Consider the following 144,179-nt stretch of genomic DNA (forward strand, 5'->3'; position numbering starts at 1 on the left):
CAAAGTTTGTGAACAAGAATCAGAATGTTTGTTTACAAACCGGGGTAGCAAGCAAATCTAGTTAAAAGTGATACTCAATTTTTTTTTTTTTCAAATATTGTATTTTTTTTTATTAAAAGGAGGTCCCAAATTAGTTTTTAATTATTTAAAGTTTTTTAATTATCAATGGTTTGTTCAGAAAAAATTTCATGTCAACATTGGGACTGTCGTGCCATATCCACAAACAAAATCACAAATTTGCAAATACGGATGCGAATAGATAATTGTTATGACCGTATTTGAGACCAACTAGAGATGGTTTTCACCTAAATTCCGAATTGGTAGTAGCATCCGAGAGTTGATGCCAGCACCTAGAGATGCTCTAAGTTTCTATATAACTCAGCTTCCAAAATCATCAAGGTCAATTGATTATGAGCAGAAGATAGAATACTTAAATAGCCCATTTTTTCTTTTCTATTTTATTCAGCAGCATGATACAAATTTCATTAACGATTGGTTCGAATTGGATAAGGGGATTTGTTCCACAACACATTATGCATTTTCTTGAAGGGTCATGTTTGAGTAGGAGTCATTGTCATAATAGCAAGACTATTGATTAATGCAAAACATAAAATTAAAACTAATAAACAAGGTATCACTTGACATCTCTTCATAATGCGTACTGGCCGATTTGTGAATATTAGTCCGTGTCAGTAGTTTTCTTGGCGTGCCTTGTTTAATTTGTTGTCTATTTTTATCCAAAGAAAATGTGTATGATCATTTTCCCTTTAACTTATTATATTTGGGCACAATTTAATAAAGTGAATGTTGGGAGCTAGTCACAAGCAACATCCCAATATCTGTCTGTTAGCCAAAAAAAAAAAAAAAAAAATCCCAATATCTGCCTATCCAGCAATTCTGTGATGAGAATGTGAGTGTTTACACCAAAATTGTATGGAAGAGTGAGATGTTAAATAAAAATTAAATTTCAATACATGCCTATCTAGCTAGTGATATCATTTTCTTTGGATTTCACACTTGAAAAGTGAAAGAGATGGTTGGTTACTTACTCTTTTGAACATACAGTTACATGTGTTAAGTACGACTAGACTCTTAAGTATATTTCCATGAATGCCAAGGCCTAACCGAAAGGGCGTGAGAAGATATGTGTCTTCATCCGCATTGGCTGTTTTGCAAAACAAGGAAATCCGACGTAAACCTCAACTTTGATTGACAAGTGACTCCACTACAAACATAGAAGTACTCTTCTCATCAGCCATGTGACCTAAATTCAACGCCATCACTAGCTACTTGAGTTCTTTTCTTTGAGCCATATCTTGAAGTTTACATTGTATTATAAAATATAATTATCAAGGAGAGGTGTTCTTTCATCATTATAAAACTTTGTTAATATTAGAAATGTTGTGTTTCTCTAATCAACATTTTGTACACCGTACCAGAATATATATGGTACAAGTTTGCACCCGGCGGTGACATTATATATCTTTCAATTTTCTTCAAAGAGAACGCGTTTTCTAGCTCACAGCACTAAGTCGGGATTTTAACATCAGGTTGTGTTAACTGTTAACGGTCGATTACGTGCTAGCTAGGCACCCACTGACCCATTATCAAGTCAAACCAACAATCCCCTAACGAGACTTGAGCTAAAGACCAGGGGAATTTGGAATACAGTACCAAAGATCGATTGAGATGTCTGGATAAACATTGTTGGAATATTTGGACACATCTGGAAAAAGGGTGGGATATGTAATCTGATCCTGGTCTTTAAGCGAAAAAACTTTGTCACCCGATACCTTTTAGAATCAAATTAATCATACCACCGTGTCAAATCATTGGTTACTTCAGAAGCTTGGTGACAGAAATCATGATGTAATATCAAAATTTGCAATGTTCAAATTCTTGCTTAGATTTCAAGTCTTTTTCACACCAAGATGGTGATTAGAAATGGTCATAACATATCTCAATTGTCTAGTTTTATTTAAAAGATATAAATGTCGAGTTTCGCTTGAGCAAATTAAGAACAAAAAAAAATCAACATATCAAGGTAATCTATAATCTAGTACGTACATGACAAGAACATCGAAATTTGAGAAATTCTAACAAACTGGAAACCCAGATTCTCATCAAAATCACATTGGGTGCAAATTTTGACATTTTCCATGAAAATCCTGTCTAGTGTACCTAGTAAATAGGCCCCAAAGACGTGGACGGTGAAAATTATAAAAGTAAGTGAGAAGGACAATGGTGATGGAGGTGTTTCTGGTAAGGAACTCAAATTAGTGAAAGTAAGAGGGATGGGATAAAGTGAGCTAGTAGTAGTTGGCGGATATCACAATCGTGATCATGTCATTCATTCACTCTCATTTTGCATTGCTTTCAACGACATGGAGCTCACATGAACACGTTTATATGTGACAGATGACGGGAAGGAGGAAGATTATTGCTTTCATGGACATGGAGCTCAATCCCCCACATGCATGCAGCATTGTTATTTGTAAAGAAGTTGATGTACATCAAAAGTGACTTTCACATTTTCCTTCCTTTTATTTTGTTCTAAGATTTGTGCAAAATGTGGTGTCACTATGTGTGGTATTATGGTATCAAATCGGTGGTTTGTTTAATGAAGTTGTTGATTCTTCTTATCTCTAGTTCTTATTCATATGGTTGTCAAAATTCCAAATGATGGAATCTGTAAAAAGGGCAAAGCAGGGCATTTTGCTGATTTTGAACATTTGAACTAACATCACTGATAAGGGTGTGCAGAAAACCGTACAAACTGACCGAACCAAACCATATGAGTTGGGTCGGTTATCCGACTTTAATTGGGTTTGTTTAAAAAATTAGAAAACTGACATGATTAGTTCAGTTAATGGTTTTTAGAATTAAAAACCAAATATAACAAAACGGAACCATATTATTACCAAAATTATTAAAAATATTTTTACTTATAATTTATTGGATTATTCTTCAATAATTTTCGGTTAAGTTACGGTTAACCAAAAATTAGTGGTTCCAATCGGTTTACAGTTTTACAGAAATAAATTGGTTTGGTTTTGGGTTGGTTAACAATAGAGCGACAGTTTGGTTCAGTTTTGGTAACACCTAAACCGATTAGGTCGGTTCGGATATCAGTTTTAACTAAAAACCAAACTGACCCGACCCATGCACACCCCTAATCATTGAGGGCGCATAAGCTAGCTTAGGGCGGCCGGCTAATAAGGATCAAGCTACATACGTTTTTCAGATTAGCAACAAGTCAACAATCTAAACTATTACAAAGATCGCGACCTTTATCTCCAGTTATACAACAGTAAAATAATATTATTTATTGTAATTTTAAATCTCTTAGTCTATTTTTGCCTATGCACTTTCATATATTTACAGATGTAATTTGATTGTTCGTCAACTATTACGGTTGAAATGAGAAAAATCAATAGATGTGCATATGAAACACGTGCTTGTAGTATAGTTAAAGTAAAGAATTTTGGATAGTTAGGTGTGGGCCTATGATAGAGATCCACAAATCCAACATAAATAAGCTCAAATTTATGTTCAGCGTTAGGGCCCATGGTCTTGCTCCCTGGATTGCCAGAATTCCATACGGTTTTTAGGACAGCAAAACCCTATGCTAACAAAATTATTCAATTCAAGCCTGGCCCGTGAAAGCCCAATTTAGCATTTAGCATTTATCCATTTCACCATTTGGCTCGACTACTTCTTCTAACGGTTCAATAAATCACCTAAGAAAAAAATAATCAATTTCAAAGAGAAAAATCAAAATGATCTCCTATGTCAAAAACTGAAGTCCACCACAGAAGTGATGATGAATAAGGTCAGTTGCCCTCTTTGGGATCAAATTATTGGGTTTATGCTGCCAAGTGATACTTGGCTTATAAAATAGCAACAGTATTGCGGGCTTGGGCCAGGTAGGCAAGATATAGTGAGCGATGATATACATGGACAATTCGGACAAAGCTCACTATGACCTGCACACAATAGAGAACTCCGGCATGTTCGTGGATCACTCTCCTCTTTTTCGTTATTTTCATACTTGGTAGAAGTATGAATGCATGCAACAATCTTTCTTTTTCTTTTTCTTTTCATTTTTTATTTTCATTTTGGGAAATGATGCCTTAAGTTAAAACTTTAAAACTTATTAATTTTCAATCGTTAGGTGATAATACTAGAGGTCTAGAATTCGAACCCTGCCGCATCAATGTTACTGATCTTGTTTAAAATAGATTTGCCAATAAATAAAAAAAATAAAACTTTCAACTGATAAATTAAGAAAAAAAAAAAAAAAATAAACAATTCACAACCGATGCTTACAAAATTAGGCATAGGATATGAGTTTATGTTACAATTTAGATATATAAAAATAATTTACTGACCGGCCGCATATGCCAAATTCAAATAAATAAAAATTTCGGGTCTGATTTTGATTTATTTGTTGACTTGGTACGTGATCAAAGTAGTCCAGTATTCCAGTCCGGTCCAAAATGGGTATCATTCAAAAAGAAAAAAAATAATCCCAGCATCCAAACGCAGCTTAAAGTGTGCACACGCAGAGAAAGAGACTCGACTCCAAATATTCCAAGGAGAATTTGGTTTGGTTAACATGAGTAGTTGAAGTAGTCAGGTTGTTGTCATTGATAGTGGTCGTAGTCTAGCCATTGTAGACGGCACTATGATTTGGGCCTAAAAGATATGATCATGGTCATTTCTTACCATTATTTCTTCAAATACTCTGTTCCCTCACACTTCCATCGAATAAAACTGTGCACCACAAGACAAACTAATCATACGTTTCTCTCCTCCATCTTTTGAACTACTTTCCACTTTGAATATTGTTGTCTCTCTTCATGTACCCTCTTTTATTTGGATTCATTTAGGCATGAAAAACCTAAAGTGAAAAAGCTAAGAAGTACGATTTGTTTTGTATAATAATAATTGCACCATATGTTTGCCAAATGTTGCAACTAATACCACCCAGTCCATACGTACTTTAAAATTTTGATTTGGTAAATATTTAAGGCCCTAGTTCCTATTGCTTCCTATTGCAAGAAACTGATGAATTAAGTTCTACTCCTTTTCGATTTGTCAGAACTTAATCATATCAATAGTGAATGGTTATGATCTGGAGTTTGAAATCACAATGTTATCTACTCATGGTTTTTTGTTCATGAGATAAATGCCATATAGCTATAAATCTCCATAACTTAATGTTACCTGCCACGCTTAATTGATTTTGTTTAAGAATGAGCGATGGATTATTGCTGAATTGTTCTCATAATCCAACTAAATCTTTATCATATTGGCAATATAAGTTGGACTGCCATAATACAACATAAAAGATCCGTCAATCAATCAAATGAAAGAGTTCCAAATGGCAATACAGAATTGGGTTAACGAATATTACACCCCCTAGATGAGCCAATTAGGATTTCCTCCCATTAGATGGCCAATTAGGGTCTCTCCCCAAATACAAAAAAAAAAAAAAAACAGGGTCAACCTGAGTTGACTTTTTTTTGTACTCAGAGGGGAGACTCTAATTTCCCCATCTAGTAAGGGGGAAATCCTAATTGGTTCATCTAGTAGGGAGGTAATACTAGTTAACCCTATAGTATTTAGGACTCTCATATGAGAAGACTTTTAGAATGCTTGAGGTTTTATCACAGCACATACCTTGTGGTATTATTTCTCTAGTTTTTTTTTTCCCTTTCTAAATTTTAAGTTTTCATTTGACTATTCCAGACTTCCAGTATCTAATGTGAGCTCAGAATTCAAATGCAATACAAAAATATGTTAGGAATATATAACTTAAATGTAACTACTCTTTACCAATTACCAAACAGTACAAACCTTTTGTCTTGTAAGTGTCTTGTACTTTTTTGTTAAATCCGACTCTAGTGTAGAAATACTATGTCCTTAAGACTGATTTTCCCCCACGGTGCTTGAAGGTTGATGGGAAACTGTCTCCCAAGATAGAACGAATTTTCTTCTATAGAAAGCTAGCACTTCAATTTTATATAATCAGCGAACACAACATAGTATTTGACTAAGAACAGAAGGAGAAAAGAAAGATCAAAAAAAATGTGTGATCTGGTGGTCTTTCTCTCCAAATTCATCAACTATTTGGCTTTGTTTGGCCATGTGAAATTAGGTAGTACTCGACCATGTTTAGGATATAGAAAACAAGTGGTGGATACTCCAAAAATAATTACTTTAGAAACTGTTTGGTCCCTTTTTATCTTTTGAGGGATTGTCTCGTACTGTTTTTCATTGTTTTTTTTTCAACTCTCCCAATGAAATAAAAATCTAAAAAAAAAAAAAAAAAAACACACACACACACACACACAAAATCGACCAAAGAAAACCCGTATCAGTAACTTCAAAAAGAAAAACCAAATTTCAATTCAACATAATTTCATGGAATAATCAAAGCGGAGGTCGGTCAATCAGAATGGAGCGGTGAAGAAGAAGAAACCATAGACCGTTTATGTTTTTTTTATTGCTTGCTCCTATTTCTGATCTCTAATTTTAATTTGGAAAGGTGAATGGAAGAATTTGTGAGAGAAAAAAATGAGTGGGTAAAGAAGAAGGTTCGATCTTTTGAGTGTATAACTCGAATGAATAATAAAATGATGTTTTCTCTCCTGTATTTCTCTCGTGTATTACGGTATCTCACCTAAACCTAAAGATCCACTATACACGTTTTTGCTGGTTTCACAATCTACTTAGTTTATACCCTACTTATTAGTTGTGGCCCCAATTCATAAAATGGACCGAACCAAACACTAAGACCTAGTATACAAGACCTAGTATACAGGACCTTATTCCTTCTACATGTTGGGCAATTCATGTTGCCAAACAGGGTCTTTATAGGTGAGAAGTGTCTTTTCGAAATAGTATAGTGACTCTTTGAAAAAGTTAGACACTTCTTTGAAAAGTTACTGTTTCGAAATGACACACTATTTTGGCATAAAACATTGTTTTGAAAAGTCGCACCTTTTCGGCATTAAACACTGTTTCGAACCAGTGATTATTTCGAAAAGTTGTATCTTTTTAGCATAATACACTGTTTCGAACCAGTGCATCCTTTCCGAAAATGTACTTGGGAGACAAATTACGCAATTATTCATATCTCAATGAATTTGTGCAAATCTATTTTTCTAACAAAATCTACTTCCAGAATTAGTTCCAAGTTAAGGAGTTTACAAACAAAAAATTAGGTCCTAATAACTTCCTTTAATAGGAAAGTAAAATACAATAGAACTTTTAGCAGTTAAAGAAAATGATTATCGCTGGCTTCGAATGCTGCCAATACAACCTCTTGAAGCTATTCAATAGTGCCTCACGCGGTTATCTTCTTGTCTATGGGACCTTTGTCATTATCTCCATGTCCATATATTTCAAGAAGTCCAGCAACTTGAACAATATACTACGTACGAACGCTTTGTAGATTGTATTTTGGATATAACCAATAAAGACCTGGCCACAATGCCACATTGCTTCAAAGATAATCTAAATATCATCAATAAAATTTCATATACATATGGTATGAGTAGCATACGCATGTCAGTTGCATAATGAACATTGATTTCATTGGCAAGGCTTAGTCATTCGAGTTTCAAGCTAGCTAATAATGAACATTGTTATTCGTTTCATGACAGTTTCCATCTCAAACTTTCTGAAAAATGAGATCAGCTCCAAATTTTCGAATTAAAAGCTGTATTTTTTTTGCAACTTATAGTAGGGTCTTATACTGAGTTGGACTAATTGTATACAAATTAAAACAGCCAGTCAAAAATAAATATTTTGTGTTCATCTTAGTTCTATCTAGATCAAATATTAGACGTTAAATAGCATCTGTTCTGTAATTTTTCGGTAAGGTTTAATATTTTTTTGTCGGGCAAACATAGGACGAGCTGAAAATATTCCAGACTAAACCAATTTACTACCAATTTTGACTCATTGCAGCCAGTGTACAAAAATAATGATTAAATCTGCCACAAGTCATGTACTAATGTAATAGAAACCAGTGTGCTACCCTTCATTATAAAAATGCAAATGTGATGATAGAGATAGGCAGACGCGTTGAAGTAACCCTAGGAAAAAAGTAACAAGAGCACAAATCAAACGAAACAAAACAATTGATTTAAAACTGAAAAAGGGGTGCAATAAGATTGAATCCACATAAATTAGCCGGCTGAAGGAATACCTTCTATTAGCAAACTGTCAAGACTATGTCTGCTGTATGCATACAGTGCAGACACTATGACAATGCCTATGTCTTTTACTTGTCGCTTCTCCCCCACTCTTAACATCTCCCAGGTCTATAAGACCCTTGTTCTTGATTCATCGAACTCTCCCTTCTGCTTCGTCGCTTGTTTATTTCTTTGATCTATTGTAACAAAGTCATCAAAGGGTTTCCGTGTTTTGAATAGGCAAGTGATCTAAGTTATTGGTTATTTCGTTAGTTGAGGAGGTACATAGGACTTGATCTAAGATCGCCGAGCAATTGATCCAACTAGCTACTAACACTGGCTTGTCCATCTCAGCTGAAGCAGACCTTGCCTATTGCCCACTTATTAATAGATTCCGACTCAAAATTTTGCAAACAAGTACTATGAATTCTGCCCTACCAGAAGATTCAAAGAGTGCTATGGCATCCGCCCTACCTGAAGATTCAAAGAGCTCAAGCGAAGATAGTGGAAAGAAAGAACAAGCTAACGACGATGCAGGAACTGGTCGCTTCTATGAATGTGTATTTTGTAAGCGTGGTTTCACCACTGCACAGGCCTTGGGTGGGCATATGAACATACATAGGAGAGATAGAGCAAGGAATAAACAACCTACACATCCTACAGTCTCAAGCCAACCTATGGAGGATTTCACAAGATCCGGAATTGTACATCCTATTTCAGGCCATACTCCCTTTTATTCTTCTGTCATGGAAATTCAAAGGAATTCCCAAACATACTTTCCACCGTCCGAATCTAGTAGCACCGCACAAAAATATGAGTACATTAATAGTGAATTGCACCTGAAAAAACCATATGGTTTGAGTCTCTTTGAAGAGAATCCACATACAAATTTGAGCTTGCAAATTGGTCGTCCCACACATATAGAGGACAAGCAAGAAGAGAAGCAAGAAACTGAGGAAGAAGATGGAGTGGACTTAGAGCTTCGACTGGGTCACGATCCATAGCACCCTATTTCGTATATTTTTAAATATATTTAACTATTTATCGTTCTTCAAATATTGTATAGCAAGTAAATTCTTTTGTGAGCGTTCATATTTTTTTTTACATACTTGTGAATTGTGATCATATACGCTGGTTCATAAGGTCTCAAATAGGCAGTTTATATTGGGAAATAAAGAAAACCATGATATCTTGCAATGCTGTAGAAGGATGACAAACATTGGCCTATGTAGCTTGTTACAAGCTCTGATTTCGAGGTAGTGTTATCGTTTAACGTTCCATATTATCTCTGATATATATCTTTAATGTACCAAGGCATTATTAGAGCATGAAAATGTTAGACGCCGAGTGCATTTTGATGTGTTATTTTGTAAAGCAACTTGGGACCAAGTTAAAGGCAAGATACATTCGCACATAGAAGTCCAACATGGAGGGAAAGGAGGGTCTCAACAATGGTGGAGCTACATGGCTGAATTCATATAAAGAGTTGAAGATCCAAATGCCAACTATTACAGATTCGATCATACAATGATTTGTACTGAGGAGATTAGCACAGTAGTGCCTCCATTTATTACCACTCTTCCATCATCTTCTTCCACTTGGAAATATTATTTGTACTTGTAGCCTATTCTTTTGCTATTTATAAAATTACCCGACAGCAAAAAAAAAGTGTTGTTTAGATCAATATCATTTAAGTTCTGATATTCAAGTATTCAACGGATTCATATGTTGGCTCAAACGGAAATTCAGGTTGCATTTCTTGGTATGCTTGTCATTCTAGATTCTTTTAGCATTTCATATTAATATATATACGCTTCAAAGTTAATCATTACAGGGCGGGACTATGGATTATTGAAGCCATTGACTGCATTCTGACTACAAAACTTGTTTGTTTGTTTGTTTCCGATGTTTATCAGGCCATGACCATCAGAACAATACTGGAAGCAAAGGTGAGGGTTAATTATCTAAGTTTATTCAAATGTGACTTTTGTCCTGATTGATAAGACTTTTACTTTGTGCTTCTTTACAATTTTACATGCATGCATGTATTCTGGACCAGGATAGATCATCCTAATACTTGTACTTGCATCTATAGCTAGGCAGAGCAGATAAAATTTTGCAGTAGTGTCTTCACTTGACTATCATGAGGATATATATATATATTTTTGAATTCGGATCTGTATTGCTAGTTTGCTACTCAATCTATAATGTATGCCATTAGATCTTTCGAGAATGAGGCAGGCAGCCCTAGTTCGATCAGTCAATTAATCTATTTATGATTGGATCGATGATAATACAGAACGAACTTTTGAAGCACTTACGTATTCCGGGCATTTTCCAATTATCAAAGGGTGGTATGATTACGAACGGGGTGCAGATAGAGTAGAAAAATGTAAATGGTTAACGAGTATTACCCCCACTAGATGAGCCAATTAGAATTTTTCCCCACTTGAGGGGGGGGGTTGATTCCATCAGTTGAGATAACATAGCTTACCTCCTTCAACCAAACTCGAGTCACATAATTATTGAAGTTTTTAATTTCAAACACAACATCTGTAGCTAGCTATTCTATTATAGAGCATGACCTGGGAATGTGCAAAACACTTTTAGTGTAAATTTACACAATTCTCACTAAAATATCGCTATCTGTGAGAATGTGTAAAATGACTTTTAACTTAAAAGTGTTTAAATGGTTGTTTTAAAATGAAAATAGCTTTACACATTTTTTAGCTAAATCTATATATATATAAACTCGTGCACATTCTCTCTCCTCACCATATCGCTCTATTTTACACCCTGAGCAATATTAGTGGTTTCTAAAAAAGAAGAGGTACTAATAATTAGAAACACCTCCCCAAATTTGTTTAAATCTCCTTCTTCTATTCTTATATTATTTTAACATTCTCCGAATTCCAAATAAACAAAACCCAAAGCAACGCCTCTTGAAGTTCTAATAACCCCACGGCTCCCTCCAAATTTATATTAAGGATGCATTTGGCTAAATTGCGTTATCTATATTTGATAGACTATATCAAGTGGTCTGTAGTATTGAGTAGTTGAAAGATCTTTTCAGCAAGACCTTAATTGTGCTTGCATTGCTACGTTGTACAAATTTCCATGATAATAACTTGAGCTAAATATTTTTGAACTAAAACCAAGTGTGTTGCAAGTAGTTACTTTCGTTCTGTCAGAGTACGCACCTACCGAGTTTTCCCACATAATTAACACTTCATATATTCCTTCTGGATCTGTCAAAATTTGACATATTTCTTGATCAAGAAAATGAGTATGAGTACATGGAAGTTTTACTCGCTTTCGGTTGATGCAATGAAAAACTCCTGTTAATGGCTTAAGAAAACTAAATGATGCAACTGTTAAAACACACAAGCGGGACTTTAGTAAAAGAAAACGAATTGCTTTCTTGGCTGTGATTTATAGAAATGCAGGAGGAGAAAGTCACACGACAACTACTCAAATGGCAAGAACAATTAGCAAAAGGGAGGCCAACCTCTTGGCACTGGAATTGGCAGTCAATGTAGCCAGACAAAGTAGAATGGAAGCTGTTACTTTCGAAAGGGATGCTCGACTAGTCAAACTATTTCTGAAGACTTCCAACTCTTTCAACTGGGTTTGGTGACCATAGATAGTATTTTTGTTCATGTAAAAAAATTATTCTACTACTGTTAGAGCTACTACAAGCTGCGTAATGTCTCTACTCACAACTTAGTTCATTGGGAGAAATGAGACTAACCATGGAAGTCTCATTTTTTCGCTAAAGGTAATTGATTTTATTTATAACAAAATGAATAGGCAGAGTACCTCCTTTCCTTGCACAGCTTTTCTACTTCAAAATTGACTTCCCTACATGTACTGGTGATCATGCGCCAATCTGGTCCGAAGTAGCCCATGACTTCCAATGCACTTGATCAATTATTTTGGAAGGCATCACTGATGCAGTTGAGTTAGATGCGACCCAAAAAGTTTCTTCTAACCCATATGTAATGCTTTCTCAATTCTTAGAGAATAGGCAGAGTACCTCCTTTCCTTGCATAGCTTTCATCTTCAAAATTGACCTCCCTACATGTGTTGGTGATCATGCGCTAATCCGGTTCCAAGTAGCCCTTGACTTCTGTAGATGTTGGTTATTTTGGGACTACGACCTGATGATCTTTTGGATAGAAAATGCATGGTTGCACTCTTCTTAGGATAAGAGTTGCCTACGTATCAAGTTTCTCGGAGTAAATTTGAATCAAGCCTTACATAGTTCATCTCTCTCTATTTGTAGATGTGTGTCTAAACCGTTATGGATTGCAGATCCACCTTGTATGCTATCTTGATGATTTGCCATTACTCTGATATTACAAAGTAAATGACTCCTTGATTGTTGCGTTGACTGAGCTCCAGGATTGCACTAGTTGTTATCCTTTCATGCATGGCTGTAACTATTGCTGGTAATGACCTGGGTGTTGGGTCGTTGGTACGATCTGATGTTGTGGGACGAGCTGGAGTAAGACGTCCTGCCTTGTGGACACGTGCTCTGTAGTGTAGAACGGAGGGTACTTACACAGCCCCCTTTATTTTTTATTTGTTCTTGGGACAGCAGTTGCGTGGAACAAGAACATTTTAAAAGGTAATGTTTTAAAAGCACGTGTCTGATAGCTGTTTTGTTTTGAATTTAGGTTTTGGGGAATGTGCGGGAACTGTTGGGCTGGATTCGTGGGCCCGAATTTACGACGATTTGTGGGTGAGTAATGATTTAAGTTTTGGGAACACAAAACGTTTTGATTGTCTCGAGGTGTTTGGGGAGTTGAGGGGTTTTTGACTTGTAGAAGGTTTTTGTTTGTTCACTTTTCAACCAAAGGGAAAAAATAGTCTAGAGTGAAAGAGAAAGAAAAAGAGAAAGAAAGAAGAAAAAACTTCTCATCCCTCTTGAATCAGGTTTGTCTTTCTACTTTATAAATTTGAGATTTCTTTCTTTCTTTGGTTGTGTCATGTCTATGACTAGTGATAGTGTAAGTGGTGAGGTTGAAGTTGGTAAATGAAGAGAGAGAATTGTAAGTGAAGAAAGTGAGGAGAGGGTTCGTATTGGTGATGAGGCTTCGTCGCCTTCCTCGTTGGAGACGGTGGATGAGAGGAAGCCTACGTCGGTGAATTATTATGCCGCTTTGAGAAGGGAGTTTGGTTGGGTGAAATCCGACCTGGTCATGTACGATCTGGCTAGGGAGAAGAATTTGTATACTAACGATTATGTTCCTTGGGGTGGAGAAGTAGTTGTTTGTTATGGGCAGTTGAAGGCTGGGATGAGGCTGCCCTTTTCTCGTCTTACTGTGGAGGTGTTGAACTTTTTGGAGAAAGCCCCTTGTCAGCTTGTGGGGAACTGTTGGAGGGTTCTCCATCTGTTGGACTTGTTGAATGACAGGGGCTACAACATATGTTTAAACGATGTGATTGAGCATTTTGTTTTTAGGAGGTCGAGTGTTATGAACTTTAGTTTTCATGTTTATAAGGGGAAGTCTCCTATTATTGTGGGGGTGAGCAAGGAGGACTGGAGTCGTAGGCCGTTGTTGGTTGCGGGTAGATATTGTCCTCCTGGCTTGGAGATTGATAAACGTGTTGTACAATCTCGTGGTAAGTCATTAGTTGTAAGTCGTAATGTGTGTGTTTTATATTATAATTTGGATGTTCTGATTTATTTTTGGGTTTGTTTTTGCAGAGGTGTTATTGAAAGGTTTGCTTGTTTGAGTTTAGAAGATAAACAGGCTTTGCTGGGTGAGGTTGTGCATTACTTTAAGAGGCGCGGAGGGAAGAAAATAAACCGTAAAAGGTTGGAGCAGAAGGCTAGGGCTCGCAAGGTTGTGGTTGAACTTTCTGATTCTAGCTCGGAATCTGCCATGGAGAGGGAGAGTCACAAGAAAGCACATGTTTCTGAAGTGAAACGGAGTGGAGGTGCTGGTGACAGCCATTCTGGTAGAGCTAGGACGTCTGCTGAACACCGTTCTGGAGCGGTGAGGGCGGCTGGAGGGGTGACGCCTTCCAGACGTCTTAAGTTGGGTGACGCAAATCATTTGCTATCTCAACGTTCTAAGTTGGGTGATGCAAATAGTTTGGCACCCCAACGTTCTGAGCTGGGGGGTGGAGGGCGCTCTACGTCCAACCGCTTCTCCTCTGGTGATGCAGATCGCTCTGCATCCAACTGCTTCTCCTCTAGAGATGTGGGTGCTGGAAGTGCTGGTGGTGCTGTGGGTGGCAATGCTGGTGGGGAGGTTAATGCTCCCACTTCGTTCCGAAAGCCTAATCTGAAAAGGCATTCCGAAGTGGTTGAGTCGGAGGGGGCTAAGAAGGCCCAAATTGAGTCTAGAGACCGACTGGGTCTTTGTTGTAGGTCGTTTCGTCTTGGTCAGGCTCCTCTGCAGAAGATGAGCCTGATTGATGTGGCTGCTGATGTTAGGGCGGTTGAGGCCTGAGGTAAGGAGAAAGTTGGTGATGTTGAGCCTGTTACTGAGCAGGGCAAGGGGCCAGGAAGTACGGATGTCAGTAAAAAGAGTGATAGTGATGTCTTTGATAGACTGGTTACATATGAGGACCCCTATAGTCTGCTGCCGAAGTTTGTTGTAAATGGTGACTGTAGCTTCAAGTCTCCTTTGGTTGGTCGGGTGTTGTTGGAGAGTATTGCGCTTGCCGGGGATAGGCGCAAGCTGGATGGTAAGGGTTTGGATGTGAACTTTGTGGAGATGGAATGGTCGTTGTGCTTTGTGAGTATTCTTCCGTTCTGAGCTTGCTCCTTTTTGGTCTTGTTGATTTTGATCCCTTCTAATGTCTACATTTGTTGTCTTGTTTGTTAGGTTTTGGCGATGTATTGGAAGCTGAAGGATATGGCGTCTATCTCCGACCGTTACAAGAAGGAGCTGGATGTCAGCAAGCAGACTTGTAGCAGACTGGTGGCTGAACATCAGGTGGAGAGAACGGAGGTTGCAGGCTGAGGGATCAGGTGCAACAGCTTGGTGGTAAAGTGGCTCTGTTGCAACCCGCTTTGGATTCCATAAAGTTGGAGGTTCAGCAATGGGTTGATGAGTGTAAGAGGATGTGCTCTGTTGCTGAACGAGCTGAGACTGTATACAACGACTTGGTGGATACGGTGGAGAGTGGCAATGTGTACGTATTGTTGGATGATTATCTTGAGGCATTGGATAAGTATGATCGCCTTAAAATGTCTATTGAAAGTGGGGATGCAACAGTGTCTACTGCAGATGCTAGTGTAGATGCTAATAGACCATCTAATCTGCCATCTGACCAAGTCGTTGTGCCACCGGTTGCTCCAGCTATTCCTTCTGTTGTTTCTGAAGTTGTTGTTGATCAGGCTACCAGTTCTGGTGTTGCAGAGGGCGTTGATCTGGACCTTTTGAATGTGGATACTCTCTTTGTGTGAATTGATTCTAAACGTCTTGTGCTTGTCTTTGGGTTGGGAGGTCTTTGAATGTCTTGTTCTTGTCTTGTTCTTGGGTTGGGGGGTCTTTGAGTAATACTTAAACAACTTTTGTTCTTGATACAGATACAATATTATTTTTTGATAGGGATACTCAGGTTGTTTTCCTGAGATAACCTGGGGGCCTTGACATCTAACCGATTTTGTATTGAAGTAGAAATATTTAAATTACTTACTCATTGAAGTTGGTTTGAAGTATGCATGTGATTGCTTTTGTCGCTACTGATTTGTTGTTTGACGACCTATGCTGTATAGTGCTAGTCCTGATGTACTACTTGATTTTGCTAGGTCGTCTTTAAAATATAGGTCGTAGAGCGTTTGAGTACGACCTGATGTCTTTGCGTAGTTGGCATTTAGGCTTCGCCTTGTGTAAGGTATACGCCCCGATTCGTTCCTTTTGGGGGAACTCCTGATTGATATAATTAGCCTTTGAGTGGCCATTATATTTGAGTCTTCCTTAAACCTTTTGTGAGGTCGTAAGATTGAATTTGTCTGATAATTGGCCTTTGAGTGGCAATTACAGTTGAACCATACCTAACCCTGGTGTTGGTGTTAGGGTCCTTTTGGGGGACCTTGATTTGAATTGATTGGAATTAACCACTACATGGCTATTGTTGTTAAGTTGTTCTGAACTCTGTCTTTGGTATCCGACCTGACATTGTGATGTCCTAGGTAGGGTTGCGTAGTGTGAAATGCAAGGTGCTTATGTAATGCTAAAATGATAGCTGCAGTCAAAATGTTGATGAGATTTCATTCATATTGACTGATGTACTTGGAGGAAAGAAAGAAAAAAAAAACTTATTGATAAAAGCGCTTTAGGAGGGCTGTATTCTAAGGTCGGGGAAACCTATCACCGAGCTAGGTTTTGATCCAATATGTGCCATTTCCAACGACTTTGTCTACAATGTAGGGGCCCTCCCATGTTATTGGGTCGAGCTTGGCTGGTGCTAAAGTCTTTTTGAGGACTAGGTCGTCAGCTTGGAAAGATCTTGGGACGACCTTCTTGTTGTAAGAACGTTGGATTGTTTGGTGATACCGAGCTAGGGATATTGCGACAGTTTCTCTGCGTTCTTCTAGGAGATCAACTTCTTTTGCCAAGATGTTGTCATTGACTCCTGATTCAACAATGTAAGAACGTGTAGTTATGATTGTGAGTTCTGATGGTATCACTGCTTCCGTTCCGAAGCAAAGTGTGAAAGGAGATTCATTTGTACTGGATCTAGCTGTTGTTCTGTATGCCCATAGAATGTTTTCTAGTTGCTCTGGCCATTGGTTTTTCTTGTTCTCCAGCTTCTTTTGGAGGTTTTCTTTGATGGCCTTGTTGGTGGCCTCTGCTTGGCCATTGCTTTGTGCATATCTAGGTGTAGAAAATGCTTGAGTAATGCACCATTTTTGTAGAAAATCCTTGACTTGAGTGCCAGCAAATTGCGATCTGTTGTCCATGACTAGGGTGTGGGGTAGACCAAATCTAGTGATGATATTAGTCCAAATAAAGTTGATTACGTTGACTTCCTTGACTTGGACTAGTGGAATTGCTTCAACCCACTTGGTGAAGTAATATGTGGCTGCTAGGACGTATTTGAGCCCTGATTTCTTTTGCGGGATGAACGGTCCCATGATGTCTAGCCCCACTTAAGTGATTATGGCCAAAAGTTTGACATTGGAGGCATTTAAGAACGTACCTTTTTGCCTCGATATGTATGCCTGGCCAATAATACCCTTGGGCGATTGCTTTGTATGCCAGTGATCTTGCTCCTGCGTAGTTGCCACATTCACCTTTGTGGATTTCGTCGAAAATGAGTTGTCCCTCTCTTGGACTTAAGCATCGTAGGAGGGGTCCTCTTGCAGATTTGCGGAACAGTCTTCCATTGATCACTGTGTACCTTGTGGCTCGGAGTTGGATTGCACGGGCATGCTTTGCTTCTGATGGGATCTCACCATGTAAGATGAACTTGAGGAATGGGCCCATCCAAGATTGACTGATTTCTTCTTCAGATGAAGGTTGGAAATCTGTGCGGCTGTTGATACTTTCTTTATGGTACGCAGGTCGTTCTAGAATGTCAATGTAGACTGTGGTCGGACATGCCTCTTGTGTTTTGGAGGCTAGGAAAGCCAAGTTGTCTGCATGTCTGTTGTCCTCTCGAGGAATATGATCTAAGGAGAACATTTTGAACGAATTGATTATGTCATAAATGACTTTAGCATACTTTGCCAAGTTTGCTCCGTTTGTGACATATTCTTTTGTGATCTGCTTGACGATTAGCTGAGAATCGCTGTAAGCTTTAAGCTTTGATACTTGTAGTTGTTGTGTCATTCGGAGCCTATGATCAACGCTTCATATTCTGCTTCGTTGTTGGACGTTGCGAAATCGATTTTACCGATTTACGTAGGCGGGCTCCCTCTCGGTGAAGTTAATCTGACCCCATCTATTGCCCCTTTGTTATTGCATGCGCCATCTACGTGGAGGTGCCATGTGTCTGGGGTGGCTTGTTGATGGAGTGATGTGATTGGCTCGGGAATCCCAGTTGATATCTTCGACAGGGAAATTTGCCAAGAACTCAACAACGACCTAGCCTTTGCGAGACGTTCTGGGAACGAACTCGATGTGATGTTCTCCTAGTTCTTCAGCCCATTTGGCCATGCGCGCTGTTTTGTTGCTAGAACTCAATACCTGTTTAATAGGTACGTCAGTGATGACCTTGATGCTGTGAGATTGGAAGTAAAGTCGGAACTTCCGAGCTGAGTAGAGTAAAGAAAGCATTATTTTCTCCATCGGGGAATAGTGCTTTTCTGCATCTGCCAACGTCTTGCTGGTGAAGTAGACTGGCTTCTCGACTCCATCATGCTCTCGAAAGAGAACTGAGCTGATTGCGAAGTCGGTCGTTGCAAGGTACAGCCCTAGTGTTTCTCCTCTTCTGGTTTGGACAGGATGGGTGGAGTTGATAAATAGGATTTCAGGTTGGTGAAGGTTTTGTGGCACTCGTCTGTCCAAGTGAAAGTTGCTCCCTTTTTGAGTATTTGCAGGAATGGTCTGCATTTGTCAGATGCTCTTGAGATGAACCTGTTAAGGGCTGAAATCATGCCAGATAACTTGTAGATTTGTTGCTTTGTGGTTGGTTTTGACATTTCAAGGAGAGCTCGTATCTGTTCTGGATTTGCTTCAATGCGTCTTTGTGAGACGAGGTAACCTAAGAATTTCCCTGAGGCTACTCCAAATACGCATTTGGCTAGGTTGAGCTTCATCTTGTTTTGGCGAAGTTGTTCAAAAGCCTCTTGTAGGTGGGAGATGTGATCACCTGCCTTTTCACTTTTGACCACCATGTCGTCTATGTAGACTTCCATAGTGTCTCCTAACAAGTCTTTGAACATTTTGGTGACAAGCCTTTGGTAGGTCGCTCCTGCGTTCTTCAAGTCAAAAGGTAGGACGTTATAGTAGAACGTACCTTGCTTCGTTATGAATGACGTCTTTTCCTGATCTTCCTCTGCTAGTGGTATTTGGTTGTACCTACTGTATGCATCCATGAATGACAAAAGCTCATGGACACAAGTTTGAACTACCAATATGTCGATTCTTGGTAGGGGGAAGCTGTCCTTTGGGCAGTGTTTGTTGACGTTGGTGAAATCTATACAGAGTCGTACCTGACTGTTCTTCTTTGGAACGACTACTATGTTAGCAAGCCAGGTCGGGTACTCGACTTCTCTGATGAATCCCATGTTTTTTAGCTTTTCTATCTCTTCATTGATGGCTTTTTGAAACTTGAGTGCTATCTTCCTAGGTCGTTGTTTAATAAGCTTGATGGTTGGATCTACATTTAACTTATGGCAAGCGACCTGAGGGTCGATTCCTGACATATCGATATACGACCAAGCAAAAACATCTTTATTGAGAGATAGAAATTTGACAAGCTGCTCCTTGAGCTTGGGGTCTAAGTCAGCCCCTACATATACAAATTTTGGGTCATCAGTTGTGCCCATATTGACTTTTTCTCCTGGTTCTGTTTGAGCTTGTTTTCCTTTGAGCTTTTCTGATACCCCTGCTGGAGGGCTGGATGTTTGAGGATCCTGCCTCTTTGGAACGTCCTTGGTTTCGATGACCTGAGGCTTGGGTAAGGTCGTAGTGCTGACCTGATTGCATCGGTGAGCTTCTAGTTGGTTGCTTCTAAGCTCCATGATGCCTCTGTGACCAGGATATCGTAGGACCTGGTGTAGGGTTAATGGAATAGCTTGGATTTTATGGATCCAACGACGTCTTAGAATGACAGTGTAGGACGACCTGACATCGATAACACTGAAGTGTGTTGATGTTTTAACCATGTCCTCTTTTTCGCCAATGGCGACTGGTAGGATTACGTCTTCGATGGCATCTGTACGATCTCCGTTGAACCCATAGAGCGGTGCATTGGACTCTATCATCACCGAGTCTGGTAGGTGCATGTCTTTGTAAGTTTGATAGAACAGTATGTCGCATGAGCTCTTTGGATCGATGAGGACTTTTTGACCGTCCAACCGTTAATCTTGATGTGCACTACCAAGACATCATTGTGAGGTAGGCACACCTTGTCTAGATCTTTTTCTGTGAATGAAATTGTCGTTGTCTTCTTAGGGTTGGTGGGGTTAATCATCTCGGCTTTGTGTGAGAGATGGTAGATTTCTTGGATTGCTCCTACTCTTTTGCGCTTCTCCCGACCTGAGGTTTTGTCATTTGAGGTGTATGTAATCATGTTGATTACTTTGTCCTCATCTTGGTCGGAGGAGTGATGTCTCCTGTTGTGCCTTGACCGACCTAGAGACTTAAATCATCCCGCTGATATATGCCTCGCTTCTATTTACGTTTGTGGCGTGTCGTTCATTCATCTTTGCGGCTCGCTACGTGGCGGTTGGCATCACCGCGTGCCTCGGATAAACTTCGGCAAGAACTCTTTTAATTTGCCTTCCTCCACTAGGTCTTGGAGGTAGTGCTTGAGGCTCCAGCAATCATTGGTATTGTGGTGGTGGAGTTTGTGGAAATGACAGTATGGACGCTCTGGTATGGCTATTACCTTGTTGATGTTTGGTTTGAAGTACAACGCTGTATATATCTTCTTCAGGATTTGACTTGGTGTCCTGGAGAAATTGGAGAATTCCCTCTTTGTGTATGAGGGATTGTTGGCGTTGGATCTCTTGTTGTTGTTATTATTGTTGTTGTTGTTGTTTGAATATTGCTTGCTTTCCTTGGGGTCTGGCTCGTTGCTAATTGCGAGGACCTCTTTGCATTTGCGTTTGGCCATCCACTCTTCGTACTTGATGTATTTGTCGACTCTGTGATACATGTCGGCTGAGGTGTCTAGCTTGTTGTGCATGAGGGACCCTGCTAGGTCGGAGTCGTCCAAGAGGGCGTTTGTGAATGCAGAAATTGCAAAACCGTCACTGAGTCCTGACTCCAACGAGAGTAGGTCCTTCTTAAAACGTCCTAGAAACGCTCGGATCGTTTCACCATGAGCGTGCTTGAGCTGGAATAGGGAGTCCAAGTCGGCGCGCTTCTTTCTGTTGTGGACAAACTCTGCTACGAACGTTTCAGCAAGGCTGTCAAAATTGTTGATTGAATCTGGAGGGAGTGTGTAAAACCAGTATATTGCTCCGTCTTTTAAACTGGTTGGAAAAAGTTTGCACTTCAGGTAGTCGTAGTCAGGATGGCTGTATAGTGCTAGGATTTGGCTGAAGCGGAATACGTGCTCGCCTGGGCAGGAGGTACCATCGTACAATGGGAACTTTGGTTGAATGAACTCTGAAGGAGGTTGTTTGTCTCTGATATCTTGGATGAATGGTGATGCTTTGTATGTCTCCAGCATCTTCTGAGCGATCTGGATCGCACTGGCTCTTTCGCTTGATTTCTCTAGTTTTTGCGTGAAGTCTTCTAAACGTTGATTGGTGGTGTTAGCTAGGGCTACAACAGTGTTGTGCTCCCCTGCTTCTGTGGTGCCATTGTTGGTGTTGGAGTTGGCATTCTCTCGCATTGTCTGGTTTTCATGTTGCAAAGTGATGAAGGCTTCTTGGAGTGTCTCCATCTGGTCTGCCAATGCTTGTAGGTTGGGCTCCATTATGGTTTTGCTGACCAACTTCGTGGGCTTGAGAAAAGAGTGGTTGTTCTTTTCTTAAGGAAACGAACCGACATACAGCGCCAATGTAGATGTTGGTTATTTTGGGACTACGACCTGATGATCTTTTGGATAGGAAATGGCTGCACTCTTCTTGGGATAAGAGTTGCCTACGTATCAAGTTTCTTGGGATAAACTTGAATCAAACCTTACGTAGTTCATCTCTCTCTATTTGTAGATGTGTGTCTGAACTGTTATGAATTGCAGATCCACCTTGTATGCTATCTTGATGATTTGACATTACTCTGATATTACAAAGTAAATGACTCCTTGATTGTTGCGTTGACTGAGCTCCAGAATTGCGCTAGTTGTTATCCTTCCATGCATGGTTGTAACTGTTGCTAGTAACGACCTGGGTGTTAGGTCGTTGGTACGATCTGATGTTGTGGGACAAGCTGGAGTAAAATGTCCTGCCTTGTGGACACGTGCTCTGTAGTATAGAACGGAGGGTACTTACAACTTCCAATGCACTTGATCAAATGCTTTGGAAGGCCATCACTGCTGCAATAGAGTCAGATTTGACCCAAGAAGTTTCTTCCAACCCATGTGTAATGCTTTCTCAAATCTTAGAGCAATGTCTTGAGACTAAGGAAGAAATAACAAAAATAAAAATAAAATGGCGTTGGCAAAAATCTTTGAATCATCACCTGAAACTGAAAAGTTCCTCTACGAAAGATTACTTGACCAAACTCAACCAATATCAGAATGTTTTAGAGCTTTGTTCTCACTTCGTAATCTACGTGGCTTTGGACCACGTGAAGCACTTATTCTTGCAACTAGAGATTCTTCAAATCTGCTTGCCCATGAGGCAGCGTTTACGTTAGGTCAAATGCAAGATGAGGAAGCGGTTCCTGCTTTATTAGAAAAGGTTCTTCAGGATCTTTCTTTACACCCCATTGTCCGCCACGAGGTTGCTGAAGCTCTTGGGGCAATTGGTTTGGAAGGTGATATTCACCTTCTAGAAAAGACATTAGTGTTAGATCCTGCTCAGGAGGTGAGAGAAACATGTGAGTTGGCTCTTGAAAGAATAGAGCAACAGAAGAATATTTGTCAAAATGAGGATTCAACAAAAGAGGTAGCATCACCGTTTCTTTTTGTTGATCCAGCCACACCTGCTTCTTGTTGTTCTTCTGTAGATCAGCTAAGGGAAGTTCTTTTGGATGAAAAGAGAGGCATGTATCAGAAATATGCGGCTCTCCTTGCTCTTCAAAATCGTTGTGAAGATGTAGCTGTCAGTGCCATAGTTGATTCGTTAGGTGCTAGAAGTGCTCTTCTGCGACATGAGGTAGCATATGTCTTAGGCCAGCTTCAAAATAAAGCTACCACTGCTGCCCTTTCTATAGTACTTAAAGAATGTTAGTGAGCATCCGATGGTTAGACATGAAGCAGCTGAAGCACTTGGATCAATTGCAGATAGCCAAAGTGTCGAGCTTCTTGAGGAGTTTGCAAAGGATGCTGAACCTGTTGTCTCCCAAAGATGTGAAGTTGCTCTCACCAAGTTGGAGTTTGAAAGATCTGGAAAGTCCTTTGAGTATCTCTTCATGCAGACACCTCAGGTGCAATAGCCTGCTCTATCAGACTTTGATGCCTTGCCTATTTTTTTATCAGTCAAATGGTAGTAGTGTGCCATTTACTAGGCATGTGTCAACCAAATTTAGCTAGGTTGAGTAATATGTGACTTCGCGTCTACCCACCCATGGGACACTTGCAATTGATTTTCATATTGGGATTATTTTTAAGTGCCTTCTTGAGAGGAACTTTTCAAATGTACTCTTCAACTTTCTCCCTCCGTGTGATTAATATGTATAAAGCTACAATTTTTTGAAAAAACAAAAGAAAAAAAAATCCCCAAACCCTCGACTTACATACAAAATAAAAAATTAAAATTAAACCCAAAAATATATACAAGGTTGTTCCTCCGTGTTCTTTATAATGACGCAAAAATTGGAAAATTAAATTAGATTTTTTTTACTTTTTTTAGAGATTTTCTTCACGCCAATCCTCCTCATGAGTCTTCTGCAACCTTGACATCTCTCTCCATCACAGGTGTTTTCTCTATGTGCTTCTTTTACTGTTTTGTTTTCTCTAATTTATTTATTATTATTATTATTTTGATTTAATTAATGAGTTAAGAGTTAAATTTCAATTGACTATTTCAGTTTTGCCGATTTAGTACAGTGGTTGATGATACATTGATTGACTGTAAGTAACATATTATGAGAACTCACTTAAATAAGTGCTCATGGCTACACCATTCATCGTCTTGGAATTAACCCATGTTGCTCTGTTATAACTTGAAAAATTATTGGGACTTAGATTATATCCATCAGTAGTAGCAAGCATGAAAGTTAGATATCTATATTCAATGAAATTTTCTTTGGGGTAAAAGGTATATATGCAACAATATTTTCCTTATTCAGCCATGCTTTATGTGGTAAGACGTAAGACCATGCATATTATCACCTGCATACTATCATTACGGCTTTAAACCTTGCGTATTTTGTATTGGATATGACTGCATGAAGATGTATCAAGCAATGGAAAGGTTTATATATGTGCCTATTAGGTAGACAGGAAGTAACAATTGTTCCGATTAACATGCTTATACTATCGTTAAAAGAAAATTGAGTCATTAAATGAAATCTTATGGGTTCTACTTTTTTAGTTTCTTCGCAAAGAAATCTAGCAAAGTATCCAATAAGGTATATTCAATTCGGCATGTTCTCCGGTGACCAGGTCACGATCATACTCCTCTATTCTTCTTCTTCGATTTTATATGTGTACTTTTGGCATGTTTCTGTTTATTCTCTTTTAATACCCATAAGAAAAAAAAATACCCATGTTGATGTATGATTTTGTTTATTCACTTTTTATTTCATGGCCTCCTCTATGTACTGTAATCATCATTTGACTTAGGAAAGATGTTCTGTATGAATGCTACATCATCATATTCTAAGTAAAGTAGGGATGGATGCATGCAAAAACAACATTTGTACGAAGTCGCTAACACCCAACCTGAAGCCTATATCATTATCATGGTATGATTTGGCATACATCTCCCACAATCCATATTGCCTATCCTTCACAACCACCTAAGTGCAACATTGTGGTCATTGCATTGAGAACAATAGACCTGAAAATTTTGATACCATTTGCTTTGATTATCCAGCATTGAACTTTCATTTTTTTTTTGCTAACCGGGTGTTCGGGCTAGCTTACGTGCACCTCAACTAATCCCAGGGCCCTGGGCATTGAACTTTCTAAATATAATAATTAACAAACTTAACATAGTAAAAATTATACTACATATCATTAGTAAACTTTAATCTCAACTTTTACGTATTAGTAAACTATTTAAATATTGAATACTAATATTAGAAAATCGTATTAAAATTGATTTTATTCATGCCTGCCTCAACTAAAATTTATTTTTTCAAGGAGAATGATGGATAGAGCATGTATGTAATACACCTTTTACCAGTTTAATTTAATCATCATATATGATATATGTAATACAATTTTTAATATCACTCGAGTAATGTTTTATTAATTTTACTGAAATATTGGTACTTCCCCTGAAATGTAGGTACTAGCTTTGAGCTGATTTTGTTTAACATATTTAAAGTATGTATAGCAGTGTGACTTTGGCAACTACTTGAGTAGCATCACTTTCAAGTTGAAACTGATATTGAATTATTATTTTTGATGGTATGTAATGTATTACTCTCGAGATGAAACTCAAAAAAGTTGTTTTTGATATGTAGTGAATCATCATTTCATACATGATGATCTAGAGCTCATTGTAGGCGATTATTGAGTTCATGCGCCAACCAAAATTATAAAGATCATATACCTTGACAAGTATCAGCTAAAAGGTATGCACAAGAAAAAATTTCAAGTTTCTTTGATTACAAGTTTTTCTTTTTAAGAATTTTTTGATTGTCCGCCTAGCTTAATGTAAATGATTAGGGGTAAAACTGAGGAAATGAACCATAATTGACTATGAAACAAAAAAAAAAAAAGTATACTGACTACACAAGACATGCACTTAGCATGAAATACAATTAAATGACATGAATCGCCTTGCATAAAAACTAAACCAAATAGAACATCATATAGAGAGGATCATCTAGACAACCCATGCAAGAACAATTCAACATATCTCCCAACCCCCAACACCTAATGTTTTTGTGTGCTTAAATATATGGGACTTGGCCTTTTCATTATGGGATCTACCATTGGGCATTCCATGTGGTTTATAGCAATTAATTTTCCATTAAGAACCTCTACCCTATTTTTAGCACATCTAAAAGAACTTTGTGCATTACCATCTTTATATCTCTTATAGGCCCATATAACTTTTGAACTGGGTTGACATAAATTAAAGGATGTGTACTCCAAGACATAGATTATTTTGCTAATTAATTGCATGTAATTGGAATTAGGAAAATATGATTCAAACGTAATTAATAAGAGCTATCTTCCAAGGAGACTTTGGCCATGCCTTTGTAGCCAATCTCAGTGCTACCTAAACACGGGGTTGGAACAAAGTCCTCATCTCTACAATATGTTAAGCTTGGAACACTTTGGATATGAGCTCAACTCTAAAATTTAGGAAATGAAATAGATCTCATTTAGATCAATTCAGAGTATACATAATTCTATATCTTCTCCCAAATGTCTTTAGTCAAAATGTATTGTATGCTCAAGAATAACTATTGCCCATAAAGTCAAGTCCACTCCTTTAGCCTACCAAGTTGCAAGCGAAAACCTTTCAAAGTACTAAAGCGGGCCATTGAATACTGATAGTGTAATAACTACTAATTTTAGATTTAATGTTTTATGTAGAACTTTTTTTGAAATTGGAACAGTCATCTTTTGTACAAATATACCCCTGCTCTTTGTATTCTGATACTTATTCTTTTGTACTTTTGCCTTCTCAGTCATATCTAGAGGTGTTACTCAATGTAATTAACGTACTCAGTAAACTATTACCTTTCACTCTATCGATAGGAAATATTCAGGTCAAATTGCATTCAAATTCGTTAAATATAACTATTCAAGTTTTATTATATGGATGGTATTATGGGATCGTATAACTCATATTAGCTAATAGGGATTACATATTATGCTGTAGGTGCTTTATCATGCAGTCATGGTGAAGGAGAGGAAAATGCAACTTGAAGTGGTGAGATATGGAATAGTGGATAAAACGAAGGCAACTGTTATCACACCTGAGAAGTAGAGCACATCATTTTGAACGACAAAAGTGGAGAAAATGAGATAGAGCTAATCAGATATTTGCCTATGGGATTAAGAAGGGACATCAAGCGATATCTATGCTTGGATTTAATCAAGAAGGTAACATTATGCTTTATTATATTGTTTGGCGTGTTTCTAGGTGTTTGTTATTTTGATATTGTAAAATCTACTTTTCTTTGATTTTTTACCCCCTCTTACAGGTTGCATGCATACTAGCTAACCATAATGTTGTAATTCATATACCGTACATAATTGAAACTGGCTCAACAACTCATGAGGTATATCCATTTCAAACAAGTGTATAAGTTACAAGGTAAGAATCTCTCAATATATTTGGGTTGATGTATGGAGTTAGTTTAAGTGTTTGTTGAGATATATAGTTCGTTGCATATTCTTTAACCCAATAGATAAGCATAATCTCTGAGAGTCCCATCACTGCGGAGTTTACTCCATTAACTTATAAGAGAATGAATTAGTTCCAGGTGTAAATTTCCATATGCGTTGGCTTTTAACTCAACCAGTTTTGCATCCCCATTCTTTTATTTTTGTTGTTATTTTTTATTTTACTTTTTTATTTGTTAACTGTCTGCAACTAAACCTTTTTTTTTCCTTCTTCTTTCAAATTTGATGACTCATAATGAAACATCAATAAAGGGATACATAATACAATCTTATTCTGCCTAATGATTTTTGTGCTTATTTATCTGGAATTACAGGTCTATGATAGTTGGGAAATGTTGTTTTCCACTAAAAATATTGCTTCATGCATAAAGCTTCAAGTGGTTTATCGATTTGGATGTGTGGGTTAGTCACTTCCATGCTGCTATCAAAGTATTATCTTAGGCTTTTTTCTAGATTGTTACTCTGCATGGTAATAATTTACTGCTAATGGATGTAGTTCGTTAATAGCACTGTATTTCGTCATGCACTAATCTACCAACTAGGGATCCACAATCATGGCTTTAATAGGCTAATTAAACAAAAGTGGGCATGCTATTGATTTGAGTCATACTGCAAAACATGGTGATATAGCACAAGTTTTGTAGAGTTAGTTGACTGATGTATAAGCTTGCCTGCAAGGTGAGTACATTAAAACTCTGCTGAAGTGAAAAATATTTATCCTTCACTTAACATACACATTGAACATGAAACCGACCAATTATGGAGTTTTGAGTTTACGGTGGTATATCAAGAAAATATTATATTGGTCTAAATAGATTTTTGTGCATTCGGTATGTTATTGGTGTATTTTGTTTCAACAAACTCTTAATTCTCGATCAATGAATCAATCAATCGTTGCCTTTATTTTCTTTGTCTAACACACTCTATTATCTTTTCGAATCATCATTTTGGAGACATTTAGTTGATTTTTACCTTTTTGTTATTAACGGACACTCTCTTATCATCTATCAAATAATTTCTTTTGAGATTATCACTTGATTGATAGGGTTGTTTGTAAATTATTTAGTTTTGACTGCAGGTCTTATGTGTTACTCTATTTCTAATATGGGTTGAGATGAGATGAATGATTAGATTTCAGCAAATTGTTTTATATGATATTGTTTGGATTAGTTTTGCAATTCTATTTATTTTTGTGAATTTGGGTTTTCTTAGTGTTTTTTTTTTTTTTAGTTTGTATTATATTTTACATTATTTCAGTAGCAGCAATGGCGCTGATTTGGAACATTTGTAGTATGCGAGGTTAGGAGATTTAACTTGGTGCCATTGTTGATTTTTACTGAAAGGTGATTTCATTTCTATACCAACAATTATTATATTGGTTCCAAGTACCCTCTTCGCACGTACATTGATCAATAGTTTTTATTCAACTGTAGTATTTTTTTTTAATACAATATGGAATTGAAATTATCATAGTCTGGTTGTTGTGCCTTTAAATTTGTGCCGTTGTATTACATGATATAAATCTACGTAATTGAGATATAACCAGGGAATGATAATTAATAGAAGAATTCTCTGTGAAACGTGTTATTTGGTTTAGGAGTTTAGGACTTGAATTGTATTTCCTTTTAAAAATACATTACATTATTTAGAGTTTGTCTATAACCCATTATTTTGTCTATTAAAAATCACATCAGTACATAGAATTTCGTAATGGATAAGGTTATTTCCCTTCTCCACAATAGGTCCTAGCTAGGAACTTTGAGTCAAAACCACAAGATTGTCTTATTTTTTGTTAAAAGCTAATGCTTTTGGGTTTAATCTATATTCTTCCCATTGTTGGTACAGAACCAATCTATAAGCTATGTATATCTTCCAAAGTTAGATACTACATGCTCTCATATGAACAAGGTTGACAAAGAGAAAATAACTATCGTTGGCGTACAATACATATGGTGTCAATCTTTGGCACTAGCTGTTGGTGTTATTGCTCCAAATGTGTAAGCAAAATTATCTACATGCTCTTACTTAGTTCATTTCACTTTACTTGATTGGTAACTTAATCTCCTGCTTCATATGCTGGAATTGGGATAGTGTTTAGGTCCTATATATTTTCAATGGTCATATTGTTTAAGAATGGTTTCCACTATACTATTATGTTATCCCAAAAAAAAATATACTATGTTTATCTTGAAAGAAGAGTTTGCTGAGTTGCACTAGGATAATTACAATTATTGCAAGTGGCTTAATTACTTATAACTGGATCCCTTGCAAATTTTATATATTCTTTTACATGTCAAAAAGTGAAAACATATTTTTAATTTATAGTGTTTCTGCATAGAGATTTAAGTTTCTGATTTTTTACAAGAATACAAAACTGGATTGGGGTGCATTATTAATGTGTAACATGTGTATTTATAGTAGCAAAATGTAAACCATAGGATTGATTCAAAGGCAACCACTGTAGTATGTCAAAACAGTGTATAACACGGGTATCTATACTAGCAAAATGAAAGTGAGTCATGTTCGTGAAGTGTTAATGTTTGTTCCTTTCTTGGACTTCTCTGTTCATCTTACTTTGTTAATGAAACTTAATAACTGAAGACATCTCTATTAGATTATATAAGAGGTTTGTTGTATGGTTGCATCTTTAACTGCTTGAAGCTCAATTGTTTGTTATCTTCATTCAATTAGTGTTTTATTTAGAGTCACTAACAGGGACTTCTCTATCATATGGAACACATCTTTTGTTCAGAATGTCCACGTCACCCATCTGATTGTTTACTTATATAGCACCATAATACCCTAACTTTGAACCAATGATGCCAAAAGAGGATGGTCAAATGAAACCGAAGGGCCTAGCGACATTACTTTTGAACCAATGCTGTCTAAAGATGATGTTTAAATGAAGCTGAAGAGCCATTGAAAAACCCAATATAGATTTTTCAACATATCTGCGTCTTTCATTCATGGCCTTCCAACTAATGAAATGTTTGCACTGCTCCAATCTAAGAATACTAAAGCTCCTTCAAGGTAGATAAAGATGGCATAAAGATTGTTGAAAAAAGAAGAAGATGAAGTTGGCAGAAAGGGTAGTGAGTTTGGCATTTACAGATCCACTATTGTTATCATTAATGTACTGTTTAGATGTTTCTCCCAGATTGAAAATTGAAAGGGTAGTGAGTTTGGCATTTACAGATCCACTATTGTTATCATTAATGTACTGTTTAGATGTTTCTCCCAGATTGAAAATTGTAAGTTGATTCAAGCTTATGCGCTACGTGGATTTTATTGTATTAGTAGGACTAATGTGTACTTTTTTACATTTAAGTGCAATTGTGGTTGCATCCATGTCTAAAATATTAAGGTGAAAAATAGGTTAATAAATATCTTTCTTTTATATTGTTTTGGTTTAGGGTGCTACTTTCTTTTATATTAAACAAAGCACTCTAGGTTTTACCAACTAAGCTAGAAGGCACTCTATGTTTGTAACTTTGTTTAATAGCCATAACAAATTATTGGCATTGGGAACTTTGAACAATTAATTTACAGTATGAGTTTCAATATAGTTTGGAAGTAAGATTTTTTTTTATACATAATAATAAAATAAAATAAAATTATATAAAAACGGTTCCCGTTCGTTGAACGGGTCCAAAAATCTAGTTAGTTCTAATTACCCACTACTTCAAAAAAATGGGACTCCACAAGTTTTGCATTATCTTTATTTAAACCAATAGGAAATCAACACTACAAAAAGACTCCATTAGTTCACCATTGAATGTGTGTGTAAATATCTTTTAAAAATACATGTGGCTCCTATGTGGAGCCTATGTGGCTGTGTAAATTTACACAACACATTGGTAATATTTTGAGTACTATAGAAATGTAGAATGCATCCATTTTTTGTTTATGTTTACATTGAGTTTTATGAACAAGAAACTTTTTCGGTGCCTCTATCATGGTTTTGTTAATTACATTTAAATGTATATGTACACATAAACTATTAGTTCACTTTCATGATCGATAATACAAAATACACAGGAGAATTTTCATTTGATCTAGAACTTTCAGTTAGGCTCAAAGAAATTGATATGGTCTGAGCCTTGTTCTCCAAATTAGAAGATTAAGGAGTTAACAAATTGGATGAAGATACTGCAAAGTATATCTAAATCTATTATTGCACATGGGTGAAAATGCTCACAAGGGTTTTCAACGCGCCACGCCAACAATATTTTTAAGCAAAAACACATTCTTAATTAAAACCCAGGTCACTATTTTCAAGTATTGCAAATTAGTCTCTACTCTGAATGACATAAGACGTAGGATGTTCTCGAGATGGTTTGGATGTTCCGAGATACATATAATTAACAAGAAAACGAATTCCACACCATTTGTTTAACCAATAATTCGCGATAAAACTACGAATCTAAAAAAAAAAAAAAAAAAAGTTTGATCCTTTTAAGTGTACAAAACCTAATAACTAACCAAAAAGGAAACATAAACAAACTTCGGCAGATTGATAAAAATAACCAATCTCCATCAATTTTTTTCTTAGTCTCTTCTTCTTCTAACAGTGAAAAAGATTCTTGGTTAGTCGATTCATTCTTCGATCTTGAGCTATAGATTTGTTTGAGTCTTACATGCATGATTCAATCAGTTGATGGGTTTTGCTAGAATGTTTTTGATTGGAAATCGGTAATAATTTTTCTCCTTCTAGATTTATAATTAATTAGGGTTTGTTTAATTTTTACTGAACGTCATACCAGCAATCATTATATTGGTTCTTCTTAAAATATTCTTCTTTAGATAATTTTCAATTTCTTCTTTGAACTGTGGAGAATCAGTGTGATAGTAGGTACCCTCTTTGCATGTACAATGATCACGAGTTTTTATTCAATTGCAGTATTTTGAAATTATCATAATTTGATTTGTATGCATTTATATATTGCCATTGTATTACATGATATAAATCTACTTACTTATTGAGAGATATGATCAAGGGACAACAAATAGGAGAATTCTATATGAAACGTGTTCTTTGGTTCAGGAGCTTAGGACTTGAATTGTACTTCCTTTTAAAGAACATTACATTATTTTTCAAGTGTTATTTTGGGCTTCCCACATTAGTGATATAACTATGTTTGGTTTAGTTAGGGGTATAAGTTTACACGTTTAGGCTCCGCTAAGCTTTCTTTGTTGGTTGATAATTTGATTTTCTTTTTCCATAAAATTATATACTAATTATGCTAGCATGACTAAAGTGATTGTAAGCGCCAGTTGGCCATAATTACCGAACTCAATGTAAATCTTTAGAATATTTTATTCAAGATATTTTAGCCCCCTCCAAGTGCTTAAGGCAGAAGTTCTTTAGATGAATTTTGCGGTTTGAGACGGTAATATGGTGTACAAGTACAAAAAAAAAAGTCAAGTGTATATGTTACAGTGCATAAATATTTGATTGTGAAATAAATCTTAAATAATTATAGATACTTATCAGAAGAATTTTTATATGAGTTTTATATAATCTTTACCTTTTGTCCTTTTGTCATGATTACTTAGTATATTCTTGCTATGTGGACTTGGTTTTGGTTTAGATGCTACTCACTATAGGTTTGCACAAGTTTTTTGGTATAGCAAGTGAATATTACGGTCAGTTCTTTAGTAAATATGTTGACATATTGGGTATTGATTTACTAAGTTTTTGATGTTATGCATTTTATAGAGGCTACATTACATCAACACTGCTGCTATGTATGTAGAGCTAAGATTATGCGCCAGGTGTAAATCAAATGTGACCATTACTTGATTAAGCCAACCAATGTATTCAAGGTTGATGTGTGTTTCTTTACAATATAGGTATTTGGTGTCAATGCATTGTAATATCATGTGGCGGTCTCCATTATGGCAATGTTTTTGGGGATCCAAGTGGTCACGCAAATAGAATTGAAGCTATAAGTGAACTGCAACGGTAACACTTAAAACACCTTCCCACTTATGCTACCAATATAATTTTCATTAATTTTATGCTGCCTATATGCAATAGCTGTTTAAATTGTTGATCAAGTCCTGCATAACTAAGTGTAGTTAGTAGTATGTACCAAGTATATTTTTGTGTAGATTAAAAGGCATTCATTAAAATGTCTTTATATCTATGTCAATAGTTCTATTGTTATTCCTTTCTGAAGTTTGTTATATATATATATATATATAAGTTACTAGTAAAACAGATTTCCCAATAGAAAAAAAAAAATAATAATAATAAACAGGTTTTTTCAATATTAAATAAACAAGTATATCTAATAGACTATAAGTTTGCTGCCTGCGTCGGCCTTTGTACCTACATTGAATTTTGCGCAACTCACAAATTTCCATCATGATATTTTGAAAATCTAAATACAAGTATTGTTCATCATATTGAAGCAAACTGAAATGGAAAAAAGAACTTTCAATAAAACTAATCAAAGACTAAGGAGGTGTTTGGATCCTATTTATTTATTGCCAAAAAGTGTTTATTAGTGAAAAAATATTTTTGAAAAAATAAATGTGTTTGGTTTCTATTTAAAAAAAAATAGTTTTTCATCCAAAAAACATTTTTTGATCCCAAAAACTTGTTTTATAATAATTAGGTAAAACTTGTTTTTCAAGTTAAAAAACTATTTTTCTTTGAAGGAAACACTTTGGGTGCTAAAGGCAAATGAACTCTCCGAATGTTTTAGACTTTAGTGATTTATCTTGATATCTTAGAAATATATCGGTAAACATAGTCACGAAATCTGTTTTGATAAAATAGCTTTTAAGAAAAATCACAACCAAACATGTTTATTGAAAAACTGTTTTTAGAATAAATACTTTTTCATAAAAATGTTTTTTAAGAAAAAATGATTTTTTGAAAAAATGAGAACCAAACACCCACTAACATTGTCAATTTTAAGAAATTAAGCTTGGACCATTTTAAGAGCTATCAAAGTATCACGTACTACACGTAAAATTTGTTCTTTGCGTATACAGAAAAATCATATTAAATGGACAAAATTTCGAAAGCAATATAGAAAATAAGATGATTACTTACCAAGCGGTAGATTTTCGTGGTTAGATTCTTGTTATTCATCTTCGGCGGTTTCGTTTTCTTCTTTTTATCAAATTGAAGAGTATTTTGGGCTTTAGGCTACTCCCATTTGAAGCGTTCGAATACTTTGGGCTTTTGGGCTTCTGGCAATACATATTTGGGGTTTTGGTTGTCCGGGCCAACCATCTAGTAGACCAGGCATCCGCAGTAATAATGTGTGAAATGGACTCAAACATAAAGCCCATTCTCTACATATCCATTTGCTCATTCTTAGCAAACTACAAAGATCCATCAGCACCACTTCCAATTCCACCAAGTTTCTTTCAATAGTAAATCTTCATACTTTTTTTTGGTGAAGAATACTAAATCTTCATACTTGAACCTCTGGTATCTGTATACGTTCCAATATTATCTAGCAATAATGCTCCATGCATGACAGTGTGGTTTTGGACTTCGGACTTTCATGAATGTCTGCTAACTGACTAACTCTGCATTTTTTGCAAGTTAATCAAAGTGGCACTTTACCCATGACAATTTGGTAGTCTACATTCATGAACCTAACTAAGCGGTGTCTATGCGTTGCAAGTTGATCTAGCAATATACCTGCCACTGACATTCTGCAGTGGATCACAACTTCTATGTGTTCATTGCTAATTAAAAGCCTAAAATATCTACTGTCTTACCTCCATTAAATAAATCATTAACGTCTCCTAAATCCTAATAAGCATCCACAAAATAGATAATGAATATATGTTGATTATGGTATGTGAATTAGGTTTTATCGCAATATATCTCTATTTATATCAGTATGTGTTGGTCTAATCGTTGCGCAGCGAGTTTTCGCATGCATGCCATAGTGAATCAATCAAAAATATTCTGTTCATTGAAGCAATTTCTCACTAGAAATGAAGTTGTGCATGTGGATGTAGTACAGGTATAATGACCTTGGGTATGTTATCCATGTAAAATGGTCTAGTTTGAATTCATTGAACCTATGCCAGCTAGGGCCCATCCACCCTTTGTGAGTTTCTGTAGTCTGCTTTTCACATGGATGGTCTCCCCATACCCCCCACACCAATGGGCAGTTAAATTTGCCTACACAATGTTGGATTCACTGATAAAACTGTCTTAGAGAGCGTGGAGAAGAAAAGAAAAATCTGAAAGTCCTAGCAATTCAGTTCAGTTTGGATCGTCAGCTCTTAGTTCAACCTATTTGATCTTTTCTGAAGAAGCTGTAGGCTATAACAATTTTCATGCGAATGCTGAGAGCGAGCCTAAGTAACAGAGAAATGAAAAATGATCAATTCAGAAAATGTTTTCATTACTCTAATCATTGAGATTACAGATATTTATAGTTCAATATTACATATCAAAACATGACACGTGTATAATTGTATAACTGATTCCTAACTTAATCCTAACAACCTTTGACTAGTTGACTACTTATTTACAAATACAGAGTTTACACTCTATTACACCCCCTCAAGCTTGAGATTGAGTATCAATGGAAAGCTTGGTCTTCAGTAAGTGAAATCTTGGATTGGAAAGACCATTGGTAAATATGTCAGCAATTTGGTCTTGTGTGCAGATGTATTTCAACTGAAGTGCTCCACTCGTAACCAATTCTCTTATGTAGTGGTAGTCTACTTCAATATGTTTGGTACGAGCATGGAAAATAGGATTTGAAGCTAAAGCTAATGCTCTAATGTTGTCACACCAAAGAGTAGGTGAACTGCTCAAGTGAAGTTGTAAATCTTGCAAAATCTGACATATGAAATGTAAGTCTGCTGCAGTAGTTGCTAAAGCTCAGTATTCAGATTCTGTAGATGATCTTGAAACAGTAGGTTGCTTCTTAGCACTCCATGATATAGGATTTGAACCTAGAAAGATTATAAACCCATTTGTTGATCTCCTATCAACTGGGCATCCAGCCCAGTCTGCATCACAGAAAGCATTTATCGTAAGAGGACATTTTGTAAACTTAACACCATATTCCATGGATCCTTTAAATATCTGATAATTCTTTTAACTGCAACAAGGTGAGAAGTCATTGGGCTATGCATGAACTGACAAACTTGATTCACAGAGAAGGAAATGTCAGGTCTAGTCCAACAAAGATATTGTAGAGCACCTACTAGAGATCTATATTCAGTTATATCTTGCACTTGTAGTGGATCACCATCCAAATTGTTAAGCTTTTGGCCTGATGAGACTGGTGTTGAGCAAGGTTTTGCTCCTTCCATGTTGGCCTTCTTTAAGAGATCTAAAACATACTTTGTTTGTGTCATATACAAAGTTTCAGAAGTCCTTTTGAATTCCAAACCCAGAAAGTAGTGAATTTCCCCTAGATCTTTCATTGGGAACTTGAGATTAAGCTGTTGAATGATATAAGAAATCATTGAAGTAGAATTCCCAGTTATCAGAATGTCATCAACATAAATGAGGATGTAGGTAATACTCTTAAGATCTTTTCTGATAAACAAGGAGATATCAGCTTGAGAAGTAATAAAATCAAGTTGTAGTAAGACACCAAATAACTCTTGGTACCAGGCGCGGGGAGCTTGCTTTAAACCATATAAAGATTTCTTCAACTGACAAACATAAGATGGCTTTTGAGGATCAGTGAACCTTGGTGGCTGGCACATATATACTTGCTCTTGTACAGTACCATGCAAAAAGGCATTGCTAACATCAAGTTGTTTAATGCACCAATCATTGTTAAGCGCAATGGAGATAATCAACCTTATAGTACGTGGTTGGTTTGGCTACAAAAGTTTCATAACAATCAATACCAATTTGTTGATGATAGCCTTTAGCAACCAACCTAGCTTTAAGCTTGTCAAGTGAGCCATCTTTCTTATACTTTACTCTAAACACCCACTTTGCACCAACTGGATTGAAAGAAGAATCATAAGGAACCAAAACACAAGTGTTATTCTTCTGCAAGGCAGTAAACTCTTCTGCCATGGCCTGTGTCCACTTTGGATCTTTAATAGCTTGAGTATAACAAGTAGGAACTGGGATTGATGTAAGAGAGGTATTGAGAACATAGTTTTCAACTGGGTATTTTGTAGTTGGTTTAGAGATGTTGTTTTTAGCTCTAGTTTGCATTTGATGAGCATTAGTTTGAGTATTGGACTGTGAGTCAGAGGAAGATGTATGAGTAATTTGTCTTGAATTTGAGGAGGAGCTAGAATGATGACCATTGAAAGAATTTCCAGGCATTTCTATATTATTTGAATTAGAAGAGGCAACTGCTAGAGATGCAGTGTGAATAGGACTGATAGGAGCTGGAGATGCAGTATGAATAGGACTGGTAGAAGATTCATGAACAGGTTCAGTACCTTGAGAACATGATTTTGTAAAAATTGGAACTGAAGTAGGAGCTGAATATGAATTAGAAGTAGGAGAAATAGATGAATTTATGTATGGAAACTCATATTCATTGAAGACTACATGCCTTGAAATGTAGATTCTACCTGTTTTCATGTCAAGACATCTATAGCCTTTATGGTTCTGACTATAACCAATGAAAATGCAGTGAATTCCTCTATTCTGAAATTTATTTGAATTATATGGTCTGATCCAAGGATAGCAGGAACAGCCATATGATTTTAGAAAGCTATAATCTGGAGATTGATGAAATAGTTTTTCAAAAGGTGAGATGTTTGAGAGAATTCTTGAGGGTAACATATTTATAAGAAACACAGAAGTATAAAAGACTTCAACCCAGTAAACAAAAGGGACATTACTTTGAGCAAATAATGTTCTACTCATATCAAGTATATGGCGATGTTTCCTTTCAACAATTGAGTTTTGTTCGGGGGTATGGGGACAGGAAAATTAATGATAAATTCCTTTGGATTTCAGAAAATTTTCAAAGAGATGACTTTTAAATTCACCTCCTACATCAGTTTGTACCAGTTTGATGGTTGTACTCAATAAATTTTCAACTAAATAAGTGAACTGAAGAAAAACAATGTAAAATTGAGATTTAGTTGTGAGAGGATATATCCAAGTGTATTTTGTATAATCATCAACTAAGCTCACATAGTATCTGAATCCAGAAATAGAGTAGCAAGGAGCTGGGGCCCATAGATCAATATGAATAAGTTGCAAAGGGACAGTAGATTGTGAAACATGACACTTGAAAGGAAGTTTAGTCATTTTACCAAGTTTACAAGCTTTACAAAAAAGATGATGTACATTAAATTTTTCTGTAATTGGTAAATGACATTTATTTATAACAAAATGCAGAGTAGCAAGGGAAGGATGCCCCAGCCGTTGATGCCAAAGTGAGATGGTGGTTCTTTCTCCAACCAATGCAGCATGAGAAGGAATGGATGCTGATGTAGATGAGTGATGTGAGATGTGAGATGCTTGTGAGTAAGACATTTTCAGGAGGACCTTTTGACCTTTGAGAGGAATGAGATGATTTGATATGAAATGGATAAAGACCATTCTCAGGATGTTCTTGGAAAAGAGTCCTCCCTGAGAAGTTGTCCTTAACATAGAAAGAATTTGAAGTAAATGTTAAGGAGCAGTTGTTATCAGTTGCAAATTTATGTACAGATAATAAATTATGTGATATTTGAGGGACATGTAGTATATTTCTCAATTGAAATACTGTATGGGGAGAGGGTAAAGTGGAGTTATCAGTATGAGAAATAGGAAGGCCTTGACCATTACCAATAGAGATTTTCTCAGGTCCTTCATAGTTTGAATAGACATTTAGATTTGATAGATGTGGAGTGACATGATTTGTGGCTCCAGTGTCAACAATCCATGGAGAAGAAGCATTTGAGCCAGTAGCATATGAGTTTAAAGCTATGTTGTCATATCCAAAGTTATTATAACCAGAACCAGAATCTGAATAGTCAGCAGAAGATTGAACTTTGTTTGCAACCATTGCTTACAGCTTGGTAGGAGGATGCCTTCCCATATAGGCATGGTTCACTCTATTGTAACAATCGATTGCCAAATGCCCTGGTTTATTGCAAATCTGACAAATTGGTCTTGCTCCATTATAGTTTGATGATGATGATGATCCAGTATTGTAACTTGAAGATGCTCCAGAACTTGAACTAATAGACCTTTGAGCAGTGTAGTTTTGCTGATGTGGGCTTGAACCCCTGTGAAAGGATATACCACGACCTCTACCTCGATATGGACCTCTTCCTCTATTGAAATGTGACTGAAAATTGCTTGTAGTGGCAAAGGCCTGAGCTTGACTTGAAGATTCATCATGAAACAAGCTAGCAGTTTCCTCATTTGTTATGAGTTCTTCACTCAAAACTAAGCTATGTAGTTCGTCAGGTGTGACAGGAGGTTCTCTGATCCTTATTGATGTTGCAAAAGATTTATACTCACTAGGCAGACCTCTGAGTGTATAATAGACAATATTACTGTCAGACACAATATTCCCAGAAGCAGCCAAAAGATCACAGGTCTCTTTTATAGATTGGAGATATCTTGGCATTGTATTTGAGCCTTTCTTGATATTTTGCAAAGCATTCTTCAATTGTAACACATGAGATCGTGTAACAGTAGCAGAGAACCTTCTTTCCAGAACATTCCACAGCTCAAAAGATGAGGTAACACCAACCACATAAGGAAGAAGTGACTCAGAGATAGTCGCATTTAACCATATTAGGACTTGTTGATCTCTCTTTTTCCATTCCAAATACTTATCATTAAGAACTCTTGTCGATGAACTTTCAGTAGTAACCTCAATATACATATCAGGACAGATGTTTGAACCATCAATGAAACCAAGCATGTCCAAACTTGACAAAACAGGAATGAATAAAGATTTCCAAAGAATATAATTGTCTTTAGTAAGTTTGATTGAAATGAAGTTGTTGATATTGTGAAACATGATGGTTTGAGAAGATGAATTTGAGTTCGAAGATGTCATTGTGTTAATGAACTAATCAATTTTAGAATTTGATACAAATTGTAGAAAACTAGGGTTTCAAGAACAACTAATTAAAGAACATAGACTAAAAACGTAATCAAATGATGAATCAACAGTAATCAATACTAAACTTGATGAAGAAGAACACTTATCTTGATGCTTGAAGGAGTTTTAATGGTGGATTTGATGTTCTTGAAGGAGTTTTAATGGCGGAATTGTGGATCACTTCGTCGTGAGACAAGAAGCTCTTATACCATAACAGAGAAATGAGGAATGATCAATTCAGAAAATGTTTTCATTACTCTAATCATTGAGATTACAGATATTTATAGTTCAATATTACATATCAAAACATGACACGTGTATAATTGTATAACTGATTCCTAACTTAATCCTAACAACTTTTGACTAGTTGACTACTTATTTACAAACACAGAGTTTACACTCTATTACTAAGAGCAGTCAATTGCTCGTTTATTAGTTTAGATGAAATTTTAATTTAAGCTCCCTGTCAAAGTGCACAGCTCATCATCACAACAACTTTATAATATGCACATACGTAAATATACATTATATTTCTTGTTAAAAAAAAATAGAGGGAAATTAATCAATTTATATAATCTAATGACTGTTTCCGTGTAAAGTGAAAAATATATCTCATGCCTCTCCATGAGAGTATGAGACCGATCTCTGAAAATTGAGAATTTATATGGAATTAAGATGATATACTACTAATAAGAAGATGATGCTAAGTTGCTAACCATCTGCCTTACAGTGGGAAAGCTATCATAAAACAAAATATCTAGCTAGTGCGTAATTGCTACTCTAACTTTCGTACCGCGTTACAAATATAAACTTATAAAGTCAATTGCCATTAGATGACTCCCCCTTGGAAAGTATGGTCAATATCCTTAACTGAAGATAGGTACATCAAGAGATTCTCTCTCTAGTCTATACTACATATATACTGAATGCCCGCAGTTACACCAAACACAAATGTTAAGCAATATTTATCAATCCAAACTACATTAGGAATATTGGATCGGATAAGTGAAAGCATATAAAGCAGCTTTATTTGAGCACCACAAAATAGGTGAATAATTAATTACCAAAAAAAATATAGGTGAATAATTAGCTCGAGTATGTAGGCCAGCCCATCAGCAAAATATTTGAAAACGACTTCCGGCCACTGAGACATTTGTTTGAGATTTTTAGCATATATAGAACTACATTTTGGACTAACATCTTTGTTATTGTAATGGCTCCAAAAGTCCATGGATCAACGGGCGAAATAACAAAAAGCTTGCCACAAGATCATAACTAGTAATGGCATTTCTAATGAGAGGTGTAAATTGTATAAGGTGCAAAGTTTACATTCTTATTCTCAAAAAACCTCTCCAATGAGAATTGTAAACTGTAGATCATAGCTAGCTACTAACTAATAGAGCGAGTGAGAACCCGGATACAACTTGGTAAAAAGCTTAGGGCATATATATATTTCATCCCTCTTTAGTTTTTAAAAAGGTCTTTTGTAAATTTGAAACTCGGATGTCACTACAATTGACGTCCCTTTTTAATTCTAAGAGACACATCACTCCCAGGCCCAATGTTGCGCTGCCTTAGTTTTAAAATCCATTTTTTTTTTTACATTTTCCATTGGGAACGGTCAAGTGGCATGTAGATATTTATAGTCTATAGATTAGTGTGATGAGAATTGTAAAATTTTAATAGCACCTATGTGAAGTCTATTTGGAGGTGCATTTTTACTCCCTCCAGTAGAGATGCCCTGAGCTTTATGAAAAATATGGCGGACAGAGGTACTAAGAGAAATAAGGCAATGTTAAAAGCAGATTAGAAAGCAATGTCCATCCCTTTAGTCACAGGCAATCATTTTTGCGTGAAAATTATGTGTATACGTATGTACATCTGGAGCATCCTACCTCATGCATTACAACAATAATTTCATTTGCGTAATGGCGACTAAGATTGAAGGACCCCGCAGCTTAAACACATTATATGATTCGACTCAATTGCGATTTTATCTGTTTCCAATTCTGTACTCTGTGCCAAATCTATAAAAATGTCTACATTCATGAACGAGGACTTTTACAACCTTGAGCTTTCGACTGGGGTAAAAAATTACTAGCCACACCCTACCTATAAGATGGCAGAGGAAGAAACGTCACTAGAAAGGATATGAAATTCATGGGGATCCAAAGAATTCATCATTAGTGATTTAGTGCTAATCAATAGGTGTCTGAAAACTCCGAATAAATTTCTTAAATGTACTAGGAATAAATGAAACAAGTAATTGGGCTTTGAGTCCACTTTTCTCAAATATTTTCGATCTAAGTCCACTTCAATTTTAATTTTGTTCTAAGTCTTATGTAAATTTAAATTTGCATATATATATAAAAAAATTATATATGTAAATTTAAATTTACATAATTATTTAAATTTGTATATGTAAATTTAAATTTTCATATGTAAAATACTATATGTAAATTTAAATTTGCATATGAAAATTTATGTAAATTTAAATTTACATATGAAAATGAAACTATATAAATTTATATTTTCATATGCAAATTTAAATTCACATAGGACTTATGACGAAATTAAAATTGAAAATGTGTCCTTGAACCAAAATTATAAATAAAAAATGCTGACATCAACCTGATTTGGAACTTATGGCGAAATGAAAAATTAAGGTGAACTTATTGCGAAATTATTATTGGGATTTGTCCTTGGGCCATAATCTTTGTAAATGAAAGTAAAAGACGAACCTTCCTTTTGCTTGCAAAATAACAAACAATGAATGCTCTTCCTTTTGCTTGCAAAATAACAAACAATGAATGCTCTATGTAATATTATTCTTTTATTTATAATATATCCTTACTTGCGTGCCGGAAAAAATAAATAACAAACAACAAATGCTCCATCTAGGCTGAGATTTACATTATAACTGGTGTGAAACCATGGTTACAAATCACTAAATCATAATATATATTTACTGTTGGTTACTTTAAATTGGGTTTGGGCTTGAGCTCTTGATACCTTCTTCTCGCATAACCAATTTGTTAAAACGGAGAAGACGTTTTGCTTTGGCAGGAACGTTACCAATCTTCCGCTCAGATTCCCTTTTTGCGTTTTCACTTACTTATAAAAACCAGGCTATGCAACAATCCAAAACACACCAGTTTTTTGCATCTTCTCTCCTTTAAAAAAAAGTTCCTTTACAATGGCAGTATACTATCAACTCTAGTTTTCTCTTTAGGCTTTGATTTTTGTTGTGCAGTGATTATCAAGACGCTTACAGAGGCTGTTGTATCCTGGAGGTTCCGTGTCTATCTGCACCAGGAGGAACAGACCCGCAATACCTTAAAGAGAGCGACCTAGTCCGCGCCTCAGTTTCCAGTTTTCATTGTTGCTCTTATGTGTTTATGCAGACTGTTTTCCAACAATTTTAAGGTAATTTGTCTGTTTAACCATGGAACACGAGGAAGGAAGCCAGTTCAGAAACGGCAACAACAATAATCTCCCTTTCAAGTTTGCCGGTCAAAACTTCAAATGGTGGAAAGCAAAGATGAAATTTTATCTGACCTTGGTGAAGGTTGATAATGTTTTGACAGATAAACGACCTACGGCGAAAGATATGTTAGAACCTGCTCTTATTGTTGTTGTCAACAAATGGAATGCTGCGGATTTCAAGTGCAAGAACTATATCCTGAATGCACTTACTGACGACATGTACTGCTATCTTCCAACTACTTCTGATGTGTGGGATGCCCTTCAGAAGAAGTATGATACTGAGGAGGTTGGCTCAAAAAGTACGCTGTAAGTCATTACCTTAAATTCCATATGGTAGATGACAAGTCGGTTGTGACTCAGTGTCACGACCTACAAATTAATTGTTCATGAAATACTTTTTGAAAGAATGAAGATTGATGAGCAATTTCAAGTTGTAGTCGTCATTGATAAGCTTCCGGATTAAACCTAAATCTATGCTAAATCCAAGGAGTTTTTGATGGAGAGTTTCATTATGACACTCCGATCCGGATTGAAGAATTTCATAAACATTCTTAGACATAAATCCAAGGAGTTTTTGATGGAGAGTCTCATTATGAGACTCCGATCCGGATTGAAGAAGAATCCCGAAAACAAGACCACAATTAGGAAATGGCTATGTCATCTGCCAAGGCTAAAGTTAATATCATAAATCAGCATGCTAATAAAACCAATTCTAATCTGAAACCTAATAAAAAGGCAATGAAGAACAAACCTAATAACAATAAAAAGCTCCACATAAGAACCAGAACCAGGTTAATATGAACTAAAGGCCACCAGTAGACATGACATAAGTTGTCTATTATACATGCAAAAAAGAAGGGACATTATGCTTGTAACTGCAAGAACCGGAATGAGGTTAATGTCACCGAGGACACTTTTGTGGCAATGATAACTGAAGTCAATTTTGTCAATGTCTCTGAGGGATGGTGGGATGATACTGGTACTTCTAGGCATGCATATATGTTTTGATAGAAACTGGTTCAAGAGTTATACCACAACTATGAACTAGGAAGTTCTATTAGGCGGCAACCATACTATCAAGGTTGTAGGTTTTGGTGATGTGGAGTTGGTGTTTACTTCTGGGAAGAAACTGTAGGAACCATTATTTCATAACGAATATTTCTACAAACCGCGAGAACCCACGCGCAGCGGAATCAATGGGGTTCTCACGATTTTGGATAGAAATCATACCTTTTAGAATCGGCTAAAATGTAATCTTTGAGAATCAAAGCTTTATCAAATCCGAAATCAACCCCTTGATCTTCTGTTGTATTCCTTTAGAACAGATTGGATGTTGTGTGGGCAATGATCTACCAATCCCCTTCTTTCTCACAAAGCTAGATCTAATTTTGGATCTATCTTTCCTTGCCTCTTTTTCTAATCCAGTGAATAGTGAACTTCGGTCAGAGGAGAGTATTCTATTTATAGGCTACAACAGGGACCATGAGGAGAAATTAGGGTTGGGCCTCCTGACGGGCTTGGGCTTCCCATGTTCGCCCATAACACACAGCCCAAGTCCGTCAACAAATGGCTTATTCCACTAAAGGCCATTGTTGCATTACCACCCTACTCCCAAATTACGTGTCAGCGTTTATGGGCTCCATATTATATGCTCGTTGATCTCCCAGTATTTAAGATATCGAATGTCCATTGATTAAGTCAAGTTACTGACAACTACATTAATCAACTTCTTATGTCCTTGAGTAGTACCACTCAACCTCATTGTCATGTCGGAATAAATCCACTTGCAGGCTTTACATGACAATCTTTTTGAGCTCCTCAAGGGGACATCATCAACCCGACTTCTCGCGGGACACGGATTCCTTCTATAATCAACAGCACACCTTACATACAATGTCATTACCCAATCCATCGAGTTTGTTGATTCACAAATGAATCTCACTCATTGATGATTTAAAGCAATGTACAATGCATGTAAGTGCTCGTTATTACATCCAGATTAGGAGGACAAGCATCCATAATAACAGAGGCGTTTGTTCTCTTATATAGTCAGTATAAGGAGAAACAACCTCACTTGGTCCTGTTCAATACACACAAAGTGTACTAGTGTAATCATAAAGTCAAGATAGACTAATACCATATTATACTACAACCGTACCAATAGTTTGTCCAAATCCATCTAGGTTGTGAACGATTACTTATACTTTATAAGAACCTGGTGATATGATCTTCTGTGTGTCCACACCATATCATCTACAACATAAAGTATTAGACACATGCATATAACTAATAACATATATAATATGCATAACATTTACCCATATGATTCTCATTCAAAATATAAAAAATTAGAGTTAATACAAAAGTAATGTTTTTAGTATATAACCCTATCAAAAACTAGTTTTGAAGGATGTTCTTCATACACCTGATATTAGGAAGAATTTAGTTTCTGGTTTTATTTTAGACAAGGCTGGTTTTCAGTAAGTGATAGGTAGTGATCAGTACGTATGTATGTGATCACTAAGTCTGGAATTTTTGTTGGCAAGGGATATATGCATGTAATGGGATGTTTAAGTTGAATGTTGCTGACATGAATAAAACTTTTATTTCTGCTTACATGATTGCTTATTCTATACGTTAATGTTTGGCATAGTAGATTATGTCATATTAATAGGAAGTATGTTAAGAACATGAGCACACTAGGCTAAAATCACTAAGAAACCACAAATCAGTTGAGAGAAGTACAAATATGCTAGCATTAGTACATTCTGATATTTGTGAACTTGAAGGTGTTCTAACTAGAGGTGGTAAAAGATATTTTATTATCTTCATTGATGATTTCTCAAAATTTACCTATGTTTATTTGTTGAAGAATAAGAGTGACGCTTTAAGTGTTTTTAAAGCTTATGTTATTGAGGTTCAAAATCATCATGATAGAAATATTAAAGTAATTCGAAGTGATAGAGGCCGGTATTGAGTATGGTTCTACTGATTTTAATCTTTTCTTACAATCACATGGTATAATTCACGAGATGACAACTCCTTATTTACCTGAAATGAATGGAGTAGTTGAACGTAAGAATATAACACTTAAGGAATTAACTGTTGCTATGTTGCTTAGTTCTGGAGCATCTTCAAGTTTATGGGGTGAAGCTGTTTTAATTGTATGCTATGTTTTGAATAAGATTGCTAGTTCTAAGACTAAACTTACACCTTATAAGCTATGGAAAAACAGAAAGCCCAACTTGAGTTATTTTAGGACATGGGATTGTCTGGCCTTTGTAAGGAAGCATGCATGACCCCAAAATCTTTAAGCTTGAGAGTAAGGCATATTAGTATGTCTTTTTAGGCTATGCTATGAATAGTAAGGCCTATAGATTTATGGATATAAAGAGTAGTGTTATTATTGAATCATCTGATGTTGAGTTTTTAGAAGATAGTTTTCCCTATTTATCTAGAAATAGTGGGGGTGCTAGTGAGGGTGCATCTTCCTCTAAGACCCCTACCAAAGATGTTTCTACTACTGATGTATCTAGATTGCATGATAGGGGCACAGACATTGTAACTGAACCAAGAAGAAGTAAAAGAGCTAGGGTCGCTAAAGATCTAGGATTTGATTTTGTGATGTTTTCTTTGGAAGGAGGTCCCTCCATAGAAGAAGCTATTGCCTCTTCTGACTCTGAGTGTTGGAGAGAAGTCATTCAGAGTAAGATAGATTCTCTCATGGAATTGAAAACAAGACTTGGGAGCTAGTGGATTTGCCTCCTGGTTGTAAAACTATAGGAAGCAAATGGGTTTTAAAAAGGAAGTTTAAAACCGATGGTTCATTAGAAAAGTTCAAGGCCAGACTAGTTGTCAAAGGTTTTCGACAAAAAGAGAGCTTTGACTTATTTGATACTTATTCACCAGTTACTAGGATAACTTTAATCAGAGTATTATTATCTATTGCTGTTGTTCATCAGATGGATGTTAAGACAGCCTTTCTAAACGGGGATTTAGAAGAGGAAATTTATATGGAACAACCAACAGGTTATGTGGAACAAGATAATAGTAAAAAGGTATGCAAGTTAGCGAAGTCACTTTATGGTTTAAAATAGGCACCGAAACAATGGCATGAAAAATTTGATAACTTTATGATTGCTAATGGTTTCTACATAAACGAAAGTGACAAATGCATATACTATAAGTACTCTGATGGAATATGTGTTATAATATGCTTATATGTTGATGATCCAATTATTTTTGGGTCTAATTTGCATGCGGTAAAAGAGACCCAAGACTTGTTGTCTTCTAACTTTGATATGAAAGACTTAGGAGAAGCAAAAGTAATTTTAGGGATTAAAATTACAAGATCATCAGATGGCATATGGTTAGATCAGTCACACTACGTTGAGAAAGTGTTAAAGAAGTATAACTACTTTGATTGTAAGCCTGTTTGCTCACCTTTTGATTCAAGTGTTAAATTGTTTATTAATAATGGTGAACCTGTGATTCAGAAGGAATATGCTAGTATCATTGGTAGTTTAAGATATACTACAGATTGTACAAGATCTGACATTGCCTATACAGTAGGTGTTTTGTGCAGGTACACTAGTAACCCTAGTGTTGAACATTGGCAAGCAATAGGTAGGTTAATGAGATACCTTAAGAGAACAATCAATTTGGGTATTCATTATCAGAGATTTCCTGCTATTCTTGAAGGGTACACTGATACTGATTGGAATACTCTTTCAGAAGACTCTAAGGCTACTAGTGGATATGTGTTCTGCATTTGTGGAGGTGTTGTATCTTGGAAGTCCAAGAAACAGACCATTATAACACAATCTACTATGGAGTCTGAGCTTATTGCTTTGGCTAGTGCAAGTGAGGAGGATGGTTGGTTACGGGACCTACTCACTTACATACCGGTTTGGCATAGACCGGTACCAACTACTTTGATATATTGTGATAGCACTGCGGCTATCGGGAGAGTCCACAACAAGTTTTATAATGGTAAATCATGACAGGTACGTCTTAAACATAGTACTGTACGGGATTACATATCCAAGGGTGCAGTGACTATTGATTTTGTGAGATCCAGTGATAATCTTGTAGATCCATTTACTAAAGCTCTGGCCAAAGAAAAAGTGTGGACTACTGCCAGAAGTATGGGACTGAAGCCTATTGAAAGATAAACGTATATGATGGTAACCCAACCTAGGGACTAGAGATCCCAAGAACTAGGTTTAAAGGGAAGAACAAGTCATAAAATGTTTGAGTATAAGACATGCAATGCTACTTATTTGTCCTGATTTTTGGATAAGTAAATTGTATGTGATCCTGAAGCGATTAGAGGTTGTAGTTTTCTAGGAAAACTCTTAATGAAGTTCTATGGTCCTTATGGACAGAGTGCCTAAGCTACATGAGCACTCTTGATAGAACTCACCTAGTAAATATGAAAGTATAGGCCGCTTTCTATGAGAATGAGGGCTGATTCTCTAGATCATTAACGAATCCAGGATGGAAGCACATGGCCTTTAATGTGCGAGTTTGGAAAGAGAACAATGAGTATGTTATGCGTGATGATAACTCATTGTATACACAAGACCTAAGTTCAAGACTTCGTCACTTATGGATCTTATACTCTGAGTAGTCTTCACTACGTAAAGGTGTAAGTCTTGGATACATTTATTTATCTTGACATATTGGAACTGATAGTGACTGCCATAATTTTTATTTTTATTTTTGTTATTAAAATAAGTGGGGGATTGTTGGTTATTTTAAATTGGGCTTGGGCTTGAGCTCTTGATACCTTCTTCTCGCATAACCAATTGGTTAAAACGGAGAAGACGTTTTGCTTTGGCAAGAACGTTACCAATCTTCCGCTCAGAGCCCCTTTTTGCGTTTTCACTTACCTATAAAAACCAGGCTACGCAGCAGTCTAAAACACAACAATTTTTCTCATCCTTTCTCCTTAAGAAAAACTTCCTTTACAATGGCAGTATACTATCAGCTCTAGTTTTCTTTTTTGGTTTCGATTTTTGCTGTGCAATGATCATCAAGACGTTTACAGAGGCTGTTGTATCCTGGAGGTTCCTTGTCTGTCTGCACCAGGAGGAACAGACCTGCAATACCTTAAAGAGAGCGACCTAGTCCGCGCCTCAACTTCCAATTTTCATTGTTGCTCTTGTGTTTTATGCAGACTGTTTTCCAACATTTACTTTGAGCATTATACAGCAGTCGCATGCATCCAAAGTTAAATGGTATGATACATAAAAGATTTAACTACCATCAATGGATGCTAAAGGTCCCAAATATGTAATGGAAGCATGTATTCCATTAGCTGGTGTGAATGATTCCAAAAGCGGGTATGATACATTTGATGTTTAGACGAATTCCATCCTTGTGAGATGTGACATAAATGCGGGTTTGGATATGTTTTATGATGCATTCCATCCTTGTGAGATGTGACGCAAATGCGGGATTAAAATATATAACAAGGTTCCATCTTTTAGGAGAGGAACTAGATGTCATTTGCCTCACTAAGAGATGTGACGTAAACCTTGGATATGTGGATTCATATGATATTTTATGATGCATTCCATCCTTGTGAGATGTGACGTAAATGCGGGATTAAATTTATGGCAAGATTCCATCTTTTAGGGGAGGAACTAAATGTCATTTGCCTCACTAAGAGATGTGACATAAACCTTGGTTATGTGGATTTGCATGATATTGGTATTTCACGCGGTTATTCACACGTGTCCAAGTATCCGTTGTGTTATTGCATTTCTAACATTGACGTCTAGATGCATAGGCAAGATATCATAGAGAAACACCAACAGATAGCAACTATACATCCACTAGGTTTTTCATAGGTTACTTAATTTAAAATCAACTTTGCAAGTGGACGATTATAGCTTACCTGATACCTACAAAGACTACTCATTCAAACCTCACGCACAAAATAGCAGTCGTAATAAAAAAAAAACAAGTGTTCACATATGGATAACTATTCATTTATAATTCATTTATAGTTTATTTTTATACTAATCAAGTATAAAACTTTACCTGCTCAACAGGAGAACAGTAGATCGAGGTTCCCGAACTCCCTAGAATGTTTTTTAAGGTATTCCTTCAAATTTTGAACATCTTTGCTGGCAAAAAATATAACTCTTGCATCCTCTGTACTGGTGCCAACAAGTCCACGATAACTTCGCAGCTATTCTTCCAAGACCTTCTCTCATTCATTAGTACCAAAACACTCTTTTTTATCTTATTCACGGTGACACTTTCTCAACTCTTCTATCTTAACAAACTGGTTGAGCGTAACATTCAAATTATATTACAAACAATTAAAGAAAAACAATTTAGAAGTAAGCAAAGAAAAAACAAAAACAAAAAACAAAAACAAAAAACAAAAAAAAAAGACAAAGCAATGTGATAAAAATATAATTCAAAAATTAAGTTATGTACCTTTAGACTTCTTTTTCTTTTTACTACCCCAACCTACGTGTTAAAAGAAAATAAAACAAACGTTATGAAAGCAAATTAAGATTCCACAAAAAAAAAATAGTGAATTGAAAAAAATTGTACCTCCAAATATTTTAAGATTTCTTAACAACTCCAACTCTGTATTATGGAATTTCATTTCCACACAAAATTTCTTAAACACTTCCATTGTCCATCACATCACCCATACTTCGATGTTCTGGTTTCATTGTATGAAAGTGTTATGCTAAATTCTATAAGATGTTACCGCAAGACACCCGCAAATGTCCAGAAATCCAATTGTACAGATCTAAAGTAGCAACTAGAATAGGAGAACCAAGATAATAAAGTTGAAATGCTCTTCTAATTGCAATATCATCCCATCTAGAACTATTGAAGCCAACCAGTATTGAATTGTTGATTTCCTCATAAATAATATTATCGCACTCATCTTTAAAAAATGATGCATTTTCCCAATCTTCTTTAGTAGGATGGCCCTTCTTTATTGGATATTTACTCGGATGAACTTCGTCTAAAGGCGGCTTAATTAACAGTTGTCTTGCAAACCGAGGTGTAATTTTATTACGTCTAACAAGATAATTCGCACCAGCATACTCCCAAATATATTCAGGATCACGTCTAATTTCCGGCACTCTAAATCTTACAACCTCCAAATCATATAATAAAATATTTGTTTATGAAATTGATATTGTTTCCCTATTATGTAAGAAAAAAATGAATGTTAGAGAAATTTACAAATTTCCTATGCTATATCAATCAAAACTAAACAATCTCATGTTATGAAACACAATTATAAAAACAAGGTCATGAACAACAATGAGAGCACTCATAAAACATAACTTGATATCCTTACAATTTTAACTAAGGCCAAAAAAGTTCATCAAGAAGAAAGCTAGATTCAAAACCATATAACTTGAATAATTAGTGAACATAGTGGATACGGAATTATACTATCATGTAGCAGCATGGTTTGGTAAAAAGAAAATAACCCTAGAAATAAAAACTTTATGTTAAAACACAAATTTCTACATTCGCACAGAAATTTAATAACATACTTGCAGCAAGCAATAAACAACCATAAAACAAACAAAGTGTTTTCATCTTAACCATATACTTAAAAAAAACACAAAACAATAAAAATAAAAATAAAATCGACAATTTCAACTTCATCTATACATATAAACTGATTTCACCTTAGTCGTGCAACCATAAAACAAATACTTAAATGTCAGTGTCTGTGCAATTAAATCGCTACTCGGTCGCTACTCATTTGAAGAGCGAGTAGGTGTAATATAATCGATCAAGGATTAATCGGGCAATTTTTCATAACATTATATTTCTTTATAAATACTTGTTAAATATATTTAACATTGAAATACCAACATAATGGAGCCAATTAAGAACCCAATCAATCAATAAACAATCAAAACACTCAATCAAGTAAAATAAATATCATTAAAGTGTAGAACTTTAAATAATTGAGGGTTGATCGAATTGGCGAAATGTCAAGTTCATTGTTTAACAGTGAAATAGTGAACACTATTACTCGGCTAGTTGGCTAATCGGCTAATTAGGGCTAATCGGCCGAGTACTTGGGAGAGTTTTTGAGATCGTCTATGATCGGGGATTAAATTGTTAGTCGGGTCGGCTAAACAGCGAGTAGTGAGCAGATGAGTACTCAACGATTTAACTGCCCAAGTCAGCGTAATGATTATTGTAACTCATTTAGCCATTATCCCTCTCTTGGTATGAATGGATTGGTTGTCCTAATAGAATATCCTATGGTGGATTAGAGTAGGTAAGCAATTAACATTGTTTCCTTAATTAATATGCAGGGATATTACATAAAAACAATTAAGAACAAGTTTTTACCATCAGAGTATAGACATACATGATTTATTTGACAAGTGTAATTACATTTTGAGATTTGTATAACCACGAAATCAAATGTAATGTGACTTTGCTGACTAGTAATGAACTTAAATGTGTCCAATGCAAAATGTCTAAAAAACAGGATGCGAAAGGAAGACTCGAGAAAGAAACAAACATTTAAAATTTTGCTTCCAAAAAAAATTCTATGTTATTCTTAACTATCAAGATAATTAAAACTAGTCGCATAAGTATGGGATCATTAAGCGAATAATTAAAACTAGTCGCCATAAGTATGGGATCATTATGGGGACTACCCATATTTGATCATTATTGGACCTAGATATATTAACTTTTCTTTCCTCACAACAATGTGCACCAAGAAATGCAAAGACAACTGTGTCGAAGGCACGGGTTATACCTAGTCGCATATGATTCCATTCTATTTGTAGTCGCATAAGTTATGATGTTTCTGCCCTGATTTTCTGTTAAAACACTTAATGATTTGAGGGGTTTCACTTGAAATTAAGGGTGTGATAAATGTCACAGTAAATACTCGAAACTCTTGGGTTTTAGAAAAAATGTCATATAGAAACTGTCGAGATTGAGTCTTCACACATTATTTGTTTGGATACATGTTGATTAAACTCATACTTAAATGTTAGAGAGGGTAAACGCCCGATGAGGTCAATCAGTGGGCAGATGATAAGGTGCACGTTGTGTATTTTTTAAAACTCTTGGACTTAAAAATAGTTAATGATTATTGGACTTTATTTATTTTATGGATTTAAAGTCTTAAGAGTTAAGATTACTAAAGACTCTTGGGCAAGCATATTGCTCTCCATGAAACGTCCGACGATAGTCAAATTAATCTCCCAAATTTCTCACTCACTTTCCGTTTCCATATGCCGTAATATCATTTTCTAAACTTATAACCTTAACAGTCAATCAGACTATTTCTTCTTCACCTCATTATCAAACGTTGCATGCCAAGCTCTTCTTCTGTGATATGAAAATATAAAGATGGAGAGGGAGAGGGAACTCTCTCTATTCTTAAAACAGTCTAAGTATTACTCTCTATCTCTCTCTCTTTTTTTTTATCAAGCTATCATTGAGGTATTTCGAATTCTATTATGGTATATTACAAGTGTATAATATATCTTGACTTGCGTGCTGGAAAAAAAACAAAATAACAAACAACGAATGCTCCATCTAGGCTGAGATTTACAGTTTAGCTGGTGCGAAACCATGGCATGGTTACAAATCACTAAATCACAAATTACTTTAAACATTATACAGTCGCATGCATCCAAAGTTAAATAGTATGATACGTAAAAGATTTAACTACCATCAATGAATGCTAAAGGTCCCAAATATGCAATGGAAGTAGGTATTCCATTAGCTGGTGTGAATGATTCCAAAAGCGTGTAGGTGTTAAGATAAATTAAAAATAAGAGCATGTTTGTTAAATTTTAACTAATGGAAAGAAAATAAGTGGTCCACTATGGAAAGGAAAAGAATAGAATGTAAACAGTTTTAAAATCAAGAAATGGGGCTTAGCCCCTTGGTTTTAATCCGGATGAGTGTAAACCCCTTCCTATCGGTCCATGTCACATAATCTCCCTATTTATCGACCCATATCACATAAACTCTCTGCTTTTCAATATCAGTGAAATTCCAATCCAATTCCTATTTTCTATTTTATTTTATTACCCATTTTACCCTTTTTTCATATTCATCGTAATTTCGACCAAGAAGAACACCGATTCATCTGGATAACACGATTTGACACCGATTCATCAGGGATATAAGATCAAGTACCATGCAAATGGATATGAGAAAGATCCGATTGAAATTGACTTCACTCCTCCTTTCAGGTGCGTGTCTTTGTTTGAGATAATCTTTTATAAATAATATATTCTAAACTTATGATTCAATGACCAGTATAAAAAATTTCAAGAAGATACCTAACTGTTGATTGAATGATTTGATTTTTTGACGTTATAGAAGGATTGAAATGATAGAGGAGCTGGAAAAGATAGCAAACCTGAATATGCTCAAGGATCTTTCAAGTGAAGAAGCTAATAAATATTTATTAGATGCATGCAAGAGGTTTGGTGTCAAATGCCCCCTCCTCAGACAACTTCTTGGTTATTGGACAAGGTAAAATATACACTCATCTCTGCTAAAATGCATATTCTTTTGTAGAGGAGAAAATCCCCAGAGCATGCCCTTTGTCAGAAAATACTTTTATGCGTTGTCTAGTTTTTGTTGAGTACCTGGAATGTGCTTGCATTTTCTATTACTTCTGTTCTTTCTCATATTTTCCATATACACGAGTTAGATGACTTAGATCTTTGTTTCTTTAGCTTTTTTGTTAAATAGCAATATACGAATGAAAAGTGTTTTTACCTATAGTTGTTTAATTACAGCTGGTGGGGCATTTCTTGGAAAAGACGTGTGTAAATCCGACTTTTATCATCAACCATCCATTGATAATGAGTCCTTTGGCGAAGTGGCACAGGCAGAAGCCAGTGTTGACTGAGCGTTTTGAATTGTTCATCAACAAGCATGAGGTGTGGTTACAACACATATTTGTGACTTACATTTTTTTTTTGTGCTATTGCTTGATGTTCCAATTCATCCCATGGCTCAATTATCTGAAAATGACCAGGTTTGCAATGCATATACCGAATTGAACGACCCTGTTGTACAATATGAGAGATTTGCTGAACAACTGAAGGACCGTCACTCAGGAGATGAAGAAGCTATGGCTTTAGATGAAGCATTTTGCACGGCTTTAGAGTCTGGTTTGCCACCAACTGCTGGTTGGGGTTTGGGAATTGATCGGCTTACCATGCTTTTGACAGACTCACTGAATATCAAGGTTTGTTGGATCTTCTTACATCTGCCATATTTATATTATTATCTGTTGCGGTTAAGTGTTTAACGTATCTAGGTGATAGATGACTTCATGCACGCTATTATATGACTGAGAAGATTGCTTGTGTTTTATGGTGCAGGATGTTATTCTCTTTCCAGCAATGAAGCCTTAAGACCAGCCATCTTCGTCCTCAGGTGATTAACACAAGTTGTTATCCTCTCCCATTCAGTTTAGACTTGTATACAATTATATAAGTTTTTTTCCCTTTCTGTTTTGGAGTTTTAAGCCAACAAAAGGTCGAACTAATTGTTCTGCTTTTTGCAGCTACTTAGCATCTTTCATGGATGATAGCCGGCAGAGTGTGTGCTTTACTGCTAAGTTGTTTGGTTAAAGATGGAATGGTTACCAAATCATGGTGGTCCTCAATTTTTGTCATGGTATTCTTTAAAGATGCATTAGTTGTATTTGTTACTATGAACTTATGATTAGTTTCTTTTTTTTTAAGTTTCTTTTTTGTAGACATTAAAGATGGACAATAAGCTTTTTTTCCCCCCACTTGTAGAACCTCTCTTTGACATGATTATAAAAATTTGGACTGTAATAATATTGTTGGTGCAGATGTTGTGGTCTTGATTTTCGTGTGTTTTCATCGGTCACAGTCCCCTATTATGTAACCTGGGCTATGTTAAATTGTTGAGTCCAGTCTATCAGTGTTAGATTTTTCAGATTGTTGATGCACCCACTCTCAAGAGGTAGTCGGTCACAAGAGCCCAAACACTATACTATTTGGATTTGGTGCACCTTGAAGGCATTCCAATTCAGGATAAACAAGAGAAAGAAGAGTCTCCTTCAATTGGGGAATTGCGCGATTCTGGTTTAAATAGGAACCCTGAAATTCTACCTGCTGTAAAACCTGTTCAAGCTCCTCTTTCTCGTCGTCCGGTGGGCCTTGGTGGCCTTTGCTCCATTGATTGCTCATTTTGATGTTATATAGACACATTTTGTAAAACTATATTTACAAAGGACTGAATTTTATATAGGCGTTTTTACATTTGAGTTGGTGACGCGGGTTATGGAAATATGAATTTACATATGCAAATATGAAGTTACATATATGCATACAAATTTACATATGCAAATATGAAATTTCATAGATATTTTTTCTGACATCTGACAGGTGACACAGGTTATGTAAATATGAATTTTCATATGTAAATATAAATATAAATTTTCTTATGAAAAAAAAATTCATATGAAAATTTAAATTTAAATAGGTTAAGAAGACTGTGTAATTTTATATTGTCATATGTAAATACAAATTTACATAGGATGACGTCAGCCCGGTTTGTCCTTAAGCCGAAATTATAAGTAAAGATTGATGATGTCAGCCCGGTTTATACAGGGGTATTTTGGTCTGTTTTGGCTTTAATGTTATGTTTTAAATAATAGGGAGGTTTTATGTATGTGTTCGGTTAGAGGGGTTTTTTGTGCAACCATTTAAGCAGCAAGGAGATTAAACCCAAAATCTGGTTTTAAAATTGTGTCTGTTTGGTAAAATGTGGAAAGAAAAGTAAATTGTGTATGTTCTTTTTTTTTCTTTTTTTTTTCCCTTTCCTTTCCCTAAAATTTTTAGGTCTGGGTCATGGACTCAAAACCATTTCCATTTCCCTAGTTTTGTTTCCGCACGGAAAACAGCCTTTCATTTCCATGCGCAAACAAACAACAAAAATTGTAGAAAAGGTGGACCACACCTCATTTCCTTTCTTTTTCCTAGCATTTCCTCCAGAACAAACATGTCCTAAATGTGTAAGAAAAACACATACACAAACAAAAGTGCATTTTGTATTTTACGCACATTTTAGCACTTACGCGTTTAGTAACACACTATTTTTCACAGAAACTCATGTCTGCATCAGCTTAATTTGTTCAAAACAGTTTAGGTGCATGTTTGCAAAGTCAGCATAATAATCATTTCAAAACAATATCCGTCTAGTGGGCGATGAGGGGGGTTTAGGTGCAAAGCCCCCAAGATATTAGTTTGCTCCAACGAAAGTCACAAGTCGAAACTAATAATCATTTCCCTAGCCCTGGTTGGGCTTTGGGCCAACAATTTAGGGTGGGCTTTAGGTGGACCTATATATTTTTTTTTTTACTACATCGGTTTAAAACTCATTTATATTACAAAATCATACAAACTCAAAGTCCAACCAATCTGGCCTCAAGTACATCGAGAATTTGTTTTTCCTCAGACTCAAACCTCACTAAAATTACATTTAACATTGAAATACATAACAATTATCATTTTAAAGGAAGAAGTAATATATATAAAGAAGAAACATAATAGTTTTGGAAGGTCATGGAAGTTGTTAAACTATTTGTAATATCAAAATTATTTCTATAATAGATTCAAACAAATATAATTTACCTTTCTTCTAATTTAAAGATGAATGATATGGAAAAATTTTAGCTTTTGAACAAGTGATGGAGAATATTACAAATGTCATTTTTCCGACAAAGGTTGTTTTGGTTTCTATGTTAGAATTTTGCTTTAATGGTGTGGAAAGCCTTTAAATTTCTATCTGAATGATATAAAAAATGTTATTGGATAAATGTAAGTGATAAATTACAGGTTAAATTGAAAATATTTAACAAAAGAAAGTTGACTTTATATGATTTATAGTGAAAAAGTATGAAAATCTTTTATGTTTTAGAATCTTAAACCCCTCTACCCTGAGGGCTTTAGTTGTGAGGGCTTTATAGGGCTTAGGTCGGGTCGGCTTAGGGTTAAGTCGTTGGGCCAAAATCCCACCCCTAATTGGACTCAAATACAAAATTAATTAACCTTCGGCTCTGGCCTCCGAGATGAATGCAACTGAATTTTCGCATATATTTTCAGAACCAAAGCCTTTAAATTTCTATCTGAATGATATACTTTTCATAATTTACGAGAAAAGGGCAAAATGACTTTAGAGATGCTAATCTTTTATTGGCAGAATATCACGTGAGATAAAGTTTCAAAGCTTGGCATATATATGTCAAAGTTAAATATGTTGAATTCACTGAATAGATCGATTATAGAACCTTTGTCACCGCAACCATGAAACACAATCATTGTATATCAATCAGCTCATGACAAAAAGTCCTTGGAAGCCTGGTTTGGCAGGTGTTATGTGGAAATTTCTGTGATTTTTTTTGGAAATTTCTGTGATTTGAACTTATGTAGGGGAATTGTCTAACATCTATCATTTCGTACCCACCATAAATATTAGATTGCTTCCCATGACACCAAGCCTGGCAAGCCATATAGACACCGAGATCATAATTCATTATATAGCAACAAACGATAATTAAAATGCTATACGTTTTGCAGACTTGCACCTAATTAACTAAGTTTTTTATTTTTTAGTTTTTATTTTTATGAGTTATATCTTGAGCAAGTGGTGGTACTAATTTTATCGTATTACATATTGGGACGCGGAATTCCAGTATATAACTATATAATATCGCAACCATTTTCATCTCAAATATAAAAGAAATCAGCTGTGTTTTGTTCAAAACAACTTGGTCCAGCTGATATTAGATTTTGTGCGTTTTTCATGTGTTTTTTTTGGCTCGTAGTGCGTTTTTCATGTTGAAAACTTGAAATCATGTAACTCATTATTCTCCAGGGCAGAAGCGTTGGATAATAGACGGCAATCATCTTAATATCAGCAATTATCGGGAAAAAAAATCATATTAATATCAGCTCAAATACACCATCAGCTCAACATCAAAGTCATTGATTTTCATTGTGATACTTTTCACACTATGCTCGAGGAACATCATGAAACTATAGATAGTGTCACCTCGTCAAACGTAAGTTGGATAGAATAGAAATTTCTATAAAAATGATAGTATTTAAAGATCTGACGACGACGTTTGGTAAGGGGGTGTGGGACAAAGTGTGTCTAGGTTCTCTTCATCTAAACAAAAGAATAACAACCTCAAAATTTATGACTACAACCAAGTGGGGACATGAAATGTTCATAAGCAAAAGCAACTCCTTCGTAGTGTTGCATAAGTGCACCCTCTAACTAAAATGTCAATGACGCATTTCATGAAAATTTCCAAGTTTCAAGTCTTTTCAATTTTCTAATGTAGCAATTTCGATTACAATTTAAATGAATTTGAATCTCAATGTTTATCAAGTAAGCGGAGCGAATATTTTTGGGGTCGGGGGTGGGTCTGAGTTTCAAGTCTTTCAATTTTTCAATGTATCAATTTTGAATACAATTAAAATGAATTTGAATTTCAATGACTTCTCATTTATCAAGTACGTGTAGCGATATATTCTGTGCTATTGGGAGATAGTATGTGGCCCAAAATAGTGTTTCGTTCATTTTGTCTGATTTCTCTTTTTTTTTTTTCCATTCCCGCTCACTTTTCCACTCCTAGCAATTATACTAATATTTAATCACGGCTTAGACTTGTAGGAGTGTTAATCTGGTGAGGGTTTCTTGTCTAAACGAAACGTGTTCCCGAAACCTTGAAATTTTCTTTGCAGTTTAGAACTTTAGATATGTGCTTGAATTGGTGCAACTCTTAACAAGAGTTGTTTCCTATCAGGTAGCATTGATCAATGGCCCACAACAAAAAAGTCTATTCTATTCACTTTTCCTATTTAAACACAAGATCAATCAAATCTTTCTCTATCGAGCAATCCAGTCTAAGGTACTATTTTCTTGAATATGTCACCCTATACAACGTATCGTTCAAAAACTGCAAACAAAATAGAAAGAATACAATGAACATGCTATATAAAAAAAGAGAGTTAAACACTTAAACCACACATACTTTTACTCTTACTTCTCATTTCTTCTTCTTCTTCTTCTTCTTCTTCTTCTGCATGATCTTTTTATAGAGAAAAAAAACCACATGCCAAAAGTCCAAAACAACTTTCTATATCTTCTACCTATTATTACAGTGTGCTAGTAGGTGGTTTTCATTTTGTACTTTCATTAGGTGTTGTCTTGATATTTAAGTGGATGCTGTTTCTGTTATTCTTTTAGTAAAGAAGAATTGAAGTTCTGAGTTGGTTTTTTTCGTTTTGCAATGATTAAGACTGAAAAAAGAATCATGTGGTTGTGAGCAGGCTAGTAACACCTTTAGAAATAAAGTGGCTTGGTTTTCATTTCTGGTTTCGGTTGGAGAAGAGAAAGGTTGGTGGTTTTACTCATTTTTCAGTTTTTGCGGTTGTAAAAACAACACAAAGGCCCAAAGTTGAATTTTTTTTGGCTTGAGGTAAAAAAAATGGAAAGTCTTTGGAGTTTGTGAGCTGATGGGCATGTTTGAATTCGAAATTTGGCAATTGGGTATCTTTTGTTTTCAAAATAGTCTTTGAGAGTTTCATATGGAAGTCAGTGCTTTGGCATTTTAAAGACTGGAGTTCATTAGTGAAAAGTGTAGTTCAGATGCAATGTTGAGATCAGTAGCTCCTGGATTGTTGATTTCTTATCTAATCTTATCAGTTCGTGCAGACGACGATGCATTTCCGAGGTGTAATTGTGAAGACGAAGGCCTGTGGAGTGTGGAGAGCATTATGCAATGCCAGAAAGTGAGTGATTTTTTGATTGCTGTTGCGTATTTTTCGATACCAATTGAGCTTCTTTACTTCATTAGTTGCTCCAATGTTCCATTCAAATGGGTTTTGTCTCAATTTATTGCTTTTATTGTTCTCTGTGGCTTGACTCATTTGCTCAATGGATGGACTTATAACCAACACCCTTTCCAATTGATGTTGGCACTTACAATCTTCAAGTTCTTAACTGCTTTAGTCTCTTGTGCAACTGCAATTACTCTCATTACTCTCATACCTTTGCTTCTTAAAGTAAAAGTTAGAGAGCTGTTTTTAAAGAAGAAAGCATGGGAACTTGATCAAGAGGTAGAGATGATGAAACAACAAAAGGAGACGAGTTTGCATGTCCGGATGCTTACTCGAGAGATTAGGAAGTCTCTTGACAGGCATACTATTTTGTACACCACTCTAGTTGAATTATCGAAGTCATTAGAATTGCAGAATTGTGCGGTTTGGATGCCTAATGAAGATAGAACGAGTGTGAATCTGACTCATGAGTTGAAAGGTTGTAATTCGTTGGATTCAAGTTGCGTTTCGATTGCTTATAGTGATCCCGATGTAAGAAAGATCAAGGAAGAAAAAGGGGTGAAGATCTTGAGGTCAGATTCCGCACTTGGGGTAGCAAGTAGTGGTGAAGGTGTCGAGTCGGGTGCAGTGGCTGCAATTCGAATGCCAATGCTTAGAGTTTCAGATTTCAAAGGGGGCACACCGAAGCTGATACCACAATGCTATGCAATTCTTGTTTTGGTTCTTCCAAATTTTGATGGTAGAGTGTGGGGCTACCAAGAATTGGAAATTGTTGAGGTGGTTGCGGATCAGGTAGCAGTTGCCCTCTCCCATGCCTCAGTACTTGAAGAATCTCAACACATGAGAGATCAATTGGCAGAACAAAATCGAGCATTGCAGCAGGCAAGGAAAGATGCCATGATGGCGAGTCAAGCCAGGAATTCGTTTCAGAAGGTAATGAGCCATGGCATGAGGAGGCCAATGCACTCAATTTTAGGCCTTCTTTCAATGATACAAGAAGATAATTTGGGTAATGAACAGAAGATTATTGTTGATTCAATGGTGAAGACCAGCAATGTCCTTTCGACCTTGATTAATGATGTTATGGTGCTTTCAACGAAGGATAATGGAAGGTTTCCATTGGAGATGAGATCTTTCCGGTTGCACTCTATGATAAAGGAAGCAGCATGCCTGGCCAAGTGCCTCAGTGTTTATAGTGGTTTCAGTTTTGAAATCGAAGTAGAGAGCTCATTGCCTGAGTGGGTAATAGGAGATGAAAGAAGAATTTTTCAGGTGATACTGCATATGATTGGGAATTTGTTGGATACATCTGTAGATGGAGGATCTGTACTTATGCGGGTTATGTCAGAGAAGGCAAGTGAGAACAGGAATGATCAAAGATGGGCAATATGGGTTCCGAGCTCAACTGATGGCCATGTTTATTTGAAGCTTGAAATTGATTTGCGTAACAGTAGCTTTCAATCAGAGGGATTGGACTCAACGGTGCAGGTCCCTTATGTAAGACACGACAGTGATGGAATAGAAGGAGGCTTGAGCTTTAGTGTCTGTAAAAAGCTTGTGCGGGTAAGTTCGATTCTCATTTCTAGTAATTTGCTCTACTTTATCAGGAAATCAGAATGTATGTTTTATGTGTTTTTATTTAGTAACATGATATCTCGAGTGCAATTCTTTACATAATCGGAAAACAAATGAAAACTTCATTCTGCATTCTTAGTCATGTATATTATTAGTTGGTCTTTTATTATGTAATGGAGAAGAAATGTTATTTGTTACTGAATTTATGTACATTTTTTTCCCCTTTGCACGGTAATTTTAGATTATTTGTAAGAAATGTTCTGTGTAAGTTTCTTTTGAAGGCCTAAATACCATGATTTACAGCATATGCTTACCGAAGAACAAGGCCTAGAGTACGATGGTGAATTCTCGAGCCATGTTCTCCAAGGACATTATGTGTGCTTAATATTTGCCAAAGTATAGTTATCAGGAAGCACCAGATATATAATTATTTTCTATTGAAACTTGGAAAATACAGAGTTCGTTTGCTAGTATATTATGCTTTAAATTCATTTTGTAGCGGCTTTAGTTTATACTTTTATTTTATAGCTTCTTGTACCAAAGTGGGCTGCCTCTAATTGTTCCATTTCATACACAGACAATGCAAGGGAACATCTGGATTACTCCGAATTCCAGTGGTCAAGCTCAAAGCATGGCTGTTGTTCTCAGGTTACAACTCCAACAATCAATAAGTGGTATCTTTGAACCTGGAGGATCCTCGGAACCACCACCTTCCAATTCTCTCTTCAGGGGCCTTCAAGTTATATTGGCTGACGATGACAGCGTCAACAGGGCTGTGACTCGTAGGCTACTTGAAAGGTTAGGTTGCAATGTGACATCTGTCTCATCAGGGTTTCAGTGCCTCAGTGCTTTGGGTCCTGCTGGGACATCATTCCATATTGTTCTTTTGGACCTTCATATGTCTGATATGGATGGTTTCGAAGTTGCAATGAGAATAAGGAAGTTTCGCAGCAAAAGTTGGCCTCTGATTGTAGCCCTGACAGCAAGTGGTGATGATGATGTGCCCGAAAGATGTCGACAAATGGGAATGAATGGTGTCATTCGTAAACCAATTCTCTTACATGGAATTGCAGACGAACTCCGCAGAGTCCTACAACAGGCAAATAAAAATGTGTCAAGATGACAATGTGAATTAACATACACAAGTATTCTGCAGCCATTATATTTAAGGCCATTGGAATTAAAAACAGCAGTATTGACCCCCTTCTGGATTCCGGCATGGATATGTTACTTATACAGCACTCACAGTTAGAACCGCATACAAAAGTTAGTTCATTTTGTTTGTCCTGGGTTTTACATCAATTATTATCCATATTTACATTTCTTGTTAAAAGTTCTTCCAGTTTGATACATATAACATTTGACTTGCTTAAAATTGAAGGCTTGATACATACACCGGGTCACTGAGAAGTTTTCAACAACAGGTGTTTCGAATAATTAGGTATAACCGAATAATTGTACCAGAGCTTCTAGCAACCAATTGCTTGTATGAAGGTTCCTCTCAAAGCGCGTATAGTACCTATTTAATTTGCTGAACTTATGTGTTATCTCACCGTTGGATCGTCTCGGAATACACACGTGTCTTGAAATACAAACCTCGACCTCGAAATTTGTGTCTGATCATGTCTGATATGCACTCTGTAATCACAAAACTATACTGATGAAGACTTGCCAGGCAGAAGAATAAAGAAATGAATCTTTTGGAAAGGACTAAAAGACATTAAAATTTGTGTAACTGTACATATTTTTGTTAATCATGCGAAGTCAGGGGGTGTAAATGTGTAATAAACATCCAGGCCATAGAGATGCGTTTAATCAAGAAACACAAGATTACCAGAAACACATGATTCTTCAAAAAATTATCTCAACTTTGCATTGTGAAACTTTATATGCCGCGCATGTAGAAAATGAAGACAATAAAGACAAAAACATTCTTAAATATTTCTTCTACGATGGTTGAAAACGCGTTTTTCTCTCATACCTGTAGCCTGCAATCTCTCTAAGGAACCAAACAGAACCCTCAAGGCCGGCAGACTGTTAAAATAAAATGTTTAGCTGCACAAACTAGGCTAAATACACAATTTAAAATGCATTTTGAGTTTAAAATGTTTTTAGAAGTTAATTTTATCAGTAGTAAATACTATATATTAACTATTAAGCCTGTCAAGGGGTCAACTACGTTTAGTCCCAAGCAATTTTATATCTGCTCTAGAACGATGGGCCAGCCAAATCTAAGGACTAAATCAGCACTTCGGATCTAAGATAATTTTCATAGAAAAATGTATGTGGGGGTTACTCCAAAGTCCAACCAGCTGGTCAGTCTGTCGGGTAAATGGATGCCCATCTGTAGAACTGGATCTGGAATAGTTGTAGTTTGGTTTGGTTGAGATTTGCCTACTTGTGTTGTACACTTGTACCACATTCTGTCATCAGTGCTGTAGGATTTGGTTCCTAGCAAATCTAGCATATTCTGGATCAATCATCCTGTAGACGGTTCGGTGGTAATTTGCATATAGGATGCATCTTATTGCTACGATGTCAAGTTTTAAATGGAAAAAGAAGAGGAAAACATTTGGTGGGGCGGTACACAGACAATTCAACATAATATTATACTCAGTTACCAAAATAAACATAATATTATACTCAGGGGGTTATTAGTGTATAATTAGTCTTGACAATGTTTTGGTAGTTAATTATATGGCAAGTAGGACTCAGTTTGAAGTTTTGAATGATGGATTTCAGCTCCATCATTTGGGCTTTCCAGATTTCGTATTTTAAAGACTTAAAACATCCAGTTAGAGATAGATTTGCTTAGGTAAGCAGGTGTAGGGGGTCTGTATTTGGAGAATAAAATGAAGGAAGAGCAAGTGGATAAATTAAACAATAAACAAGCAAGTATACCTCATCAGGCACCCACATGAAGGTTATTCCAAAATTCTATAGCAACCGAATCTTTTGAACCGAATTTGTGAACACACTGACGTAGCACTCATCAGGCAGGGGGTGCGTGTGTATTGGTCAAAGAAGTACTGAAAATCAAGATCTCTCTACTTGCCACGTTAGTGTGTTCACAAATTCGGTTCAAAAGTGTGAGTTGGTGTAGAAACACTCAAGGTTATTAGATCTCATTCTCCTCTTCCTACAATAAGAAATGGAAGTATACTCACAACCCAGGTGGAAGTCTAGAACAACTCAAAATGAAATTCGTCTTAATACTCCTTTTTATTGATTCGAAAAACCAGCACTATTTCCCATATACCTTCTTTTCAACTCTGTAACCATGCATCTTGATATAATAAACTTTGTTAAGCCTTCTAAATAATTGGGTAACTTTTATCATCACCTGTCTAAACTTCAATTCTAAACAAGCATCATATCTTGAAGTTTTACCAAATTTTGACAAACATCAGAACACGGTCTGGCTTGCAGTAGCTTGGTTCTGAAAAGGGTACTGAGTGGGGGTGGAGTTTTGAGATATGCAATACTGAGTTACTGACTGCACCTTGTAATTGTAATGCCAGGGAATTGGTAGCAGTACGTAGCACCATCTGCTGGTTCTTCAATAGAGAATTTGAGAACATCAAGAAGCCTTATTTAAATCTGAAATCTAATTATTACTCAAACAGCACTCTGGTCCCCCAATCATATATATTGAGTACCTGAATTTATATTTTTAACTTTTCATCTCAAAATTTGAACGATATGGTAGTAAAAGTTGGGAAAGATAGAACGCTCTTTGTGGAAGCTGCAACTTCTTAAAGCATGGGGACACTTGCCATTTCTTTTGAACTCTATTAATCAAATGAAAATGATTTTACAGTCACACAGATTCACATTGGAAGTCAGATACACAAAAAAACATTGTTCCTCACAAACACAAATGCGTCTGCCGGGAGTCGAACCCGGGTCTATTGCTTGGAAGGCAATTATCCTAACCGTTGGACTACAGACGCTGCTGATATACAACAGCAGTGGGTAGAAATAATTAACACAAAACTGTTCTAGTCATCTGAAAAGAAATGAAAATACGACAATTTCATTAACACGCATTCGGCGGAATTTGTAAAAGTACAACCAATGATGAAGTACAACCAATGACAGGAACAAACTTATAGTGAACACACACAACAAATGAATCAAATTGCCATGACAGTCATGGGAAATAATACGTTCAAAAGTTTCCGCTAGAATTTGGCTTGAAGACTTTCGACAATGTTCTTGTCCACTTGAAAGGCCTTAGACAGAACTTCACTAGCAATGGGTAGGTTCGATCCAAATACCGCGTCTGCTATAGTAATGACTCCGGGATTTTGACTACTTAATGCGGCAAATGCAACTGCATTTCCGTATCCAACATTGCGTTGGAAGTGAACTAGTCCCATTGGAAAGACAAATACATCTCCTTTGTTAAGGACCATGCTAATTAGTCGATTCTCGGGGTTGGATGTGACAAAGCCAACAAATAATGTGCCTTCTAGTACTGTAAGAATCTCACTAGCTCGAGGGTGAGTGTGTGGAGCGTTGATACCCCAGGGAGCATAGTCAATACGTGCCAGGGAAATTCCAAGAGTATTGAGTCCTGGTATTTGAGCTACATTGGCTGGGGTGACCTTTGATCCCAAGATATTTGAAGTGTTTCCTGTTATGTGGAGTCCGGAAAAGGAGAAATCTAAAGCTTGAGCCATCTTGGGGTCCTTGCAGACCATGCCGTTAACTCTTGCTGCCAAAGAAAAAGCTAGAATTGTGAGATTTAAGAGATCAATCCAGTAGCAAGGTTTGTACCTATGCCTTGGAAACAGAAGAACATAATTTATTATGTACTGAATCAAGTTAGACTTGATCAAGCCTGGGGTTGGGCCTCATGGTCTTGCGATTAGTTCCCACCAGGCCACCTTCACTTGAAGGGCGTTAGTTTAAGCCTTTAATGCGAATAAGAATGACTAGTGAAAATTTTTAAAAGTCGATCCACCGCCAACTATTATTGTATTAATTTCTGTTACCGTATTCCAGAAACAATGTGTTAATGACATGATATAATGACCTTAAAAGATCTAGTATACCATACCTGTACTGGTAGGATCTGCAATGCAGAAATCTTGCATTGGACTAGGCTCAAAGGAAAGTGCAATGGAACAAGTTAAGGCTACCAGAACCCATAGGAGAATGTGGTTTGCCATGATTCCTTTACTGAAGCAGAAAAATAATTCTAGTGGTACCTAGAGAGTGAATTCTGAAAAGCTCTATTAAGTATTTAAGACTTTAAGCGGACTCGTGAAACAAACTTGCTTCCACTACGTCCTATATATAACGATATTGCCGTCCAAACACTTTCAAGTTGAAGAAGTTACTGAATTCAATTGACATTGTCACAGGTTTTCGAACACCAATATGACTTGGGAATACATTAATGTACGTAGCAGTCTCATTGCATTCTCATTTTAATATTTTCCATGTTATATTTAGGCCAATTGAGAACTAGTAGGCTATTGCCGGCTTAAGTAAGCCAGTGCTTCCAAGAGATTATTTTGTTTCTTCTAAAACAAATAATGTTATTAGAGTATAATAATTAGGATAAACTGAGTTGCTGGGTATGTGCAATGTGATTTGATTGGTCCTCTACGACCATGTCTTTGAATGCTCAAACGAGAAGGCAAAACGTAATCCACTTTTAAATTTTGTTCACTCCTTTTCTGAGAGTGAAATATTTAGATGAGATGCGATGGTGAAGTCCTCTTCTTATCCTTTTCATACAAATCAGAAATAGCCATTCAATCTAATAATATTGAGGATTAAAATCTCAATTCATTTGTACTAAATATAGTAAAGCCAATGCAAACTTCACACTAAACATGAAAACATAACCAGTCGGATATCTAAAATATAAAGTTGTACAAAGCACTCTACATAACATCCATCGAGTGTATCTATTAAACTCACTAGCTGCTTGAATGGGTTTAATTGGGATATGTGATTTCATGGACACATTAAGTAGACACAGATTACAAACACAGACAAGTACTAACTATCAGCCTTCAACTGCATTCCTTGCTTCTTTCCTTGGAGGCGAAAGGGTATTGATCAAAGCTCCAGTAGTTAATATCTGGAATACCTCAACTCCAGAACCTAATAGAAACAAAGTGAAATAAGAATTAGGCAAATCAAAAGATACTATTGATGTTTGTATTGAGTACTACAAATCAATAATTGCACTCACCCAACACTAGGTGTGCATAGAAGAATATATCAGCAGTCTGCTGCATATCTTCAGGCACCTGTTACACACAAAAAAAGAGTGTCATGGTTGTAGCAAAACATAATGCAGGTTGTCTCATTGCAGAAAGAGGAAAACAAGTTGGTGGCGGCGAAATTATTCTTGAAAAGCTGATTCAATTGTCTTGTTTAAAGGTTCTTTACCAATAAAGAAGCTTTAAAATGAGCTCAAAACAATGACAATGGCCTGGGCAATGTAAACAGTGTGTTTGGTTTCCTATATTCTCACAAGTCAGAAGTATACTGAGCTGCTGTATTCTATCTTATCCCTAACATCTGTCCCAACAACGGTGCTCCACTTGAGAACCCACTGCATGGTCCTACCAAAAAAAAAGGACAAATGTGGTTTCAAAGGCATTGTGATGCATGATAACAAACAAATGATGTGAGAGTGAGCTCCTTGATCAGGGATGGTGACTGGAATGATCTTGTCTACAACTTGTTAGATAGTGAACTTACGGATATGATTCTCCGCAGAGAGGTCAATTCATTGCTACCTGAAGACACAGTGGTGTCGACTCCTCCAACTTCAGGTAAATATACCACGAAATCAATTTATATGTGTTTAAAGTAGATCAGGGAAAATGTTAAGTGATATAGGCTTGTCTGAGGTAAGCTCACAATCCCTAAATACTCCTTCATTGCATGGAACTTGTTTACTGGTTTATCCACACAGGACAGACTCAATACTAGGAAGATACTTACTCATTCTAAGTGTTTTCTGTGTGTGAGGGACAGAAACAATTCTCAGCACCTATTGTATGGTTGCTCATATACAAAAGGAATATGGACTAAAGTGAAAAAAGACGTTGGGACTACATGCTCTGATGCTCCAGTACAGAGTTCTAACAGAAAATGGATTACTACACTACCATCAGAAGGACAAGGAAAAACAATATAAATTTAGAAACTATAAGACACAGTGTATGCTGTAGTGTATGCAGTGTGGAATGAAATAAATGAAAGAAACAGCAGGTATTTAAAAACAAACGACACTCAGCTCAACATGTCACCAGAGACCCAATGAAGAAAATGAACGGACCAAGATGAAAAAAGTTCCAGATACACAGGAAACAAAAAGATTTACTGAATCACTAGGCATTCATACACAAGTAAAACCTATTGTGTCCATCATGTGCAGCTGAAGAAGACCTCCTAATGGAACTATCATGATCAAGAGATCAACTCGGATGGGACAATGCAGGCAAGCACCACTGGTGTTGGGGGTTTGCCAAGAGACAGTGAAGGGGAGATACTAACTACTAACTATTAATGTACACTCTTTTGCTACAAGAATTAAATGGAATACAAGCTGGAACGCATGCAGCTAGAGATCTCAATATCAGACATGCTATCTTCACTCTGACTCTATGAGGGCAGTCAATATTATACAAGACCAGGCCAGTAGCTCCACTGTACTTCCAGAATGTATTGCAAGCTACTGAGCAACATATGCAGTCATTTTTATATAAAGAAGTGCAGGACATATACAGACAGGGTAATAGACTATAGAACAAGATCATGCAATATGGACAAGAACAATACCATGTATACTATATATAGCATAACTCCACTAGATGAAAAGCTAAATGTAAATGTGGATGAAGATACGAGTGGTGTCTTGTATGCATGGTTCTAACTTATTCAGTTATTCTTAATACAGGTTGGGGTAACCTAAATGTTACCTTTCTAGCACTTGTAAATAAACGTTTCAATAAATGTTTTGTTAAAAAAAGGCACAATGAAATTTACGTTTGTTACCTTTCTCGCACTTGTGCTCTTCCTAAAGTGTACTCTGTCCTTCTCTATTTTATAAAATATAATACATCGTTACTTTTTCTGATAAAGAAAAAGAAATGCACCAAAATATTCTGCATCGAATGGTGGTTAACTGACTACTGGAAAGACAATTGAAAGTCGACACATCCTAACACACATTTGAGAAGTTCAATCAAATAATAAGACCCGGGAGCTGGTACTGCAGTACAGTTACATCTCATATGAGCGATGGTATTATTGCACAGGAAAGCATTTCTTCCTTGTTTAATGTTTAAAACAGTTGGTACCCGGACTGAGTCCTAAATCTCAATGTTGATATATACATAGTCATGAGTCTAGTCTTACCTCTAGCTGCAATCGTTTAGTACCATACTTCTCTAACATAACCCAGTAAGCATACTCCATTACTGATATATAAAGCTAAATACTTTAGTTTAACAAATAGTACTTCAAAAGTCAGTTTGAAAAATAGGGACTTGGCATGTTTTCATTTTAATAAACATAATGGATCAGCATATGAAATAAAGTGACTCACATAGGTTTTCTTAGTATTTTGGCCAGTGGCAAGAAACAAAGTCAATAGTTTGGCCATTTCTGAAGTGGAGCAATAGAATCTCAAAAGAGGTACGTGGTTACTGATCAAAGCTTCAAAAAAACAAAAGAAAGAGATTAATTATTATAAAACTATTGTAACAGAAATACACAAACTTGAAGAGAATTGATTATTGAAGTTGGTAGTATATTATATACCTCTTTTCCCCAGCACAATGCAGGCGAGACCAAACCCAACCACAGAGAAAGTCAATACTCTGTTGTAAGGCTCATTAGGAGCAAACATGTGGAGTCCTATAAGCCCAAAGAGATGTACAACAGCCTGCACTCAACAATGTGATCAACCTCAATATGTTAAGACTATAAAATTTAGTAAAACAAGGTCATACCTGCATTGCAAAGATAATATGAAGCCTAAACTTCAACTTAGCTATCTTAACAAAGTCAACTGCTTCTGCTACTCCTTTCATGCCAATACAAACTTCCTTTTGCTGCTGTTGCTTCATCAGAACGAGATTTCAACTTACTTGATGAGAATTGCTGACGTAAGATTTGAAGTAACAAAATAGCTCACTCCTAAATTCTCAACTCTCTAGTATTCAGGTTTAAGTGAGTGGGTGGGTGCATGTATCACTTCTCGTTTACTAATTTCGGTTTATATCCAGCCACGGCTGTTGTGTCATGTGTGTGTTGATGACTAACTTTCGAATTAAATTATTCTAAAAAATATTTTAACTATTTAGATAGATCTATTTATGAAATATAAATATTATATTAGTCACTCATCTAAATTTCTTGCAACATGAAAATCACACTCCAGAAAATAATAATAATAATAATAATGCACTTTTATAAAAACTCTTCCAGTTCTTTTTGTTGTTTAATAATAGAAGTTTGATAAAATATTCGTGTGAATACCCAATGAGGCGAAATTTATATTAAATATACTTGAATAACAAGTCATTCTCAATCATATACTTGTTGAGACATTTCCACTACACATAAAACAACAATGTTTTGAGGTTAGTTCAATGCATTAACATTTAATTTTTGATTTTCCGTTAAATATTTTTTTAGATCAGTTCATTGCATTTGTATCCAGTTTTTTATTTTTTGTTAATTCATCTTTGAGGGTAGTTCAATACAATTACATCCAGTTTCTGATTTTCCGTTTTTCAATTTTTGTTAATTATTCTTTGATGTTAGTTTCATGAATTTGCAATTAGTTTTGGATTGCGCGTTAATAACTTTATGAGGTTAGATCAATGCATTTGCATCCAGTTTCTTATTTCAAGTTAATTATCATTTAAGTTTAATTAGTTCAATGCATTTGCATCCAGTTTTCGATTTCCCGTTAATGATTTTTTAGGTTAGTTTAATGCATTTGCATCTAGTTTTCGATTTCCAATTAATTATTCTTTAACGTTAGTTTGATGCATTCGCATCCAGTTTTTTATTACACCTGAATGATTCTTTAAGATTAGTTCCATGCATTGGCATCCTGTTTCGATTTGTCGTTAATTATTCCTTGAGGTTAGTTCCATTCATTTGCATATATATAGTTTCTGATTTTATGTTAATTATTCTTTAAAGTTAATTCATTGCAGTTGCATCCACTTTTCAATTTTCCATTAATTATTCTTTGAGGTTAGTTTGATGCAGTTTCATGTTGTTTCCGATTACCCGTTAATTATTCTTTGAGGTTAGTTTGATACATTTGTATCCAGTTTTCGAGTTTCCGTTAATTATTCTTTGAGGTTAATTAATTCAATGCATTTGTATCAAGTTTCTGGTTTCTCGTTAATTATTCTTTGAGGTTAGTTCATTGCAGTGTTACATCCAGTTTTCGATTTTCCGTTAATTATTTTATGAGGTTAGTTCATTGCAGTATTGCATCCAATTTTCGATTTACCGTTAATTATTCTTTGAGGTTAGTTCATTACATTTGTATCCAATTTTCAATTTTCATCCCACTAATTATTATTTTTTTATTAGCTCAATACATTTGTATCAGGTTTTTATTTATCGTTAACTATTCTTTGAGGTTAGTCGATGCATTTGCATCCGGTTTTCGATTTTCCATTAATTATTTTTTGAGGTTAGTTAGCTGGATTTGCATCCAGTTTTCGATGTCATGTAAATTTTTTTTTGGTTCAGTGCAGTTGCATCCAGCTTTTAATTTATCGTTAATTATTCTTTGAGGTTAGTTAAATTCATTTGGATCCAGTTTCCAATTTCACGTCAATTATTCTTTGAGGATAGTTTGATGCATTTGCATCCAATTTTTTATTTCATGTTAATTATTTCTTATTTACTGTTAATTATTTCTTTAAGATTAGTTTATGCAGTTGCATCTAGTTTTTTATTTTTCGTTAATTATTCATTGAGATTAGTTCAATACATTTTTATCCAGTTTTTTATTTCTCGTTAACTTTTATTTGGTGTTAGTTCAATACAGTTACATCCAATTTCCAATTTTCCACTAATTATTTTTTGAGGTTAGTTCGATGCATTTACATCAAATTTTCAATTTTCCGTTAATTATTCTTTTAGGTTAGTTCAATGCAATATTGCATCCAATTTTCGATTTTTCGTTAACTATTATTTGAGGTTTCTTCAATACATTTGCATCAAGTTTTCGATTTCCCATTAATATTCTTTGACACGTTGGCTGGTTCAATGCATTTGCATTCAATTTTCCAATTTTACATTAATAACTCTTTGAGATTAGTTTGATGCATTTACATCCAGTCTCCTATTTCCAGTTACCCTTTAATTATTCTTTGAGGTTAGTTCATTACAATACGTGTTGCATCCAGTCTCTGATTTCCCGTTAATTATTCTTTAAGGTTAGTTCGATACACTCACATCCATTTTCCGGTTGCCCATTAATTTTTCTTTGAGGTTTGTTCAATGCAGTGTTGCATCTATTTTTCTATTTCCCGTTAATTATTCTGAGTTAGTTCAATGCAGTGTTGCATCCATTTTCCGATTTATCTTTAATTATTCTTTGAGGTTAGTTAAATGTTGTTGCATCCAACTTGCAATTTCTCATTATTATCCTATTTCCCATTAATTAATCTTTGGGGTTGGTTCAATGTATTTGTGTCAAGTTTCTAATTTATTGATAATTATCAAAGTTGGTGTGTAATACCAACTTCTATTTATCGTTATGTACAATCCTCAAAGCAGATAATAAGAATGTTCATCGTTTGCTAATTCATGTTACCACGTAAAGAGCATGAGCACTGATATGTTTATTGATTAAATGACCCTTTTTCCAAAAAAAAATCAGGTACTCCTTTTCATGGTTTAATATTTGAAAACCATAAGAGACAAATGTGGAATGTGGTCCGTGATAGAAGACAAATAAATACTTAATTTACTAATAGTGCAATTACAAAAAAAAATCACTTTTAAAAACATGAAAATTTCAAAACAAACCTGTGATCAAAATTTCAATTTTGTTATATGAAAGAAATCTATTAATTAGAACCCCATCACAAATTAAAGTGAAGTAAAACATAAGAAATAGTCGAACTAACACTAAATCACATCATCACTCTATATTAGAAATGAATTCAGACTGCAACACTAACAAAAACAAAAAGTTTGATAAGTTGCCTTTAAATATATATCAGCTGCTCTGTAGAGTCCATCATCAATAACTCGGGCATAGTCAAGCAAGATTTCAATGATAGCAATGAATGTCCGTAGACCTAGATATGGATCAGGCGCAATTTCTGCTATATAAGCATCAATGAGTCGTCCAACCTTCAGGACTGAGCCATGACTTTGATAACCAAGACCTTCAAATTCATACCCAAAAATGTGATGTTTTTTAAGATTATTTGTCTTCGATTTGTTGCAAAAGAAACCAAGTGCTAAGAAATCATTCATTTTGTAATTGTAAGTAGGACGAAAGTACCAATAAAGTAGCTTAAGGCTAACAAAAACATAGTAAAGCAACGCATGTGAAAGTAAAACAACATTATATTAGATTAATACCACACCTGAATCTAAGAACATACAAAACAATCAGGTTAGAAAATCAATCAAACGTACCCAACTAGGTCAAAAAACGCAGTACCGATTGCTTTAACTTTAAGATACATTAAACATTAACTTGTGAACCGAAAATTCAGGGAAACCTACTCCCACAAAATTTAAGAAATATCAAATATATATGAATTATGTTGTGTGCCTGAACTTCAATTTTAAGAAAATAAATCCATATGAACATATTACTCAACTATTATGGTACATGATCATGGAACCTTAAAATTTAAACCAAAATTCATTCCCACTTGAGGGAAACCAAAAGGTGCCCGTTAATTATTCATTGAGGTTAGTTCAGTGCATTTGCATCTATTTTTTGATGTTTATATATTCGTTAATTAGTATTTAAATTAGTTTATTGCATTTGCATCCAGTTTCTGATTTCTCATTAATAACTCTTTGATGTTAGTTCAATACATCTGCATCTAGTTTATGATTTTTGATTATTTATGTTTTGAGGTTAGTTCGATGCAATTTCATCCGGTTTCTGATTTCCCGTTAACTATTCTTTGAGGTTATTTATATTTCAATGCATTTGCATCTAGTTTCTGATTTCCCGTCAATTATTCTATGATGTTAGTTTAATGAAGTTGCATTTGGTTTTTTATTTTCCATTAATTATATTTTGAGGTTAGTTCAATGCATTATTTGCATCCAGTTTTTGATTCATCGTTAATTATTATTTGAGGTTTATTTGTAGCATTTTTGCATACCGTTTTCGATTTATCGTTAAATATTTTTCAAGGATTTGCATCCAATTTCTAATTTCCATTTAGTTATTTTTTGGCATTAGTTTAATGCAGTTGCATCCAGTTTCCGATTTCTAATTAATTACTTTTTGAGTTTAGTTTATTGCATTTGCATAAAGTTTCTGATTTCCCGTTTATTACTCTTTGAGCTCAGTTCAATGTATTTGAATCCACTTTTCGATTTTCTTTTAATTATCCAATGTGGTGTGTAATACCAACTTTCTACTTATCCATCTATAGTGTCCTTGCAAACATGACATAAAAATAAATTATGCTTAATTTACTATATGGGATCATCAAAGATTATCCAATTCATGATTTTTCGTTAATTATTCTTTAAATTATATATCTAACTTACTATGTGGGATCTTTAAAAATTATCTACAAACGGATCCTGTCATATTAATTATTCAAAAAAAATATATGCATAACTATTATATATTGCTTACTTATCCAAATTTCTTATAACATGAAAACCCCACGTACTCTCTATTAAAAAAAAAATAACTCGCCATTAATAAAAACCCTTCAACTTCATTTGTTGTTTAATAATAGAAGTTTGATTGGAGTTTTGTGAGATTGTCTAATAAGACGAAGTTCATATTAAAGTTACTTAAATAGCAAGGTGTTCCCAATTATACGAAAAAAGATAAGATAAACACCGTTTTAAATGCAAAACTATACTTATCGAGACATTCTCACAACATTTAACATAACTATATTTTGAGGTTAGTTCAATGCATTTGCATCCAATTTCTGATTTTATGTTATTTATTTTTTGAGGTTAGTTCAATACAGTTGCATCCAGTTTCCGATTTCTTGTTAATTATTATTTGCAGTTAATTTAATGCATTTGCATCTAATTTCCAATTTTCTACTAATTATTTTTCAAGCTCAGTTCAATGCATTTGCATCCAATTTCTGATTTCTCGTTTATTATTCGATGAGGTTGCATTTGCATCTAGTTTCTGATTTTCCGTTAATTATTGTTTGAGGTTAGTTCACTAAATTTGCATATAGTTTCCGATTTTCCGTTAATTATTCCTTGAGGTTAGTTCAATGCATTTGCATCCAATTTATTTTTTAAAATTAGTTTAGTGTAGTTGAATCTGGTTTCCGATTTTCCATTAATTATTTTTAAATATTAGTTTCAAGCATTTGCATCCTGTTTCCAATTTATAGTTATTTTTTTAAGGTTAGTTTAATACAGTTGCATCCAATTTCCGATTTCCCGTTAATTTAATCTCTGAGAGTTAGTTCAATGTATTTGCATCCAGTTTCTGATTTTTCGATAATTATTTTTTGGTGTTAGTTCAATGTATTTGCATCCAAGTTTTGATTTCCCGTTAATTATTATTTAATGTTAGTTTAATGCAGTTGTATCAATATTCTGATTGTCTATTAATTAATTTTTAAGATTAGTTTAATGTTTGCATGTGCATCCAATTTCTGATTTCCCATTAAATTTGCTATTATATATTTTGTGATGTTATTTTTTGTATAATTTAATTTTTCACATATAATTTTGTTTTGGTTTGGTATATAATTTATTTAAGCCCAATGTCCACTTTAACTAAATCAATAGTTATATAACGAGTATGCGAACCGTGCTACGCATCGGTGTTTTTTCAAATCATTAAACATGTCGTTCTAACATCTCTCTGATAGTATGATTTTTTGAATTCTAGTTATAATCTAAAAAATAATATAAAACATTAGGAGGGGTTGAATATAATTTGAGTGACGTGAATGAGGTTTTCTAAATTATTTTAAATAATATGAAGCTAAGTATAATTTCAATAAAGTGAGAGAGTTTTTGGTAAATTATTTAAAAAGGAGGGAGCTGATTAGAATAATTAAGGGAGGTGGTTCTAAAATCATAAAATAGAGAGAAGAAGCTTCATTATTTGAAATTGTGTTGTTTTCAGATTTGAGATTAGTGGATTCACAGTGTAATAGTGTTGACTTAAATGTACGAGCTAATCGATCTATAAGAATTTTAAGCACTGACTATGGGTTGACCTTGAAATCAGAATTGGATTGCATGTGTAATTATATTGAAAGAAGATAATATTAATCATTAATATATTCAAAGAAGATCATCATACGCATTAACTTGACCTTACGGCTTACGTACGTCGATACGAATAAGAATACCCTCATTACTTCATACGAGTATGCGAACCGTGCTACGCATCGGTGTTTTTTCAAATCATTAAACATGTCGTTCTAACATCTCTCTGATAGTATGATTTTTTGAATTCTAGTTATAATCTAAAAAATAATATAAAACATTAGGAGGGGTTGAATATAATTTGAGTGACGTGAATGAGGTTTTCTAAATTATTTTAAATAATATGAAGCTAAGTATAATTTCAATAAAGTGAGAGAGTTTTTGGTAAATTATTTAAAAAGGAGGGAGCTGATTAGAATAATTAAGGGAGGTGGTTCTAAAATCATAAAATAGAGAGAAGAAGCTTCATTATTTGAAATTGTGTTGTTTTCAGATTTGAGATTAGTGGATTCACAGTGTAATAGTGTTGACTTAAATGTACGAGCTAATCGATCTATAAGAATTTTAAGCACTGACTATGGGTTGACCTTGAAATCAAATTGGATTGCATGTGTAATTATATTGAAAGAAGATAATATTAATCATTAATATATTCAAAGAAGATCATCATACGCATTAACTTGACCTTACGGCTTACGTACGTCGATACGAATAAGAATACCCTCATTACTTCATACGAGTATGCGAACCGTACTACGCATCGGTGTTTTTTCAAATCATTAAACATGTCGTTCTAACATCTCTCTGATAGTATGATTTTTTGAATTCTAGTTATAATCTAAAAAATAATATAAAACATTAGGAGGGGTTGAATATAATTTGAGTGACGTGAATGAGGTTTTCTAAATTATTTTAAATAATATGAAGCTAAGTATAATTTCAATAAAGTGAGAGAGTTTTTGGTAAATTATTTAAAAGGAGGGAACATTAGAATAATTAAGGAGGTGGTTCTAAAATCATAAAATAGAGAGATTACAAATACACAGTTCGGTTGAGAAATTTTGCTCCTAAAGATCCGGCTATCATATAGTGTAGATATATATTTAAGCCAACATCCGTTTTAACTGAATCTCGTTACTCCGCTAAAATTGGGAATTATAAAATTCATAAATTTAATTAGAATATGTCGTAATTATTGTGACATGTCTCTATATATATATTATAGCTCTCCCCTCATCAATTGAGGGAGAGTTTTGAGAGTGTCCACGTGGGCAAAACTAATTACGATAAAATAGGGAGAGCTAAAACCCACGATTCAATTTCACGCCATCCACTCCGAAAACCCCAAACTCTATAACCTTGAACTTTGGCTGCCCAAACTCTAAAAAAACTGGGCGATAGATATCTGGAAAAACCCACGATTCAATTTCACGTCCTCCACTCCGAAAACCCCAAACTCTATAACCTTGAACTTTGGCTGTTTGTTGATTATCCAATTCTCCAGCATCTCGACCAAAATCAAGGTGCGACTGGTACCATTGTGGATTTCGTTGAGCAAACTGGAAACAAGTCTCGGAAACACTGAAAGAGAAAAATCCGCAATATCCACCCTGAAACACTGAGAAGGAACTATAGCATCAGTAACAGTTGCATCTCTTGAAGCCGATCTTAACAATGTGTTGTCAGAAATAGCACTAATTCAGATGGAGAAAGGGGGGAAAGGAGAGAAAGAAGGGAAAGAGAAGATGGTGGAGGCGCCAAATCAACTACAGCATGCAGCTCAGGAGACTGAACAAATCAAGTCATCGGCTTTATTAGAAGATGGTCGAGGTTGCATGGAACAAATCAAGATGTTGTGCTTCGTGAACAAGTATGTTGTTTTTACCTTCTACGTGTTTTGGGCTCATTAGTTAGAAACTTTTTAACGAAATTTCTTTTTGAAGATTCCTACCATGATCATGAGTTTGAAATCCAGGCTAGCCTACTAGACTTGGTGGATCATTCTGCCCTTTAGCTTTCATAAATTGAACATGCCTCAAGGGACAGCTGCTATAGTTGGGATTTTCGTTAAGTTTGTGATTACTTTGTTTTTTTTTTCTTTTCGATGAAACTGATTATAAAGATTTTTGATGTGTGTTTCTTGAATAGGTCGGTTCCTTGAGGCATGAAACTCACCTTATTAGATTAAGTAATTCTGGTAAAGGTGAGTTTCTTTCATGTTGATATGTTAGACTTGGGATTTCTGTTACCCATGCAGTATGCAATAACACTGCTGGACCTCTTATTTTTCAGATCTTCTTTTCGTATTATTTGTTCTCTATACCAGTGTTTATACAAATTTTTCTTTTAAGAATACCAGCTTTGGAGACATATTTTGGTCCAATATGTCATTTTGTTCTAAGGTCTGTCTAGGTCATCACTTACTATTGCAGTAAAAAACCATCCTTGCATATTATAGATTCAACGATTTACTCGGATTCTAACCCTTTTGTGCACTGCACAACAATGGAAGTTGGCGCTCAATTTGGAAAATTGAGTTCAAGGATGATTTGCAAATAATTGAACTTAGAGCCTTTAGAGGTACTTTGCAGGTGTACTGCCTTCACACTAATCTTGGTGTCATGGTATAAGAAAATGCAATTTACACAAGTCATGAGATGGTATCATATTCATGGATGAATCATGTGTTGGCATTTGCATGTGGATAGCATTCACATGCACTGAATCATAAACGAAAATTGATGATTTGGTTTCATTCAGGTGGGGGCCCATTACTTTGAAGAAGGAAATGTGCAGCTAGATGCTAACCATGAATACAAGGATTCAACTATGTTACAGGTTATGTCATCCAACCACCAACATTTTTCACATAACAGAAATATGTATATTACAATACTATCATGTACTGTTCTTGCTGTTAAAAGACAAAAAATGAGTAGAACATCTACGTTATGCATCGAACTTAAAAGACTGCTGATTACTGAACCTTTGAGAGAGTCTCTGGCTGATTGTGGTGTTCTCGCACTATATTTTTCTTAAGAAGCACATTTTTTAGTTGGGTGGTCGAACACATCCTTAGAGCGAGCATAAAGATTTGAACTGAATAAATCAATTTAAAAGAAATCAACTTTGCTCTACTTTCTTGATCAGGATACTGCAAAAAGGAATGTTAAATAGTAATTGTATTCACGGTAACGAATTTGGATATATCTTTTCTTTTCTTTTTTATCGGTAAAATGTGATGTGTATATATATAATCATAAATTCAAACTTCAGTAGGATGTGATATCCCACTCGAGATACAACAAAGGGAAAGACAAATACAATTTCGATACTAAAAAAAAACTACAACTGTGAGAGAAAGCTAAAATTTGGATGTCTCTAAAGTGCTAAAATCTTGAACTATATAGGGCTGACATTAACATTTACTTTCAGTCACCCGAAGATTGTGCGGTTTCCATAGCAAACATTATTAAGCCACAATGAGACAAAGTACTTGGCATCTTTAGAGGTTTGCACTCTGATATAATTTCTTTTTAATATGGGTGAATTCCTTGACAGTAAATATTTACTAATGTTTGCACTTTGGCAGGCTTCCTATTTGAATTTGCCGGATACCACTTTCAAAGTACTTCAGTTGTTTTCTTTTCTTTTTTCTTTTCAATATCGTAAGAGAAAATACAATAGTAAAATAAAAGTGGCGAAGAGGGAGGATCTGACAGCGTTCTCATATCATTTAGTATATGATTTAGTTATATGGTATGTCAATAGACACACATTATGCCCAGACAATCCAGTCGATCTGCCCCTCCTTTAAGAACAGAAGCATAACCTTATGACTGCAATGTTTAAGTGATCCTTGAACTGTGCCTGTGACATTTGATAGGCAAGATGTGAGAAACAAAAATGATTTATAGTTTACTATTTTTGCATTCATTCATATTGCAGGTTTCTCTATCCCATATACCTGGTCATTTGTGTGGCTGCTGCAGCTGTCATTGAGTCTTTTCCTGATTTCTCTCGGGATAAGTATGCTCCAAATTTGACATCCTGACTATGACGGTGAGGTTTTCCTAGATTTTTAAGATATTTCTTTTGAACCCAATATATAGTTGCTTATTGTTTCACTCTTTGTGGAAACAGGCTGCTAAGGTCGTCAGACATGTTGTTCTTGGTCTCATACTAGCTGCCTCCCATTGCTGGACTTTCTCATTGATCCATGGTTACTCTGCACCTTTGGAGGCTTACATGCATTTAGAGCACCATGAAGATGTTGGAGTTGGTTAGTACCCTGCTAGCTATGAAAGTTAAAGCTTTTGCTACCAGATAAAATTTGGAAGTATCAATATTAACTGTTTCCGACCAAGTTGATATTCGTTTGACTTGCTTAAAAGTCATGGTTGTCCAATTATTGTGTTTGCTATGTCGTTATCAAAAAGGTTTAAAACATTAATATCATTGTACACAGTGGTTCTGGGGAATCCTATATATATTCAATTTATTTCGTACAAGTGTAATTGGCTTTTGACACTATATATATTCCCTGCTATCTAGCGTAATTGGCTTTATGATTTCCTTTGGATAAGATTTTCACGCCATAAGCATAGGCAATATAGATGACTACAAGGAATTTTCAATAAGAAGTCCCACGATACTTTAACTTCTAATTGTCAAACAAAAAAATTTAATTATAGATATGTTCAAAATTAGAATCATACTAATATTGAAATTCTAATGAAATAAGATAACCTTATCTTTCCTTACAAGCAACCTATATATATAATAGAAGACATACGATCATGTCTCCCTACCCCTAACGCATATAAAAAACAGGCTTAAACTTTTGGTTATCACTATGGAGATGAGGGAAGGACAGTATTCAAGACGAATTGAAGTGTCATTCAAACCCATGCTGGAAGATATTATGAGACAACTCAATTTAAATCCACCTATTTACAAAAATTATTTGAAGAACGGAATCTATAATGCAAGTGTCCAGTTGAGCAACGATGTAGTAAGTATTATAAATATTAGAGGAGAACCATCACGATCACTCGAAGATTCTGAAAACAGTGCAGCAAGAACCGCAATTAGATTCAAAAGTAACGTGTATCTTTTCGAAGTTGGTGACTACAATTTGGACAAGTTGAAAGAAAACCAAAAGTTCGTAAAAGAACAACAAGAAAGAATCGAATTTCTCGAGAAATCAATGAATCTCAAACATCGAACAAAGGCAAGTTTTAAAATTCATATTATTTTTCAAATAAGGTATATATCACTAACTTCTAAAACTTTAGGTTGGAAGAATTAACGAAGATCACGGAATATCCCGTATAGATATTAAAACTATTATTTTAGACCATACGAAACTCATGATCAAGGAGATTAAAGAACGGTATTCGAGTCTCAACAGATTCAATAAAAAGGTAAACAAATTCAAAATTCATATTTGTTTTGTTAATTTTAATTTTTAATTGTTTGACTGACTATAAATTGATCTATAAAATTATGCAGTGAAATCAATTTCAAAAACTTATCACTCAAAACTTCAAAGATATGCTGATGTACTGCACCAAAATATTAAAGATGGACGACCCAGAATTTCACAACGAAATATTGGGAGAAAATCAATACAGATGTCAAATATCAATTGCCGTTCCAACCCGAATTTTTAACATCAAAGACAATCACCAATTCGAAGAAAATTCAACAAGAAGTCTAGAAGATTCGGAAAATTCAGCATCAAAGAAAGCAATTGATTTTCTGCGCAGTGAGATAGGATTCGAAGTAGTTGACTATAACTATGAAGAAATAGAAGAAATTGGCAACAAACTTGAGATTGTAGAAAAAAACAACACGCTTAGAAATCAGTTGATACAAATTCAAGAAGAAGAAATTACCAGTCTAAAAGAAGAGATTGAGTATCTAAAGGCAATTATGAAGAGGGAATGGGAAAACAAATAGTGGTTTTTAAAAGTAGGTGAGTTATTGTTTTGTTGCTTTAAGTAATTATTTCATTGAACTATCTTTTTCAGTTGAGGTTTTTTAATAATTCTACCTATCTTTGTCGCTATTATGCATTAGTTTGAACATGACTCGAAAAACCACGTTTCAAAACTACTTAATGGAACAAAAGAGCACAAAATACACTTTCAAATTAATAATAAAAATGTGAATGACACGACTTTGTTGGTTCAGCTTTTCCACAGTACAAGGACAACAAGTGCCTGAGAAAATAAATTTAGGACTTCCGTTCACACAACACGACAAGCCAAAAAGGTAATTAAAGTGAAAGAAACAATCACTTGATCTTCAAACAGAGACCTCGGACTTCCAGACCCTGACTGCCCAGCAGGCGTCTGCTACAAATTTACGCACCCAAGTTATAATATATAATTAACAAAAAAATGATAAAACTAATGAATCGGATGGCAGTCCATTACTATCTCAGGCAAAAAAAATGGCAGCTAAATCTAGCTGGTTGCACATTTTTACAGATCAGAGGATTGTTTTTATTGTTTTTTTTTTTTTTTGGCGGGGAGATAGGGGCTCTGACTTCAAAACCAAATAGCATAAAGCTCAATTCAACAACGCATAATAAAATAATACACCAGCCCAATGCCATTAAAACTTCTTAGGGAAATAACCTATTGGACTATTAGAAGACCTGGAATAAAAGTTAGGTGGTACATGATTGTTCCAATGAGAATAAAAGACCTATGTCAGATATATCATGTCAAGAATGATTGTGGTATGGAATCACTTTCCATTCAATTTTCCACATGAACATGTTAACAAACCAAGGCAAAAAGTTTGGAAGAGATGATAAAGTATAAATCGGTGAATCACATAATAAGTCTGCGGGTATTTTACTCTATCTCACTTTTATGTGAAAAACTAGGCTTAAACGAGAAACTCCCAGTTGCAATGTTTTGTGCAATATGAACGTAGGTATTTTCTGGACACATTGGATAAGTGTGAGTAACTCAACAAATTCAACCAACTCTAAGCAGTGTCCTGACATTCTTCTCACGCTAGACATTGTGGAATCCTTAGATTTCTCATATGAAAGGGACAGAAGGCACTCCAGGGACTAAGACTATACAAAGGTGGGGTAAGCTGAAAATAAAAACCAAATGAGTTTTCGACTATCTGGCTGTTAAACTTTTATTTGTTACTCACTGAAGAAATGTCAAACAAAGCCATGGATAATGGATTTCTCTTCACCGGACAAAACTATACTATGTTGAACACGCCCACAAGAATGTACATACATTCGTTACAACGTCACAAGAATATGAGAACACACACATTTTGGATCTTTGTGAAGATAAGCTGTAGTTTTCACTTTTCAGTATGTTGTTTAGATATATTTGGCACCATTGCTACAAATGCTCTTTTTGCACTAATTGCTTCGCATCACAATAGCTAAATCTAAGTTTAGATGTTCAATCATGCCTGTAATCTAATATTTGTGCTGATACAACATGACAACCTAGGAAACCGGCATAAGTCTAATCCCCAACAAAGTAAAAAGGTTAAATAGGTCCGAAAAAACTTGATACCAATGAAATTAAACCATTACAGTAAATTATGATCAACCAAGTGATTACAATTTCAAGATTAAAGCCTATATTTTGTAACCGACTCCGAACTCTAACTATGTCTCTAGAGTAACACTCTTTACAATGAAAAACAAGCGATAACACAACTGATAACTTCTTAAATCTGCCCAAAAACTTATTCGTCAGGATATTACCAAATTATGTAGACATCCATTCAGTTAAGGAGAAGGGTCACAATATTGAAGAACAATTTTTAGACTAGAGAACGCAAAGGTACATAAGAGTCATTCATTATACTTCGTCTTTTAGATGCCTAAAGCTTACTCTCAGATGAATCCCTGAGGTGTCACCGATGGCTTAACTGAAATTTCAAGTTAAAGTCATCCCCACCTTTATTTGATACTTTTGGTATCAACTTATATCTCACAAATGCTAGCAGAAAAAAGGGACAGAGGCCAGCAAAACTGTTCTGGAAGGTTGAAAAGCATAACCGAAAAAGAAATAAAAATAAAAATAAAATTAGCTTAACGTTTTAACTATATCATCTTCCATACTTTACTTCGAGTTAAAATATACAACCAAGAAAGACAAGGAACCTCAATGGCAATAAGTCGATAACTCTAAAACATTTAATTATCCTCCGTCAATCATATACTTTCCAGCTACAATCTACTGTGAGTGGTTTTTTTTTCCCGATTGGAATTAGCCTTCCATCTTCTTCATGTCATTTTAACATACAAAGAATACAAAAACAACCTTCTAAGTTACAAAAGTACAAGAATGCAAGGTAATAACAACAAAATATAGTCAGTATCTCCTTGTGATGAAGGTAGCATTCCCTCATATTTTTGGAACTACCGAGGTTGGAACTGCAATGACATCTTATTTATGAAGCTTTGATTTATATTACTTGGTTGGGCGAAGGTACAACAAAGTTTGATTAGTTCGAGATGTTGCTTCGGATCGGATGTCACTATAGAGGATTTTCTCAAGTCCAAGTCGCGAGGAAGGTGTGGGGTCTTGCTTTTGATATGGGATGATCCTACTTCAAGAAGCATCTTGGGTTTGGATTCATTATTGTACCCGAACTTCACTGCTGCTCGAAAGATCTCCTGGACTAGCAAGGAAGTATCTGATCTAATTCCCAAGGCCTACATAACGACTTCTTCTAACAAAAGAATCCTATTTATACTTAACTTCCTAAACAAACATATCTAATATGAATCCTATTAATACTAAACTTCTAATGACATAATAAAACCTAAACAAACCTATATATATAAAAAAAAACTCACGATCCTCCTAACAAAAACAAAAACAAAGGTAAACTTTCGGTTTTTTTCTTTTAGTCCCGATTTACATTAGTTTTACATATATAAATTTTTTTTTTTTTTTTTTCATTGCATGCAATGGAAGATATTCAATCAAGGCTTGAAAAGAGTTAACAAAAATGGATAAGGTAAACAATTTCTTTTCCAATTATCTTATTTAATAATTTTGTTGATTTCTCTTTTATGATTCAACTGATGATAATATTAAAGTTTAAACACATGAGATATTACCGTCTTTTAATTCAAAATTATATTGAACTATATTGAACTTAAGACCTGTATTAGTGTAACAACCACTCACTATTAACTGTTCCTGGAACCCCTCTTACCCCTCATCTTTATAATTCTTCTCAATATTGTGAAATTAGTGGGACTGTGGGAGAGACAAGTCTCGAGTTGAAGCTATTATTGATGAAACACGACAATTATTGATGAAATTATATGAAATATAAGAGCAGACCAAAGGAGAACATATCAACTTTCAAATCATCCATATGCTTAAAAATTTATTTTAAGGGGGAAAGGTGTGTGTGTATAAGGTACGGTATAGTATATATATGTAACTAGAGTATAAGAAAATGCATGTTTTTATATCAAAATTATGTAATGCTGGAACCAAGTTTAGTCGTATATATATATACCTGCACTTATTCACTATAGCCCACTTTGACACACATTTGGTATCCTCCTACAAAGCCTACAAAACCTGTATACTATACAAACTAATGTAATTTTTAAAATGCAGCTCATGGAGTATGAAACCAAACACAAAATTTCACTCAAGACAGCGTTGAGAGAAATTCTAATCAAGGAAAAATTCAGGGAGAACCAGTTTACATATCAAAGATTGAAAACAACCGATACGCTGCAGATGTCATAATAGATTTGACGATAATGAGAGAAATCAACAAAAATCCGAATTATCCTATAAGCCAATCATTTCCGGGGACGTATCAAACTAAGAAAGTGGACTCAGAAAATGCGGCGGCAGGAAACGCTATCCGCTTTCTACAGCAGATATACAAATTTGAGGTTTTAGACGTCAACCACAAAGAAGTCATTACTAAACGTGAAGAGTTGCATGAAGCAAATACTAGAGAAAAACAACTTCATCAAGATATTGAAAACTTGAGAAAAGAAAATGCCTATTTGAAGTCAATAAATGAAGCATTGCTTATAGGAGGACCAAATTGGGATATGGACTACCTAAGCATCCCAAATAATTCATCGGATTTGGATGAGGATTAACGTAGTGTTTTTCAAGCTGAATTATATATTGGATGAGGATTAGCACAGTGTTAGATCCATCACACACACACACACACACACACACACACATATATATATATATATATATATTCACATAATGATTGTTATAAGATTTTGGTACAAGGAGGATAACAAGCAATTGAGCACAAAGCTTCCATTCAATCCATTGTAATGATGTAAGAGAGTCATTGGATATAAGTACTTTCGTCAACGGTCAACCTATTTAACGACCTTCACTGGCAATGCCATCATGCCTTTCTTTAAAATTGGTTACATATAAGGTTCACTACAGGTAGAATATAAACTACGATCTATACACTATATTGTAAAATGGGCTGGCTGGAACGCAATTGAGATCCTCTAGCCATAAAGTAGAACCTACTTTATGGCCATCAGTCGGGCGAAGGACCTATTTCTACAAAGAAAGATTTCTGGAACCGACATTTTACATTTCCACTCCATCACATAGACTACCTAAGCACTTTCATAAACTGACTACCAATGAAATATTATTCATTAAGTAAATTAAAAATTAATTGTCCTGACCTCTTTGGAAGGAATGGTGGTATTTACTTCAGAGACCGCAGGTTTGATCTCACTCCTTTCTGATGGAACTGGATGTAGCACAGAGTCTGCACTTTCCTCGCCAAGTACATCTGAAGGGCGCTCCTCAGTTACACATAATGATGAGGGCTTTGAGCTTACTTCTTGAGGTTCGATACCACCACCGATGGTTGTAGACGAATGGTAAGAGGTCATTACTGGAGCAACCCTGTTTTCACAAATTTCAACCCCCTCATAATTGTATTGCTGAAGAGTTAACATTCGAAACTGACACCTCACAAACGGTTTCATTAGCTTTTTACCACCTATCAGAAAAACGATGCTTACAGTTCTCATGAAGATAAGCAATTCCACGACCTGAACAAGCAGCAACTTTAGACGTGGTTCCCCATTCAATAACAGGACTCCCCAAGCCTGAAAAATGTGAATGACAAAATTAAGAGAAAAGCTAAAGATACAATTCTTGAGAACACATCAGATACATATCTTACCATGAAGATTGGAGCAATTTATTGAACTCATTACTATTACTACCAAACAGTGCTCCAAACACACCTCGATAGGCATCGTCGCTGCAAGGTTTAAGCCTTCTTCCAAGTGTCCAGCACGACCAAGAAGATCTACCATTACTACAGTCACGACCCAATATTGCCTATCAAATTTTTATAATTTTGGGCATTTATAAGTTTTGGATTAGGGTAATTTTTTGTTGATATGATTTCCTAACTATTCTAAACATTGTTACAAATAATAATAAAAAATAACAAATTTCTAAACTTGCCAAATATAGTATCACAAATGGTGAAAATTAATGGTCTACAATTAGCCAAATTTTGTAAATTGTTAACTATATTTATAAAAGGTATACATTTTTACAAATATGGAATCATATTTTTAGTAATAAATGTAATCATTTATCTTTGAACAGATAAATTGCTCTAATCATATATATTAGAAAAATAAAATCAGAGATTAACTAATAGGTTTTATCAATGTCTGCTGCTTCCATTTTAATTTGAATGAGTGATTCAAAAAAAAATTCATATCTCATACCTATGTATAGTTGCTAATATTTTTTAAAATAATTTAATATAACGACACCCGTTCGTAGGTCCACGTGTCATGGCTAATTAAGAAAAAATATGAGATAAAATAGGAAACAAATATTTATCTTTATCCTTAGATATATATTATAGTTATACTCTTATAGAGATTCCAATTTTTTCTAAACTCTATTACCCCGTTTGTAGTTTCACAGACTCTCCAACTTTTTCTAAACATTATAGCTAATTACGAACTATCCCATCTAGAATTTCACCGAATCTCCAACTTTTTCTAAACAATATAGCTAATTACGAAAAAAAAAATAGGAGACACAAAACTAAATTGTTAAAAACAATAATTTCCACCGAAAACGATTTTTGTAAAACCCTTTCGATTTGATGCGCCATCCACTATGTGATTTAGACATTTATTCAGTTAAGGATTCAAAAAATTACAATTACGGCCACAATAATTATGACGTATTCCAATTCCTTAGATCTATATTATAGTTATACCCTCACCAGTCTATTTTTTAGAACACTCGCAGACTCTATTACTACTTATAAAAAAAATAAGATATAAATAAGAAAATAATCTCATCTAAAGTTTCAGAGAGTCTCTAACTTTTCCTAAATACTATAACTAATTACAGAAAAATAATCCCATATAGAGTTTCACAGAGTCTCCAACTTTTCCTAAACAATATAGCTAATTACGAAAAAAAAAATATGAGACAAAAAACTAAATTGCTAAAAATAATAGTTTCCACAGAAAACGATTTTCCTAAAACCCTTTCGATTTGATGCGTCATCCACAATGGGATTTAAACATTTATTCATAGTCAAGGATTCCAAAATCACTATTACGACCACAATAATTCACGACATATATTCCAATTAAATTTATAAATTTATAAATTTTCAACACTATATATATAATAACGAGATTCAGTTAAAAGTGGGCGTTGGGCTTAAATAAATTATATACCAATCCAAAACAAATTACATGTGGAAAATTAAATTATACAAAAAATAACATCACAAAATATATAATAGAAAATAACGAAAATAATAATAATGGCAAATCAATAATGACAAATATTTTAAAACATATATAATACTGAATGAAACTAACGTCAAAAAACAATTAATGGGGAACCGAAAATTGGATGCAAATGCATCGAACTAACCTCAAATAATATTTAACGGGAAATCGGAAACTGGGTGCAAATGCAAGCATTAAACTAATCTTAAAAAGTAATTAATAGAAAAATCGAATATGGATACAAGCTGCATTAAACTAACCTCAAAGAATAATTAACGGTAAATCAAAAACTTGGATGCAAATGCATCAAACTAATATCAAAAATAATTGACAGGAAATTGGGCGGATGCAAATGCATTGAACTAACCCTCAAAGATTAAATTAATGAAATCGAAACTGGATGCAATTGCATTGAACTAACCCTCAAAGATAAATTAATTATAAATTGGAAACATGATGCAAATCGTGTAACTAATCTTAAAGAATAATTAACGGAAAATCGGAAACCGGATGCAACTCACTTGCCGAACTAATCTTAAAAATAAACTGGATGCAAATGTATTGAACTAACCTCAAGAAATAATTAACGGAAATTGAAACTGGATGCAAATTCATTGAATTAACCTCAAACAATAATTAACGGAAAATCGAAACTATATGCAAATGCAACCTTATCAAATAATAAACGTAAAATCGGAAATTGTATGCAAATACATTAAACTAATCTCACAGAATAATTAACGGGAAATCAGAAACTGGATGCAAATGCATTGAGCTGACCTCAAAAAACAATTAACAGGGAATTGGAAATTGGATGCAAATGTATTGAACTAACTGCAAAGAATAATTAACAATAAATCGGAAACTAGATGCAACCGCATTGAACTAACCTCAAAATATAAATAATGGAAAATCAGAAACTGTATACAAATACATTGAGCTAACCTCAAAACATAGTTGAATTATATGTTGTGAGAATGTCTCGATAAGTATAGTTTTGCATTTATAATTGTGTTTATTTTATCTCTTTCCGTATGATTGGTAACTCCTTGCTATTCAAGTAGCGTCAATATATATGAACTTCGCCTTATTAGGCAATCTCACAAAATTTCAATCAAACTTCTATTATTAAACAACAAAATGAAGTTGGAGGGTTTTATCAAATGTGAGTTTTTTTTTTAATGGAGAGTGAGGTTTTCACGTTATAAGAAATTTGGATGAGTGATCAATATAATATTAATATATAATAGTTATGCATATTTGCAAATATTTTTTAGAATAATTAATATAACAATACCCGTTCATAGATAATCTTTGCAGATTCCACATAGTGAGTCATGCATAATTTAAAAAATAATTAACGGAAATCGGGAACTAGATAATATTTGATGATCCAACATAGTAAATCAAATATAATTATTTTTTATGTCATGTTTGCAAGGACACTACAGATGAATTAGTAGAAGTTGGTATTACACACCACATTGGATAATTAAAAGAAAATCGAAAACTGGATTCAAATACATAACTGAGCTCAAAGAGTAATTAACGGGAAATTGAAAACTTTATGCAAATACAATAAACTAAACTCAAAAAGTAATTAACTAGAAATCGGAAACTGGATGCAAATTGCATTAAACTAACGTCATAGAATAACTAACAGAAAATTGGAAATTGGATGCAAATCCTTGAAAAATATTTAATGGAAAATCGTAAACGGTATGCAAATACACCAAACAAACCTCAAATAATAATTAATGGAAAACTAGAAACTGGATGCAAATGTATTGAACTAAACTCAAAAAATAATTAACATAAAATCAAAACGGGATGCAACCGCATTGAACTAACCTCATAGAATAATTGGTGGAAAATCAAAACTAAATGCAAATATGCATTAATATATCCTCAAAGAATAGTTAACGGGAAATCAGAAACCGGATGTAATTGCATCGAACTAACCTCAAAGCATAAATAATAAATTGGATGCAAATGCATTGATCTAACCTTAAGATATAATTAACGGGAAATCGGAAACTGGATGCAAATTTATTGAAATAAACTCAAACAATAATTAATTGGGAATCGGGAACTAGATGCAAATGCAATATTATCAAATAATAAATGAGAAATCGGAAAATTGATGCAAATGCATTAAACTAATCTCACAGAATAATTAACCAAAAATCAGAAACTGGATGCAAATGCATTGAACTGACCTTAAAGAACAATTAACATGAAATTGAAAATTGGATACAAATGTATTGAAATAACCGCAAAAAAATAATTAACGAAATCGGAAACTTGATGCAATCTGCATTGAACTAACCTAAAAAATAAATAATGGGAATCGGAAATGGGATGCAAAATCGCATTCAACTAACCTCAAAATATAAATAATGGAAAATCATAAACTAGATCGGATGTATTGAACTAATCTCAAAGAGTAATTAACGGAGATTGGAACACGGATGCAAATGCATTAAACTAATCTCAAAGACTAATTAACGAAACATCAAAACCGGATGCAAGCATCTTTGAATTAACCTTAATGAATAACTAACGGAAATTATAAAGTGGATGCAATTTCACTGAACTAACTTCAAATAATAATTAATGGAAAATCGGAAACTTGATGCAACTGTATTGAACTAACATCAAAGAATAATTAATGAGAAATTGAAAACTGAATGCAATGTACTACATTGAACTAACCTCAAAGAATAATTAATAGAAAATCAGAAACTTGATGCAAATGCATTGAACTAATAACCCTAAAACATGTTTGTATTATATGTAGGGAGAATAAATGTCTCGACAAATATAGTTTTGCATTTTAAGAAGTGTTTATCATAATTTTTTTTTATTATGATTAAGAATGTCATGCTATTCAAGTAGCTTCAATATTATCTTCGTCACATTGAGCATTCTCACAAAACTTCAATCAAACTTCAATTATTATATCTAACAACAAAAAGAAGTCTATGAGTTTTATCAAAGTTTGATGCTTCCTTTTTATAGAGAGTGGTGCAAAAAAATTGAATGACTAATTAATATAATTTTCATATCTTATAGCTATACATAGTTGCTAATATTTTTTACAATAATTTAATATAACGACACCCGTTCGTAGGACGGGGTCAAAAGCTAGTGGTTTTTGAAATTCTTAACTAACTATGATTAAATGTATAAATCCCACAGTGGATGACACCTCAAATTGATCCAACTTTATTTGTTAGGCCCATATATACAGTGCATACAATACAATTTTATTTGTTTTTGGTATACACTGTTTTATTTTATGATTAGTTTACTTTTTTTTTTATTTTTTCCCAGTCACATGTGTGGTTAACAAATGCATAAAGTAAATGTTCAAGGAACTTAATTCATTTTTTTCTTTGTTCTTTTATAGTTTAATTATCATTTTCTAGAAATAAACTTTGTTATATTAAACTTCATCTGAGATCAGTGTTGAAGCTATTATTTGTGGCGTAAGGGTTTTAAGAAAATCGTTTTTGGTTGAAAATATTATTTTTTGCAATTTAGTTATTTTTTTTTATTTTTTATTTTTTTCTGTAATTAGTTATATTGTTTAGGAAAAATTATAGACTCTGGGAAACTCTAGATGGGATATATATCTAAGGATTTGGAATTTCTATTTTTTCGTAATTAGTATTAGTGTTTACAAAAAGTTGGAGACTCTATGAAGCCTTGAAAAATAAAGCCAAGAAGGTATAGCTATAATATATATCTAAGGATAAAGATTTGGACTACGGAGCCATACACCAGAGGGAGTGATTTTTTGCTCTCAGCGTTGGTTCCTCCAAGCGCTCCAACGGAATTATCAGCCCACACGTTTCATTGGCACAAAATCCTCAAAAATTTAGATTTTACTAGTTTGTCCTTCAGTCATAACTAGAACGGATTAAAAAAGAAAACAGAACCAAAACAAAACAAAAAATACGAATCAAAATATGAAAAACACATTAAGAACAAATTATTACTTCCAAAATCGCGTGGAGTTGCTTCAAAACTTTGAACCTAGTTATGTTGGGCCGGGTCGAAAGCCCGGTAACTCACTGGATAGTGGATATCAAACTGGTGGTTCTTCACTCTCAAAACTGATGGGAGAAGAAAGTGTTTACTTCTCAAAAGATTTCGAGTGGCAACACCTCAAAAACGAAATCGAGAACAACCCATCATTCGCCCACCATTTTCTCCCTTTCGAACCCTCTTCATCTTCTTCTTCATCATCTTCTAACTATTCAGATGCATGGAGAAACTTCCACAACCTTCACTCCACTGGCAAGTTCTTCAAGGTACTTCTTTCACTACACTGAAAATTCTGTTTTTTGTTTATATTTGCGTTATTATGTTGGGAAATATGAAACCAGGAGCGACGGTATTTGTTGAAAGAGTTCCCTGAATTACTTCATGCTAATGAGGATTCTAAAGTTTTGGAGGTTGGCTGTGGGAATGGAAGCACTGTTCTTCCCATTTTGCGGTAATATATTACCTCAGTTATTTATAGTTTACAATATTCCCACATTGGTGCTTTGTTGTTTGTTTCGTTTTCATCTAGAGACAATAGGCTTGTAATATGTGGCATTGGATTGCGACGTGTTCTTGGTGTCAACTATTACTCTAGCAGCGGGCTTGTGTCTGAAATTTGGTTGATAGTTGAATGTAAATATGTAATACGAGTCTCTGATTTTGGCTAGTTAATTATATCTTGCATTGTCGCAAAACTGTGTTTACAACTAGTAAGTGGGTCTTGACTTAAATAGGACTAGGTATGATTGGCACAAGTATTCAGACTGTTTTACTTTTAGTTTTAGCCCCAAACAATTATAAATACTATCATCTAAAATGGACAAACTCTCAGGATAAACCAAGATTCTGACCTTTCGTCGACTTTATAAGTCACCCATCATGTGGCCATTTGGTACGAGCACCTTTGCAAGGCTACTTTATCCCCAGACTTTTTCTTCAAAATGCGGCATGCTCTGTTCATCCACCTGTTGAAAACCAATTGGTTCTGAGAGCTAGAGTGAGGAGTGCTCCTATACGTTATCTGTAAATGAAGAACTTACCTGTTTTTTTTAGTATAGTTCATATTTACAGTGTATGGTATTCGCTAGCTGAAGATGAATGACACCGTTCATTGCATTTCGATTCTGAAACGCGACATCTTTGTAAGGCTAATATATCCCCAGATCCTTTCTTCAACCAAACCCGTCTTTCTCGCTTAAAACCTTATTTCAGGGCGGGAGAACCCTTCTTTATACGAGATTTGTATTGTAAAGTGGGCGCACACGTTTTCTTGGTTACCTCGACCCATAAATATACAAAATATACATTGTATTCTGTTCATCCACCTGTTCAAAGCCCATTGGTTCTGAGAGCTAGAGTGAAGAGTAATCTGAAACCTTTATCTATAACACTCACCTGATGTGGTAGAGTATTTCGTTCATGTTTACAATTTGTGGATTTCACCGGCTGACAATGAATGACATTAATGACCCAACGTTGATCTAAATTGGCTATGGGTTTGTCTGACTTGGTGGGTTCAGCGAGCTGGTGTAGACAACATCCATCAATATGGTCTTGGATTTGATGTTTTCTATAGCTTTGATGAAGTAGTGGTGTGATTATACTAAGATCATAAATCGTTCTCATTTCTCGAGTTAATTCTCTATAAAACAGTGGTCTAGCCCTAGAGGAATGATTAATTCTTTGTAATATTCATAGTTTGGTGAAGGTTTTATTCAGGGACAAAATTTCTCCGTAAATATTAGTGATGTAGAACATGAATTCGTTTCTTTCAAGGTTCGGTGGTCAAGCCCATGGGCCGTGAGCCCAATAGTTTAGTTGCTGCTTTATTGTTATTAGTATAAATAAGGGCTTATGGTTAGGGTTTCAGGGGGTTGTTTTAGTTGATGTTTAGTAGTGATTTTCTTTGTCATAGTCAATAGACTTTTTTATTTTAGGGTTCTTAATTGTTTTTCATATAAGTTGTGGATTTCTTATTCTTAATTGCTTCCGTTTATAAATCTACATCATTTTGTATCGGAGCACGAATTGTTCTCGAGTAAAATCCAAGTTTCTTTTTCTTTCTTATTCGTTTTAATTTTTCGTGTTACTGTTCACAGTGTTCTAAAAAACGGCCTAGGTGGCACCTAGGCGCTAGGCGGTGCCTGGCCGAACTGTTTTTGTATGTAATCGTTTTATAAATCGGTGGTCCGATTAGAAGGACCCAGACGGGTGATTAATCAGCCTAGGCGGCCCAGGCGGGACTGGATGGTTTAGAGGGTCCAAAAAAAAAAGAAAAAAAAAGACAGACTTAAATGTTACAAGCCCAATTAAATTAAAAAGGCCCACTAGGGCTTACAAAATCAATCGGCAGTCTCTCTTCTCGGGTTTTGAAAAGAAACTTTGGAGAGATTCAAGGAAGAGAAAGAAAGAAAGAGTTGGGGTGCTGAAATCAAATCGATTTGAAGGAAAAATATAGAGTCCAAATTAGATTAGATCTCATGAGATCAAATTGAAATAAGAATTGGGGTGTCGAGAAGAAAGAAAATGAGTGGGAAGAAATTGGAGAGAGTTGGTAAATCGTACTTGGTTTCAACCTCAATTGAAGATGGAAGCAAAAAACAAATATGGGTGATTGAATTGAATTCAAATTCCTTCAAATCAGATCCAGATCTGATGCGTTTTGTGATCTTGTATGCTTTGGATTTTACATCAATCTGAAATTTTATCTTTGGAATACCTCTTGAAATAAGGATTACTCCATCTTATTCTTACCGGTACGGAATTAGAACTTGAGGCATGCATTGATGCATATGAGCTGATGATAGTTGATTATTTGCAACTAGTCTCGTGCTTTCGTGCACATGCCCTTAAAAAAAAAAACAAAATATATAACCACACTTTTCTAGAGAAAGACTATATTACCTTAATACCCCTATTCCAAATTTTAGTGACATCATTTCATTCCAATAACATGTTTTATCCAGAGAAAAAATAATAATTATACATATATATTTAAATAATTAATTAAATAAAACCGCCTAGCCCGTCTAGGCGCCGCTCCCCTACCGTCTGACTACCGCCTAGCATTTTTTAGAACATTGACTGTTCATCAGAAACACTATTCACAAAATACTGTTTATGGTGTTAATGTTCACCTAAAATTAAATTTCAATCTTTTGCTTATTTTCTCATCGGAGATTCAATTTTTCTTCTTTCAAGGTAAAAACCGATTATCTTTACTTCTAAAGATTAAAGTTTCAATCTTTATAGAGCTATGTCGATAGATCTGACTGGCATAACAAAATCAAAGTTAAATCAGTATGACTGGGATGTAGGATGGGGCACTGGCGCTTCAATTGACTAAGATGCGTCTAATCCTAATCGTGGTGAGCCTTTTTGGGATGCACCACGGGCTGATAACACAACACCAACTACACCTATGCAAGAACAATCATCTGTTAGGAGTCCCAAACAGAAACACGCACAATCCCCAGTAATGTCAGCAACATACTTCTCTTTAGTTGCAGCACTAACAATGATCATTGGGGAGGATGATAAGGAGACATGGAAGCGTCATTCTATTTTCAGAACCAGATATATCAGTAAAGGTAAATTGTGTACTGTTGTTATTGATAGTGGTTCCATTGATAACCTAGTTTCCCAAAAGATGGTTGATAAACTAAGACTACAGACCACTAAACATCCTAAACCATTTTCTATCCAATGGTTTAAAAAGGGAGATCCAGTGGCAGTCAATCATCAATGTTTAGTTCCACTGACTATAGGACTTTATGAAGATACAATAATGTGCACTGTTGTTCCAATGGACGTTTGTCATCTCCTACTAGGGCGTCCTTGGCAGTTTGATCACAAGAGTATTCATGATGACGCCAAGAACACTCACTCATTCTTGCATAATGGCAGGAAATTAATCTTGGAACTGCTCAAACCACCAGATATAGAAACCACTATGTGTATGACATTCTTGGCTGAAGCACGGAAATCTGGTATGTTTTCTCTCTTACATCACATGAGAAAAATAAGTATGATAAAAAGCCAGAAATGGAGACAGCAGACCCTGTTCAAGCTGCACCAAGCCCTACAGTGGACAGCCATGATGCATCCATTTTTATGCCCACTATGGTTTATTCTACTTCTTCTTCTACTGAGGATTTATTTGTTGGCGAGGTTGTAATATGGATTTAAACTGTGTTGATTGGGATTCCCCTCCTATTTTTGATGTTTGTCTAGAGGAGGAACATGATAGTTTTTTAGATACTTCACCAATATTTGATGAATACGGAGCAAATGAATTTGAATTTTGTTCACTATGCCGATTCAGTTTGGGAGGATTTTGATATTAATTATACAAAGTTCTTTAGTTATGTGCATCTAAAGTTACAATTAGAGGTATGTGTATTTTCTGTTTTGGGATGTGATAGTATTCCCATAGAGTAGAGAATTCATGTTGGTGGCTTTACATCTTTCTTCTTGCATCGCTTTGCATATGGTGATTTTGCAAACTTGCAGACATTATGGTGCATTATTCTTCTTGTGAGTAATTATCTGGGCAAAATTCAAGGTCGAATTCGTTTGAACAGCGGGAGAGTGATGGTCATCAGCTACAGTGAATTTCATCAGTCAATTGTGTATACAAACTCGAGATGAGTTCTTTTCAAACTGGGGAGAATGACGTAGAACATGAGTTCGTTTCTTTCAAGGTTCAGTGGTCAAGCCCATGGGCCGTGAGCCCACTAGTTTAGTTGTTGCTTTATTGTTATTAATATAAATAAGGGTTTATGGTTAAGGTTTCAGGGAGTTGTTTTAGTTGTGTTTATGTGTGTTATGAATTATTGAGTGATTATCAATAAAGGTGAGATTTTTAGGGTTTTATAAAGTGTAGATTTCGATTAAGTGTTGCTTCCGCCACTTCAATCTGCATTAATTAGTGTCAACATCAGTACCATTTTCCACTGACACTGATAGGATAGTAATAGTTAAGTAAACACAATGTGCACATATCAAATTACCAATTGTTGGCTATCCTGATTTGCATTGTTAATGCTTCTAACATTTTGCACACTCTCAATCAATGGATTTACTTGCTTCAGTTGATAAATATCTACAATCTGTCTCCCTTGTAGTGGAAATCCGAGCATCATTGTCTATGCATGTGATTGCAGCAGTGAGGCCCTTGAAAGAGCAAAGGAAGTGATTGCTACATTCGATAAAGTCTCTATCAAGCAGCGGTTTCATCCATTTGTCTGTGATCTTTCTCAGGCTGGATTTCCAAATTGGTTGATCTATTATGGGGAAGCTTCTTTGAATAAGCCAATTGATTCTATAGCAGGTTTGTTCTCTTAAATCTTGTCCTTTCCCAGTTCTTTTCTCAACTCTACGAAAAGAAGACGTGTCGTTGTTTGACACAAGTGCAGACTTTCTGACAATTCGATCATTATAATCTTATACAATAATCATGTCTAAAAGTCTGGACATATCTCTAACGTGTGGTAACTTCTTTATATTAGTCATATAGTTTTTAAGTGGCTATTTATTTATTTTTCCGGGTATATCATTTTGTTAAGGGATTATATCTACTGATTGGTGTTCCATTTGGTTTTCAGGTAGTAGTGTACACACAGAAAAAGAATTAGATGATTTATCTTTCTTCAAAAAAGGCAAATGTTGCATTGGTGGGATGGATTTTGTTACCATGGCAAGTAAACTATCACATAATCTATGTATGGAACAGTTTCTCTTTTCAGTGTTCTAGGTTTCCTTTGTCATTCCTTCTATAATGCATAGAGAAGCTGATTAGATATCTGTTTAGACTTGGATTTTTATATGACCTTTGAGAAATTGATGTTTCCTTTGAGTTGGTTATCAGTTTGTCTTGGGAAAACCCATTTGGCAATTTTTCTAGACGATAATGAAACAGTGGAGATTTGACTGTAATTCTTTTGATGTTATTGGTGATATTGTTTAAGAGCATACCATTGACACTTCATGTCCTAATTTGTTGCTTTTGTATGTAATAGATATTTACCTTATCAGCCGTACCATTTCAAAGCATGGTTACAGCCATTGTGGAATGTTTATCTGTCTTGAAGCCTGGTGGATTACTCCTTTTCAGAGATTATGGTAATAGTTGATTTGCAATCAATGAATAATGTTAGTTATATGGAATATATGTAGAGTCTACGGATCCTTAAATCATATAACACAAAACATCTAAGACCAATTGGACTATTGCTGGTGCTTGGTTTTCCTTTCATAGGTGGTAACACTATTGGAAGTGTTTGTTTGCCTACAATTATCCTAGAAATGAATTAGGTGTAGGTGCGGAAAACATTTTGGTGTACCAGTCATCATCCACTAGAATTTACAACTGTATTATTCTTGGTGGATCTAGTTCTAGCTGTGCTTTGCTTAGATGTTGTATGTTGGTTACTGATGCATATCGTTTGTCTAACTCAGGTCTCTATGACATGACTATGCTCCGTTTTGAGCCAAATAAAAGAGTTGGGTTCAGGGAGTACATGCGATCTGATGGCACCCGTTCTTATTTCTTCTCTCTGGATACAGTGAGAGAGCTTTTCTTAGGTGCAGGCTGTATTGAGGTACAAAATTTCATTTGGAATTAAATTTAGTCTACTGTCGAATGTCAAAGCTTCCTCAGTTGGATAGGATACGACCAACTATTAATGTATTGATTCTGTATTTCTTTATGAATAGGATGATGTTACCAAAAGTACTAAATAAATTGCCCTAGTATTTGGTTACTATCCCAACATTTGGTAAAGCTTTCCTTCTTTCCAGAATTCCACAAGTGAAATAGTTCAATGTTGTTGCAGCTTGAGCTTGAGTACTGTTGTGTGAACTCGGTCAATCGCCTGAAAGGGAAGACCATGCGTAGAGTTTGGGTCCATGGGAAGTTCCAAAAGGCCATCTGATGTTACAGGCAGCTCCCTGTTGAGGTATGTTTCGAACGTATTGTACGCAATTAATTTTCACATCAACAGTTTTTCAGATTCCTCTCTATAGCAGGATTGGTTGGTCTGTCTTAACTGTTTATACATTAGTATTATATTTCGTCTAAGTCTTCATTCTTCCTCCAATTTAATTGTTCTGAAATCCTTTTGACCAGGTTCAGGTTATTTTGTGGTAGATGTTGCCTACATCTATCGTGGCCACCATTGGAAGAATTTGTTGCATCCCACCAAAACTTCAAACCAGAGTCTATAACTTGCCAGTGTAAGGATGCTTTAGGAGAGGCGAAACATAGTTACACTCTCACACATTGGAATGACACAAGTTGCTTGTTCTGAAGTCTTTGGGTATTACTAAGTAAATGTAGGAAAAACTGGACAAGAAATTGAAGTTGTTCCTCAGTGCTTTTTCCACTAGGAATGGTTAGACTGGGCATGGTTGTTCACGTTGGTGAAGTACCTGGTTTATAAATGGTCCTAACAAATGGAGAAAATTAGATTTTTCATCAACAGTTTATGAAGTTAGTATTGAATGCTCAACAGAATTGTATACATTTAAATGTTTATGCAGATAGTTTATTGCAAGAAATTTGTTTGATTGTGAGAGTTTTTGTGATAAAATCTGCATGCTTTTGTGCTTTTCCCTTAAAGTTAAAAGCTCTAATTTAAATCTGTATGTTGTGTATGCTGTATGTTAAAATGATCAAAACGCTTTATTTCATCGTGCACTAACAGACAACTGCTAATCAAATCAGAACTTAAATGACACTAGGGCATTTTTAATGTGACGAGACTCATGCCAGCTTATACATTACTTTCTTTTTTTCCTTTCTTGGAGTATTATTATGAAGTAAAGAATCTGCTTTGTTCCATTGTAATGTTAACCTAGAATTATGTCTCTTGTCCATTACAATTGTTGAGTTCACGTGGGTGTGTTTATTTGATGGAAAACTAGTATACATCCTCTGATCAGCTGTTCTTCACTTTGAGCCAATTTGTACTCTTGGACCTTAATCTCATAGGTAGAACTTATGAGGGTAGTGTACACGAGTACATCACAGTGAAGTAGTGAACCAAGGCCAAATAGCTCGGTTTATGAGGTGATGTACTCCAGTTTTAGTATCACCAAAAGTCGAACTTGGGAGTTTGGGAGAGTCAAATAAACAAAGTTTGGAGACTATTATTTAAATTAAAAAAAAAATATTGTTGGACATCAAGCACCAGTGGTCTAGTGGTAGAATAGTACCCTGCCACGGTACAGACCCGGGTTCGATTCCCGGCTGGTGCATTATTTGTCTTTCATTTTTAGAGACAGGGACAGGTTGCATGTTTCCCGCATTTGACGGAAGGCAAGGAAGGAGTTGCGGATTTGTAGGGACTGCAAAGACAGATAATGTTGCTACGTGGACGGATGTTAGGTCTGGTCATAGTCAACAGATCCGTTTTTCTTGTCCATAGGAAATGATAGAAAGCAAGGCACCTGCCACCCTCACTACCTAGGGAGCTGAACCCCATCCAATCTTCTTGGCAGTTTTCCCCATTTTTTGTCATTTACACATACACTGTTGTTATCCTTCCATTTTTTGGCTTTCTGAGTTTCCAGTTTAGGTTTTACTTATTTATTTGACAATTTGATATATGAAGTTATTAACACTTCAGTACTCATTTTTAATATTCTTGCAATTTTTGGGGGTTTCTTTAGTTGCAAGTAAGAGCACATTTACATAAATTATTTTTTAGTAACATTTTTGGGAAATCAGATGTGCTAGTAACCCTTTGGTGTGTTCAGTGTTCTTATTGTTAGTTCATCCTCATATGAATCTTTTAATTTGTTCAATCTTTTTGCAATCTAATTACTGGACCCCTATAAATTAATTATGAGAACAATAAGAAATATTATCATGTATATATAATAAATTAATAATCCATATAATAATACTTGTCCCCCATACTTTATACCATCTATTAAAAAAAAAAACTGTGAACTTGTTTTAGGCGATGGTCATAAGTTATATATAAGTATATAAAGTATATAACTAACCATTTTGTACTACATTTCAAATTTTATTTCCAAGGCCAGCTTGCCAAAACTGAAGTACGTACATCATAAGTTGCTGCATTTTGAGGGGTTCTGACGTTTTGTCCTTTTATAGACCACCAAATCTATATATATGAAGGACTAGGCAAATTCCACGTACCAAAAGTGCTTTGCAGTTGTGTTACTGCATTTGGTAGTGCATATTTGTCTAGCCTCTAGGTACCAAACCAACAATTAACCAAATGACTTTAAACTTCATATCCCCTCCTTAGTGATAGAATGAAAAACAACCAAGTAGGACCATGGACAAATGTTTGTACCAGGTGGAGCGAATATTTTGGTCATTTCGATTCAGAGATGAACAACCTGAAGCTTAACAATGTCTATCTATTTATTTAAAATTATATTGAATACATGCATCATTTTAATTTCACCGTGTTTGCATCTATTTCTCTGACCTATGGAAGGCCGGCAAGGCCCTCGATCTCAAATTGCTGCTTTGATTGGCACTTAAGACTGGGTAGTTGAATACTGTACTTGTATATTATTTCTTTCATCTTTCTCTAATAACTACCTTCGTTCAGTTTGCAAAATCAAATGGAATTTCTTTTAAATAACAAAAGCTTCTACACATCTCATATCGTGATATAAAAATATAAAATTGCCCATTTAATTTTCTCCTAATATATTTTTAGTTTAAAGATCTTCAAGACAATCTCCAGGCATTAGTTTGTTGTGAAACATTGTTTTATATCAGTTTCACTTCTCTCATGTTTCTTTGATGAATAATTTAAGCTGAAACAATGTATTCCAAACATTTAAAAGGTGTGCAAATCCAATTGAAAACATTTGACAAAAAAATTGTTTAAACATTTTTTTGCTGGCAGGGGCAGATTCTTGCAGTAGCTCCCACCTCAAACTTAAGAAGAAGATAGCCAAAGCCTAATGATACCTTATTGGTTTTTGAAAAAAAATTAGGTTAAACTACATTTTATTGGTTCAATTTAAAATGATGTGTATTCCACGACAACGACGACAGGATAATAATTCGTCGTCAAGAAGGAGTTGGAAAGCTGGCTTTCTCCTACTTTTCTCTGGGTGATGCGTGCTTCTGCACCATTAGCAATAGTTTAATCGATAATCCACTCTTTAAAATATGGTTTAATTAGTGGTTCACATCGATCTAGTAAATTTAAGTTTACCAAACTACTTTTCAACCAAGCTAATCAATTCACTTCTTTGGATCTAGCATGACAGATTAAAGGGGTTGAAGTGTTGGTGAACGTACACATGGCCGGAAAGGCAAATGATACAATAGGTTAAATCAATTTACTGTTATAGTCTTAATGAAGATTATTTTAATTGTTAGAGAAGCAATAATTGAATTAACAGGGGTCCCTAGATATTGCGGCTTTACCATTGGAATGTTGTATGCCAAGTTGTTCCCTAATTCTATATTAACGTTTATTAAGTATGCCACGTGAATCCATGTGAATGGGGTCCTTCATGTTTTATAGCCTCTAGGATACTTTGAGTGTTAGAAAAAAAGAATTCATAGGTCACCTATGCCAGAGCGTTGATTTCAACCCAACGCCTTTTGTGTTTTGAATTGTGGATTCTGATTAGTTTAGTTTCTTTAAGAATAATTAGCGCGTTGTCTGTTGGAAGTATTCAACGCCCTAGCGTAGGCGATCTGTATCTCCTTATATAAAGCATAGACTTTATTTGTGCATATCTAAATCCTTAGTTGTTTAATCTCTTTGCTGGCGTTGGGGTCTTTGACTGACAATGCTATACGTTGCTTCAATATGAACTTATCAAGTTCAATTCATCTGTTGAAGATTGGTAAGGAGTAAGGACCGCATGGCAGTGAAGAGGAGAGTTTAAAATTTCTGTCTCTGAGTGAGATCAATAAAATATTAATGGTTTTGGTATATTATATATCATTTCAAAAGAGAGCATATGAATCCGAAAACATGCTGGTCTAAGTCGCAAGCACATTTTAATCATTTCCCATATGAGCGAGTATGATCACCTTATCTTGGCATGAGAGTTTGTAAAAGATTCATCAAATATGAGTTATTTGCTTATTTCACAATCCAGTTAGTGAGTTAATACTCCAAAATGTTAGAAAATTGACAGAAGCAAGTCAGGAAACGCACCTACAAAATGATCCAAATATTTTCAAGACTCAGTGTTGCATCTCGACGAGCTAAAACTATTCCTGTATGTAATGTTAGAATAGTTGTATGTAAACAAATAGAGTAGAACAGAATGAATAGTAGACAAAGACAGCAGTAACAGGTAACAACCAAGGCGCGGATTAGGCTGTTTTTAAGGAAAGATTTCACCCCTGGTACATAAAAACAGCAGTGACGTCTTCCTCACATGATTCAATGGTTTACAACAGTTTGACTTGCACTAGAACAAACTACTCTCTAAAACGGCAGTATAATTCTCTCTGGTGGCTAACAGTAAGAAGAGGAAGCCTCTTATGGATGCAAAGTCCTTGTTTATATAGAGGTAAGTTCCTCTGTTTCCAAAACAAATAAAGACTCCTATTTGGAATAGACACTCAGTTTCCAAATCAGAGAATGACTCCTACTGGGAATAGTAATTTGAAATTCTAATCATCAAGAGATTCCAACAATCTCCTACTATTTCAAAATACTTATAGTCCCCCACTATTTCGGAATAGGATATGACAAGAAATTGGTTTACAAAATGCCAGAGAGAATCGAAAAAGTTAATGCCTAAGATATTGGTGCTTTACGGGCTTGAACCAGTCATAGGATAACATGTCTTATAATACGTGAAAGTGGTGGATTAACAAATCTTTGAACCAACATTCTCTTGTAGTAAAATAGATCACATGCACCCACACTGCTTTTTCATTATATGTCAGTTCTACGGTGTTGCACTTTTTGGCCCTTGCGCTTCCTGTGTTCCATGAATGCTCTAGAGTACTTGCCCGAATACTCATAAGAACCAACCCAGTTCTACATTCATGTAGGTGGATTTCCATCATGTGTACATTGCAGTTTAAATACACCACCTCATTAAAATATGGGATATGGAATCCAATAAGAGTTAAATAACTCATCCTTACTCATTGCAATTCTAGTTATACAAAGTATACTATAGTACCATTTCGCCATATGGTAGGACGTCTCATAAATAAATAAGACGATAGTACTGCAGGACGACGAAGTGACTTGTTTTTCCCTTTGAACCTACTTCATGGGATCTCCAATCACATAGGTAGGGTTGCCGTCAGTGTCGCCTTATATATGGGCATAAGTCTCATCCCCCTCGACATATAACCACTTGCCTCCAAAAAGTGGTGTGGTCAGACATGTAGCCAAACGAAGTCCAACCTAATATAATCTCTAGCAGCTGCTTGATTAAGTTATATCTCAAACTTACATGTATTCTTTTCCCATTGCACATATTTCTTTATGTCTTAGCTATTGCAATGAGACAGTTGCAAAACATATACACATTAGGAGACTATTTAAAGCCAATATGAAGGTTTGCCAAGAGGTTGCTAACCCACTCAACATCATCACATGCCTTTTCTAAGGCGGTTAGCTTGGATGATATCCAAGACACTCAATTTCCACCAAGGGTAAACACATAAACATTACTGGATCCAGCTTATAACACATTACCCTTTCAACAATGATGGAAATCTACTAAATATAAATCCATAATCAATGCCTCTGCTATAGTACTTGGATAATTTGACAATATACATCCAATGTTCTTTATAAGAACAATGGGTTATCAACTCAATATGCCATTAATATAGACAATGTCATGTCTCACATATATAATCCATCAAGTATAATAGGCTACCAATGATATTGATATATTTAGTATGAGAAAATACAAGTAGATTATTTTTTCATAAGATGAATATTTACCACAATAGGTGTTAACGCATGCTTACTATCGTAATACCTATAGTTTTCAATGAAAAATATTTCTACTAAGTGCTATAACAACATAATGAGACCAACATGAATTTTAATTCCTATATTCACCAGTCATTCAATTCTGTAGTGCCTAAAATTTCCTTATACCATCCGGCCGGTCTGGTTTAAGGTACGTTGTGAGCTTCAACCATATTCAAACGTCAACATCTTGACAACTGAATATAGTAGTTACAGAAATGAGTTTAACAACATAATGAACTATCATCTCCAATGACGGTTTATTATGTGTTTCAAATAGGAATTTCTCTGTCTCATACACATTCTCAATGCTAGCACTCATGATATGAAATCATCTAAACAAAAAGAGATTAACACATATGTCTTGTTTTACTCTAAAGAAATGACACATCTTTATCAACAATGATAGTTTAACATCCATACGACACCAATATGTTGTTGAATTGCTCATGCCATTTATAGGCGCTTGAATCAATTCATACAAAGATTTAACTAAATTGTATATCTTAAGCTCATCATCTGGTACTACTTGGTATTGTAGTTCCGCACAACTACTCAACTAGAGTCTTTAGAATTCTGAAGAAGAAATTCTAGTTACATGAGCAAGGTTCCAAAGTAGTATAAATCTTGTCTCTGAGTGAAATCCCTTGGCTATTATTATTAGCCTTGTATTTTGCAATACAACTATCACGTTTTAGTTTTCTCTTGAAGATCCAATTCAACCTATAGACCCCCCAATAAATCAAGAGTCAATTTAGGGGTTGTATTCTTCAAAAATGACATTTCTCATAGACAAACAACTTCCTTATAGGTTAATGAATCTTCCTCAATAAATATATAAACATCATCACCGTGAATGGTGGATATACTCACTGATAGTCTTCCAAATTTCTTGTTCAGAAATATGGGATCCTCTTATGTAGTTCATTATAAACATCCAACCACTCTATGCCAATTTCACAGAAAACACATCCTCAAATAAAATTAGCATATAAAACATTCAATAATAGTGCGGTATCTACAAGATTGTTATTACGCATGACAACTAAAAACAAACATCACTATTATAAGTTTCACCAATGGGTATCTACTAGATAGTTCTAGGTCTAAAAAAAATATTCTTTTAGATTCATTCACAATAACCTTGGCAAGATACCCCCCACATTTTGAAGTATTTTTTGATAGGTCCAAAATATTTCCATACTTTGTAGTTCAGTGTCTTTCCAATTATCTTGTGAGGTAAACTATGGTAAAACAGTGTCATGTATATGGGTCACCACCCCCCACAGTTCAATGGTTATTCAACCTAATCAAACTTATATGCAAAACACATTATACCGCTACAAATACTAAAAGAATCAACAACAATAATATGCACTCTTATGACAATAATATACTTTACTCAAGTCTATGATTATATATCATATTAAACATAGTTATATTATGTTCATGCTATCTATATGAAAGAAAATACACAAGTGATTCAAATGAATTTTAAAGAATAGAAGAATTAGATGAAAAGGGTTTTACCCAAAATAATATCATTATCATTTTTCTTTTCATCATTCAACATTCCAACTTATATAGTGAGACAATCCACGTACTTGTACATCACCTTGGCTATTTATTCATAGTCATAGGAGGATAATGGCTAATAAGACAATCTACAAGCGTTACATCTTCTTGTCTAAAATAGTCACTGGAGGATATTATCTCAGAAGACAATCCATAACCTTACATCTCCTTGACTAAATTAGGTTTAGGAGGATATTGATTGTTTCCCATATTGTTTCCTCTCGTAAACAACGATGCTCATTACTTAATAATATATGACATGGTTAAGTTTCATGCCAATGTTAAATAATGCATTCATGCCAAACATGATTAATATCATATCATAAGTTTAGGAAAAATAAACTTTAACTGTATCCCTCTCAACAAAAAATATACGATATTTAAGCAAATCTAGCCACTGAATATGCAAAACAACTGAGGACTTCACCTTCTCTTTTTACATGAGCTCAAGTAAGATAGAATACTCTATCAACAAGACCTCAAGTACTACCACAACATCTAATGGCTCAACATATTAATGTCTTCAACTAGAAAAATTTACCAATAAACTATCATCAAGTTCAAAGTAAATCCACGATGATTAATATCCAAAACTAGCATGCTACATAACTTTAACATATACTATATTAGATATAAGCTACAAGTTACTTCATCTAACATGTATTTTCATAACAGTACAATTATAACCATCGTCTAACAACACGTACACTCAATAGAGGTAAGCAATTATGCATTGAATACATTATAATTATTATCCAAGATTTGAGTGTGGTTGATATTAAATATCTTAATGTCACTCTTAGACCATCTACATACATCTACATATGTACAAAGAAAATTAATATCAAACTACTTTTAGTCAAACCAATTAACATCTTAGTGATAAACACGTATAATTTGTTGACTAGGTTATTAAAGAAGTTTAAGCTTAGGGATTTTCCTCCTAAGAAAAACTAGCATGCAACTCAAGACAAGAATATCACCATATAATCAAACCAAAAAAATTGCAAAGAGTGAAAGAATACGATACCTAACCGATTGAAAAACCGGATTACCATATTTTCCTCCTTTTAGAAAAAAAGTTCAAAAGAACTTGTAATTCTGAACCAGCTCAAGACGAATTGGGTATCAAGCCTTATACCACTAGAAAGCTCTTTGAATCAGCTATCCAACATAAGAAGCAGATTGCAAAATCGAGCTCTAAGCTGAAAGTTACAGTAGTTTCCGTAAAAGTGATGCAACTGTCAAAAAACGAACTTTGACGTTTTTCTTGATAGAAATCTCAAATTTGACTCCCACAAATGTAGGAGAAAAGGTCTATAACTATATATGGTTTGATAAACCACAAAAGATCAATTAAGATTCAATTTTTAATTGGTTTCCCTAACAAAAACGAAATTATTAGAAAATTTCTAAAGTCATAACCTAATAACACAAACAATAACTAAAAGTAAAAGACTTATTTTTTGATTGCCGTATTAAAGCACTCTCCTTTGTTCTACTACAAATATCTTTCCTTAAGATTGTTAGAATAGTTGTATGTAAACAGCAACTAGAGTAGAACAGAAGGAACAATAGGCAAGGACAGCAGTAACAGATAACAACCAAGGCGCGGATTAGGCTGTCCTTAAAGAAAGATTTCGCCCCTTCCAATGGTGCAGAAAGGCAGCAGTGGCATCTTCCTCACATGATTCAATAGTTTACAGCAGTTTGACTTGCACTAGAACAAACTACTCTCTAGAACGGCAGTATAACTCTCTCTGGCGGCTAACAGTAAGAAGAGAAGAAGAAGGCTTGGGTTTAGAAGTGCTAGATGTGTTTCTCTCTCTTATGGACGCAAAGTCCTTGTTTATATAGAAGTAAGTTTGTCTGTTTCCAAAACAAATAAATACTCCTATTTGGAATACACTCTCGGTTTCCAAATCAGAGAATGAGTCCTACTGGGAATAGTAATTTGAAATACTAATCATCCAGAGATTCCAACATGTAACTATTCTCTCAAGAGGAGTACTGTCTTAGGAAGGCTACATTAAAACCTAAACACCTTTCAAGTTAAATAGTAGTGTGGATAAAACCCTGTGCTTTCTATAACAGAGTATTATGCCCGAAATGGTTATAGATCTTTATTTCCAACATTCTATTCAGAAGCATTATCAATCCTACATTCGTTTCACATATTGTCACTAACAATTGCAATCCTACAGTCATTTCATATATATAGTCACTAACAATTAACTCTTTGGAGAGAAGCAAACATCTCTGCCGACACACTTGCAAAAGCCGAGCTAAATTGAGGACTTAAATGGGAACACCCTTTATCGACAATTTAGTAGATTATGTTAATGCACCACCTAGATGTGTATATCTATGGATGGGTATGAGCCTGTAACTGAGAAACTGCCTCCGCATGATCTCAGAACCATTCTTTTGTTTTTCTTTTAATATATTTTTAACTTACTGAGCAAAAAAAATAACAATTAACTCTTATCTTTAAGCACTTGTTCGACTACCAACATTCGTTCCCCACCCATCGCCGTTCTAAAGACACAATCATGGGAGTATAGTATCACAATTTGCTTAACGGTCCCAGTATTCTAATTAAGTGGTCACCATAGCTGGAAATTTCGCTCAAGCTCAATTTTAGTGTCCCTTGATAGTTTGTGACTTTATTCAATAAGAGACCTGGTCAATAACTCATTATGTAAAATACTCACACCAGCCGTATACAAATTGTCATAGTTTGTTTATTCTCTTTTTTTGCTAGGTAAGCGAAAGATGTATAAAAAAATGTACATGGTAAAATTGAGCCACAAAGAAAGCTACTTTGACTGTATAGGGAAAGAGAACTGGGAAGCTGACGCTGTGCGTGTATTCGCAGAAAAAAAGGAACTCTACAAAAAAATTTGATCCCTTCAGATGAAGTTAATTAGTTACCAAGTCAACGTTTGAGCTGCCATGTTTTGGGACAGAGCTGCAAATAAGAGGATTTCAGTAGAAGTATATAGTTGTTTATCTAAATAGAAATGAGAACTAATTTGTATATAATTTGACTTCTTCAAACTAATATAAAAAAAATTCTAACTTTATGCTCTTACTATATTTTTGAACTATTTTCTGATCTACACAGTTTCATTAATTTTCTTTGTCGAAACTCTAATGACCCCTTATAATATGTACCTTCACCTACTTTATTTTGTTTGATAACAAAACCTCAATTTCAAAGAACATGAAAGAGTGATGGCTGATGAGCAGGTCCTACAACACAGTTCAATTTTGTATTATCCAAGTCCATAATAGCACACATCATCAAGATATATGATTTTAATTATGTATTCATGTTGCAAAAATCCATAATGTTAATTAGTTGACAGATTTTGTGTTCTAACTTCAAATATGAATCAAAACAGATCTGATCACTCATCCATAGAACTCTCATTATTACAAATTTTCTCTAAATAATTAGCAAAGCAGGCGATATTGGATTGAAGTTGAAATCATGAAATCCCTTTTAAGGTTTCAAAACTATTCTTTTATTTATTTCTTAATAATCTAGTGTTTTTATTATAATCATTTCTGACAACAGAGAACTACTGAAACTCATAGTACATAATCAATGACGTTAGTATCCTAAACCATTAATATATAGATGTGAGCATAAACCCTGAAATCTTAAAAAGCAACAATATCCATATATGGTGGCACAACTTATCAATTAACCTCTAAGCATACATAATCGGAAAAAAAAAAGGGTAGGAGAATACAATATAACTAAAATAGAAAATAAACACAAGCCAGCAGTGAAAGAAAAAAAAAACTAGCTACTTGTATTGATGGAACAGGAGATTGATGGGAAAAAACCAAAGAAAGAAGTGAAATATACATATAGAACTATGGTGTCTTTTCAACTTCTTTTTATTCTTTCAACAACACAAAAGAGGGAAGATAACTGGCCAAACTATCATCTACTAGTGTCAGTTTCTTCATATACTTATTTTCAGAAAGGTGTGCGACCGTGAGCCCAACCATAAGCCTCTTGGCTCAGTTGTCCATTGGGAATTAGGTTAGGAGGCAGATTATTATATACCGGTAAAGAAGATAGGTCGGGTAGACCGGATTGTTGCTGACTAGAACTGCTTCCAATTGGTGGTGGTGAGCTACCTGTACCGCCAGGGAGCTGTCCTTGACCTCCACCTTCTGCATCCTCATCGTCCTCAATTGGTAGCCGCTCATATGTTGCATTTGCAAATGTTGCTGCAATCACTATAACTGGACCAGCTGCGATAAGTGTACCAACCACGCTACCGCCTACCACTTGTCCTTGACCGCCAGCCAAATAGACTGTCAATCCAGTTGACCCTGGTGGTGCCGGCCCAGGAAGGAATGAACCAGTTAGAGACAGTATCTCAAATCGGCCTTGCAAGGCCACAGCGGCACTTGGGGCTGAAGGTTGTCGCAATGTAACATTGGCTACTACGCCGCTACCACTAAGTACACAGACACCTCGTTGACGCCTCCTTGCGAATTGGGCTACACTTTCAGCTACATCAGTCCCACTTACAATCTCCATCACATGGCTTCTAAGCGCGTTTGGGCTATCTCGAGTTACAAAGATCGGTGGCTTTGGTTTGTTCTTTGACCCAGGTGGTCTACCTCTTGGTCGACGACTTCCTATCTCGACCGCTCCTTCTTTTGGTTCATCGCCGTTGTCTCTTTCATCATCATCGTCTCCTCTACCCCCACTTCCACTATTATCATTCATTGATGACAATTCTCCCCGCTCGCGTTTTCTAAAGGCAGGCGAACCAGCTGTTCCAGGTTCAACCCCCGGCAGCCCCACCTGCCCAGTCCACCACGGATTCGCCATTCTTACAATTCAAAGAAAACCACAAAATTCTCTACTACAAATCAGACTACAATTCAAACAAAAAAACACAAAATTGTACAACTTTTTTTTTCCTTTTTTCTTTTTACATGTAAACAAGCTGAAAACAGGAGAAAAACAGTTGACTGATACTCAAAATCAACAAGAACACAAGGGAAAGAAGTATTATATTTATATCAGTAGGTGAAATGAAAGTAAGAAAGAACAAACACACAGATTTACCAAATTTTTTGAGCTAAACAGAAAGGAGAAAAATAATGTTACAAAAACTAGTAGGGGTTGAAGGTATAGAAAAGAAGTAAAAGGAACAAAAACAAAGAACAAATGCTACATGCACCTTTTATAGAATCAATAACAAAGAGAAGAATAAAGGAGTTTAGTTCCAGCTGCTTATGAGAGATTTGAAGTCACATAGTATAAACTATTTAGGGAAGTTTAGAAGAGAGAGAAGAAAGCGATCACAAAGAGAGCCTAGGAAGAGGAGAGAGAATTTATATGATTTGTTTATTAGTTTTTTTTTTTTTTGCTGGGTAAGTTTAATTGTTTATTTGTTTTTACTTTCTTTCTAACTTTCTTTGGTTTTCCGGGTTTTCATGAGGGAGGGTTTTGTCATGGGCTCTTTTCTTTGTTTTTTCATTTAATTTGTTCTTGATCGATATAGTCTCTCAGCGATCTCTTCTTTTTTAGGGGTCTTGGAAACTAGGGTTTTGTGGGGTCGTGTGCATAGTGAGCAGGTGGAGAGCACGTCGTTTTCTCGCACCCCGACACATCAACGGATGCTCCAAAGAGACTGAAAAGAAGAAAGTTGAGAAAAGTGTTGAAATGTTTGCATCCAATGGAACAAATTGTATGAGAAAAAGACCGATTAAACTTGAAATAAGGAAAATGTTAGTATTCACGGTTGAATCCAATTGAAAAACTTCAATTGCCTCAATTATGGACATTATAGTTAGTTTCTAGATCTAATGAAGAATAGGAATCTAGATTCTTCAAGATTCTTCAAGATTTGAACTTGAATATGTACACTAAGATCACAACTATGTTCAACTCGAGCTTGAACATTACAACTTAGTTAGGGGTTTAGGGCAGGTTATTATCAAGTCTAGCTCGTTTCTGTGCATGTTCAAGTTCCGATTGTTTTTTAAAGGGTTTTTTTTTTTTTTTTTTTTTTTGCTTAAAGGTAATTGTGTATACGAGCCCGTTATATATATGAACTCCACCATCAAAAGTGAATTTATAAGATGAATTGAGGGCTGCTTTTTGGTGAAGATAATCTTCTCATAATGGAGAATATTTCTTCAAAAAATCAGCCCAAAGGAAAATGTTTAACTCTTGTCAAAAGTTGTTTTGAAATTTGAAAAATCTAGATGTATGGTATAATTTTATAACATTGTAAGCAAATTTTGATACGTTTAGACATTTTCAAATGTGTTGATTTTTTTTAAGGATGATCTATATTATGGAAAAATATCTCCACCAAAAATCAATACGTTTCTAATTTATTGTTTTTCATGGTAGAGTTTCTTTGGAGTTCATATAACGGGCCGGTTGTTTACGAGGCAAAAAGAAAAAATTACAATTATATAAGGTGAGAGACTCTTATAGCCCCTCCAACATTACAATGATTTAAGCAATAAATCTATATTAAGTGAAGTGTTGGTTCTCCATACTATGTAGGAAATCTAGTCTGTGAGGCCACCATTGTTGTTGCCCATTATCTAAAGTTGCTCCTCTTTTGGCACATTTATCTGTTTTGAAATTCATTTCTTTCTATGTACTAGTGAGAATGATGGTTGCTTTGGTCTTGAGTATATTTCATTCACTTCTTTCCATTTTGTTTTTTAAAAACAAGGACGAGCGGAGCCTAAATAGCTCGGTTAATTTAATGTGTAAGGGACATCTGTCACAGCCCGAATTTTTAAACAATTAAAAAAATGAATATTTGAAATATAAATATCTCAAACATCACTCGGTTCAATTGTCTAAAAACCCAGGCTATGATGGGGTGGATACAACACATGTCAAAACCTAAAACCCACATCATAAAGAATCTTAACAGCAAAAATAATCTCCAAAAATTCTCTTTATTACTTTATGCAAGTCTATCTTCCATCAAAAATCATCAATATAACATTCTAAGAATAACAGGTCCTTAACATCGTATTCTCATGTCATATGAAAAGAAAACTACGCTATTACATCCTTCCAATAAGAATCGGACCTAAAAGAAAACTAACGGACCGCTTCCAAAAGAATCCTAAATCAAACGCCGTTTCCATCGCTTTTCCACTTATGTTCCTAAGAACACACCCACGCTAAAAAAACAAAGCAAAACATGGGTCGAAAAATGGAATTTGCCGGGTATGAGTAGACTAACCACATATAAACATTATCATACTTTAATTATCTAAACAATCACGCTATATTTTCCCATAACTTAATCATTCTCAAATTGGAAGACAGTAGTTCCGTCATTTCAACCAAAGATAGTTTCTTCCCAAGCAAAAGTTTCATTATATTAACTCATTCTAATAACTTGTTTTAATATTTAAATCATTGAATTAAAACTTACCGATATCCATCGGCCAGATAAGGGTAGGACACCCCTCGCGACAAAATGTTATTAAGTCCTACCCCCCCGCAAAAAGAAAGTTAGAACTTCAATATAACATATGTAGATATCCTATAGTTATTCAAAAGAAAACCCAAACACTCGTATAATCAAATTAATACCACTAACCCGCAAGGCGAATAATACCTTAGTTCCTCTCTAGGGGCCCAAACAATCGGGTCATTCATGGCACATTCAATGAATACCCATACTTTAACACTAATCGGCCATTTATGGCACATTCAATAAATGCCCACCTAACATATGACATCAACAAATCGTAAAACTAAATTCCAAAACTTGAGGCGGAGAGTTCTAAAAGAGTCGCGGTAGAATTTTGTTTACGATTATTGAAATTTATTGTATATATTATTTCGGAATCGAAGGAATATCTTGATTCAAGTAATTTTGGTTTACGCGTTATTAATTTCATGGATGTCTAAGTGTCATAACGTTGTGTATCGTAAAAGACTGAAAAATCACAAAGCAGTAAATACACGTACACAAGTATATTTAGAAAGGTCCTAGCCTAAGTCAAACATGCTAATAGTCCTAGACTTATCCTAATAGACCGAATCATAATCCGAGTTAAAAAGTCAAATTGGGTCAACTGGTCAAAGTCAACCCTGGTCAAAGTCAACTCTTGTCAAAGTCAACCCTGGTCAAAGTCAAAGTCGACTTGCCAACGGTCAACAACAGTCAACCAGTCCCAAACTCCTCTAACCCAAAAGCCCAAAGCCTAAGGCCCATAGTCTAAAGTTAAATAAAAAAAAAAAATCCGCATACAAAACATATAAGCCCGCCCACCACGATTTGGCCCAAGCCCAAATCGTGATTCATATTCATCTCCTTCCTCACCAAAACTTCCACCACTGACCACCACCACAACCCACCAACCTATCTCCAATTTAAATCCCACGGTTTGATTCCTCACAAAACCCAATCCACCGATATACCCTCAAATCTCAATTCCATTATATTTTGTGAAAATCGCGTTTCTACCCATTAATGGCTTCTCTAGAGCTTCAATGTACCCCAACCCCTATGAAATCAATTCTCATTTCACCAACACGTTCTATACTAGAACCACAAGATAACCCATCAAAACACACAACAAAATTAAATAGTATCGATTCCAAAGCCATACTTCCATTAACGATAGCTTCACATCACACTTCCATCGCCCATATCAAACCAAACATCTAAAATCGCGACTGTTCATCTCTTCCTCAACATACCACACCCATGAGAGGTCCGAAATGACGCTTACTCCAGCAGAGGTTTGGCAATGCCAATATCGCATATCGCATTATGCCATAGATGATGATCAACATGATAGAAAAACTTATGCTTTAAGCTATAGCTAAGACTCAATAAAGTTAACCACACACCGGGTTAAATCTAGAGCGTAACTTGAATGTAAACTATCTACTACTTGATTGTATTATTAGTCTTTTAGTTACTTGTTGGTAGATAAACAATACACAAGTACAAGAGTTTCTTCAAGCCGCATTATGATTCTTGTTTGGAACAAAGCAAATCTGTTTAAAAAATACTAGAAACTACTTTAATAATTGAATGACCCGAATTTTATCTACGGGTAAACCGGTCATTTTACGTGTTAGTTCAGTGCCACTCTAGGTAATTACGTACTATATGGCGAGGTTTAACATTTTCAGTTGGCGGGCTCGACTAATTGATATGGGTTTTTCATTTATGGTTAATTTTATGTTGGGCCTATTTTATTTTGGGCCTTTATTTATATTACTAGTTTATTATGGGGGCTTAGAACTGAATTGGGCTTGATTGTGTGGGCTTAAGTAGAAATATCAATATGCATGTGCTATTATATTGGGCTTGCTTTAGAATATGGGGTTTGTTCTTTTAGTGGGCCTATTTTATGTTGGGCCTGCTCTAATATTAGGAGGATAAGGACGAAAAAAAAAAGAAAAAGAAAAGGGGATCGCACTCTTCTCTTTCTGGAGGTTTTCGAAGAAATATCTCTCAGTTTTGATTTCCCCGAAATCCGTCTCTCTCAGCTTAATCAAAACTTCTTCCGCCGCCACCATCCGTTGTTAATCCACAACTTAAATTAATTTCGGTACTACTAAGGGAAAACCTTCGGGAACTAAGGGGAAAAAGAGCTGGTGTTCAGAGAATTTGAAAGGGGGACGACTTTGATTATGTCGTTTGAGCACTCACTGTTCTACGGATCAGGAGCTATTGGAAGAGAGGCGGGCTGGAGAATTTAGGCACCTAGTTTTCATGTTTATCTTGAATGAATTGTGAACCCGGAAATCATTAGCTAGCAGGTAATTTAATCTGTGCATACTTCATCTGTTTGACTTGTACTTATATAGTAGACACGCATCATTTGTATATATTGAACAAATATACTTATATTGGACACTACCCATATCTTCTAATTTCTTACCGTGGGGTCTTAGTGTACAATATGTGTATTTCACCTTAAGTTGGGTATTAATTATTAGCTTATATATATATATATATATATATATATATAAAAGTTATTAAGACCGACAATTGTCAGGCCGTTGTCAGACCGCAGCAAGGTCGCGTCGAGCCACATCAACGGACCGCACTAGGCCATCACCAGGCTGTGTTAAGCTGTTTTAGGTGGCATCCAAGTCACTAATATGCCATATCGCCATGCCACCGCCGGTCGCTCTGAGACCATGTTAAGTCACGGGCCCATTGTCGGTGACGACACAAGCTGCAATGAGCTTTAATATATCCGTGTCTATTTTATTAACTTATTATTTTATTTCCCGCATAATTACTTGGTTGTTAGAATAGTATTGAGATAAGTATATTAATGACATGCGATTATCATAGGTTCTCTTGCGCTAAATACTTCTTTTGGTCTAGGTTGAATAATATATATATGGTGTGTTTACTCGAGAATTCGGGAAAAAAAACCTCAAATAACTAGAAGTGAAGTGACATACTAGGTAGAATACCGATTCAAGGCTGAGAATCGGTGAGGGGACGTTATATGGTTAGAACAAGAGTGAGGAACCTATACCGCCTTCCTCATCGGAAATGGCTTAATCCATCCCATAGATCCTGACCCGAATAGGGGAACTACGATTGGCTTGATCCCTAAATGGGTACGTAGGCAGCCACCCGGCTCAGCCGTTTCCATAGGAAAACCCCCACCCCTTGTAGTAAGAAAATTGGTTGTTCAAGTTATTTTATTTCTAGTTAATTCTAGTACAATTCATTTGCCTACGTGTTAAGCATGATAGAAATATTGTGAGTATGAATTATATTGAATGCTAATGTTTTTCTTGAGAGTATGTTAATCAATGCACTTACGAGGATTTAATAAGGAAACGGTAAGTGGTATTAAGCAGCCTAAAGGTATGTGTTAACCCTGCCTTTTGTTTCAATTTCATTTCAAGTGGATTATTATATATTGATTCACGATCCAACGTTGAGCTGGAGTATCTTCACAAGTGCTCCCATAAGACAAGAAAAGGCGTACGGGTAAATTAAGAACAATTTAACGTGAAGCGCACTCGGATTGGCTAAGGCGGTTCTTTTAGCTCTTTCTTGTTTATAAATTTATTAATTTAAATTGTTTTGTAATAATTTAGTATTTCTTTATTGTCTTTAATTAATAATGAATCCATTAGTTAGAAACTATGACATGGATTAGCGTCAATTGGGAAAGACTGATCTGGGGTATGAGATTTGTTTCGGGGCGCTGCAACTACTTGATTTAAGTGGCATTTGTCGAGATGGTTAAGTAGTCGGTGCCACGAATCAATATCTTTAGTAGTTGGGTTTATGGCTGAGGTTTTAATATAATAAATGGAAGTGTATTATTTGATTTTCAGGTTAGGTCAAGTTGTAGATTTATGAAATGTTAGAAATACAGAGGAGACCCTGTCGAATTTTTTATTTTATTTTTTTTAGAACACAATGTTCAGAGAGGGTTTTATATTTTAGTTATAGTTTGGACTCGTGTGAGTCAAACCCGCTCACGTCTTAGTTTATTAGATTGTTGAATATTCAGATTGAGCTCTTTTACCTGAATATTCAATTGTCTGAAAAATCGAGGCATGACAAATACCGATTAGGAAGATCTGATACTTGCGAAAACACACACCAAAGAACAAGACTATCATTAACATATATATTCAAGACAAACTTTAAATATCATGTTTCATCACTCATCACGTTGAAATTTACATGTATACAAAATATCTACTCACCTTTAGTGCGCTCCGAACCAGCTAGATCTCAGAATAAAACTCTTCCTTTTCTTCTTTCAGCAAGATCCCGTTTTTCTGTGTAAAACTCTCGTTGTGTTTTTCCCCCAGAAACTCTATTCTGTTTTCTTTCTGTTAAAAACAAAACCCTCGAAATAGGGAAGAAGGTTTATCCCATAAACCCACGTCTCCTATTTCCACTAACACTTATCCTATTTTATTTAATCTATTATCTATTAATATTATTATTAGGAAAATAAACGAATAAAAACACGGGGTGTTATAACATCCTACCAAATACGTGATGTGCACAAGACCTACATACAACGACCCCTCCAATATAGCTGCGCTCGACCCCAGATATATGGATACTCGTCACTAGGGCAGGGAATTGGGTCGGGTAGACCCGAATCTGACCCGACCCGATTACCGAATACATCGGGTTCAGGTGCATTTTCATATCCATTTATTTATTCGGGTCGGGGTCGGGGTCGGGTTCGGGTTCGGATATAATTTTTGGGCTCTTTTTAAAAAAAATTAGTGTTATCCGATCGGTTCGGTCGGGTTCGGTTGGGTTCGGATATTGTAAAACTATTCGGATTCGGATATAGCCATATCCGACCTGAACCCGACCTGATCCTTGCCCTACTCGTCATACTCGAAACCGACTCCGAGAACTCGACATACTCAAAGACTTGCACACATATCAGTATGAGCGACTCGTCACTCGGCTCCACCTAGTGATAACACCATCACCTAGCACTGTCATCATTACTACCATTATCCTTAAGCCTCATTCTCACCGTAAAACATAAACTATTACAGTCATTCACCATCATTACACCCTATGCCAGCTTAGACAAGCATGAACATCTATGGCTACTATCCACGTGCCTCTTGTGGAAGCATGTCATTTATCTCGACCGCATATCTATACTCATCGATCAGTGCACATGTCGCACCCGATGCACATTTTCAATGTCTATAAAAGCCACCCCCAAAAACTACGTGTGGCTTGATTCCAATCTGATTATTGATCCTAACTTGAGTTATTAACTCAAACTTCATTATCACTTTCAATACACAGACTGGATACGTAGGCATCTTCATCGATTCTCATAAAGAGTAGCCATTAACAACCAAAACCATCCCCTTTCTTTATCCTAACTTGAGAGCTAAGTCTTAACTTGATGTAATGTCCTAATAGTCCTTTAGGATAAATTTAGACATTTACAATGAGTCAAGCTTGGTCAAGCTTCTCTAGGTTCCACTCATTTAAACCAGCTTAGCTCAAACTCAAGATCAATTCTTACTAACAAATAACCGAGCTTAAGCGAGCCAGGCCCGGCCCTGAGCAGGTGTAATGTGGGCGACCGCACAGGGCCCCAATATACAAGGCCCAAAAAAATAATATTAGTAGAAATGGCCTATTTGGCAAATCACACACCCAAAGAACTAGAAATTTCACAAATCACAATAAGCAACAGAAATATCCCTTCATATTCTCTTTCCCCATTAATTTTCGTAAAAATAGGAAATAAGATATATAATAAATGAGCACTATAAAAAAAATAGATCTTCTCAACGACTAGATGTCTCTCTCAACGACTAGATACCTCATTAATTATTTGCCTCAATTACTCAAATACAAAAGAAAGAAACAAAAAAAAAAAAAAAAAACCCTCATTCACCATTTCACTTTCTGATCATCTAGTATCCTCTCATTCTCAAAATTTCTTTTTACAATTGTGGATTTGTATTAGTTTTCACTTTGATTATTCACCTAACTTTTGATTCTTCTTCAAGTTAGAGATTAAAATCAATTTTCCCTTTCTTAAATATTATTTTAATAACTCAATTTAATTCCAAAGTAATCTAGTCTAATTTAGTGTTGTATATATATTTTAATTGCAGACATTACAAATTGTCATGTGAATTGTGAAGTGTGCAGTGACTTCATCAAGGCAGACGCATACCACTATCGTTCATCTTCATTTAAGTATTAAGCATATCAGGAGACTTTTAAGTATACAAGAAAGACTAAATGGGCTAGCATTAATATCTATTGAAAATGAATTTTTAAAGAAAATTAACTTTGAAAGCTTTACAGCCAAAAATACGAGAAGGGAATATTTCGATAATCCATTTTGTGTTGATGGAAGAGTACTGGAAGAGGGCCACATTTTGATGTTTGCACAGGGCCATTGAAAACTCAGGAACAGCCCTGAAGCGAGCCAAAGATGATATGAGCTTGAGTGGTTCAAAACGGTGATCAGTAATTGGCCGTATGTGTACATTGTAACACATATAAGCAAGTTGTTTGATAGTTTAACAATGAAATACTAACTACTATTCTCGTAAGAAAAAGTTCAATTGGTTCTTCTTCATTTTTTGAAAAGGGGTTAATAGGGTTAGGCAGACCCTTACCTGTATTAGAATCTTAAGTATATCATTCTTCTTACATCATTTGTTACGAGTTCTGATAATCTAGAGTCTAGAGGTAGCCCATTACATACATATAGATCGTCAACAGAGTTTGGTAGATTGCTAGTTAGCCCGCGCTCTGGTTTACTTCTATGTAAACATGAGTGAAGATAACTTCTTGCAATCGTGAAGTCTCATATCTGATGGCTGCTACAGAATTACGACAATACCATGGAGATGCTTCTCGGCCTTTGAGTATTTGTATAGCTCCCAAAGAGTCTAAACAAACTACTACCTTGTGTAATCCTTGCTGCTGGCATAGTTTTAATCCCACTTCAATGACTTTAAGCTCCTGTACTAGTACTAATTTTTTATGACCTCCTCCTACATAGGTTAGAAGTACATTTACAAGATGATCAATGCCTATGCCTCCATAACCGACACTATTCTGCTTCACGGAACCGTCTGTGTTCAGTTTGGTGTAACCTGAGGGAGGTAGCTTCCATTTACACTGAATTGGAGTCTTCGTCTTGAATTTTACCTAAATGTCCAGTCTCGCCAGCAAGCTTCTAATCTCTGTAGTGTTCATGATCCTGTCTATCCTAATTCCCAAATAAACTTTCATTTCCTTGAGAATAGAACTGGCTACATATTTCCAACTGTTTGAGTAGTTTTTGAATCTTCTTCCATTCCTTTCTTTCCAAATGAAGTTCAATTGGTTCTTATAAGCTCTTTAACTTAAAAAACCAACTTAAAATCTAGGTTAAAAACCACCCGGGCCTAGGAGGGAGAAAAGTTCCTCAGTCGACAATGCCACAAAGCAGGGTGTGAATTAACGTAGGTAATAGTGAAAATTTGAAATACATGTGGGAAGAGCCCGATGGCATTATAAATGGAAGCTGATCGACCCTAGAGCGGTCTAGTTCGGGTTTGAATGAAGACATCGTTATAAGCAACTCCCTGGTGGGCGCCTGTAAAATCTTAACATATTTCTTGCTTACCTAGCAAGAGGGGGAAAAAACCTAAGATGAGCCGCTCCATAATTAAAAGTTAGAATCAACCAGTTTTCCTACAACCTAAATTCAAAATTTTGGCTGTATTACATCTCAACTAACGCAGTGAAAATTAAATCTATTCAAAGAAAATCAGTGGGAAATTAATAACTTGTTAGAGATCGAGTAACAGTGGATGGATTCAAACCAAAAAAAAAAAAAAAAATAACAGTGGATTCAAAATTCAACCAACACAAGTAGAAAATTAGGTGTTAGCATTTAGCAATTCAACCCATTGATGGAGTGAGCAGTTGCAAACTTGCAATTACAATAAGGATCTAATTTCGCAAGGCCCACGGACTCGCCTAAGGCCTAATTTCTCATTCACAGGCCCTTATAATGGCTTTTAAAATTGTAGACCCCCACTCCCCTCAAATTCGTTTTGTTATTTAATTGCGCTTTGACTCCAGCTTGACAAATGAGTTACTTAACATTCAAATGAAATGGAACGAGCCACCAAGTGCACTGTCACACCCCAAATTTCCAGAAAAATTAAAACTGATATTCAATCATCTGGAAACACAGGGTGAAACAAAACCCACTAACATATTATCAACTCTGATATTTAAAATCGAGATCAAATTAAAACCGAAAAGAACAACGCTTCATTTACAAATAAAATTTTTACTAACCAACTCTATTACCTTTGTTTCAATTCAAAACCATACACTTTCGAAAAACTTAAACCCAAGACTCCAAGAGCAAAATCCAAGTCACGTGTCTTCATCCATTCTCCACCATCTATGTTCCCCAAGAACACACCCACGCCAAAACAAAGCAAACATGGGTTGAAGAAATTGAATTTCTTTGGTATGAAATTAGACTAACAACAAAATATATATATAATAATCTTTCAAATGAATAATATAACATTACAAACAATTTCAACTTGGAAGACAATATAGTTCCGTTTTCCAAAAAGCGGTGTAGTTTCTTCCCAAGTAAGATTTCACCCCCAACATACAAATTCCAAGAATCTCATATAATATTACTCGTCATTCCCACTTTCCAAAATAACTCACAATACAATACCACTTTACATTTCATTTATTAACTGCACATATGATAACCTAATTAAATATGAGTTTGGTATACCTTACCTTTAAGCCAACACGCGTGTTAGCCTTAGGGTAGGATATTTACGTCCCTCTGAAAAGATTAATAGATCCTACCCTCCTCCTGCAAAACGAGTTAGACATCACAATAAATTGATTTATCTCGGCCGGTCAAAATTCTATTCATGACCCAACCTCATTTAAGACATTGAAGTCTAATTGATATAACCCGGTTAGTCCAGGTATCTTTGAGGAATACCACTTATCATAATACCTATATCAATGATAGTCATTCATATGACATCATTACGTCATAAAGTTTTTCTCGTGCATAACCATAGATCTCGGACTATCACAAGTCATTAATATTTTCGTAATAACATATCAAGTTATAGTCATTTCACAGTCACATAGAAATTACAATCATTTACTAATATTATTCACCGTCACACTTCATATCCATAACATCACACAATTCATATACTTTTACTTTAGTATCACTCGTCTACTTATGAGAACGAGGAAAAGTCACAACCAAGGAGTACATTCATCCCTTGTGAGTATCAACTCATACAAACCACGTAAACATTTATCATAAGAAATCATATACATCATATGCAATAACTCCATCACACGTAAAATCAATATTTTACTTTGCTTATTACTTATCTCGTTGACTCATTTATTCAAAGACACGCATTTTAGTTCCTACTCCACGATTTGCACTACACACATTTGCCAAATCACACATATCCGTATGCCTTCACTCACACCGAAAGTACCACTACAAGACATAAAATCAAGGGATATCGCCTCCAGAAACATACTTTCATCTTGTAAACTCGTAACTTGTGAGTCACAGCATCTCTGGGCTTTCCATACACAATCCACAAAGCCTCTTTGGGCATAACAAATATCGGGGTCATTCATGGCACATCTAATGAATACCTTGGGTCATTCCCGCCACATTCAAGGAATACCCATCATAACACTAACGGGCCATTCATGGCACATTCAATGAATGCCCCGAGTCATTCCCGCCACATTCAAGGAATACCCAAACCTACATTCCCGTACATTCGAGGAATACGACTAACCCGCAAGGCGAATACCTTAGTTCCTCTTAGTAGGGGCATCCCAAACGATTGGGTCATTCATGGCACATTCAATGAATACCCTGTCATTCATGGCACATTCAATGAATACCCATCTATCACATGACATCACAAGTCATAAACATTTCTTTTCATTACCAAATCCCCGAAGTGGAGAGTTCTAAAGATGTGGGCGACACATTAAAACATTATTATCACTTATAATTATACTAGCATTACTCATGTCAAAATAGACCACACATGCAAAGAGTCACTTTCACTGGCGTCAAAGCAAATCAAGCACTTAAATATCATTAAATGTAAACGGACTTATAATCAAACAAATACAATTTTATAACCATACTCATATATACAATATCGTAAACAAATAGTTCATTAGCCCAAATTCAAGTCCACACACACTAATGTCTAAAACATATCCACATATACTAAAGTCTATATTCATATACAACTTCTATCTCCCACATATATATTTATGTAGTCTCAAAACAACAAGTAATTTCTAACATAATCACATAGTTATCACACAAAACTAATATATATATTATAGATATAGTGTAGTGGTGGCGACTTTTGCTCAAAGTTTTCACGTATCCAAATCTTTCAAGATTGGAATCAAGCCCTCGTGAGTTCTTATCACCACATAATCAATGCTAAGGTTTTTCCTACATTCATCCAAATGACATGTAACTTAATTATTTAGAAACTAAGGTATTTAGATATACTTTTCATGTAGAACTCGAAGTCCCAACCTTAGCCCATCTAAAAGAAAAACTTAGGTCGAAAAACGGTAAAAATCCTAATATTCAAAGAAACTAGATTTCCGACGGGACTATCTTCCTGACACAACGCTTTCCACAGTGTCCAAATGCATCAAGGCTTTTATGCTTAAAAAGCTAACACACATAACTTACTTTCTTATGTTTTACAAAAATACCCAATCATCAAGGTCAAATCTTTCTTAGATAATGACAACCAAAGTTATACAAGCTTTCCCAAAGATTTTATTACTATATGTGTCCATATAATATACACATAAAACGTAGTATTAATTAAACAATCCATCCCACAATCAAAGCCCAATATGCTTTTACACACTACTCACGCGTCAAAAATCTAAATTAGATAATTTACCAACCAAGTTATACAATATCCGAATTTTATTACTATATATATATCCATATAAACAAACATATGAAAAAATCTGGAAAAGTCAACATTCACAGGTCAACGGTCAAAGTCAATCGTCACAAAAAATCAAAGTCAAAGGTCAAAGGTCAACACCTCATGGTCAAGGTCAAACTCAACATGTCATGGTCAAAGTCAAACTGTCCTAGTCAAAGTCAAACCCACAAAGTCAAAGTCAAAGGTGAAAGTCAACCGTCCATGGTCAAAGGTCAAAGTCAACGGTCGATGGTCAAAGTCAAACCGTCTAGTCAAAGTCAAACCGGCGTTTGAGGGTGTTTGTTTGATTCATAGCCATGGTTCATCTCAGGTGCATGGTTCACCTCGCGCTCGGACTAAGGTAATGGTTCTAAAACCGCCAAGCCCAAACCTTAACCCTGAAGTCTAAAAGTCCACTTATTTATTCTACCACCGACCCAATTGATCTATATTAAATTATATGGACCGCCCAAGCAATATTAAAACGGGCCCAAAACGCTTAAGTGGTTCGGTCCAAAATACAAATGAAACGGGCCACAGACTAATATTAGAACCGGTCCCAAAACTTACTTAAACTGGGCCCAAACTAAACTTAATTACACCTGGTCCAAAGATTACAAAACAAATGAAAAGGGCCCAACCACTTAAGTTAGATTTCGCCCACATAAAACTAAATCGAAATTTCGCCAACCACCATCAAATTTCGCCCAAAGAACTAATCTAAACCGGTCCAAAACTTAGTGGAACCGGGTCCACCTAACAACTTAAAACAAATCGGGCCCAACCAAAACCAAACCCATTGGCTTTGGCCCAAGCCCAAATCGGTGAACAGTTCACCTTCTTCCTCAAGCAGTTCTCCACCACCACCAAAATCCGGCCACCACAACCTCCAATCGGCCACCCAATTCAACCCATCGGTTTTGCTCCTCATAGAAACCCTACCACTTTAATGAAAACGAAATCCCCCAATGTTAGTAAATCCAAACTCTTCTCAACCTAGATCTAAAATTTTCGGTCAAATGAGTTTTGGGAGCTTCCAAACCCCATACAACATTCCAACATCAAACAAACATCAAATCCAAACAAAAGCAGTTCAAACGATTTTTTAAAACGATAACCCCAAGTTCCAAAAATGGCGGTATCGCCATTAACGATTTTCTTAGAGAGCCAAATTTACTAGAAATGTACTCTCTCCTCAAGCCCGGCCCATCATCATACATCAACAACCAATTTATACTAGCTTCGACCGCACCCATGACAACCTCCAAACTCACAACCGGCCGACGCCATTAACGCCTCTTCCAACAACCTCACCCAAACAACAATAATACAACATCAACCTAACCCCGACATCAATCCACAAATCGTTGGGTTTTGATCCCCATTAACAACCAAATCCACATGAAATCAATAAGAGTGCAAACAGAGGAAACAAGGAAAAAAATGACGAATTCTCATTTGGGCTTAAATCGCCCTTATCGCCCATAGAGCATGGGCGCCTCAATCTAAATTTTTCGAGTTTCAACAGATTTTAATCGGTGTTACTAACGACAGTTTACCAATGACGAAACGAATATTAATACGGAATAATTAACCTATTTCGCGAGATAGAAACTAATCTACTCACCAGATGAACAAACTCGACGAATCCTCCTAGCCCGATTCAAGGCTCAATGCTCCAAAGAAACCAAACTTCCATTTTTTTTTAATATATTATATTATCTTCGAACCTATTTTAGAAAAAATGTTTATATATTTGTCCAAACCAAGCCCAACAACTTCGGGTCCAAAACCGTGCCCATGTATCCCGAGTCCAATCCGGAATTTTTTTAAAATAAACAATTAAATTAATTAATTAAATAGAAAAATACGTATAAAAACACGGGGTGTTATATGCACCATGAGATCTCGATTCAATAGCTTACATTGAAAATTGGACAACTATGACCGGGCAGCAAGATTGGAGTGACTGAGTAACCCGACTAGCAACTGAAGTATATTCATATATTCAGTAATTTCTATGTGTCGGAGATGATCATGTGCACAGTGTTTTTCTGACTCAATGAAGTACACGTTCTTGACAAAGATTGCAAAAATGGTGCTCTCCCATGCAGGGCAGAAAATATTTAGAACTCTATTTTTTTTGTGATACATATCACTGATATCTGGCAAAAATGTATCATTGATATGTTGAGGAATGGCAAAAATTAAAAGAAATCAGAAATCGGGTTGGATATTTATGGAAAAAAAAAAAATCGATATTGCACATTTGCACTACGCCAACCTATTCTCATTATACGCATTTCGTTGGCGCTTCGATCATAAATGTTACAGTGCCAAAGAAACATCGTTCTGATTTTTTTTATGCATCAATCCTGAATTCCTGATAAATGGAGGTCCTTAGCAGACATGGTGCAACTTGGCAGCCCATACCGAGCCCAATACTAAATTTGGCCCGAGGTGTATAATGTTGGAAAATTTTAAGATTTGGTTGTGTTAACACTTGGGTTGGTGGAGGTGGAGGAACCGTAAGGGACCATAAAGGAGGAGATGTACTACTAGCATTTACGACTGCTGGAGGCATGAAGGCTAAAGGAGGAGATGTATAATGAAATCAGTTATGTTTCAGGAGCTAAAGGCTATTTACATGGGGTTACAAAGGTGCCTCTTCATATACCAGATGAGAGTCTTAGTAGCTTCTGATTTTTTAATGGCCATAAAAGTGCTTCAGAGACAAGAAAAGCCACCATGGTATTGTGCAGAGATTGCGGCAGCAATTTTGGAGATGGTAGGAAGGTTTAACCAAATAGTGTTCACTCATGTGTTTAGGGAAGCCAATAGGGCAGCCGATCGATCATCTAGCTTCCTCGGCTACTGAAGATGTAACTGAGTATTTTGTCCCTCCCTTAAGTCAGAAGCGTATGAAACTTATTGAGGAGGACAAAAATAGAGAAATTTTCTTAAGATATTAATACAGAGGTCAGCCATAACCTCAAAACTTAATAAAAAAAAAAAACTTGGGTGACGTTAGTTTCATCCCCAAATTTGAAATGTCTACGTGGCAACCTACAAAACCATAACATTGCCAATATCAACCAAAAAATCATGACATGACTATAAAATTGAAAAATTAGAAAACCAAAACAAATGTGATGACATGTCAACATTTGACATTTGAGGATGAAACTAACTGTCCACATAAGCATGCCGTTAGAGAAATTGGACGGAATGTATCAATTGAAACCAAATAAAAATACGTTGTAGTTTTTTAATAAAAAAAAAAAAGCACTTTGTATTTTTTGAAACTAAAACCGAAGTATATTTTTTGGTCGTTAACCCTATAATATATGGTTGTTTTTCACTTTTCCTTCTCTAACCACATTATGCATCCATATCAAATTGTCTATCTTTTTTAAGGGATTTAGAATTAAAGGTTTGATTTATTTATTTTGTTTCCTCTTTGTATCTTCTCTTCTATAGTTCTATCATTTTCGTTATGTTCTTTAAAGTTTAAGAATATGAAATTTCTTATCATTGGTGCTCCTTGCAGAAATCTTGAATCTAATACGACAATATATGTTGAATCCTCGCAGCATTGTGTAGTGAGAGGAATGAGCTACAACAGCAATCTAAATCAAGCTGCACACTGTAGAAAGAAAATGTGATTGCCGGTGCTGCAAAGAAATAAGGTAATGACTAAAATTTGCACGTGTGCGTCTTAACAAAAGCAGCACAATCTTCACAATGCATTCATGTGCACTATCCAACTAGAGCAATGACGTGCTTGATGGCAATGTTGCTTGCGTAGCTGCTCGCTGAAAATTATTTTAATTCATTAAGAAATACATGGTGTTTGAATGACATAGCTATTATTCATCCTGTCTAGAGCTTTGTATTGTGGTGGATCAATCATCGTCATGGTAACCAATTAGTGGACCCATATTCATTCTTTTAAATTTTAATCACTAACTGGGCATTGGACCAGTTCGCATTTGTCTTACTTTAGATCTAGAATAGGAGTGCACATGCACTCCTTGTTTATTAGCTAAATCACAAAATAAATAACAGTCTATGGAGTATTTGAAAAGTTGAAACTTGAAAATGGTTTTTAAGTTGGCCTCAACCAACCTTAAGTCTCCCACGCTCAATCAGTGGGACTTCTCTACGTGTATATGTATATATACATAAAATTCTGCTAAAAAAATGTACATAAAAACTCTGCTCAAGATACTAGCTGAAGCTCAAGAATAAAGTATATAACTAAAGGATTCAGGATATTCGCCACTCTTGAAAATTTTAACACCGATTTTTTGCGTTCCTGAAATGAAAGCGTAGAAGCAAACAGGAACACCTGAAATGAAATCCGTTCGAAAGTGGTGTGGTTGGCCTAATTAGACGCTAGTTCAGAGTTTTTATTAGTCAACCCTCGGCCGAACCATTATAAAATCCAAACTTTGTGACTATAGCAAGAGCAATATTATAGGTGACTAAAAGATCATAGAGTAGGTTCCTTAAACCGTAGATTAGATCGAACCTTAATCAAATGACTAGATTGTATTGAAAACATGCATATACTATATTGATTTCATGAGCATATGATTCAATTCCCAAAACTTCATTGAATACTTAGAAACCAAGCGTGTACATTTGTTCTAAAACCATAAAATAAGGATCAGATTTTCAGAGCTTCCATTACCATCACAAGATTAAAATACACACAGCAAGCAAACAAGAATTCAAACATAATTGCTAATATTATTTATATGAACCTAACAGCTAGCTATAGGTATGACTTAACTTCCAGGCGTCTTTAAAAATCAGAACAGTACAAGAAAGCAAACATAAGACATCAGTACCCAAGTGCGGCGTTCGGCGGAAATATATGTTATAGAATCACAAAATTCAAAGACTAAATTATTTAATACAAACTATGAAGTATGAGCAACTAAAACTCGTGAAAAAATAATACCTCCATGTTCAATTTTTCATTTACAAATGCTCCCTTAAAACCCTACAGAGAGACCTTCTATGTTCCCTATCAAATACCTTATAAGGCCCTGAATGTTCCTTAACATTATCCGTGTGAGCCCTTAGTAGTCCAAGAATTTTCTTCTATCAATCATTTCTATTTGTTGTTGTTATGGCTTCTGGTACTGGCTCTCCTTGTGGCGCATGTAAGTTTCTTAGGAGAAAATGTGCTTCAGATTGTATATTTGCACCATACTTTTGTTCGGAACAGGGTCCTGCTAGATTTGCTGCTATTCATAAGGTGTTTGGTGCTAGTAATGTTTCAAAACTGTTGTTGCATGTGCCAATTCCTGATAGATGTGAAGCAGTGGTAACAATTGCATATGAAGCTCAAGCTAGGATAAGAGATCCTGTTTATGGTTGTGTAGCACATATATTTGCTCTGCAACAGCAGGTAATACTGACTCTCCTTTTCCATATTTCCAAAATCAACCTATTGCATTCTAGTCATTTGGATTTCATACGCTACTCCAGTCTCCAACAGCCTTTCATTCTGTGTGGAGGGGCACAATGCATTGGAAGGATTATGTTACCAACTTTAGACTTAAGAGCTTTCATGCCTTTTAATTGTATTTAGAAGATTTATAGTGTTTGAGCCTTAGATATAGGGCATGTATCTTTGTACAACACAAGTGATAGCAAATTTATACATAGTGTTCTGACAAAAAGTCATTTGCACAAGCATCAAATTGTTTGATTATTATCAAAGTTATTGGATCTAATTACATTTGGTTAATCATTGGCAGGTAGGATACTTGCAAAGCCAACTGATGCAAGTGAAGGCTCAATTGTCCAACAACCTTGTTGAAGCACAGTCTCTAGGGAATCATCAATATTGGGCAGGAAACCTTGTCGGTGGGACTCAAAATCTGCTTTATCCAACATACATGCAATCTATATCTCCTCAGAGCTCCCTCGACTCTGTCGATAACAGTAATGATCGGGAATCTGCAATGCAAGACATGCAGATCAGGGAGGATATTTCGTTTCAGCCCTGTACTAGAAGAAGATTGACACAAAATGACTTGGGTGAGCTTCAAGCTATGGCTCTTAGGATGATGAGAGATTGATCTTTTTCTCTGATAAATATTATATCCCACCATGTATATACAAAGAAGAACTTCAAATAAGTTGGTAATTAAGCCTATTGTAGGCATGCATCTTCCCTTCCTTGAGACACAAAATCAATGTGAAACTAGTTTAGTGCCTTTCTTTATTCCATCTCTGCGTCGATGTAGTCTAGTAGCTTTTATCTTTGTTACTTGAATCTAAAAGCAATGTAATGTTGCACATGGTACACCTTCAGCATTTAACTTAAAAGGAACCCCAAATGGTTTCTTCTGGCTTCTCTGTTGTCATCTAAGGTAGTGCCTCTATATTCGATTATTTCTTGAAGAGTACATTATGAATTTGAAAGGTATTCGATAACAATACTCATCAAATGGTGCAGTTAGCATGCATTGGCAGCACTGCTATGAATCTATGATATGTCAAATGGCAGCTTGGAAGCTGTGTTTCTTACTTTCAATGTAACCAATCTTTTTAAGATGGTTCTATAAAATGAAGAGTACTCCCCCTTGGTTGAGAAGAGTTGATTACGGTGATATATGTGACACAAAAACAGGGAAACGTCACAGAGCCTGAAGCCCTGAACACAAAAACATAACGGGCCACTTCATTATGTGTTACTTTGGTTTACCTAACATGCATAAACACTCTTCCTATAATAATACGTAGACGTGTAACCATGTAAGCTATTAGCTAGACAAAATGTTCCCTTGATAGTAACCGCAATACACTATCAAGTAGTTAGAAGGTACTGCAACCTTCCTCCAATAAATTCCGAGTCCAACCATGCTGCATGTGAGGGAGTAATAGGTTTCCCCAGGGTATCAGCTGTTACGTATATGGGCCACGCCCCAACCATTTCAAGAGCGAACTGCCCAGGAAACCAGTTCTATTGTTTTACAACCACTTGCAAATCCGAAATTAGAGAAAAATATTCAAAACCTCACAACTTACACAAAGGAAGAAGAAATCTAGAAGCAATGGTCAAGCACCAGGAGTAACATGCACGTCAGCTCGCTCAGCAGGAACAGTACTGGTAGACGGAGCGTTACTAGCATCTCTAGGTACGACAAACACACTTGTACCTAGAGCCTCACGTTCACGCTCTTCTTTCAATTGAACGTACGTCTCCTCCAGCAACACATAATCTTGGCACACTCAGTCATATGCACACTGAGCCTTTCGGGCAACCGACTTGCAGTGCTTGGCGTACTCAATTATTACACCCAGTCTTTCCTGCAAGTCAAGCATCGAACTGACCATCGACGACCTCCCAGATACAACGTCCTGGTGCATTTTCCTCAAATCCTCCAGTTCCTTCTTGTTAGCCTCTCGAGCGAGCTGCAAGCTCAACAGTTCCTTCTTTATCTGGCCCACATCGTTTTCCTCAGCTTCCATAGATTGGGCCGTGTGCTTCAATTTATGATATCCAACAATAAACTACAAATAAGAACGTCAATGTTACTCTCACCAATAAGACAGAAAGGGACCAGAGAAGATTAAAAGTTTACCAAACAGCAAGCTATATCCATGGTCTCCAAAGTCTTGTCCAAATCTTGGCCTTTCAACTCTTCCTTATCACCTTCCAAGACAATCCCTTCCAAGAGACAATTAGTTATGGGTGCCGACCCAAAATTGCGATCGATCGTTTCCAATCGCGACGCTTCTTCCCCATCTTTCCAAAGATATAGATCGGTTTCGCTTCCCCGTGTCGCCACCACCCTCCCCAACAAACCAGTCTCAGAACTTTCTCCAGCAACAACTTTTTCCTTGCCCACCACACCACCGTGATGAGCGCTCAGGTCGACCCCACCCTTAGAATTCGGGCACCTGAACACCACACCTCCAGTTCGCTTGCGCAAACCAATATAAGAGCGACCCACAGTTTTGGATTGCTTATAGTGGCCCTTAAGTCAGAAGCGAAAGCCTTCCGCTTACCCAGAAGCCTACGACGTGGCAAGAAATCGATCTCATCCAAAACAAGGGGAGAGCCCTCCCTCACCCTACCCGTTGGAGAGACCAAAATTCCATCGTCACCACCATTTAGCCTAGCCATCCTACACTCCATTGACAACGCAATATTCAGCAAAATAAGCATACAAAACTTACATATCAGAAAAGAAGAGAAAGGAAAAGAAGTTGGAAACTAACTTGAAGCACCCTAGAACTTTGGTAAGAACTTTGGAAAATATCTTGAGGGAAATAATGAACCAGTACACCTAAACCTCTTACGAAAAGTTTTTTTTATGGTAAACCATTTCACTTTCCAAGACATACCATTAATACATCGAAATCTTAACCGACGTGCCGCATTACCCGGCCACCATCTTTTCAAATTCCACAACACAAGGTGGTTACTATTTCTGCTCACAAGCGTTTCGCCTCCTCACACATGCCAAACATGTGCTAAAGTCATCTCTCAGTAGAACGCTCTAACATGGAGAACGCTCTCTATGAGCAGGACGCTCACTCGAGCCCACAGGCTACATAGCCTTATCACTTCTCACTAGTTGAAGCCTACAACGCTAGATGCGACTCAGTGAAGAATGCTCTACCAGAGCAAGACGCTCACTCAAGCCCACAAGCTACATAGCCTTAGCACTTCTCACTAGTTGAAACCTACAACGCTAGATGCGACTCAGTGAAGAACGATCTACCAGAGCAAGACGCTCACTCGAGCTCAAAGGCTACATAGCCTAGACACTTCTTACCAGTTGGAACCTACAATGCTAGACAATTGCAACAACATCAGGCAAATTGCATTCAAGACATCAAGAAAAAGAGCAAGGAGAATAAACATGCATTTCATAAATGTAAAAGAACGAACTGCCTGAACAGGCTCAGGAAACCAGTTCATCTACTAACCAAGCTGCTGGGACATCCCAGAAAACCAACTCGGTTAGTAAGAATTCGTCATATAACGAACAACCCACACCCTCACATGTGCTAAACACGTGCTACCGTTCTCTCTCAGCAGATCGTTATTCCAGCTATAACGACCTACTGAGAGTTTTCAAAACAACCTCATGTCCTCGTTCTCATAGCTCGCTTCATAGTGACTCAACTTAGGCCAACATCTCATTCAACTCGCTCACCAGTAACCGATCTTACTTACTCATCTCGCCAAGTCGCATCTAGGTGGCTCATCTCGAATAGAGTATACAACCTGGCCTTAAAGCGATCTCCTCAGTGCTCACTCTCCCTCTCTCACAATGGCTGGTAACGTATGCCTTTATGACTGCCATCAAAACCGAAGCTTCAGGTGCACATCACAGTAAATGCCCTTAATTAAACTCGCCATCATGTCTCGCAGAGTGACCTGAAAATCTGGATCTGACCTAACGCGGGAGAGCAGGAAGCGCGGACACCTTGCCTATATAAAGAGAATAAGGAACTACGTCTGAGCTGATTCAAATTCTCCCAAGAGAGAGAACTTGATACGTAGGCAATTCGTCCATACGAACTCGGTCAATTCAATCCAATCATCCCAATCCTTTGGTCAAGCTTACATTTGTAAGGATTACCAAAAACATCATTTACACTGCACATTTAGAAATCTAATCCACTGTCTATCACTTTATTTGCAGAAGGTAATTCAACATAATTTGATAATGAGCATTGCAATGTAAGGATGTTTAGATAGACTAGTAAGATATCTGACTATTAATAAAAGCTAGCTACTTACATGCATCCACTGATTTTTAGTTAAAGTTGCAATTAGAAATGAAAATGAATAGAAAGGGAACTTGGCCAAAAAATAGTCTTGTGGATGGAGTAGCATATTTGTGTTTGAAACCTGACAAAAGCTTTGCAGCGCATTCACCCTTTTCCATCCTTTTAATAGTATTATCTCTAACAAAGTCAGTATGTAACATGATTTGGTGTATTATAAAGTTGGAAGAAAGCCTAAAAGAAACGGTTCTAAAAGAAGAACTGAAGAAAAAACATGAAGGTCCTGTGTCTCTTTCTATGCTCTGAAAGCCAACAAAAAATGGCCGTTCATCTATATCACGTGCGACCAATCAAAGCCCTTAATTTCTCTTTCCATCGACGGCTTGTTTTGTCTCAATGAGTAACGGCAGCTTCTTCTAAACATTGTTAAAACAAAAGAATAACTTTCTGTTTTTTAGACAAGTAACAAAATAATATCGGTTGTGGCAGAGTTTTAATAATTTTTTATAGCTCATGAGATGTGCTTCGTTAGGTAGATTCAAGCTAGTTAATTATTGACTGCTTATATTTCTGCTCATCAAAAAGGCCGGTATATAACCACTAACCAATAAATAAGATATCAGTTTGAGTGTTGCTTAATTTTACATTTGAATCAAGAAACTGATAAAAGTTAAATACTACAGATCCAAATTGGTTAGGAAGTTGTCGTGAATTCTTGACATGATGAGTAACTACTACAGACTAACGTCAATGCACCAAAACCAATAAGAACTCGGGAGTTAAAGTGTGCTCGGGCTGGAGCACTAGTACTAGGATGGCCAGGTACAGAGCCGACGACACGGGCCTAATTAAGGTATTGAGATTATGAAAGCGTTAATGTTGGAACGACGCTAGGTCCATCAGTCCATGGGTTGTGTGATTTGTGTCATAGGGGCAGTGATTTTGTGCCATGCATGGGTACCTTCTTCAGTGAGAACTCTAGCGTTAAGCAGTTAAGCATGTTTCACTAGGAGGAAGGAGTACTAGGAGTCTAGGATGTCTGGCATCCTGCAATGAAAAGACACATTGAATTATAATTTCGAGTTGAATTAGTAATATTTTCGTCACAGGGAAGCTCGTTTCCCTGGAAATGAAGCTCAAGTTTTTTCCTAAATGCATTTGTGTATAATCAATTAAATGGACACTGGAACTGCCCTTGGTTCCCTTAATTCTTGGCATATGCAGTATTCTAGAATCAAGCTTGTTGATGCCCATTTAATCATGAAGCTTCTTTGCAAGAACACGTACATAGCCCGGTAAGTTTTCTTCCTCTCTAGCTCTCTCAGATATGGGTCTTCCATCCTTCGTCAAGAAACTGAATTTTGTATATAAAAAATACACATACACGCACGTTCCCTCAGTTCCACAATTGACCATACATTTCTTTTCACGATTTACCAAGGTAAAGTGATCATGCTAATCCAAAGTCAGTCATTGACTAATCTCTTTGTGCCCGAATAGGCTACATGTCCATGCATGAAACATCAGTCCTCAATCAATCCATGGACAATTTTTTGTTTTCGAAAAACAAATTAAATGGAAAGAATTGTCTGCTGAGTGCCGTACAAGTCCAGCCTTCACTCTCTTTGTTCTTCTCTTTGTTGGGGGTGGGGGTGTCCTTGTTATCCAAAACCAACCAATTAATCGTCACTTGAGAAAAGTGTCTATACTAAAAACAAGAAATACAGTTTATGTATTAATTCGCAGTATAAGTACCTGTATAAATAACACCCTATAAGGTCCTACATTGTTCTCCTTTTCATAACATCAATTGATAGAAGATAATTTTAACAACGTTAATGTATTCGAGAATGTTAGTTTTGTCTATGGCACTTGAGTGTTGTATTGTACTCTCTGGCCTCTGGTGAGTGACAAGCAAAAATTTGAAAAGGATCATGGGGAATGCAGAGGATAACATGGAGGTATGTCTTTCAAATGCTTCATCGAATTAGAAGGCCTAATTAACTTATTTGATCAGCTAAGCTTAATGACTGCAACATTGACTGAAATATGAGTGCCAAGTGCTCCCTTTTGGCTCGTAATTACATGAAGATTCTTTTGCGCTATATGAAAGCTTAAACAAAATTCTTTTTAGGGATGATATGAATAATGAATTTCGCAGGTGCTGGCAAAATCAGTAAATTTTTTGGGTAATGATACTAGAAGTCTGGGGCTCGAACCCCACCAGCATCAAAGAATTACTGATCTCATTTAAAGTAGACTTACCAATCAAAAAATAAATAAAAATTAAAAATTAATGAATTTCTCACTATTAAGTCTCCCGGCCAAATGCTTCACAACTATTTGTTTGGTGTGCGCGGTAACGAACTATATATAGTTGCATATTTAGTTTCGCAACTAATTAATTGTTTGGTGTGATCGAATTAGACTTCCACCTTTAGTTACAGGAAAAAAAAATAGAAAACATAAAACCTTAAAGACTAAAAATTAAAGCCGATTTTAGCATAATGTAATATATTCTGATACAACTTCCCATTAATCTAAAAAAGGACAGGCTAGAACATTGTAATATTTCTGGCATTGGGATGCTCTTGTGTTCCCTTGAGTGGGTTCAGTGGAGGGTAAGTTAGTGGTTTGGATTAGTTGGTGAATTCTTCTCCATTTACAAGTTAGTGGAACAAGTTAACTCTTGTATCGAAGCAATGGTGATCAGAGACTGTTTTCACCGGATATACAAACATTAGATTGTGGTGTGTTCGAAAACATTTATGAATTGGGATTCCATATATACCTAAGAGATGAGTCGATCTCTATCAATTATATATCATGATCTTCATTGTGTTGTACACCTATGTATGTGTAATAAGTTTATTAAAATTAAAAAGAAAAGAAAATTGAAGGTTAATTATCATCAACCTTATGCTTATGTATATGTTGAAAAATCAAGCAAAAAAAAAAAAAGTATATGCTGAAAAATAGAGAATCAGTGAATTCATAAAAAAAAAACACCACGTGTCATGAATTAACTTCTAGCTCAATCGGTTGTGTACCGCTCTCTTCATGGGTTTGAATCCCACCAAATGTTGGTTGGGATTTCTTTCTTGTGTGATGGGTCTGGTGAGTTTTCAGACTAGTGACAAAAGTGTTGTTATGATAAGTGGACCAAGGAGCGAAACCAAATCTTTATGGACAAGATGGAGGCAGTTGGGTCTATTCAAAATGGTGCATTGGCGAGAGCCTTCAGGCTCAGGGCCTTCGATGTAACCGGTGTGGGTCTGCCTTAACCCTCTAAATATTTCAAACAAAAACTTCATAAATGAAGCATATATATATATATTTTAGTTGGACTCTCAACAAGGTGAATAAAGCATATATATATACTCTTAGTTGGACTCTCAACAAGGTTCTAAACATAATGAGACCTGATTTTCTGCTAATGTTTGCTTATGGGCACCTGCATCAAAGTTGTTTGGTTACTGCTTGATGAGAGACTAGCACCTGGAGGGAGCCCTCTAAATATTTTTTTATTAAAAACAAAAAAGCAAAAAAAAACTTCATGAATGAAGCATATATACTCTTAGTTGGACTCTCAACAAGTTTCCAAACATAATGAGACCTGATTTTCTACTAATTTTTGCTTATGGGCACCTGCATCAAAGTTGTTTGGTTACTGGTTGCAGAGAGAATAGCACCTGGAGGGAGGTGAACTTTGCTGCATATACAGCAGCAAATGTAGGAGTTAGACGTCGACAAACCACAACCAACCCTAATTTGTACTAAGGAAAACCCCCATGGCTCTATAAATTGGAGGTGCCTGACATGACCTATTATAGGTTTGATTGAGAGAAAAAGTAGAAGGACTATGTGTACTGAGCTTCTCTACCGATGTAAATGTAACTTTTACAGTAACATAAATTCCATCTTATCTACCCAAAAAAAAAAAATATATATATATATATATATATATATATATATATATATATATATATATATATATATTTGGTTAACTCCTAGCTAGCTAGCATTTGTTCTTTCTTGGCTAGTTTACACTGAGCTGAAACATAACTTATAAGAATTCTTTTGTTTATAAAGCATAACTTTTCACTTGCATCAAAATAGCATTCCCTTTGTTTGAAGTGATTTCATTCTTTATAAAATCCCTACTTGCGTGCAAAACAGAAGTGATAAGTAGGAGATAGATCTTTTTGCACCAAGCTTAACATGGATTTATTAAAGAAGGTAACAACGTTAGAGGTTATTAGACGACTAGGTACCTAGGTCTACACTGTCTTCATAACTAGTCCTTAGGTCTAAATTGAGGATCTATCTTCATTAAAGCCATACACCAAGTTTGATATATAATTACATACTTAATTAGTAATTAATTAAGAACAAAGCAGGATTTTCTGCCGAGTTATATATAATTATAAAGATTGCACTAATACTGATCTATTGCTAATAAACTGACTTCGTGAATACGGAAGTTTATCATAGAGTATATAATATAGCTAGGGTTGCAAATCTTAGTATAAGCAGTGCTCTAGGGGTTTCTAGGGTTCCTACTATACCTTCTTTGTGGCTGCAAAAGTGCATGTTCAACATATATAGAAAAGAACTACACTGCAAAACCAATGAAGCAGACCTCTATTGCTGATCATATCTTCTTCAGTGAGGCTCTACATATATACTAAATATTTTTCTCTACCATCTCATAAGTGCTGAATATAAGGAAAGGCCACTGATTGAAGATCCTCAGCGTCATGGAACCCCCATTTCCCTGTACTGTTTGTATGCATGTCAGGAGAAGCTATAGAAGGGTCCTCCAAACTGTTAAATAATGTGCAATTTTCTCCAGGCATGACTATATGGTGATACTCAAGCAAAGGATTTGGATCCATAAGCTCATTGACGTGGTATAAGGTTTCTGCGCTGTTGTTGGAATTCAGGTGCGGCTGTTGTGACCTCGAGTCCTGTGATGGAAAGAAACCCTGGACATCTTCTGATGAGTATGTGGAAATGTTTCCTTGAGAACTTGAACTAGTAGTACTACATCCATTGATAAGATTTTGCGATGCCTGAGCCTTGAGACAGGCTAGTTGTGCTTGTAGATTGACAACCTGCTCCAGTGAAGAAAAGAACATCACTGTACATGAAACCCTAAATCAATGAAATTAGTTTCATTTCAATCATTTATGCTGCTCATAAGAGGAACTAATTAAACCTGTTGTTGGAGGGCAAATATATGTGAAACGCAACCATATACGGGATCTTGGAGCCTGGCTAGAGCTTCATATGAGATTGTAACTGCAGCTTCACAGCGATCTGATAGCGGGAGGTGTGAGAGAAGCTTTGAAACATTGCTTGCACCGAAGACCTTGTGGATTGCTGCAAAGTGTGTTGCACCATCTTCATGACAGAAATATGGTGCAAAAACACAACCCCTTATACACTTCCTTCTCAAGAACTTACATGCTCCACATGGAGATCCAAATCCAGTCATTCTGACTACTAGATTTGGTGATTTGGCTACTTGCTCAGTGCAAGAACCAAGAACTTGTTTATTTATAAATTCATTTGT

The 144,179-nt window shown here is 35.5% G+C and overlaps 8 protein-coding genes, 3 long non-coding RNA genes, 2 other non-coding genes and 1 pseudogene across 26 annotated transcripts in view; 7 read left to right on the forward strand and 7 right to left on the reverse strand.

Annotated features, from left to right (window-relative positions):
- Nucleotides 1-8,629: 8,629 nt before the first annotated feature.
- Nucleotides 8,630-9,211, forward strand: LOC147500134 (zinc finger protein 1-like). Its single transcript, XM_086563606.1, has one exon. The coding sequence runs from the start codon at nucleotides 8,630-8,632 to the stop codon at nucleotides 9,209-9,211; it is 582 nt and encodes a 193-aa protein (XP_086419732.1).
- A 13,229-nt stretch (nucleotides 9,212-22,440) lies between these two features.
- LOC147500135 (deoxyhypusine hydroxylase-B pseudogene) lies at nucleotides 22,441-23,604 on the forward strand (annotated as a pseudogene).
- A 37,359-nt stretch (nucleotides 23,605-60,963) lies between these two features.
- Nucleotides 60,964-64,792, forward strand: LOC147500136 (protein EIN4-like). Of its 2 annotated transcripts, XM_086561843.1 has the most exons (3): nucleotides 60,964-61,441; nucleotides 61,760-63,447; nucleotides 64,037-64,792. In XM_086561843.1, the coding sequence occupies exons 2-3, from the start codon at nucleotides 61,822-61,824 to the stop codon at nucleotides 64,580-64,582; spliced, it is 2,172 nt and encodes a 723-aa protein (XP_086417969.1). In that variant the 5' UTR covers nucleotides 60,964-61,441; nucleotides 61,760-61,821; the 3' UTR covers nucleotides 64,583-64,792. The 2 variants fall into 2 exon arrangements, with proteins under 2 accessions (XP_086417969.1, XP_086417968.1); XM_086561842.1 differs by having other exon boundaries at nucleotides 60,964-63,447.
- Nucleotides 64,310-66,180, reverse strand: LOC147500137 (uncharacterized). Its single transcript, XR_015196204.1, has 2 exons — nucleotides 65,441-66,180; nucleotides 64,310-64,549 (listed from the first exon to the last, which is right to left on the reverse strand). It is a non-coding gene; the product is annotated as an uncharacterized LOC147500137 (long non-coding RNA).
- Nucleotides 66,181-67,340: 1,160 nt separating this feature from the next.
- Nucleotides 67,341-67,412, reverse strand: TRNAG-UCC (transfer RNA glycine (anticodon UCC)). The gene has a single exon. It is a non-coding gene; the product is annotated as a tRNA-Gly (tRNA).
- A 63-nt stretch (nucleotides 67,413-67,475) lies between these two features.
- Nucleotides 67,476-68,736, reverse strand: LOC147500139 (putative germin-like protein 2-1). The gene is made up of 2 exons (XM_086561844.1): nucleotides 68,525-68,736; nucleotides 67,476-68,179 (listed from the first exon to the last, which is right to left on the reverse strand). The coding sequence occupies exons 1-2, from the start codon at nucleotides 68,634-68,636 to the stop codon at nucleotides 67,644-67,646; spliced, it is 648 nt and encodes a 215-aa protein (XP_086417970.1). The 5' UTR covers nucleotides 68,637-68,736; the 3' UTR covers nucleotides 67,476-67,643.
- A 484-nt stretch (nucleotides 68,737-69,220) lies between these two features.
- On the reverse strand, nucleotides 69,221-72,766 carry LOC147500140 (uncharacterized). 2 transcript variants are annotated; one of them, XM_086561846.1, is made up of 6 exons: nucleotides 72,450-72,753; nucleotides 72,259-72,382; nucleotides 72,044-72,153; nucleotides 71,491-71,534; nucleotides 69,674-69,731; nucleotides 69,221-69,582 (listed from the first exon to the last, which is right to left on the reverse strand). In XM_086561846.1, exons 1-5 carry the CDS (start codon nucleotides 72,564-72,566, stop codon nucleotides 69,680-69,682), a joined length of 447 nt encoding a protein of 148 aa, XP_086417972.1. In that variant the 5' UTR covers nucleotides 72,567-72,753; the 3' UTR covers nucleotides 69,221-69,582; nucleotides 69,674-69,679. The 2 variants fall into 2 exon arrangements, with proteins under 2 accessions (XP_086417972.1, XP_086417971.1); XM_086561845.1 differs by lacking the exon at nucleotides 71,491-71,534 and having other exon boundaries at nucleotides 72,450-72,766.
- A 7,439-nt stretch (nucleotides 72,767-80,205) lies between these two features.
- LOC147500141 (uncharacterized) lies at nucleotides 80,206-83,393 on the forward strand. 5 transcript variants are annotated; one of them, XR_015196209.1, is made up of 6 exons: nucleotides 80,552-80,752; nucleotides 81,643-81,720; nucleotides 82,318-82,393; nucleotides 82,475-82,510; nucleotides 82,831-82,944; nucleotides 83,026-83,393. It is a non-coding gene; the product is annotated as an uncharacterized LOC147500141 (long non-coding RNA). The 5 variants fall into 5 exon arrangements; XR_015196208.1 differs by lacking the exon at nucleotides 80,552-80,752 and adding an exon at nucleotides 80,976-81,085; XR_015196207.1 differs by lacking the exon at nucleotides 82,475-82,510 and having other exon boundaries at nucleotides 80,206-80,752.
- Nucleotides 83,394-89,237: 5,844 nt separating this feature from the next.
- On the reverse strand, nucleotides 89,238-90,462 carry LOC147500142 (uncharacterized). Its single transcript, XR_015194631.1, has 3 exons — nucleotides 90,103-90,462; nucleotides 89,939-90,025; nucleotides 89,238-89,819 (listed from the first exon to the last, which is right to left on the reverse strand). It is a non-coding gene; the product is annotated as an uncharacterized LOC147500142 (long non-coding RNA).
- Nucleotides 90,463-95,643: 5,181 nt separating this feature from the next.
- LOC147500143 (Methyltransferase family protein) lies at nucleotides 95,644-103,327 on the forward strand. 8 transcript variants are annotated; one of them, XM_086561848.1, is made up of 8 exons: nucleotides 95,644-96,018; nucleotides 96,094-96,203; nucleotides 100,879-101,084; nucleotides 101,359-101,450; nucleotides 101,773-101,875; nucleotides 102,212-102,354; nucleotides 102,589-102,711; nucleotides 102,888-103,327. In XM_086561848.1, the coding sequence occupies exons 1-7, from the start codon at nucleotides 95,674-95,676 to the stop codon at nucleotides 102,685-102,687; spliced, it is 1,098 nt and encodes a 365-aa protein (XP_086417974.1). In that variant the 5' UTR covers nucleotides 95,644-95,673; the 3' UTR covers nucleotides 102,688-102,711; nucleotides 102,888-103,327. The 8 variants fall into 8 exon arrangements, 4 of the variants coding, with proteins under 4 accessions (XP_086417974.1, XP_086417975.1, XP_086417976.1 ...); XR_015196211.1 differs by having other exon boundaries at nucleotides 95,669-96,018; nucleotides 102,554-102,711; nucleotides 102,882-103,327; XR_015196212.1 differs by having other exon boundaries at nucleotides 95,669-96,018; nucleotides 102,554-102,711; nucleotides 102,888-103,026.
- Nucleotides 103,328-103,940: 613 nt separating this feature from the next.
- Nucleotides 103,941-104,011, forward strand: TRNAG-GCC (transfer RNA glycine (anticodon GCC)). The gene has a single exon. It is a non-coding gene; the product is annotated as a tRNA-Gly (tRNA).
- Nucleotides 104,012-114,090: 10,079 nt separating this feature from the next.
- On the reverse strand, nucleotides 114,091-116,103 carry AHL20 (AT-hook motif nuclear-localized protein 20). Its single transcript, XM_086561851.1, has one exon. It carries the CDS (start codon nucleotides 115,154-115,156, stop codon nucleotides 114,287-114,289), a length of 870 nt encoding a protein of 289 aa, XP_086417977.1. The 5' UTR covers nucleotides 115,157-116,103; the 3' UTR covers nucleotides 114,091-114,286.
- Nucleotides 116,104-133,806: 17,703 nt separating this feature from the next.
- Nucleotides 133,807-135,080, forward strand: LBD16 (lateral organ boundaries-domain 16). Its single transcript, XM_086559285.1, has 2 exons — nucleotides 133,807-134,255; nucleotides 134,608-135,080. The coding sequence occupies exons 1-2, from the start codon at nucleotides 133,974-133,976 to the stop codon at nucleotides 134,929-134,931; spliced, it is 606 nt and encodes a 201-aa protein (XP_086415411.1). The 5' UTR covers nucleotides 133,807-133,973; the 3' UTR covers nucleotides 134,932-135,080.
- A 7,993-nt stretch (nucleotides 135,081-143,073) lies between these two features.
- LOC147500147 (uncharacterized) overlaps nucleotides 143,074-144,179 on the reverse strand; it is a 1,174-nt gene continuing 68 nt past the window's right edge. Inside the window, exons 1-2 of the mRNA XM_086559287.1 lie at nucleotides 143,823-144,179; nucleotides 143,074-143,718 (exon numbers count right to left, since the gene is read on the reverse strand). The exon at nucleotides 143,823-144,179 is cut by the window's right edge and continues 68 nt beyond it. Of these exons, the coding sequence (XP_086415413.1) occupies nucleotides 143,311-143,718; nucleotides 143,823-144,179 (765 nt within the window). The 3' untranslated portion in view covers nucleotides 143,074-143,310. The remainder of the gene's footprint in view (nucleotides 143,719-143,822) is intronic.

This window comes from Coptis chinensis, chromosome 5, assembly GCF_015680905.1.
Source record: "Coptis chinensis isolate HL-2020 chromosome 5, ASM1568090v1, whole genome shotgun sequence".
NCBI classification, from domain to species: domain Eukaryota; kingdom Viridiplantae; phylum Streptophyta; class Magnoliopsida; order Ranunculales; family Ranunculaceae; genus Coptis; species Coptis chinensis.

Bases quoted from the DNA above. Each gene is read 5' to 3' on its own strand.
- LOC147500134 (XM_086563606.1), top strand. From the start codon at position 8,630: ATGAATTCTGCCCTACCAGAAGATTCAAAGAGTGCTATGGCATCCGCC.
- LOC147500136 (XM_086561842.1), top strand. From the start codon at position 61,699: ATGTTGAGATCAGTAGCTCCTGGATTGTTGATTTCTTATCTAATCTTA. The intron at 63,448-64,036 runs GTAAGTTCGATT...TTTCATACACAG, and splicing joins TCTGTAAAAAGCTTGTGCGG to ACAATGCAAGGGAACATCTG.
- LOC147500139 (XM_086561844.1), bottom strand. From the start codon at position 68,636: ATGGCAAACCACATTCTCCTATGGGTTCTGGTAGCCTTAACTTGTTCC. The intron at 68,180-68,524 runs GTATGGTATACT...TTTCTTTGGCAG, and splicing joins TGCAGATCCTACCAGTACAG to CAAGAGTTAACGGCATGGTC.
- LOC147500140 (XM_086561845.1), bottom strand. From the start codon at position 72,566: ATGAAGCAACAGCAGCAAAAGGAAGTTTGTATTGGCATGAAAGGAGTA. The intron at 72,383-72,449 runs GTATGACCTTGT...TGTTGAGTGCAG, and splicing joins ATATTATCTTTGCAATGCAG to GCTGTTGTACATCTCTTTGG. The intron at 69,732-72,043 runs GTGAGTCACTTT...TGTGTGTAACAG, and splicing joins AAAATACTAAGAAAACCTAT to GTGCCTGAAGATATGCAGCA.
- LOC147500143 (XM_086561848.1), top strand. From the start codon at position 95,674: ATGAAAAACACATTAAGAACAAATTATTACTTCCAAAATCGCGTGGAG. The intron at 96,019-96,093 runs GTACTTCTTTCA...ATATGAAACCAG, and splicing joins CCACTGGCAAGTTCTTCAAG to GAGCGACGGTATTTGTTGAA. The intron at 102,355-102,588 runs GTACAAAATTTC...ATGTTGTTGCAG, and splicing joins TAGGTGCAGGCTGTATTGAG to CTTGAGCTTGAGTACTGTTG.
- AHL20 (XM_086561851.1), bottom strand. From the start codon at position 115,156: ATGGCGAATCCGTGGTGGACTGGGCAGGTGGGGCTGCCGGGGGTTGAA.
- LBD16 (XM_086559285.1), top strand. From the start codon at position 133,974: ATGGCTTCTGGTACTGGCTCTCCTTGTGGCGCATGTAAGTTTCTTAGG. The intron at 134,256-134,607 runs GTAATACTGACT...AATCATTGGCAG, and splicing joins TATTTGCTCTGCAACAGCAG to GTAGGATACTTGCAAAGCCA.